At 42.8% G+C, this 144179-nt stretch overlaps 1 protein-coding gene and 1 pseudogene across 9 annotated transcripts; one reads left to right on the top strand and one right to left on the bottom strand.

Moving 5' to 3' along the window:
- The first annotated feature begins 51894 nt into the window (after positions 1-51894).
- On the top strand, positions 51895-136740 carry CNOT6 (CCR4-NOT transcription complex subunit 6). 9 transcript variants are annotated; one of them, XM_077138193.1, is made up of 14 exons: positions 78273-78386; positions 90666-90769; positions 92344-93211; positions 93253-97014; positions 105304-105490; positions 107312-107397; positions 123152-123256; positions 123337-123405; positions 124344-124501; positions 125280-125434; positions 126060-126214; positions 127197-127433; positions 129032-129234; positions 132425-133223. In XM_077138193.1, the coding sequence occupies exons 5-14, from the start codon at positions 105477-105479 to the stop codon at positions 132635-132637; spliced, it is 1395 nt and encodes a 464-aa protein (XP_076994308.1). In that variant the 5' UTR covers positions 78273-78386; positions 90666-90769; positions 92344-93211; positions 93253-97014; positions 105304-105476; the 3' UTR covers positions 132638-133223. The 9 variants fall into 9 exon arrangements, 6 of the variants coding, with proteins under 6 accessions (XP_076994305.1, XP_076994304.1, XP_076994308.1 ...); XR_013166601.1 differs by lacking the exons at positions 90666-90769; positions 92344-93211; positions 93253-97014 and adding exons at positions 51896-52092; positions 136200-136740 and having other exon boundaries at positions 132425-132707; XR_013166602.1 differs by lacking the exons at positions 90666-90769; positions 92344-93211; positions 93253-97014 and adding an exon at positions 51896-52092 and having other exon boundaries at positions 132425-132707; positions 132939-133223.
- LOC143664391 (cytochrome b-c1 complex subunit 2, mitochondrial pseudogene) lies at positions 92492-93908 on the bottom strand (annotated as a pseudogene).
- Positions 136741-144179: the final 7439 nt, after the last annotated feature.

The following is a 144179-nucleotide window of genomic DNA, read 5'->3' as shown; positions in this document are numbered from 1 at the left end:
TGCAGCCCCTAAAACTGTGCAGCAAATATGTTTCCGTGGTTTTAAGTTAATAACTTTGGGGGCTTTGTTACAGCAGCTCTGAGAACGCCTTCCCCCACCAGCGGCTCATTTCTGAGCAGGCGACGTGCGACTTCCCTTCCCTTCTCCTCCGTGCTCACACGATCACGCACACATCAATGGGTGTGTGTTGTTTATTTTGTCGTAGTCACTTTACAAAAATGGGATATTGTATCCACTTCTCTGCATCCTGCTCTTCTGACTTTATTTCACAGTTGAAGTCCCTCCAGTGGAATTGGCTTGAAGTTAAATCATTTTTCTCGGCTGTTTAGTCTCTCACGAAGTAGCTGCACCACAGACTGTCCAGTTCCTTCCCTGATGAGGGCCACCTCTTTCTCCACCTTTTTGTCACTGGCCATGTTACCTTGGGGGTGGGTGATGGACGGGCCCCGGTGATGGCGGGGGTGGGGGGTGGTAGGAGGGGCCTGCTGCTGCTGGGGCTGCTGGCGGGGGTTGTGTTTTCATCTGTCGGCCTCTTCCCCCTGCCAGGTACCGTGGCGCATGGGTCGCCAGTGGGGCGAGTCACACAGGATGAGCCCAAGTGAGCTCTTGGATCACAGCTGTCAGCCGTGTGCTGGGCCCCGCCTCCGGCCCCGCGGCCCATGGGTTCACCTTTATTGCATTTGTCTGTGGTTGCCCTAGAAGGCGGGGAGGGGGAGAATGCAGGGCCATGCTGGTGCCTGCGGTGCAGTTCCACAGGTGAGGGGCCTCGCCTCAGGCACCAGCCATGCGGTCTGGGGTTCCCAGGGGACCGGCACTGCTGCCCAAGTGGCAACAAGTTCAGGGATTCCGCCACCCTTCAGGCCCCACAATGATCTAGTGGGATTCATGAAATGCAGGACAGTGCAGAGCTTGTGATTACAGTTTTATTATAGCAAAAAGGATGCAAATAGGAAGGACCTAAAAGAAGAGACGCATAGGTAGGGCCTGGGAGGGTCTCCATGTTAAGCTTCGGTGTGTAGAGCTTGTCCTGGGGCCTTGCTGCGAGGCCCAGTGGATAAAATCGATGTCCACGCGGCTGATTACCTCCTGACCCGGGCCGCCCAACCCTGCCCGCGCACGTGGGGTGGTCTTTCTGGAGCTGCCCACCTCGGCCTCGAGGCATCCCCGTGGCATAAACTCTCCGGTGTGTTTCGGGGGCACCAGGAGTCACACGGACACTGCTGCTCCGGGAACCCCTGCCCCACGGTCAGCAGAAGGCTGAGCCCCTTACCCGGGGAGCTCCTCAGCGGCGCCTGTGGGGAGGTGGGGAGCTGCGGGCCAGGCCTTGGGGGGCATCTCACAGGCTGAAAGGATGCACTGCCTGCTCCGCAGACTCGGGGGGCGCTGTGAGGCTGCCCAGGAGTGGGAAACTGGGTCGCGCCGACGAACGTGCCCTGGCTGCAGAGCTGCGTCGTCCGTGGGGGCCGCAGTGCTGGGAAGCGTGAGGACCAGCCCGTGGGAGATGCCCACAGACCCCCGAGAATGCAGAGGGAGGGGAGGGGGCGCTGGAGCCCAGCTGCAGGTTCCACAGAGAGGGCAGGACGGTGGACAGGCTGGGCCAGCAGAGCCGGGCACCGGGTCTGGACGAGGGCAGGAGCCGGGCGTGGGTGGGGGGAGGGCAGTCTGTCTCCTCGTCCCACTGCAGGGTACCCAGGAGGGCCACACAGACTGGCCTTGCTGGCCTTTGCTTCTCCCCCCCAGGGAAGGCCTGGGCCCCAGGACTGAGGGCCGCCAAGACTGACCACGGGGCAGGACAGTCCCCCCCAGACCTCACGACACAGGACCCAACGTGCCCAAGCTCTCCCCGTGGGGACGTCGGGGCACTGAGTGCGGCGTCACTTGGCCGAAGGTGCGGTCCTCATCCGCATCCTCGTTTCCGGCCGCTGAGACAGGCGGCGCCAGGGGTCGGCTCCCAACCCCGGAGGCCTGTCGTGGGGCTGAGGCCGCGGACGCCTTGGCCTCCTTGGCTTTCCCGTCGCAGGCGCGGCCTCCCCGTTCGGTTCCGGGTTCACTGACGTCCAGCTTCTGCCCCCACGGGCTTTCCCTTCCTAAAGCCTCCAGGTACATCGACAAGGGACCCACACCAGGAACGGATTAGGATGGAGAACGTTTTCTCTGTTTTTCCTGGGTGTATATTTCAACCCGTCCCCGAAACTGGCGGTGAGGTCGCAGGAGCCGCCGTGGGAGGGGAGAGGAAAGCCCAGGAGGAGAACCCGGGGCGGGGGGCGGGGGGCGTGGGCCACGGGCTCCTTGTCCAGGGCCCCTCTGGCGGCCCGAGCCGGTGCGTGGCTCCTGTCAGCTCCCAGGGCTCCTGCCCGGCGCGGCTGTGGGAGCGGATGGTGATGGTGGGGGGCCTGGAGGGCAGCGTGGGCCGTACCCCACCTACGGGGCTGCTGCTGCTCGGCTGGACGCGGCGCTGGTGTCGGTTCCCTGTTCCTTGTCCCCTGCACCCTCCCCCGTGGCCGTGGCCGTGGAGGCTGTGCTGTGGCAGTTGGTGCGGGGGCAGCGCGATGTCCGGCCCCCACCTGGGCTGGGGCAGAACCTCCGTGCGGGGGGCCGGCTGAGCCGGGGTGCCCACCCTGTTCTCTGCAGTTTGGTCAGTTGCCTTCCCCACCATGCCTTCTGGGGTTCCGAGCTCTCCCGGGTGCAGTCCTTCCCTGGGAGGGGCAAGTCTGTCCACTCCCCGCTCCGCCTCACCCGGGGCCCTGCCCAGCCTGCCCTGCCCGCGTCTGCACCTCGCGCTGGAGCCTGCACCCCGCACACGCGCTCTGGAGCTGGCGCAGAGACCCAGGGGTGGGTGCTCCCCCGGCGGGGTCACCTCAACCGCGGAAACCCCGTGGGGGCCGGGCAGGGCGCACGTTGTCCGCACACACCCGCCGGACACGGGGTTCAGGATGCCGGGGGCGCCGGGCCGGCCGCCCCCTCCCAGCAGCTGCCTCTGGGTCGCGGTCCATATGTTTTAAAATTAGATTTAGATATTCCAGCAATACGGGAATACTCTTTACATACAAATCAAAGGACTTCACGAAGGCCAAGGAGCCCGCGGGCAGCCCCTGCCCCCACACTGCGCGCCCCGATTGCATTTGCCGACGGCGCCCCTGGATTTGCGCAGGGGTCGCCTGGTGCTGAGGCAGCGCGTCGTGTCGTGGCGCAGCAGCCTCAGTGGGCGCCTGCGTCTCCCGCCAGCCCCACCCGCCCGCTGGCGCCCACGCGCGGGGACCGTCACGCTCCCGCCCACCCGCTTGGCAAGCTTTGAGGGCCCCTCCGTGGGCTCCGGCCATGTTTTCAGCTCATTTGAGCCCAGAATCTCCCAGGGTGCTGCTGAGACGAGGCCGAATGAGCCGGGTGGACCTTCCCGGGCCTCCTGGGGTCCCTATAAGAGCAGGACATTCGGCCACCGCTGGGGGCTGGGGGCGGCGGTCAGGGGCCGGGCAGACGGTCAGCAGAGCCAGGCCCTCAGCTCGCCCCAGACCGGCTCTCCCACTCCTGGGCCTGAGAGCCAGCGGTGCCCCGCGGCCAAGCCTCCCTTCCCCGGGACCTGACGTCCAAGGAGATGGCGTCCACCAGCACTGGGGGACTTCCCAGCCCCGCGTGGACTCACCGACGGGCCTATGCTGCTGAAAGCAGGAATGGTGGCCAGTAATGCCTACCGGGAACTGACCCGAAGCTGCTGTGGATCATGCTCGTGCCCCCTGGAGAAGCTTGAGGGGGACCTTGAGGGCGCTGGTGGAGTCTGGCCGTGGCTTGAAGCTGCCCGGGGAAGCGGGAGCGTTGCCGGAGGCCGCCCACCTCTCCTGGCCCAGCCGGGGCCTCAGGACCCACCCGTGCCCTGGCTCCTCCCTGGTGAAGCAGCAACACTGATGGCCCGCCGCGTGGCGGGAGCGGATGGAAGAACACAGACCGGATGTCACGACCTACTTGTGTTAAGACAGGTTTGCTTCCCGCCTCATCGCTCTGTTGTGAAGATTAAATACAACACAGCATAGGAAGGCAAGATGCTCGGTGAACACTGGCTTCCTTTCCTTCCGGATTTATCAACTAATGCAAGGAATGAGTGCGGTATTGAATCGGTGTCCCTGTGGCACTGAGCTGATGGATGGCTCCTAGGTGACTACAGATGGGGTGGGGACAGGGGACTGACCCTGCAGGACTGATGTTGGCCGCACGGAGAGGGCAGCAAAGTGTCACAGGACCCAAAAGGGGACGCCACGGAGAGAAAGGAGGGATGGAGAGCCCAGGTGAACGACACCGTGGGCAGACAGGGACGTGGGCACAGGCCACCCGGCAGCTGGCCTGGCTGCTGCCATAGGTCAAGAGCAGGAAAGAGAAAAGGGGCCCCTGGAGCAAAAGAGAATTAAGACGCTGACAACCCAATATCGTGTGTGGCCTGTTTCCATCCCAGTGCAGAAACAGAGGAAATGGAAAGAGAACTTCTGGAGACTATGGGGAAATATGAGTCTGATTAGTGAGTTAGTGTCACAGTGGCGTTCTGATTATGTAGGAAATGTCCTTGGAGGAATGGAGGATAAATGGGATTTGCTTTTAAGAAACAGTTGCAATGGCAGACCAAAACTTTACGGTTATTTTGTGTAAGATGTGTAATAACCATGACTTTGCTACCTGTCCGCAGTGTGAGAATATTTGACAAGCATTTATTATTTCTATTAACAGGAGATAGACCTACTTGCAAAAATTCAGAAAAGTTTGATAGGTATGGGATTGAGAAAGATTCTTGACCAAAAGAGGGAAGAAACATGAGACAAAACAAAGTCCCAGTGGTCGAGAGATCTCACAGAGTGGAGAGGCTGTCCCGGAGGCTACTCTCCCTCGCTTCACCAGCCACTGCCAAGGCCGCGTCTGCCGGGCCCAGGCAGCAGGTGTCCCTGGGCTCTGAGGCTCTATAAAGGTTTTCTTGGTAAGTTTATTTCCTCAGGAACTCCAGGCCTCCAGCTGGCTCCTGGGCCAGGTGAGCCTGAACCCAGAGGTCCGAGTCCCTCCAGGAGCAGCAACCAGCTCCTTCCTCCACCAGAAGCTCGCCGCCCCTTTCCAGCACGAACACGTTGGAGTGGGCATGGCCAGGCGTCCCTGGAGACTGGGGGAGGTCAGACGAGAGGGAGGAGGTGGATCCGAGAAGGGAGGAGTAACAATGACTGTGACAGGGACACGTATGGATATTCTTTTAGTTTCCAGTGTGTTAGAATAGCAGAAGGAAATGCCCGAAGTTGCTGAACTGTGACCCAGCAGCCCTGACCTTCGATAACAACTGTATAACTGTGTGGCTTTTATGGTGTGGCCACGGGACTGTGAAAACCTTGTGACGGACGCTCCTTTTATCCAGTGTGGGGACGGATGAGTAAGAAAATAAAGACAAAAAGAATAATAATGGGTGGAGACAAGGTCTGTGGGATGTTTTGGGTGTTCTTTTTTATTTTTATTTCATTTTTTTGAGTAATAAAAATGTTCTATAATTGTGTGTTGAATGCACAACTGGGCGATGATACCATGAGCCAATGATATATACTTTGGATGGACTGTATAGTGTGTGAATACATATCAATAAAATTGCATTGAAAGTTAAAAAAAATAAGGGAAAAAATTCTCCAAGATGATTCTGGTCTTTTGGTTTTGTTGAGAGTTTTAGCTTTATGCAAATTTTGTTGCTTTTTTTTGCTTTGTACATAAAAATTGTTGCCGCTTTATATTCTGTTGCTTATTAAATATGGTGTTATAGAAAAAGAGAAGCTCTCCCTAGGAATCAACGTCTGCCCCGCAGTAGGGAAGTTAGTGTAATCAGTATTCTAATGCGAGGATTCCGGCACAAGGGAAAGTAATTTGGCAATACACACACAAGCCGTAAAAATGTTCAGAGTCTCCAGCCCAAGAATCTTGCTGCTCGGAATTTACTCTGATGAAATAATCCCAAAGAAGGGAAAAGCTCTGACAGGGAGGGAGTGGCTCTGTGAGTTATGTCTGGCTGGAAGTTCTGGGGATCGTGTCGCAATTGAGGAGCAGGAGCAGGCAGCTGGGCGGGCACCGAGGTGACTGGCTCACACAGGCACGTCTGCTGGGGCCATGGCCAGCAGAGAGCAGGGGGCTGGGGGCTGGGGACTGGGAGGTTGGGGGCTGGGGACTGGGGGGTGGGAACTGCGGACTGGGGGGCTGGGAACTGGGGACTGGGGGGTGGGAACTGGGGACTGGGAGGCTGGGGGCTGGGGGGCTGGGGGCTGGGGGCTGGGGGGCTGGGGGCTGTGGGTCTTGGGGGGACTGGGGACGGCTGCACCCTGGAGGGTACTTCCCCATTATGAGGACAGCGTCGGTGGTGTGGACTCAAGCCCCATGGCCTGGCCGTCCTTTCACAGGGCACAGCCCAAGGAGGCCCATCCTGTCCCTCTGCCAGGAATCCCTCTGTGAGCCTGCCCCCCCTGTGAGCACGGGCCCCGCCCCCTGTGAGCCTGGGACCCCCTGTGAGCCTGGGTCCCCTTTTTGTGAGCCTGGGCCCCCCCATGAGTCAGGGGCTCTGTCTCACTGGGCCCCGTCCACCAGGGCGAGCCAACCCTTCCCGGGCATCCTGGTCAGGGTGGGGCCGGGAGAGGGGAGCAGGACTGGGAGACCTGCCTGTGCCCGGCCCTGGCACAGAGTCTTGCGGCCTCACGACCTTTCTGGAACACGCGTGGCCCGGAGCCCCTCACGTTTCTCCACCACCCAGGTGGCTCCTGTTACCCTGTTTTCAGAGAGGGAGATTGAGGCTCCAGGGCTCTGGGCTTGTAGCAGCCGGGCTGGCAGCGTGCCTTGTCCCCACGGCTGCCCCAGGCCGACGCTCAGAGCCCCTGGCAGGCTGGTGCCCGCCCTCGGGTTCTGGCCACAGAGCCACCCGGAGCGCCCTGGAGAGGCCTGAGAGGTGCTGGGCCGCCAGCAGAGGGGACACACGGCAGGCGCACACGGCGTGTTGCTTTTTCGTCAGGGGACACACACAGAACAAAGCTGCCCGATCAGCCGTTTCAAAGTGAACGGGGCACTGAGAGCGTGAGCCATGGCCACCTCTGTCCAGCCCCAGAGTTCTCCATCAGCTATAAGCCGTCACTCCTCACGCCTTCGTCTCCCCACCGTGGCCACCTGCAATGTGCTCCTCCATCTATGGGTTCACCTCTCTGGACGTTTCCTGTGACTTGAATTCTGCAGGGTGTGTATGTCGTGTGTGGCTTCATTCCTTATTGGAATGTTTTCCAGGACCGTCCACCTTGTGGCATCTGCACTTCAGTCCGCTTTATGGCTGGATAATATTCCATTGTGCATTCATGGCACATTTTGTTATTTGCTCACCCGTGGATGGGCCTTTGCGTTATTGTGGACAGTGCTTCGATGAACACTGATGTCTAAGTTTTGTTGAGCCCTTGTTTTCAATTCTTTTAGATATATGCCTAGGAACGCCATTGCTGGGCCATATGATAAACCTACGTTCAAATGATCGACAAAGAACCAAACTGTGTCCCACAGAGGCTGTGCCATTTTACATTTCCACCAGTGGCTAAGAGGTGGAAACTTCTCTGCGTACTTGCCAATAGTCGCTAATTTCTGTTTTTTCTTTTATGTAGCCATCCTAATAAGTTCACTGGGGCTTCACTGCGGTTTTGCTTTGCATTTCCCTAAGGACGAGTGGCGCTGAGCATCTTTTCACATGTTTGCTGACCCTTTATATTCAATTACTTTGCCCATTGTGTGTTGGATTGTTGGGTTTTTGTTGTTGAGTTGTAAGAATTATTTATATAGTTTGGATACTAGACCCCTATCAGATACATATGATTTGCGAATATCTTCCTCTAATCTGTGGGCTCTCTTTTCACTCTCTTAATGGTATCCTTAGATGAATAAAAGCTTTTTAATTTCGATGAAGTCCAATTTATTTTATTTCTTAAGCTAGTGTATAGAGTACAACAGATTTTTACATGTTGACCTTGAATGCTGCAACTTTCCTGGATTCCTTTATTAGCACTAACAGTTTTGGGGGCTTCTTTAGGATTTTTCTACATTATAAGAACCGGTTATCTGCCAAAGAGATAGTTTTATGACTCCCTTTCCTTTTTTGGATGCCTTTAATTCTTTTTCTTGCCTAATTTATCTGGTCGTAACTTGTAGTAAGATGTTGAATAGAGGCAATAAAAGCAGATATCCTTCTCTTCCTCCTTATCTTAAGGAGGGCGCTTTAAGTCTTTCACTACTGATTAAAATGTTAGTTGTGAGTTCTTCACGTATGCCTTTATCATGTTGAAGAAACTTCCTTCTATTTCTAGTTTGTTAAGAATTTTGTCATGAAAGAGTTAGATTTTGTCGAATGCTTTTTCTGTCCAACTGCCATGGTTGCGTTTTGGGTTCTCTGCTGTCGGACCACAGTTGCATTCCTGGGGTGAACCCTGTGTGTGAGCCTCTTGATGTGCTGCTGGGGTAGCTTTGGCAGAATGTGTTCGAGGTTTTCCACATCTGTGTTCATAAGTGTTGTCGGGTTACAGTTCCCTCTTCCTGCGAAGTCTTGGTCTGGCCTTGGTGTCATGGTGATGCTGGCTTCCTGTCTGAGTTAGGAAGTGTGACACCCCCCCCTTCCAGTTTTTGCAAGAGTTTAAGAAGGATTGGTGCTCATTTGTTAGACGTGTCGTAGATTTTGCCTGCGAAGCCACCTGATGCTATGATTTTCTGCTAGGAGAATTTTCGTTACTGATTTAACTGCTTTACTTGTTATGCTTTATTCAGTAGTTGTTTCTTCTTGATTTGGTTTTGTGTGTTTCTATGTTTCTTTGTTCGTTTAATCTCAGGTATCTAATTTGTTGGCACACCACTGTTCATAGCATTTTCTTGTAATCCTTTTTTTTCCTGTAAGATTGGTAAAAATGAACCCACTTTCATTTCTGTTTTTAGCAATTTCACTTAATTCTCTCCTAGTTAAATTCCTTCTTAGTCTAGGTAAAAGTTTGTTTTTATTTGTCTCAGGATATTTTCTAATTTCCCTGTGATTTCTTTTTTGACCCATTGGTTGTATCAGCGTACTGTTTAATTTCCATATATTTGTGAACCTTTCAGTTTACTTGTTATTGGTTTTTGGTTTCATACCGTTGTGGCCAAAAAGCCACCGAACATGACTTCAGTGTTTCCAGTTTATCGAGACTTGTCATCTGACACGCGGTCTCTCCTGGCGAGTGTCCACGTGCATGTGAGAAGAGCATGGGCTTGCTGCCTGGGTGGCCAGTTCCGGGCATTTTTTCCAGGTCCAGTTGGTCATAAGGTGTTGTGCAAATCCTCGCTCCCTGCATATCTTCTGTCACAAGGCATTATGTCCAACTGCCCATCAAGACTTTTAAAAATGTAGATGAAATGGATTAATTCCTGCAAAAACTCAATTTAGCAAAATGGAGAGTGGCAGAGAGAGAAAGTCTGAGGGAAATCCGCACGCTCCAGGGCCTGGTGTGGCGGTGTCAGGGTGACTAGACCCGGCGTACAGGGAGGAAATGGTCAGCATCTCACCGACACTTCCGGAGGACACCAGGAGACAGCACGCCCAGGAGGCTCGCCACGGCCTCACCCTGCTCTTCGCAGAAGCAGGCTCCTCTGGGAAATGACCTCACTTTTGCTTTCCTCACAGCACTGTTTCCTTGGAAACACATGAGTCGGGCACCCATGGGGTGGAGTGCACTGTCCACTCCCAGCTGGCCGAGGTTGGGGGATGAGCGCTGGCCTGAAAGCCAGGCCCACACGTCTGGGGGACCTGACCTGTGACTTCTCTGGGCTGCTGTGTGTGGCTTGATGTTGTATCAAGTCAGCTATGCTAGAACCTCTTTCCAGAGCCCGTCCCCGTGTCATCCCAGGTTAGGGTGGGCCATGGAGACATTATGTACGAGATTCTGAAGGTGGAAGTAAAGCAGCAGCCACTTTGCATTGACACTTGGCGGATTGGTTCAGAGCATGAGGCACCATTGCAGCTCATACAGATCGCATATCTGGGGCAGCCGCCCCTGGGAATACAGCTCCTGCAGCTGCTGCAGCTCCCGCAAGGCTTCCTGCAGCTCCTGCAGCTCCTCCTTCTGTAGCTCCTCCAGCTCCTTCCAGGGCCTCCTGCAGCTCCCGCAGCTCCCGCAGCTCCCGCAGCTCCTGCAGCTCCTGCAGCTCCCGCCAGGGCCTCCTGCAAGTCCTGCGGCTCCCGCCAGAGCCTCCTGCAGCTCCTGCGGCTCCTGCCAGGGCCTCCTACAGCTTCTGCAACTCCTGTGGCTCCTGCCAGGGCCTCTTGTAGCTCCTGCGGCTCCTGCCAGGGCCTCCTGCAGCTCCCACCAGGGCCTCCTGCAGCTCCTGCGGCTCCTGCCAAGGCCTCCTACAGCTTCTGCAGCTCCTGCGGCTCCTGCCAGGGCCTCCTGCAGCTCCTGCGGTTCCCGCCAGGGCCTCCTGCAGCTCCTGCAGCTCCCGCCAAGGCCTTCTGCAGCTCCCACCAGGGTCTTCTCTAGCTCCCACCAGGGTTTCCTGCAGCTCCCGCCAGGGACTCCTGCAGCTCCTGCAGCTCCTGGGCCAGGTACATGCTTTGCTCCATGATGAACGGTGCCAGCTTCTCCAGCTTCACTTCCATCATCAAAGTTGGAAACTTGAAGAGAGACCAACGTGGGTTCCAGTTTATCCTCACAGTTTGTAATTGGCTCTTGTTCATCCCATCTTAGACTCGTCTTCTCTTCTGTTTGCTCTGATGACTTTGGTCTCAAGCATGGCCCAGAAGCAGCAGCGTCACACACTTTATAACTAGATGCCACTATTGCATAATGTCCTTTTCCTCTAGCAAATTGCTGCAATGTCCTGCTTCTCTGACTACATCCTGATGCAAAGGTCATCTGGACCTTATCTCCAGCAACCACGGCTACTCCAGCATGGGTGGAGCGGGGCAAGGAGCTGCCTGCAGGGGTGGCTGCTGGGCCACCCACAAGGTCAGGTGCCCTAGCTCTCCTGCGCCGACCACGAGGAGATGGTGATGACGGTGTGTCTCTTTTCTGCCAACCCTAGCCTTGGTCACTTGGCCAAGGTGGTGTCTGCCAGGTTTCTCCATGACGAGGTCTCTATTTCCGCCTTTATAACCAGTGGACAGCAGGTGGGGGGAGTACCTGAGACCACTAAACGTTAGATCTGCTGACAATTACAGAGGCGCCTCTCACATCGTGATTTCCTATTCCCTTCATTCCTTCTACATTTATGAGTTAGAATCCTGCTGTAAGGAACAGCTTTCCATTCTTCCCCACTTGATTATGTATTTAAACATCTGCCTAAATTGGTATGGACTCACAGGCGCCTATTTTATCATATGAGTTATAATTCATTACTACTGCTATTTGTTGTTGCTGCTGCTTGAATTTTCCCACATTTGAGCTCTGGGAGCCCCTTTGGGTTGACTCCTGAGTCGAAGAACCATCTTTTGAGTGTTGATTCCTCTGTGTTCATGTATTTGCTATTTTTCTTTCCAGAAATCCATGCTTTTGGCAGTTTTATGGTAGGATTCACACAAGGATTGCTGCCACTTACATTCTATCTCAAGCCGGATCCAAACACAAGGAAAAGATCCTTGTGAACAGAAGAATCTGTTTCACGGTGGGACTGAGATGTGGAAGTTCTGCAATTTGCCCAGTGATGTGGCTAAACTGGAGCCGGAACCTAAGTCTGTCCAGCCTGGAACCCCATGTTCCACACAGGCACTGCGCTTCCCCTGGCCGCTGCTCCCTGCACACCTCCAGACCCTCGGGGGCTGATGAGATGCGTTAGAGGGAAAATGCATGTGGGCACCGGTTCATTCACACCTGGTATTTGCTATTGTATTGGTTCTGTTTTTAACGTAAGTTTGTACTTCTCCTTCAAGTTTAATTTGTTCTTTTTTCCTAATCTTTGCAGGTAGAAACATGAAATTGATTTAAAGCTTCATTCTTTTACAATATAAGCACTTAAAGTTATAAATTTCCCTCTCAGCTCTGCTTTAGCTGCACCACACAACTATTGGTATGGTTTTTATTATTATTCCATTCAAAATATCTTCTAATTTTCAATGCTGTTTTTAAATTTGACCCATTCATTAACTGGAAGTATACTGATTAATTTAAAATATTTAGGAATTTTCCAGATTGTTTTTGTTTTTGATTTCTAATTTAGTTCCTCTGTGGTCAAAAATACACTCCAAATGATTTTGATATTTTGCACTTATGAAGTTTTTTTTTTTTTTTGTGGAGCAGCATATGGTCTATTTTGGTGAACGTGCCACATATTTGAAAAGGGCATTTATTCTAAAGTTGTTTGGTATAGTGTCATATAAATATCAGATTAAGTTGGCTTATAGCATTGTTAAAAATATCTATCTCATTGGCATTTTGTTCATTTTTAAAATCAATTATTGAAAGATAGCATAAAAATTCCCAACTACAGTTGTGGATTTGTTGAATTCCCCATTAGATCTGTCCGTTTTTGCTTCATAAATTGTAAAATTCTCACATTAAGTGTATACATGTTTATAATTGTTATATCTTCCTGATGAATTGAAATTTTTATCATTATGAAATGTCTCTTTTTATCTCTGGTATTCGTCCTTGTCCTGAAATTTACTTTGTCTGATGTTAATACAGCCACTCTAGCTTTCTAGTTTTTCCATGATGTATCTTTAAACCTATCTCTGTTTTATTCTTAAAGAGCATTTATTCACAGTATGAAGTTGATGTTGCTTTTTACTGAGTTTCACAATCCCTGGCCTTTATCTGGAGGGTTTAGTCCGTTTACATTTACATTTTGTTGATAGTTCAGCATGATGGGTTCAAGGACATCTTTCTGGTTTCCATGTGATCTTTGTTTCCAAGTATTCTTTGTTCCTTTTTTTCTTTTTTTAAACTAATGGAGCATTTTTTTAAACTCCATTTTATCTCTTTGGATTTTTTTAAAATGCAGTTTTATTGAGCTCCATTCACATATCATATTATCATCCAATGTGTACAATCAGTGGTTCACAGTATCATCACATAGTTGTGCTTTCATCCTCACAATTGATTTTTGAATGTTTTCATTACTCCAGAAACAATAAAAATAAGAATAAAAATGAAGTAAAAAATAACACCCAAAAGATCCCATACTCCCTATTCCCCCCCATTATTTATTTATTTTTCTGTCTTTATTTTCTTTCTCATCTGCCCATACACTGGATAAAGGTGGTGTCAGTCCCAAGGATTTCACAATCACATGTTCACACCGTAAAAGCTCTATAGTTATACAATCATTTTTAAAAATTAAGTCTACTGGATTATAATTCAACAGCTCCAGGCATTTCCCTCTAGCTACTCCAGCACACCAAAATCTGAAAAGGAATATCTATTTAATGCCTAAGAATAACCTCCAGGATAACCTCTTGACTGTTTGAGATCTCTCAGCCACTGACACTTTGTCTCATTTCTGTCTTCCCCCTTTTGGTGAAGAAGGTTTTCTCAATCCCATGATGCTGGGGTCCCAGCTCATCCCTGGGAGTCCTATCCCACATTGCCAGGGAGATTTACACCCCTGGGAGTCATGCCCATGTACGGGGAGTGCAGTGGGTTTCCCTGCCAAGTTGACTTATAGAGTTCACATCTGAGCACCAAAGGAGGTTCTCTGGTGGTGACTCAGACGTAATCATAAGCAGCTCAGCTTCTCGTTTGCAGGAATAAGTATCAAGGTCAATGGCTTGGCCTGTGAAATTGGTAGTCCCCAGTGATTGCAAGAATATCTGGAATTCCCCAAGAGTGGAAGTTTAATATTTCTACATTTTTTCCCCAGTCCCTCAGGAAGACTTTGCAAATATGTTTTTGTCTTCTGCCCAGATTACTCTGGGATGTGTCTTTGATGGGCTTTTAGCTAAGCCTCTTTATTTAGAATTTTTAGTGGTTGCTTTAAGGATGATAATACTCATCTTTAACTATCAGAGGCTACTTAGAATTAATATTAGACTTCTTCCTGTACAATTTAAGAAATTCATAGTAGTGTAATTCCTTTTACTCCCTTCTATTCTTTGAGTTATTGTTTTCTTTTGAAACTTCTGCATATACTGTAAACTCTAAAATATATTGTTCCATTATTTTTGTTTTGTTTCATTTTGCTTTAACAATCATCTTTAAAAGTAATAGGCTAAGAAGAAAATCTTTTATCTGCACTCTCATATTTAACATTTCTAGAACTTTTTTTTTTTTTCTACATGGGCAGGCACTGGGAATCGAACCCGGGTCCTCAGGCATGGCAGGCAAGCACTCTTACCTGCTGGGCCACCGTGGCCCGCCCTCTAGAACTTTTTATTCCTTTGTGTAGATCCAAGTTTCCATCTGGTATCATTTATCTTCTCCCTGAAGAAACTTCTTTAATATTTCTTATAGCTCAGATCTGATGTTAAGGAATTATTTCAGCTTTGTTTGTTTATTTGCAAGTATCTTTATTTACCTTCATTTTTTCAGTTTATTTTTAAAGGACATATAATTCTGACAGACAATTTGCTTACTCTGGGCAATTTAAAGATGCCATTTCATGTTCTTTTTCGCATGGGCAGCACTGGGAATCGAACCTGGGTCTGCAGCGTGGCAGGCAAGAACTCTGCCGCTGAGCCACTGTGGCCCACGCCCTCTCATGTTCTTTTGATCTATATTGTTTCTGATGAGAATTCCACATTCATCCTCATTATTGTTTTCCTTTTTCCCTGGCTTCTCTTAATTTTCTCTGTATCTTTCATTTTCAGCAATTCTACTATAATGTGGCTATCGCTGTGTGTTGGTGTGTGATTGTATATGTTTGATCATACTCTGGGGTCCACTGAAATTCTCGGATGTGAGGATTTTATTTTTCTATCAAAATTAGAAAATTTCTGGACATCATTTCTTTAAATAATATTTATATTCCAAAAGCTCGCCTCTCCCTCTGAGACTGTACTTACATGGATCTTACAGTGCTTGATATTGCCCCTCACAGATCACTGAATCTCTATTATTTTGTTTTTTCTCTGTGCTTCAGTTTGGATATTTTTTAATTGACCTGCCTTTAAGATCACAGATGCTTTTTTCTGTACCGTCCATTTTCCTATTAAACCCATCTTGTGACTTTTTTTTTCCATTTCAGGTTTTGTAATTTTGAGTTCTAGAATTCTATCTGTTTTTTTTTTTTTTATGATTTTATTTCCATGTTGAGTCTCCATTTCTTCAGTCTTTGTTTCCATATTTTTCTTTAAATTCTTGAATGTCTTACGAAGGCTATTTTAAATACCTTGTCTGCTGATCCCGGCATCTGTGTAGTCTTTGGATCTGTTTCTCTGATTTTCTTCACAATCAATATAAAATCATTTATTTTTAAATCAGAAATAAAATAATCAAGTTTACCATCAAAAAATACAAACAACAACAAAATCCTTCTAGTCGCAAGGCCTGTGACTACAGCTTGTCTCCCCTCGCAGCCAGGGCCCATCCACTGCCCCGCATCACGGCCCGGGCCGGCCTGGGGAGGGGCCAGCCACACAGCTCGGCAGCAAGGTCGTCCCCTGGACCACCCCCTGGGCAGGACTAGGAAAGGAACACTGGATGGGGGTGTTCGCCCTCTCCCAGAGCATTACAGTCAAAGAAATAGACCTGCACCCCAAATGCGGCGTCCGGCGGAGACCAGCAGGGAATCTAAGGGCTCGCCACGGTTGGCACAGTCCCTGCTCCTGAAGGCGCCCAGCCTGTCGCTTCCGGCACTGTGCGATGGAGGGAGGCAGAGGGACCGACAGTGTCAGGCACCCGGTGGCCGGGAGAGCCGCCCAGCCGTCTCCGGCTCCGCCAACCTCCTCCCGGAAGACAGCACATCCCTGGATGACGCCAAATTGCTGTGCGACGTGCCTGGCCAGCCAGCAGGGGGCAAGGAGTCAAAGCAGCTTACCTTCGTGGGCTAGGCAGGAAAAGTTGACGGGGTCAGCTTACGCTTCACCCCGAAGATCTGTGACGCTGCCCCTGCTCGCCAGAAATCAGCAGGTTTCTTGGTGACGTGGGAAAATCAAGTATCCACTGCGGTTCATTAACGGGGGGCAAATGCCCCTCTTCACATCTTGGGCCTAGCTCAGGGCTATTTACTTTTTTTAGCAATCACATAAAGAAGCATTTATTTGAGGTTTAACATGAAATCATACAAATAAAATTTGAATAAACAAATCCACACCGAGGCATAACACAGATAGCAAAGGACAAAGTGAAAACAAAGCAAACTGAGTGGCAGCTGCCCCCGGCTGGGCAAGTCGTGTCTTGTACACTGGAGGGTCTTGGACAAAACAATCCTCTTAGGTCAGCAGGAGACCATCTTCAACACGGTCCTGCTCGGCGGGTTCCTCTAGCGTTTCCTCCTGTTTCCTCCACGGGCCTCCTTTGGCACGGCTGGTGACTGTTCAGGCGGCTGCCACCCCCTCGCGACGCTTCGCCATAGGTGCTGCCTCGGCCCCAGGAGGCCACAGACCCTGCCCATGTCCACAGGTCCTGTGGCCGTCCCAGGAGACTCACGTCCGCCGTGGCCATGAACGTCCTGTCGCCACCACAGGTGCTGCTGGGTCTCCAGACCCTTCATCACAGGAGTTGTCAGTTCCTCGGCTCCAGGCCAAGCCCTGGCCTCGTCTGGTAGCTGCGGCTCCTCTTCCTCCTGCTGCTGGCACTGCCTGTGCACCCTCTGGGTTGTGCAGCTTTGATTTCTCACTTCCCCGAGCCAGTGTGACGGTATCCGTGTTCTAGTAACTTCTGTACTGGCTCTTCATCTGTGTATGCGATAAAACAAAATCCTCTCCATTCATTTGTTCTTGTATCCATGGAAAGTTCAATATTTCCAATCTCTCCAAATGCTCCAAAATCTTCTTTTATTTGCTCCTCAGAAGTACCTGGGCTCAATCTAACCACAAAAACTTTTTTTTTTTTATTTGGTTCTTTCCCTTTCAAAGCCTTTCCCTTTTGGGGTCTATCAATTTGCCGTCCGGTTTGATTCTTTCAGTTCCGAAACCTTATCAACACCAGCAGCATCTTTGGAAAGCACAAATCCAAATCCTCTTGCTCTTCCAGTGACTGGATCTGCTTCAATTGTGCCGTCTACAACCTGTCCAGACCGAGACACACAGCTCAAGCCTCCCATAAGCATTTTACCATCATCCTGCTGATTCTTGCTCGCATCAGTCTTGGACCCTCTGTGAATTCCTCTGTGTTGCTCCTTCACATCCTCCATGGAAGCCGCGTTGTCAGCACGGGGGGTGCTGGCACTCAGAACGAGTCCCAGCAACAGTGGCAGTGAAGTTTTGTATCTCAACATCCTTTTTTGATGAAAATACTTCAAAGAATAGGAATAGAAGGAAAGTTCCTCAACATAAGAAAGGGAATAACCAGAGCAATCAGATAAGAAAAAGAAATAAAAGGCATCCACATTGGAAAGGAAGAAGTGAAACTTTCACTGTTTGCAGATGACAGGATATTATATGCCAAAGATCCCAAAAAACCTACAGCAAAACTACTAAAGCTAAGAAATGAGTACAGCAAAGTGGCAGGGTACCAGATCAATGCCCTAAAATCATTAGTGATTTTATATACTAGTGATGAGCAGTCTGTGGAGGAAATTAAGAAAAAAGTTTCATTTACAACAGCAACCAAAAGAATAAAATATTTAACTAATGATACAAAAGACCAATATACCAAAAACTATAAGAAATTGCTAAAAGAAAGCCTGGACAATCTAAACAAATGGAAGGGCATACTGTGTTCATGGGCTGGAAGATTAATACAGTTAAGATGTCAATTCTACCTAAATTGATTTATAGATTCAATGCAATATCATTTAAAATCCCAACAACTTACTTTGCAGAAATAGAAAAACCAATAACCAAATTTCTTTCTTAAGAAAGAAAAATGAAGTGGGAGGTCTCACACTATCTAACTTTAAAGCATATTACAAAGCTACAGTGGTCAAAAGAGCATGGCATTGGCACAAAGATAGGCATACTGACCAATGGAATCAAACTGAATGTTCAGAAATAGATCCTCTCAGCCATGGACAATTGGTCTTTAATAAGGCGGCCACGCCAACCCACCCGGGACAGAGCAGCCTCAACAAATGGTGCTTGAAACTGGATATCCGTATCTCACACCCCCTACAAAAAATGACTCAAAATGGATCAAAGACCTAAACATTAGAGCTAAGACCACAAAACTTTTAGAAGAAAATGTACGGAAATATCCTATAAATCTTGTAATAGAAAACAGTTCCCTAGACCTTACACCCAAAGTGCGAGCATTGCAAAAAGAGATAGATGGGATTGCCTCAACATTGAACACTTTTGTGCATGAGAGAAATTTGTCAGGAAAGTAAAAAGGCACTACACAATGGGAGACAATATTTGGAAGCCACATATCAGATAAGGGTTTCGTATCCAGAATATATAAAGAAATTCTTCAACTCAACAACAAAAAGACAAACCCAGTTAAAAAAATGGGCAGAAGACATAGACACTTCTGAGAAGAGGAAATACAAATGGCCAAAAGGCATATGAAAAGATGCTCAACTTCCCTGGCAATAAGGGAAATACAAATCAAAACCACAATGAGATACCATCTCACACCAACCAGAATGGCCATTATAAAAAAAACAAAAACAAAAACAAAACAGAAAATGACAAGTGCTGGAGAGGATGTGGAGAAAGAGGCACACTTATCCACTGTTGGTGGGAATGTCAAATGGTGCAACCACTGTGGAAGGCAGTTTGGTGGTTCCTCAGGAAGCTAAGAATAGAATTGCCATATGACCCGGCAATACCATTACTAGGTATCTACTGAGAGGACATGAGGGCAAGGACACAAATGGACATTTGCACACCAATGTTTACAGCAGCATCATTTACCATTGCCAAGAGGTGGAAACAGCCCAAATGTCCATCAATGGACGAGTGGCTAAACAAGCGTTGGCATATACATACAATGGAATATTACGCAGCTGTGAGACGGAATAAAGTCATGAAGCATGTGACAATGTGGATGGACCTTGAGGATGTTATGCTGAGTGAGATTCGCCAAAAACAATAGGACAAATACTGTATGTTCTCACTGATATGAGCCAGCATTCATCCGGGAGCTCTGAGGGTTGACGTTGAGAGCACAGGGTGTCAGGAGACAGAAATGGGTAGAGGCTGGGCATTTGGTGCTGAAGGGTTGTGGGCTGTGCAGCGGCACATCACAGAAACCCAGAAGGGGGAGCACAGCAGCGCTCGACGGCAGCACAGTAATGTAGGCAGCCGAGTGATGCTGGACGTGAGCATGGCTGAGGGAGGAGGGCTGGGGGCACAGATGAAACCGGAAGGAAAGACAGGAAAAAGACTGAGACAGGCTAGCTTAGGAATGCCTAGACTGGCCAATGATGGTGATCAAATGTACAAGTTAAAAAACGTTTTTCTATGAGGGAGAACAAATGAATACCAACATTGCGGGGTGTTGAAACGGGATGGCACACAGGAAAAAGCGCAAGCAGCGCAAGTGAGGGCCTGCAGTCAACAGTTACACTGTGATTGCTTCCACGGAATGTGACAGAGGCGTTATGCCAAACCAAGTGTCAGCAGGCAGGGACTGGGCAAGGGGCATCGACTCTTTGTGGAGGAAAAGGACCTGTCGTCATAAAGATGATGGCGGCAGATTCCGCGGTAGGATGCTTGCCTTCCATGTGGGGACCCGGGTTTGATCCCCACCAGGCACCTCATGACTGGAAAGGTCACTGTATGTCGTCCAAACCAGATACAAGCCAAAATGTGGGGTCTCCGTTTTCTCAGAGGACTGTGTGACCTTCAGACCGTCCTGCCGGCAGAGGCCTGAGCAGCCTGAGCGGGGGACACGGGTCCCGCACCGCCGAGCAGTGCCCTGCGCCCCACTGCTTCCTTCCAAGAGGATCCGGGCGAAGCCGAGCCGGGAGCCAGGAAGGTCCTCAGCGCGACACCTCCCACCGCCACTGTGGAAACGGCCCCCGCCTCCCAGGCGGCCTGCCGGGAACTCCAGGGCTATTTTTTTGAGGTCATAATATTCTCCACTTAACAGTTTCCTACTTCCCGAGAGATACGTGCCTATATGTGCACATACACAGACTCATAAAAATAATCCTGCAGCGTGAAATGAGTGACGGGACACTTTCACCTGCCCCGTGAAATCCTTGCAGGGCCTGAGTGTCAAGCCCCTGGCCGGCTGTCAGGCTGCTGGTTACCTCTGGCCTCATAGCAGTGCCTTCTAAGGTGTCACTCACCAACCGACAGCCAGTTTCCAAGAGCAGACATGGAAAATCTCCCACACCCTCAGCCTAGGGTTCTATGATTCTTTACTTTTTCATTTTATGGGTTTCCTGCATCCTCTTATGTCTAGTAATTTTCAATGGCATGCTGGCATTGTAGATTCTCTACTATTGTGCACAAGTATTATGTTGTGTGTTTTTAAAGATTGCTGTGTTATTTTTCTGGAAGTTATTTTGCCTTTTTGGTGTCTCATCTGAGTGCTTGGCATTCGTAACTTCTCTCTGTCCTAACTGTTTGGAACTGTACTGTGTGACTTCAGAAATCTTAGTTTTGCTCAGTTTCCTAGAAGTTGTTCTCTGATTATCTTCACAGAGTCTTACACTGACATTCATAGTTTAATATTTGTCCAAAGACTCCAGGGAACTGCTGTGCAGACTTCTGACTTTCCTTCTCCTGGAGCAGGCCGGGGGCTCCGAGAGGTGACAACACCACACAGACATCAAATGTGTCAAGAGGAGTCAAAGGAGAACCACCTATTTAGAGGAAAGTTTGCGGTTAGAAGTGGTGGTAATAGCAAAGAAAAGTAGATGGCCGTCATTACGTCCAGGGCAAGCACACGGCTGTTCCAGAAAAGGAAAGGTGCTTGGAAGGACACATGACTGAGCTGTGAAGGGTGTTTATAGAGCGCTCTGGTTTTCTAAAGCGGCCAGAATGCAATATACCAGAAAAGGAACAGCTTCTACAAGGAAATTTATCAAGTTGCAAATTTACAGTTCTAAGGCCATAGAGTGTCCAAACTAAGGTATCCAGAGATCGATACCTTGACTCAGGAAGGGCTGATGGATCTGAACCCCTCTGTCAGCTGGGAGGGTTCATGGCTGGCATCTGCTGGTCCTTTGGCTCCTTGTTTCAAACAGCTTCCCCAGGGGTGTTTTCCTTCTGCATCTCCAACTCTCTGGGTCTCCAGTTGGCCCTTAGCTTTCTCCAAAGTGTTCCCCCTTTTAAAGGACTCCAGCAAACTAATAAAGACCAACTTTGAATGGGTGGGGTCACATGTCCATCTAAGCAGAAGTTCCCACCCACAATGGAGTGGGTCAATCTCCATGGAAACAATCTAATCACAGTTTCCCACCCTAGGCAATAGGTTTGGCCCCAGAGGATTGGATCAGGTTTAAAACATGGCTTTCCTGAGGTACAAACCCAAACACATAGTCACCGCATTACTCCGACCAAAATGACAATAAAGCTGCATACATCAGAATTCAAAGTCTTGGCGGGGGTGGGCACAGAGAGGGAAGGAAAGAGAGCTAAATTTGTGTCTTGTGTTGTGGAGCCATGATAAATGAAGCTTACAATGAAGCAATCACGAAGCAGAGACATAAGCGTGCTCTTTAGAGACATGAAAATCTGTTCCAAAGAATCAACTGCAACAGGAAGCTGAGAAACTGCTATTCTTTGTACAGTTCTCATAGAACCCTCTATGTCTTTATGTTATGCGTGTGGGATTTTGATGGGCAATACTAAATTTAAAACAAACAATACTGTGACGAACACTTCTACGCAGAAGGCTTTTCTAGCTTGAAGGGGCCCCCCAAAGAGCAGTGCCCTAGAAGTGGGTGTCCTGGGGTACTGGGTTGCCCTTTCCACAGCTTTTGCTATGCTTTGATAGATTCTTCTCTAAAGTCAGGTGTCAGCTCCTGAGCGACCAGCTCTGATTTGGAAGGGAAGAAGGACACTTCCCTTAGCACTTCCTGAATGTTGTGCCAGATTCTAGGTGACACGGAGCATCGGGCATCTCTGCCTGGTGGCCTGGTTTGGTGACTGAGCTGCTTTATGGGTTGCAGGGCGCCAGGGCAGAGAGGGAGTCCTCGGCCAGGCCATTGGGGTGGGTTTTTTGGAAATGGTGACATGCAAACTGGGTCTGAAGGAGGAGGGCAGAGTTTGACCTGTGGCGAAGGGAGAGAAGGGCTTTCTGTTGGGAAAGCAGAGAAAACCAACTCAGATTATCTGTAGGACACATGGATTAGGGCAGGGTCAGGGCAGCCTTGGGGACAACTGGACCTGGCAGCATGGATGCTGGCATCCCTCTCTCGTGCCCTCTCCTCCCCTGGCTGATGTCGGCTCCCTTCCCTTACCAGCTTCAGCCCTGCGTAGAGACGCAGTGGCTTCTGCTCCAGGACCAAGGGAAAGGCTCTTCTCTCCACACAGCCTTGCTCCTGCCTGGGACGCCCACGTCTCTGCTCACATGACTTCTTCTCAGTGAGGCCTTTCTGGCCTCCTTCTAGAAATTAGGACCCTCTCTCACCACTGGAGCTCACTGACCACCATCCTTGCTTTCTGCCACCACCTGGTTCCCACACCTCTCCTTGGGTGCTTGCTCTCCTGTGTCCTCCCCTTGCCCAGCTCCACTAGACATCAGCTCCACAGGATTCTCCATGGAGAAGAAACTTTGTGTCATCCACTGCCATGTTCCTAAGGCTGAGAGCTCTAGGTACATACTTGGGGGCAGGTAAGCATTCAGATCATGTACCTGAAGCCAGGGGTGGGGGAGAATCTCCTCAAGAGAAAGAGAAATAGCACAGATACGGTGCAGGGGGCCCTGGAAGTAAGCACACGTTCTCCCGTGGCAGGGCCCAGGAAACAAGCACTTGGGTTGGTGAGGCCCATGTCAGAAGCCCCCTTCCACTTTCTCATCCATGTGGCAGAGCCCAGTACTCTTAGTAGTTGGTTGGATAGCACCCCACCAAAAACTGAAGTCTCCCCGGAACCTCAGCATATGAAGTTAGCGGTTCCTTAAGGGTGGAAATGAGATTGTGACTGGAGGGAAGAAGGCCACATGAAGGTGGAGGAGGCAAGGAAGGATTCTTCCTAAAATCTTCAGAGGGAACCTGGCCCCTTCCAACACCTTGAGTTCAGATTTCTGGCCTCCCAAAATGTGAGAGAAGACACTGCTGGGTTTTTCAAGCCATCCAGTTTGCATCCAGCATGTGCTGGTTTGTGAAAGGGTTGTGTACCCCAGACAAGTCTTGTTCTTTTAGCCCTGAGTCAATATTGTAGGCTGGGACCTTAGGTTAAATTGTTTCCATGGAGATATGATGCACCCAATTGTGGGTATGACTTTTGATTAGATAGAGATGTGACTCTGTCCATTCAAGGTGGGTCTTCATTAGTTTACTTGAGTCCTTTGAAAGGGGAGACATTTTGGAGAAAACACAGCTGCTTCAGAGCTGACAGAGATGCAGACACTGGGAGATGCTTGGAGAGCCGACGGAGAACAGATGCCTAGACACGGACGTTTGGAGGTGCAGAGCCCAGCAGATGTCACCATGTGCCTTCCCACGTGACAGACATTGACCTTCCTTGAGTCAAGGCATACTTCTCTGGATACCTTGTTTGTCCTTAGTTTGGACATTTTTATGGCCTTAGAACTGTAAACTTGTAACTTAATAAATGCCCTTTTCAAAAGCCACTCCATTTCTGGTACATTGCACTCTGGCAGTTTTGACAAACTGAAACACCGCCCTGGGGAATGCATGCCCCCTCCCCAGAACCGATCCAGTGGGAAACTGGGGCAGGAGGTGAGAGATAAAGGGGAGGCTGGTGGCCACCAAGCTGGAGATGGTGGTGAAGCCACACTGACTTGTGGACCTCTGATCTCTCAGAAATGTTCCCACCCCCCTCCCCCACGGTGGACAGGAAGCTGATGTTTATGGCCTGATGGGGGAGGTTATGGTGGGGGCATGGGCTCAGGATGGGTCCAGCAAAGAACCCCGAGACCAGAAAGATGAGGCTCCCATCGAGGGCCAGGGAGGTTAGCTCTAGAAGTTTAGCTTCCCTAGGGCAAAGTGACTGTCTCACCCACAGAGGTGTCCACAGAGCTTGCAATCGCAGGGGCACAGCAGACTCTTCCTCAGTGTGTGTGGACTATGGGGTGTCCACACATATGCATGAACTAGGGGGTGTCAGTGTGCGTGGACCTGGGGGATGAGGGATCCCACGGTTGGCTTGCCCCCTTGTCTTCCAGGGCTGGTTCCCGGTGGGAGCTGTGCGCGTCCATCCGTGGTGGGCACTGGCTGCCTGTCTGTCCCCAGGCCGCGGCCCCGCCGCGGGGGTGGGTGGAAAGTCTGGGCGCGGGGCTGCCCGCGGACCCGCAGTGGGTCTGCCCCCTCCGTGGAGGCCCCTGCGCCGCGCTGCGTCCGGGCAGCCGGCTGATGCGCCCTTTACTACTGCGCTGCTGCTCCGTGAGGCGCACCCCGAGGGGTCGCAGCGCCTGCAGCGCCTTGTGCACGAACCTAGCCTGGGGTGGGTGGTGGGGACAGCCCTCTGGAGGGCCGGGGTCCCGGAAGCCGCCGTGTCCCCGCAGCCCTGCCATGAGGGGCCCGCGGTGCGGGGCGCGCTGCAGCTCGAGGGTCCGCAGGGCAGCTGGGTGCCGCCTCCCCTCGCCCTCGCCCCCGCCCCGGACCACTGGTCCCAGCCCCGCAGCTGCAGATGAGGCCGCAGAAGGGCCTGTGCAGAGGTGACTAATTGAGAGGGTAATCGAGGGGGCTCCTGGGCCACGCGGGAGGTCGCTAGGCCTTACCAGGGGCTCAGAGGGCGCCACCAGCCTTGCCTTTCTCTGTCACCTCCCTGCCCAGTCCCCCAGTGGCTTTGGACCTGGGGAGGGAGCATCCTCTGGGGTGGGTTTCAAGAACCCTGAGAATATTCAGCCGAGGGAAATAAGCCAGACAGGAAAGGACAAATAGGTGGTTGTATTTGCGTGAAGCATCTAGAAGAGACAAATTCAGAGAGCTGGAAAGTCCGCTAGGGTTTACCACGGGAGGAGGTGGGGAGGGTGTTTGGAAAGTTTGGAAACTTGAAAATAAAAACTAAAGGAGAAAGAGAGAAGGGAAGGGAGGGGAGGGAGGGAGGGAGGGAGGAGCAATGCCAGATTAGAAGGGAGCAGATGCAGGCTTTGTTGCTCAGTTTGAGCTTCCCACCCTCAGGGTTGTGTCTGATCTGACAGCTTCTGCAGTAATAATAATAATAAAGGCAGGTGGCAGAGAGCTGACCACGCGCTCCCCTTGGCTGCGGGCTCTGCCGGGACCTTCTCCCACCTCTGGGAGCCCCCAGACCCGCCCTCGGCCACGCCCAGGCCGCCAAACACACCCAGAGATGGCGGCGCCCCCGGAAGGCTGCTGAGAGCAGTGGGGTCCGCCAGGTAACGGGGGTGCGGGTGCGGGTGCGGCTGGGAGCACGGGTGGGGGCCACTCCCTGGCCCACGCAAGGGGAGATGCTCCAGCCCGCAGAGCGCACTCTCTGTGCACCTTTGGGGGGCGTGCAGGCTGGAGGCTGGCCCTCTGAGGAGGACGAGGTCCCGGGGCTGGGGTCGTCAGGAGACCTCCCTGGTGGAGGAGGAAAGCTCGGGCGCGGCTGCTGGGGCAGGCGGAGCTGGGCGGCGACGGTCTCGGAAGTCTTCGGGGCTTTCCAGGGGGGCGGGCGGGTGCCCGAGGAGCGGGGAGGGAGAGCTGCCCTGGGGCGCGGGGTGGTGGGGAGGTGAGAGTGCGGGAGGGCGGGGCGCTCTGCAGAGGCTGCAGGAGGGGGCGGGCTGCTGACTACCCACCTAGACCAAGCCGAGGGCCGGGCGGCCAGTTGGGAAATGGCCCCTGGACGCGCAGGGCTGGCGAAGCGGCGCCCCGGCCATGGAGCGGGCCCTGGAGGGGACCCCGGGACACCCGTGGTCTCCCGCCCGGCACCGCAGGCGTGCACAGCCCGACCTGCCGCAGCCGCGCCCTGGGCCCCCCACCCCGGGCCGCCCATCTCCCCCTGGCCCTGGGCGCGCTCCCTGCCCCGCCCCCCTGCCCACCCCTGTCGGAAATCCCGCAGTCTTTCAAGCCCCGGGCCGCGGGGCCCTCGCTGGAAGCTTCGCGTGTCCTCCAGCCAGGACTGCGGTCGGGGGCGCTCCGGGAGACGCGGCAATGGCCAGGGCAGGGCCCACGGGGAGCGGGGAGGGGTCTGCTCTCCCCCAGGGGACCCGCTCGGCTCAGTGCAGGGAGCTGCGGGCCCTGGCCCGGACCAGGGTGCAGGCGGCACCCCTTGTGCTGAGGGCCCGGCTGGGTTAGGTCACAGCCAGGCCCAGGTGTTGCTGGGGGTGCTGCGTGGAGGCGGTGCATGTGTGCACGCAGCTGGCTTTAGGTGGAGGAGATGGGCCTCCTCTGAGGACGCGGTGGCTTAACGCTAGAGACCCTCCTGTCCCCGGAGCCGCGCCCCTGCCGGCCTGCCCCACGGAAAAGTCGGGACTCAGACCTCAACACCCCTGCCGGCCTGACCTACGGGATTCGGATTGCCGGACCCCACAACTGCATGAGCCGGTTCCTTAGATTCTGTCTACCCATGGCCGCCACACACCACCCACCGCCCACCACCGCCAGGCGCCCATCTTCCTGTCTCTCTCTCTCTATCATCTGTCCGTGCATCTGCCATACATCTATCTATACATGTTGGTTCCTTTCCTCTGGAGAACCCAACTAACCCACCTGGTAGGGGATTTGGGCTTTGCCCTAAAAGCAGCGGAAAGCCAAAGGGAGAATTCCCACAGTGAGCCGTGCCAGGTTTGTGTTTTATAGGAACCCTCGGGCTGCCGCGGGTGGAGTGGGCTGGAGAGTCAACCAGGGGTCCTGACGCCAAGTGGAGGCCAGGTGGTGGCAGTGGGGGTGAGAGGCGGAGGGACTTAGGGAGCAGAGCCAGCGAGAAAGGGAGAGGCGCCCGAGCTGACACCCAGGTTCTGGCCACAGCAGCCGGAACCCAGCAGCCCCCGGCTGGTCAGCTCACGCTCACTTTTCCTTAGCACAGACAGGACTCACCTGGAGGCCCTGCTGGGGCTGAGCTTCTGCTGCTGGGAGCACAGTGGGCTCTGCTGGGCTCTTCCCGCCCCGTCCATCCCACTCTGCTCCTGGTGTCCCAGGTGTGCCCCACCTGCCCTCCTCCCACACCTGGGCTCAGGCCCCACCTGCCCGCGGTCAAGGCCACCACCTCCCGACAGGTCTTCGTGGGCTCCTGAGGCTGGGGCTGCTCCAGGAGAGGAGAGAAGGCGGCCCTGCTCCGGGCACTGCACCGGCAGGGAAGGCCAGCAGACCCCCACCCTGTCACCCAAGGCGGCTGTGGGTCCAGGCGCTGTACCCAGCAGGGGGCCGTCGGGGGTCGGGGCTGGGGTGGAGTCATATATCCATCTAATCAAAGTGGGTGTGTCACATCTCCATGGAGACAATCCAAAGTTTCTACCCCACAGTACTGAACCAGGATTAAAGGAAGGTGTTGTTCCCACAAGCCGGGATCAGGAAAGGACGGGGCTTCCCTGGGTTCCCAACAGCTCCCAACTGGCACGGTGGGTGTACTGGTTTTGTACACATAATGCTAGAGAAATTTTGCACACTTAATAGACCACAGTATGGTGTAAACCTAACTTTTCTGTCTACTGGGAATATAAAAACTTGTGTGCCTGCTCCCTTGTGATATTCGCCCTGCCCCGGCCTGCGGCCTGCCTTACCTCCCAGGTGCCAGCAGTGTTCAGCGGTCCTGCGACCTCGGAAAGCTCCTTCTCACCTCACTGGGCTTCTCTTCAGAGTCACTTGTCCCATTTACAAATGCTTATCCGTAAAATGGGGATAATAGGAGCGCTGGCAGAAATAAGTGCTCCATGAGAATTAAATCAATTAATAAAATCAACTCTTAGGACAGTGCAGTAGTTTGCAAATGGGAGCAATTTTGTACACCTGGGGACATTTGGCCATGTCGAGACTAGAAACAGAAATAAGCAATATTCAAAATGAAGGAAGAGTTCTAACTGTACCTGAATTGGAGATTAAAAACCGTAAGAAAGATTTCTTTGCAGGATGGAGTAGGGGCTCCCCTCTGTCTGATTTCACTCACTCCCCAAATCCTCTGAAACTACAGTAAAGGGAAGGGGGCAGGTCACACACACGACACAATGGGGAGTGCAGAGGGGACAGCAGGAGCAAACTGTGGATGCTGCAAAGCAAACACCTGCCTGGCACCTGCTGGCCAGCAGTGAGGCCAGGCCTGGGGGGACAGTGGAGGGGCCTGGTGAAGGCTGAGCGCTGCCTGGCCCCAGGAGCCCCCATTGCCCAGCGCCCACCTGGGAGCTGGCCCTGTGCCCCCCCAGAGCCCCTGCAGGGCTGCCTAAGGTGCCACAGGGCCGAGTGCAGAGGCAATGACCACCTGCCGGGGTGCAGTGGCCTTGTCCCCGCACCAGGCCAGAGACCACCGCAGGCTGAGGGGCACGATCTGCCGCGCCAGTGCCAGTGGGCCCGATGCCGGAGCTACCTGCAAGGGTTTTAAAGGCAGCCATAACAAAGAATGTCCACCAGCTGTGCTGGTTTGAAAGGATGTATGGACCCTAGAAAAGCCATGTTTTAGTCAAAATCCCATTTCATAAAGGCAGAATAATCCCTATTCAATACTGTATGTTTGAAACTGTAATCAGACCATCTCCCTGGACATGTGATTTAATCAAGAGTGGTTGTTAAACTAGATTAGGTGACGACATGTCTCCACCCATTTAGGTGGGTCTTGATAAATTTCTGGAGTCCTATAAAAGAGGAAACATTTTGGAGAAAGAAGGAGATTCAGAGAGAGCAGAGAAGAACGAAATAGCCATGAGAGCAGAGAGTCCACAAGCCAGTGACCTTTGGAGACGAAGAAGGAAAACACCTTCTGGGGAGCTTCATGAAACAGGAAGCCAGGAGAGAAAGTAGCAGATAACGCTGTGTTCGCCATGTGCCCTTCCAGCCGAGAGAGAAACCATGACTGTGTTCGCCATGTGACTTTCCAGATGAGAGAGAAACCCTGAATATCATAGGCTTTCTTGAACCAAGGTATCTTTCCCTGGATGCCTTTGATTGGACATTTCTATAGACTTGTTTTAATTGGGACATTTTCACGGCCTTAGAACTATATACTAGCAACTCATTAAATTCCCCTTTTTAAAAGCCATTCTGATTCTGGTGTATTGCATTCTGGCAGCTAGCAAACTAGAACACCAGTGAACTGCAAACTCTCTTGAAACAAATTTAAAAAAAATAGAAAAATCTTGGCAAAATTAGAGTTATTAAAAAAAGAACCAAATGGAATTATAGAATTTTGTTTTTAAGTTGCTGGATGGACTCAGTAATAGAATGAAGATGGCAGAGGATTGGATCAGCAAACTTGAAGACTGATAGAGTTCACAAAATCTGCAAAACAGGGAAAATACCAAAAACCCCACCCAAAACCAGATCCTGAGGGAATGGTGGGCAATAGCAGAGATGTAAAGTTCATATTGTCAGAGTCCAAGGGAAGAGAACAAAGAGTGCGGGACTGAACAGATTATCCACAGAAATCATGCCTGAAAAGTTCACCAAAATGATGAAAGGCATAAACTTACAGATTCAAGGACAGCAAACCCCAAGTAGGAGAAATCCAAAGAAATCTACACTAATACATTATAGTTAAGTTCTGAAAACTAAAGAAAATGAAAAAATCTTCAAGCAAGCCAAAGAAAAGAAAAAGGTGCCTGGGTGGCTTGGTGGCAGAATGCTTGCCTGCCGTGGGGGACCTGGGCTGCATTTCTCGCCCTGGCACCCAGAAGAAAGCAGAAAAGAAAGGATGCACCACCTACAAAGAACATCAATTCAAACACAAACTCATCTGAACCACGGAAGCTGTTCCAGGGTGTGCAAAGCAGGTACCAGGCAGTGCATTGGCTTTAACGTGGGAACTGATTAGCGTACAAGCTTACAGTTTTTGAGGCTGAGAAATATGTCCCAATCAAGGCATTGCCAGGGTGCCGCTTTCTCCCTCGGACCAGCTGCAGGCGATTCTGGCCGTCTCTGCCGCATGGCAGGGCGCACGGGGGTTTCTCTTCCAGGTTTGGTTGATTTCAGTTTCTCAGTTCTGTGGCCCCCTCCCCTCCGCTCCTCTCCTGGCCACGCCTTAGCTGGAGCAGCCCCATCGTGGCCTGACTTAGAGGGGGTTCACACCCCTCAGAACGAGTCAGCTTTAAGAACATGATTTTCTGGGTTACACACGGTTCCAAACCCCCAGAGACCTAAAGGAGGCGGGATAACATCATAACATCTGCCAGGTGCTGGACGGAAAAGGTCCGCCAACCCCCAAGACCATCTGCCCAGGGAAATAACCACCTTCTCAGGTGAGGGAAAATGAAGATAACTTGGTGCTAGCAGCTGTGCCTTTAAAGAACGACTGAAAGAAGCTGTTCCAAAACAAAAACCAGAAGAAAGTCGGGCTCTCAGAAGGAGAGAAGAACCGAAGAAGAACACAGCAGTTAACCTGATAGATGATTCTCTGTTTTTCATTGAAGAAGTTGTAGGTTTACAGAGAAAAGCATGCATAAAACACAGAGTTCCCACATGCCATCCTATTATTAATACTCTGCATTAGTCTGGTATATGTGTTACAATTCATGGAAAGAACATTTTCATAATTGTTTATTAACTATAGTCCATGGTTTACATTAGGATTCACTGTTTGTGTTATGCAGTCCTATTTTTTAATTTGTATTTTAGTACCATATGTACAACCTAAAGTTCCCCTTTAACACATTCCAACATATAATCCGGTGCTGTTGACACATTCACAGTGCTGTGCTGCCATCATCCATTGCCAAGAGTTTCCATCAACCACGGAAACGCTGCAATTTTATCATGAACTCCCACTCCCTGCCCACACCCTGGCTCCTGGTGGCATACATTTTTGTTCTTGACACTATGAATTTGCATATTCTAGGTATTTCATATAAGTGAGATCATGCAATATTTGTCCTTTTGTGTCTGGCTTATTTCACTCAACAAGATTTCATCAAGGTTCAGCCGTGCTGTGGCGTGTATCAGGACCTCACTCCTTTTTATAGATGAATGATGTCCCACTGTGTGTATGTGCACCACATTTTGTTTATCCACTCATCGGGCCATGGACACTTGGGCTGGCACTTGTGAATGATCCCTGTATGAACATTGCTGTGCAAACATCTGTTAACGTCCCTGCTTTCAATTCTTTTGGGTGTTGACCCAGATGTGAGACTGTCAATTCATACGGTAATTCTGTACTTTCTGAGGACATGCAAAATTGTCTTCCAAAGTGGATGCACCATTTTAAATTCACACCAACACGAATGAGCGTTCCCGTTTCTCCACATTCTCTCCAACACTTGGTTTCTGTTTTTCCAAATAGTAGCCATTCTGAGAGTTGTGAAACAGAATCTCACTGTGGTTTCTATTTGCATTTCCCTAAACTTGAATATCTTTCCATATGCTTTTTAGCCATATCTTTTTTGCATATCTTCTTTGGAGAGATATCTAGTCAAGTTTTTGCCCATTTTTAAATTGGGTTGTTTCTCTTTTTCTTGTTGAACTGTAGGGTTTCTTTATGTGTTCTGCATATTAAACCTTTTCACATATGTGGTTTCTACATATTTTCTCTCATTGTATAGGGTATCTTTTTATTTTCATGATAAAATGCTTTGAAATACAAAAACTTTTTTATTTTGAGGTTCCATGTATCTTTCTAAAATTTTGTTGTTTGTGCTTTGCTTGTAAAGTCTAAGAAACCATTGCCTAATAGAAGGTCCTGAAGATGCTTCCCTATTTTCCTCCAGGAGTCTTACAGTTCTGATTCTTACGTAGGTCTGTGATCCATTTGAGTTGACTTTTGTATATGGTATAAGGTAGGGTCCACCTTCATTCTTTTGCATGTGGAGATCCAGTTTTCTGAGCACCATGTGTTGAAGAGATTATTCTTTCCCAATTTTTCCAATGCTAAGACTTAGCATCCTTGTCAAAAATCAGATGGCCATAAATGTGGGGCTTGATTCCTTAGCTGTCAGGATCCATATGTCTGTCCTTATTATAATACCATGCTGTTTTGATTACTGTAGCTTTGTAATAAGTTTTAAGATCAGGAAGTGTGAGTCTTCCAACTTCATTCTTTTTTCAAAATGGCCTTGGATATTCAGACCCCCTTACCTTTCCATATAAATGTGTGGATTGGCTTTTCTATTTCTGCAAAGAAGGCTATTGGGATTCTGATCAGGATTGTGTTGAATCTGTAAATTGCTTTGGGTAGAATCAATATCAATGATATTTAGTGCTCCAATCCTTGAACACGGAATGTCCATCTGCTTATTTAGGTCTTCTTTGATCTTTTAGCAATGTTTTGTGATTTTTTTAAATCTACAAGTCCTTTATATCCTTGGCTAGTTGATTCCACATATTTGATTCTTTTAGTTGCTATTGTAAATGGATTTTTTTTCTTGATTTCTCCCTCAGATCATTGCTAGTGTATAGAAACACTAGTGATTTCTGCATGTTGATCTTGTACCCTACATTCTGCTGAATTCATTTATTAGCTCTAGGAGCTTTGTTGTGGATTTTTCAGGATCTTCTGTTTATAGGACCATGTCTTCTGCACATGGGCAAAGTTTCACTTTTTCCTTTCCAATTTGGATAACTTTGACTTGTTTTTGTTGCCTCGCTCCTCTGGCTAGAACTTCCAGCGCAATGCTGAATAACAGTGGTCACAGTGGGCACCCTTATCCTGTCCCTGATCTTAGGGGGAGCTTTCAGTCTTTCAGCACTGAGTACGATGTTCCCGGTGGGTCTGTCATCAATTTCCTTTGTCATATTGAGGAAATTTCCATTTATTCCTAGTTTTCTAAGTGTTTTTATCAAGAAGAGGTGCTGGGACTTGTTAAATGCCTTTTCTGTGTCAACTGAGACAACCACATTTCCCCTCTGTTCTGTTAGTGCAGTGTGTTACACTAATTGATTACCTTATGTTAACCCACCTTGCACGCCTGGGGTAAATCCCACTTGGTCATGCTGCATAATTCTTTTGATGTGCTACGGGATTCGGCTTGCAGGTATTTTGTGAGGATTTCTGCATCTATGTTCATAAGGGATCCTGGTCTGTGATTTTCTTTTCTTGTGGTATCCTGACCTGGCTTTGGTGTGAGGATGATGACTCATTGAATGAATTATGAAGTGTTCCCTCCTTTTCAATTTTTAAAAAGTGATTGGTTCCAAATCTTTTTGGAATGTTTGGTAAAATTTACCTGTGAAACCTTCTGGTCCTGGGCTTTTCTTTTTTCTCACAGACAATTCTTTGTGAGAAATCAGGAATTTCCTTACCCATATTTTTGGTTGAAGCAAAAGGTGTCACACATCTTGTGTGTTGTCCACTGTGTGTGTAGGACAAATTTAAGACAATTACTTTTCAAAGTGGGAATGGTAAAGAGACCTAAATGAAATGTTTTCTGTATTTCGCTCATCATGGTAAACTGTCAGTATCAGCCAGCTGTAAGTCAAGTTCATATATAGTAATAGCTAGAGCAATCACTAAGAAAATTATACAAGGTGACATACACAAAACTTTATAAACAAATCAAGAAGCAACTTTTAAAATGTTTAAGTAACCAAAAGAAGGTCAAGAAAAAAGAAATGGAGGAATGAGAAACAGAGGGAACACACTAAAAAGCAAATAATAAAATGGCAGATTAACTTTTAATGTGTGAATAGTTTTAAATGTTATTAGTTTAGATATACCAATCCAAAGACAGAGGTTTGCAGATGAAAAAACAGATGAGCCAATTATATGTTGTCTACGAGAAACTCACTTCAAATCAAATGGCAGAGGTAGGTCAAAGGTAAGGGTGGGGGACGGGGGGAGCCAGTGCCTCCAGGAGCAGGTGGTTTCACTAGAATGTTTCATCAAACATTTGAAGAAGAATTAAGACCAACTCTAAACACACTCTCCCAGAAAATGGACCAGGAAGGAACAGTTCCTAGATGATTTTATGATCCATACCAAAATCAGTTGCCACAGAAAAGAAAACAACAGACCAGTATCCCTCAGGAACTTAGATGGAAAAATCCTTAACAAAATTTTAGAAAATTCAACTCAAGAATGTATGAAATAATAATAGACCACAAACAAGTGGGATTTATTCCAGGTAATGTAAGGCTGGTTCAATGTTGGAAAATCAATTAATGTAATCCAGTGCATCAATAGGCTAAAGAAGAAAAACAATCCTATGAGTATTTTAATTGATGTAGAAAAAGCATTTTACAAAATTCAGGTTACCATTCGTTATAAACATTCTCAGTACACTAGGAATAGAGGGGAACTTCGTTAAGCTCAAAAGAAGTATCTACAAAAACTTCCAGCTGATATCCTAATAAACGGGGGAAGAACGGATGCTTTCCTTGTGCACGGGGGCTTGACGAGGATGTGCACTTGCCATGCTCCTGATTAACACAGCCCTGAGAGCTATAGTCCCTGCAAAAAGCAAGGAGCAGCAATAACAGATGTACAGGTTGGAAAGGAAGAGATGAAACTGTCTCTATTTGCAGATAGCATGATTGTCTACATAGAAAATCTCAAGGAATGTATAAAAAAGCTCCTAGAACCCATAACTGAACTCAGTAACGTGGCAGTGAACAAGGTCAGTGCACAGAAGCCAATTGTATGTCTATAGGAACCAATTCTGTTTCTGTACACTGACAATGAACAAGTGAAGACCAAGTTTTAAAATTTCACTTGTAATTGCTCCCCAAAATGAAATGCTTGGGTATAAAATGAACAAAACATTCACAGGATCTGTGTGATAAAATTTGTAAGATGCTGATGAAAGAAATCAATAAAGACTTGAATAATGGGAGAAACATACCATGTTCAAAATTTTGAAGATGCTGCAAAGTAAATATGTCAGTTTCCCCAAATCGAGCTATATGCTTACTAAATTCCTACTAAAATTTCATCAAGGTTTTTTTTTTGTAGACATAGACAAGCTCAGTGTAAAACCAATATGCAAAGGAAAGCCTTAAAATAGCAATACCATTTTTAAGAAGAATAAAGTAGTAGAAAGCAGTCTTCCCAATGTTAGGTCTACAGTAATCCAAAATAGTCACTACTGGTGAAGGGAAACACACACAGGTTGTTGGAGCAGAGTAGAGGGCCCAAAAGAGATCCACGCAAATATGCCCAATTAATTTTTCTTACGAAACTTTGTTTTATTAGAGAAGTTGTGGGTTTGCAGAACAATCACGCATAAAATACAGGGTTCCCACACGTCTCCCCACCAACACTTGCACTGACGTGGAACATTTGTTACAGGTGAGGACAGCCTCTTTAAAATAATTCCACTACTTGTAAAACAGTAGTCCCATCAAGTAGCTCACCGAGGAAGGATGATAAAGCAGTGTGGCTAACTACCGCCCATAGTTTACACTGGGGCTGCTTTTCCCCACGTTCCCAACCTATTTTTTTCGTGCATGTCTTTATTTCCCTACTCATCTCCCCACACACTGGATAAAAGGAGCGTCTGTCACAAGGTTTTCACAGTCCCGTGGCCACACCATAAAAGCCACACAGTTATACAGTTGTTATTGAAGGTCAGGGCTGCCGGGTCACAGTTCAGCAACTTCGGGCATTTCCTTATGCTATTCTAACACACTGGAAACTAAAAGAATATCCATACGAGTCCCTGTCACAGTCATTGTTAACTCCTCCCTTCTCGGGTCCACCCCCTCCCTCTCGTCTGACCTCCCCCAGTCTCCAGGGACGCCTGGCCATGCCCACTCCAATGTGTTCGTGCTGGAAAGGGGCGGCGAGCTTCTGGTGGAGGAAGGAGCTGGTTGCTGCTCCTGGAGGGACTCGGACCTCTGGGTTCAGGCTCACCTGGCCCAGGAGCCAGCTGGAGGCCTGGAGTTTCTGAAAATATAAACCTAATAGATAAGAGTTTTAAAGAGTCTTAGATAGATCCCTGGGTTGTCTTTAGGGTTTTTGGAAATACCATTGGCAGGAGCTTGGCATTCTGTGACAATCTGCAATTTCTAGCTGAAGCTTGTGTAAGAATAACCTCCAGGGTAACCTCTCAACTCTGTTTGCAATCTCTGTTTGCAATCTCTCAGCCACTGACGCTTTATTTTGTCTCAGTTCTCTCTTCCCCCTCTTGGTCAAGAAGGTTTTCTCAGTCCCATGATGCCGGGTCCTGCTCATTCCACGAGTCCTGTCCCACATTGCCAGGGAGATTTACACCCCTGGAAGTCGTGTCCCATGTAGGGGTGGGCAGTGAGTTCACCTTCTGGTTTGGCTTAGAATGAGAGGCCACATTTGAGCAACAAAAGAGGTTCTCTGGGTATGTAATCGTAAGGAGGCATAGCTTTGCCATTATAAAAATATGTTTCATTAGTGCAAGTCTCAAGATCGAGGGCTTGGCTTATTAAATTGGATGTCTCTAATACTTGAGAGAATGTCAAGAATTTTCCAAGTGGAAAAGTTTAATAGTTCTGCATTTTTTTCTCCAGACCCTCAAGGGACTTTACAAATATTTTTTCTATTTTCTGCCCAAAATACTCAGGAATCTATAAGGGTATTACAGTAACCTGTACAGAAATAATAAATCTTATTCCCTATTCTAGGTTCCATGTAATTAGGTTGTTTAAATAAACTGACCAGACGGGCTAAATTAGATAGTGTGCTACATAAAATTTAAATTTTGGACAAAATAGACATTTCTTCCTTTGGTCTCACACAAAATTTGAAGTTCCTAAAATACAGTAATATCTTCCTTTACCCTGTATTCTAATTTACCTTGTCCCAACAAGATCAGCTTCATTCATATCTCTAGTTGAAGTCTGACCCCTTTCTCTCCTCCTTTAACTGTTGCTGTGTGGGGTAAAGCTGACTCTCAGCGCTGCAGAGCCCCAACTTGTCACGGGGTCACACACGTGCCCAGAGTCCAGGGAACTTCTGGACACAAAGGTCACAGCCCCTCAGATTTAGAAATAACAGCTAAAACTTGGCACTAGATGTGGCAACTCTAAGAGCTTAAATCTAGGAACCTTTGCAATGAGCTTTAGTGAACTTTCTCTGCTTCTTAACGGTTGATTGCCCAGTCTGTGCCCACTTTCTATCTCCTGGTAACCTATGCCCTTGAATTCAATTCTCAAAGTTTGCTCATTATAGTTTATATTAGTGAGTCCACACAACATTTGTCCTTTCCTTTCTGGCTTATTCCACTCAATGTACTGTCCTCAAGGTTCATTCACTTGTGGTATGCCTCACAACTTCACTCCTTTCTACAGTCACACGTGCACCCCACAGGTCACTCTCCCACTCACCAGTGGATGTGCCCTTGGCTGGTTGTGAAGAATGCCACTCTTTGGGTTTGCTAAAGCTGCTGGAATGCAACATGCCAAAAAAATTTTTTTAAAGAGGAAATTTATTAAGTTGCAAGTTTACCATTCTAAGGCTATAAAAATATTCAAATTAAGGCATCCAGGGAAAGATACCTTAATTCGAGAAAGACCAAAGGGTCTAGAACAGCTCTGTCAGCTGGAAAGGCTCATGGTGACCTCTGCTACAGTCTTTGGTTTCTAGTTTCAGCTTCCCTGGGAGTGTTTTCTTCCTGCATCTCCAAACATCTGGGTCTCCTGTGGGCTCTGAAGCTTTTTCCCAAAGGGCTCCTCTTAAAGGGCTCTAGTGAGTGACCTTGAGTGGGCGGAGACACATCTGCAAAGAAACCACCTCATCAAAAGGTCCTGCCCACAGTTAGGTGGGTCACATCTCCATGGAAAACACTTTTTCAAAAAGATCTCACACAACAATATTGAATCAGGATTAAAAACATGGTTTTTGGGTACACGAGTTGTTCAGTAGTAGAATGCGCGTCTTCCATGCAGGAGACCTGGGTTCAATTCCAGGACCATGCACCCCCAAAAAACAAAAACAAACACAAAAACATGGCTTTTCTGGGGCACACAACGGACTCAGATTCAAACCAGCACAACCACCATAAACTCCAGTGTGCAAATGTCTATTCATGCCCCTGATTTCAGTTCTTCTGAGAAAATAACTAGTAACAGGGTTGCAGGATCCTACGGCAGCCCCACCCCGGCTTCCTGGGGAGCCACCACACTGCCCTCTGTGGGGCTGCACCTCTCAGTTTCCTTACCGACGGGGAATAGGTGCATCCCTCTCTCCACTTCTTCTCCAGCACTTGTATCTCTCTGTTCATTCTTTAAGCAGTTTTAATCACAAACCATACAATCTATCCAACGTGTACAATCCTGGTATAATTACATAGTTATGCAGTCACCACCACAATCTATATGAGAATATTTCTACTTCTTCCATGAAGAAAGAAGAATAAAATCCCTTTTCCTTCCTTTATACCCCATCTTATTGATATTTAGCTTTGGTATAGTACCTTTGTTACAATCGATGAAAGAATATTACATTCTTTAATATTACTGTTAATATTACTGTTAACTATACATGCATTAGTTGTATTTTTTCCATATACCATCCCACTTTTCACACCTTGCAATGGTGACATACAGTTGTTCTTGCTCCTGTAAAGACTTTCTTACATTTGCACATTTAATCACTGTTCCTGTGCACTCTGGGGTTCAGTGTGCTGTTCAGCCCTGTTTATATCCTCTGCTTTCCTCCTGACGCATAAACAACCCTAGTCTCCTCTTCCAACTCACTTTGTTCATTATATTAGGACGCTGTGCTGCCATCACACAGTATCATGCTATCCAATGATTTTTTTGATGATAAAATTGACTTAATGGAGGAAGGATAGATTTTACAGTAAATGGTGCTACAGCAATTGGACACCCATGCGGGGGGCTACCTAGACTGGATTCTCACTATTTATACAAAAATTAACCCTAAAAGGATCAAAATCTTAAATGTAAAACTGTAGGACTTCCAGAAAAAAAAAAAACAAACATAGGAGAGACTCTTCGGGACCTAAGACTAGACAGAGCTCTGATGTCAGAAGTATGATCCATAAAAAGAAATGTTGATGATTGGACTGCAACAATTAAAAACTTTTGCTCTGTGAAAAACCCTGTTAAGCATATGAAAAAATGCATAGAATGGGAGAAAATATATGTAAATCACATATCTGATAAAGGAATTGCATATCGAATATACAAAGGAAAAACTTGACTTTAGAAAAAGCAAACCATCCAATTAGAAAATGGGCAAAAATGATACAGCCACTCAAGAAAACAGTTTGGTAGCTCCTTTGGAAACTAAATGTGCACTCACCACATGACCAAGCAATGGCACCTTGGGCATTCATCACCGAGTAATGAAAAATCAATTTCTCACAGAAACTTGTAGATGAATGTTCATTGCGGATTATTTCAAACTAGAAGTTCTCCAAATGTCCCCATCTGGTGAATGGTTACCCAAACTGAGCACTGAGCAGCTGCAGAAAGGACAGAACGACTGGTGCACACAGCCGCCTCACGAACCTCGGGGAAGTGACGCCGGCTGAGAAGAGCCAGCCTCAAAAGGGTCCAGGCTGGATGCTGTTGAGTGACTTGACTTTAGAGATAAGAACTGAGTAGTGGCTGTTTTAGTTCCCTTGTTGCTCAAGTAAACGCTGTGCAATGGCTTGGTTTAAACAACAGAAATGCATGAGCTGGTAGCTTTAACGCTGGGGGACGTACAAATCGAGGCGCCAGCAAGGCGATGCTTTCTTCCTGAAGATGCGCATTCAGGGCTGGCTGCCCTCACCCTTGGTCCTGGGCTCTTCCCGCACATGCGGCCTCCGCTGGCCCCCCCTGGACCAATTCTGGTCCACACCTTATCTGAAGGAATCTCATCGAAGGTCCTAACAAGGACCCACCCCACAGGAATGACTAGTTTGAGAACGTGCTTTTCTGGGTGCACAATTCTAAACCTGCACGCTGGTTTTCAGGGTTTAGGGAGGCTGGGGAGAGGTGCGTGTGGCTATGAAGGGGCACCGAGGGAATCTTGTGGCAGGGGCAGAGTTAAGTACCTTGATTCGGTGGTGATGACACAAAGCTACATACGTGACAACACTCTGCAGCACTCTAGCCATGTGCACAAATGCCCAAACAGCCCAGGTGCAATAGTAAAGGGTGAATGAACTGTGTGGTTTGTAGCAACGTTTTGATACTGTTTTTGTTTCTGGTTTTGATACTGTATTATAACGATGCTGCCAGGCTGGATGAAGAGTTCATGGGACTCCCCTGTGTATTTCTTTACAACTTCTTGTGAATCTATATTTCAAAACGAAGTTGAAAAGAGGGGTGGGTCAGAAGAAGGGGGCTCCTGATGACGTAACACAAACAACATAAGCAGAACTTTAAAATCCCCCAAAGGCTCAGAATTTGGCATCGGCTACTTCTGGAATTGAGAGTGTAGGGGCGGCTGAACTAAGGGCTGGAGAAAGTAGACCCTCGGGCTCCCCTCCCCTGCTCATCTCAGCAGGAGCCCTCGCTCCGGTTTGTTCTCTGCTGGGGGGATGCAGAGGTCTTCTAGATTCTTATCCCCGTGCAGCTCTAAGAACACTGGCAAGTGAAAGGAGGCTGGGAAATTTTATCCTTATTCTAGACGCAGGGTTGCTTGCAGTCTCTGGTAAAGGGTTGCTCCGGCCTCCTGGGGATCCACGCTTGCAGCTTTGTTCCCACCGCGAGCACACTTGAAGAAACAGCAGGTGAGAAGAGGGTCCAGGCAGAGACTCATCCGACTCCCACACGACAACAGACAGCAGTAAGAACAGACAACAGCTCAAACAAACATCAAACATGCTGCAATTCAGAAAGTGGGAGGGTGGGAGATGCACAGCAGTCCGTTCCCACTTGTTTTTCAGGGAATGGTGTAGCCCATCTCTCAGTGGAGTAGGTTTTTAGCTTGCCTGTCCGGGTTACTTTGTCCACTGACCTCTATAGCTCTGCCCCTGCCTTCCAGAAGGTATGTTTTCTTTCATGGTCACACTGGACTTGGGAATTAAGACACTTGCTGATGGTGCATGTGTGGTAAAGCAGGCATTGCTTTAGGGATTAAATAATTACAGAATTGTAGGTGATATCAGTGGTTGGTTTGACAATACATTTCTCTCTAAAACCTGGTGGACTTCCAGGCTATTCTCACACTATTGGTTTCATGTGAAAATAAGCACAGTCAAAAATCTTGCCTGGACATAGTTTTTAAACTTCAAGACTTGAGTCATTTACTCATTTGCCTCTGTGGTCTGCTCCCTCCCCAGTTTCACAATGTAATGACCTGGAGACCATTTGTGATGGTCAATCACAATTTGTGATTGTGACAATCAATTTGGTTTGTGTTTCAGTTTGCTAATGCTGCCGGAATGCAATTTACCAGGAATGGAATGGCTTTTACAATGGGGATGTATAAGCTACAAGTTTAGAGTTTTGAGGCCACAAATATGTCCAAATTAGGACATCAACAGGAGGACACCTTCTCCCAAGAGGGGCCTGTGATGTCAAGGCGCCTCCGACACAGGAAGGCAGGTAGTAGCGTCTGCTGGGCTCCTCTCCTGGCTTCCAGGTTCCAACGGCTCTCCCAGGTCCATGAGCCCTTCTGGCACCGTCTGGGGCATTTGCGTCTGCATTTCCACCAACGCCTGTGTCCGCTCTCTGCTCTCCCTATCTCTCTATGGGCTCTTTTGAGGACTCCAGTAAACTACTTAAGACCCATGCCACATCTCCATGGAAATAATCAAACCAAAGGCCCTACCCACAAGTGGGTGGGTCACACCTCCATGGAAACAACCTAATCAAAAGTTCCACCCACAATAACTCTGCATGCACAAGATTGGATTAGAAGAGCATGGCTTCTCTGGGGTATATCACAGCTTCAAACCAGCACAGTTTGGAAGGGAACTTCCCCAGCCCACATTGTGCTGGCAGAGCATCGAGCTTGTCTCCCGTCAGATCCATAGCCTGATTGTGGAAAAGTTAGGATACGGCTGGTGTGGTGCTCTGTGCCATGACATGCCCAGGAATCGGGTTCCTTCCACCGCTGGTTCTCATCTCTACACTGTGGCCTTTACCCATGGTCCCAGATGGCGGCTCACGGTCCAGGCGGCAGATGGAAGAAGGGCCAAGGCAAGGAGGAGGCAGGAGATTAGGCCTCCCCTGGGGAGAGGTGGGGTAGGCTCCATGTGCTGGAAGAAGAGCACATGTGCATGTTGGTGGCCAGAGGGCTGGATTGTGGCCGAGAGTTTCATCCGCGGAAGGAAGTCCGTGCTGCCCCTTCCACAGGACAGAGGTGCTGCTGGGCAGCAGCTGCTCAGACAGAATGGCGTCACTTCCCGCCTTGTGGAAATCTTTCCCAGTCTCCTTCGCACTGAGTGGGGACAAGTGCCTAGTTCTTGCCAGCGGGCCACTAGAGGGACTGGGCTGCATCACCACAGGCTGAGGGAGTCGACAAGGCTTGCGGTCCCCTGGCGTGTGTCCCTGTCCCCTGTCCCTCTCTTTCTCCTTGTGTCTGCTCTCCCAGTTTCTGCTGACCTCTGGCTTCTGCTCTTCTTGTGTTTCTCTGACTTCTGGCTGCAATTCTTCTCTCTGTAAGGCCTCCAGGAATGTGTATTAAGACCCATACTCATTCAGGTGGCTACACCTCAATTTAAAGTATCTTCCAGAGGTTCTGTTTCTACGTGGGGCCACACCTACGTGAACATCGGCTGAGATGGAGAACTTGCCCTTTTGGGATAATGTGCTAGTTTCCTAGGCTACTCAAGGCAGGCCCCATGAAATGTGCTGGCTGCTGCAACGGGAATGTATTAGCTTATGAGCCTACAGTTCTGAGGCCATGAAAATGTCCAAGTCAAGGCATCCTCAGATGACACCTTCTTTGCAAACACAGGCGCCGGTGCTCCTGGGTTCCTCAGTCCCACGCCAGGCACGTGGTGGTGTCCGATGGCCGCTCCCTTCACTTCTGGGTTTTATTGCTTCCAGTTTCTTGCTTACCTGGCTTCCATCTCTCAGTCTGAATTTCATTCTCTTATAAAGGATTCCAGTGGGAAGATTATGACCCACCCTGGATGAGGTGTGTTGCAAATTAACTTAAGATCCCACTCACCGTACAAATGAATGTCAACAGTGCAAGGTGCAGAAAATAGACGGAAAAAAATGCAGTCAATGCAAGCTACGGTCTATAGTCAACAGTAACATTCTAACAGCTTCCACTGAATGTAAAAAAGGCAATATGCCAAAGCTAGATGTTCATAAGTACGGGATGTGTGGGAGGGGTACAGGATTCTTTTCAGAAGAAATGGAAAGGTCCTCATATAGATTGTGTCGGCGAAGGCATGGCTGTATGATTATACCCAGAACCACGGTCTTTTTTTTCTTTTACTTAGATTGGATTTATGATGTATGAATAAACTGTTTAAAAATAAACAGAACAAAGTGCTGGAGGAAATGTGGAGAGAGGGATGCCCCTATTCCCCGTCGGTAGGGAAAGAGAGGTGCAGCCCCGCGGAGGGCAGTGTGGTGGGTCCCCAGGAGGCTGGGGTGGGGCTGCTGTAGGATCCTGCAGCCCCGTTGTTGAGTACATACCTGGAGGAGCTGAGAAGGGACCGGAATGGACGTTTGCACACTGGGGTCTCTGGCGGCAGTGCTCTCTGTTCACTATGGGTGCAGGCGGCCTAAGGGCACTGCGACTGAGGAATGGAAGGGGGAGCTGTGGGGTGCACACACAATGGACTACTGATCAGCTGCGGAAGGAATGAGGTTGTGGGACATGCAACTAGGTGAATGAACCTTAAGGACTGTATGTTGAATGAAATGTCAGGAACAAAAAGACAAGTATTATCATGCCTCACTCATATGGGTAACTATAATATACAAACTCAGAAAACTGAAGTTGAGAGTATGAGTTATCAGGCTGGGGCTATTGTAAAGTGTCCTAAATTCTAAGCTCTTAGAGCAGTCACATCTATTCAGGAGTTGTATTATTTTATAATTCTGAGATTCTGAGCTATTTGTATATAACCTGGCAGTTCCCTGAAACTTCGGGTATTTATATGACACATGAGACCCAGAGTTAGAGCTGAGTCAGCAGCGCCTCATCCAGTAACTGTTAAAAACAATGAAAAAGTGATCAGACTTCAACTAGAGATATGAATGAGCTGTGCTGGTTAGGACTAAGATAAATCAGAATACAGGGTAAAGGATGATAGGATCTATATTTTAAAACTGCAACTTCTTGTAAGACCAAAGGAAGAGATATTTACTTGGTCCAAAATTTATGTTTTGGGTAATACATTATCTAATTTAACTTATATGGTCAGTTTATTCGAAGAGCATAATTACATGGAACCTTCTTGAAGAGGGAGTGAAATCTTGTTGGTTTGTACAGGTTACTGCCATACTCTGATCTATCCCAGGGAAAATAAAAAAGTACTTGCAAAGTTCCCTTGGGGGGATGGGGAAAAATGTGGAAATATTAAACTTCCCCACTTGGGGAATTCCTGATATTCTCATAAGCAGTGGGGACAACCAATTCAATAGGCCAAAGCCTTGATCTTGGATTCACCCCTGTGCAACTTATTCCTGCAAAGGAGAAGCTAAGCCTACTTAAAATATGCCTAAGGGTCACCCCCAGAGAAGCTCTTTTGTTGCTCAGATGTGGCCTCTCTCTCTAAGCCCAACTCAGTATGTGAACTCACTGCCCTCCCCACTATGCGGGACATGACTCCCAGGGGTGTGAATCTCCCTGGCAACGTGGGCAGGACTCGGGATGAGCTGGGACCCGGTATCATGGGAATGAGAAAACCTTCTCAATCAAAACGGGGAAGAGAGAAATGAGACAAAACAAAGTGTCAGTGGCTGAGAGATTGCAAAGAGAGTCGAGAGGTTATCCTGGATGTTATTCTCATGCATTATATAGATATCCCTTTTTAGTTTATGGTGTTTTGGAGCGGCTGGAGGAAAGTACCTGAACCTGAAAATGCTGAGCCGTGTTCCAGGAGCCTTGATTCTTGAAGACAACTGTATAAAGATATAACGTTTACAATATGACTGTGTGATCATGAAACCCTTGTGACTGACGCACCTTTTATCCAGGGTATGGACAGATGAATACAAAAAATAAATAGGGTGAGTCACCGTGCTCAGCAGGCAGAGTTCTCGCCTGCCATGCTGGAGACCCGGGGTTAATTCCTGGTGCCTGCCCATGCCAAAAAAAGAATAAAAATAAAAATAAAAATAAATAAATAAATAATGGGGGGTATAAGGCGTAAAAAATTGGGTAGACTGAAATAGTAGTGGTCAAAGAGAGGGAGGGGTGTGGGATATGGGATGTATGGGTTTTTTCTTTTTATTTCTTTTTCTGGAGTGATGCAAATGTTCTAAAGTGATCATGGGATGAATAGCCACTGATTTTGTACTTTGGATGGGCTGTATGTGTGTGAAGATATTTCAATAAAAATATTAAAAACAAAACAAAAAGATCCTACGTGCAACACGTCCACCCCTCAGGGGTGGATTGCCTGTAAGACCTATTTTCTGGGTGCGCAGGGCTCATCGCCACAGGCCCGCGGTCCCATCTGCCCGGCGCTGGGGGCGCGAGGAGCCCTGGGGCGCGCCACCCCTGCCAAGCCCCGCTTCCGCGCCCCCGGCCCTCCTGCCCCGGCGTCCCCGGAGGCCCCGCGCGGGCTGTGGCTGGAGCCGCGGAGCCGTCGCCCGGGGCCTCGGAAGGTCAGTTTCGGAGGCCGAAGCGGCCACCCACCTGCCCCGCACTCCAGCCTCCCACCAGGAGCAGCCGGGGATTCCCAAGGCTCCTTCTCCCGGGATTCTCACCGACTGCAGCTGCCCGTCGCCCCGGCTCTCGGCACGTCTGAGTCAGAGCTGCCCTGCCCTGACGGCGGGCCTCTGGGCTGCACCCCCTCCCCAGGGGCCTCTGGGCTGCACGCCCCCACCAGCGGGCCTCTGGGCTGCACCCCCTCCCCAGCGGGCCTCTGGGCTGCACCCACCCCCCAGTGGGCCTCTGAGCTGCCCCCCCAACCAGCGGGCCTCTGGGCTGCACCCCCTCCCCAGGGGCCTCTGGGCTGCACCCCCTCCCCAGCGGGCCTCTGGGCTGCACCCACCCCCCAGTGGGCCTCTGAGCTGCCCCCCCAACCAGCGGGCCTCTGGGCTGCATCCCCTCCCCACCAGCGGGTCTCTGGGCTGCACCCCCCCACCCCAACGGGCCTCTGGGCTGCACCCCCCGCCACACACAGCGGGCCTTTGGTCTTGCTGCCCCCTCCCCAGCGGCCACTAATGCCTTTGGCGTCACTGCTGGCAGCCCATTCGTTGTTCCCTCTGTTCAGCAGAGCCTGGCTCCTCTCCTCCTCTCCCACTGCCACCCAGACCCTCAGGAAATCCTGAAAAGAGCACAATCAACACTCTACAAAATGTCCAAAAAAGTCAGGAGCATGGGGAAGAGAGCATTTATTGTTTTTTCTTTTTCTAGACAATTAGACCTATTGGTTTAATTTAGAGGAAATTCATCTGAATTTCAAATAAGATTATTCAAAATGTCACTAGCATGCTTTAAAAATAAATCTGTCCCGTTTCTACACTTTTTAGACACCTGTTTTGTGCCTTAAATCAACCCCCACAGGCTGCCGGAGGGACCTGGTCAGAGGGGCAGGTCAGTGTCAGCTCATGAGCTCATGGGTGAGCTGTTCTGTTGGGGTGATTTTTTTTTTTGAAGGCCAAAGCATTCTAATAAATTTGTGTGTCTGTTTTTGGGCTGGGACAGGGCATGAGACACCCGCTTTCTTCTCTCTGCCTTTCTGCTTCTTTAGTTCTAGTCTTTAAAAACCATGATCATGAATTACTTTTTAAAAATTTTATATTATTTTTATTTTTTCCCTCTTAAACATTTTTTAAATAATGTAACATATACACAAAGAAGCAATAAATTTCAACATACCACAACAATTAGTTGTAGAACAGATGTCAGAGTTTGGCATGGGTTATATAGTTCCACAATTTCAGGCTTTTCCTTCTAGCTGCTCCAAGACACTGGAGACTAAAAAAAAAATTGGTATGACTCAGCAGCCACACTTATTTGTTAAATCCTAACTTCTCTGTTATAACTCCTCCTCCTTTGATCTTCTCCCAATCTTTAGGAGTATTTGGGCTCTGCCCATTCTAACTTTTTCATGTTGGAAAGGGGTGTGGATAATATGGGGTAGGGGGATGGAACTAGCTGATGTTTGGAGAGGCTGGGCTCTCTGGGTTTCAGGACTTAACTGGTTCAGGGACCCATCTGGAGGTTGTAAGTTTCTGGAAAGTTCCCCTAGCCCATGGAACCTTTGTAGGATCTCAGATAGAGCCCTGGGTGTTCTTTAGGGTTGGCAGGAATAGCTTTGATTTGGGTTTGGCAAACCATAGTAAATAACTGAAGCTTGCACAAGAGTAGCCTCTCAACTCTATTTGAACTCCCAGTCACTGATACCTTGTTGTTGCATTTCTTTTCCCTTTTTTGGTCAGGAAGGCATTGTTGATCCATGTTGCCAGGGCCAGGCTCATCCCTGGAGTCATGTCCCACGTTGCCAGGGAGACATGCATTATTTTCATAACAACAAAAAGATGGCTTAAGCTTAGAAAAAGAGAACATATATTTAGGAAAACATACAGATTTGCTTCCCTCTCCCCTTTCATTAATTATCTAAGGGAAGTCTTTAGGGAGACCATCTGAGCCCTGAAATTGTAGCACCATCTCTGTCTCCTACATCCTCTGGCATAAAGGATCCTCTTCTCATTTACAGTGCTGGGAGTGGCAGTGGGATGAGAACTGTGTCTGGAGAAGCAGCTGTCAGAGTTTCTGCAGCAGAACCTGGTTAGAGACTGGACCTTGGTTTCTTTTAGTCATTCAGACTCCATTCCTCTTCCTCCTAGCAGCAGCATCCCCAATTCCTCCCCAGGATCCTCTAACATTTCCTTTGGGAGAGGTTGAAGATGACCCAGCTCCCGTGGGCATGTGACCTATTCGTGGCCAGGATATGACATTCCATTGAATACGGTGTTTGGTTCTGGGATGGAAATGAAGAGTTGGGCCCAGGACATTTGTTCAGCTGTTGAGGGAAATGCTTTTTCTGTTGGGCTTGAACCTGGCAGGGCTGGCAGCATTTTGCCTGCACATGGTGCCCGACTATAAAATCCATGTGGAGGGAAGCAGAGCTGAGAGGTGGCTTATAGCTTCCGGGTCAAGCCACACCTGAAGCTGGTGTTCTCTTCTGGCCTGCTAAAGCCTTTTGAACCAAATCATTTGTTTTTTCCCTCCTTCAACCTGTTCAAGTTGTGGGTTTCTAATCAATTCCAGGCTAACACAGTGGTCTGAGAGGCAAAGGACAATATCGGGAGATGTGATTTGAGTCTGAAATTTCACCTATCATTCTGGACCCCATCTGAAGAAAATTGTGGCCTGGAGCTTCAAGCCCAGTGTGCTGGTTTGAATCTCTCTGTAGCCCAGAAAAGCCTGTTTTTTAATCCAATCATGGGGGAGACCTGGTGTAGGTGGAAACATTTGATTAGGCTGTTTCCAAGGATATGTGAGTCTGTCCATTCAAGGTGGGTCTTAATCTGCTTACTACAGTCCTTTAAGAGAGCTCATGGAAAGAGAAAGAGAGCTTAGACAGAAATGCCCTAGGAGATACTAAGCAAGGACCCATAGAAACTAAAAGAGTCAGAACCTTGTCTCGGGCCAAGGGAAGCTAAGAGATGAAATCCAGAGTTTGCCACAGAAAAGCTAAGAGAGGATCCACAGGTTTTAGAGAGAAAAATGCTCTGGAATTGCTAAGACATAGAAAGCCACTGGAATCAGAAGCTGAAAGCAATGGAACCAGGAGCAAGGACCAGCAGATGCCAGCCATGTAACTCTGCAGCTGATAGAGGTGTCCCAGATGACAGCTGCCTTTCTTCAGAGTCCAGGTATTACCCTGTTGATGCCTTAACCGGGACATTTTCATGGCCTTGGAACTGTAAATTTGTAACTTAATAAATCCCCCTTTGTGAAAGCCAATCCATTTCTGGTACATTGTATTCAGGCAGCTTTAGCAAACTGAAACAGCCAGGATCTGTCCCTGACCTTGGTCCGGGAAGGGCTGAGGAATTTCACCTCTCAGCGCTGGCCCCTGAGCAAGCAAGTCCCCTCCTCCAGAGAGAAGTGGATCACTGTTGAATGCCTCCACAGGAAGGAAGCTCGGGGCTCATCAAGCAACCTCCATGACATAGCTTCCCCTATGGCTCTCCTTGTGGAGGGGTGTGTGGATCTGCCAGCTCAAGAAAGCTGGTCACACAGTGGTCCCCTTTGCTCAGCTCAGGCCTTGGGGCTGCTGCATTTGGCAGTCTCCTGTGAATTTATTGTAAGCCATCTGCCCAATCCTGCCCTTCTCTGGGGACCTTGGCACCTCCAGTTTCTGAACTATGAAGTTATGGGTTACGCTGTACGTCAACCCTGGGTTTGAACCCCAATGCTCCAGACCCGCTGAGTAATTAAGAGTCCACAGCTGCCAGCTGGCTGTTTACCTCCAGCCAGCCATTCCTCCAAAACTCTTACTGAGCATCAGATTAGAATTATTTTGGTTGCAAGAGGCAGAAACTAATTCAAACTAAAGACAAAAAAAAAGAAGAAAAACTTACTGGCTCATACACATGGCAGACAGGTCACAAGCCAAAACAAAAATGGCACAAAATCAGGACCTCACAAGTTGCACTGACACTCAGAGTCTTTATCACTCGCTCATCTCCCCATGTGCTGGTGGAGAAGAGAGTGGCCGGATGCCCTGATTCCCAGCATCCTCAATTAGCCCCCAGTGGTGCAACCAATCCTTCCCAGTACCCACAAAGCTGTCCCACACCCTTTCCTGTGGCCGAGGGGCAAGATTCTGTTAACAGAAGGAACTGCGAAAACCTGAAGGTGGAAAAGGCCCAAAGCTGCCTCAATGGGAGGCGTGGAGGCTTAAAGCCTAGAGGCCAGCCCCTGCTTCTGCACAGCTCACAGCCTGGCGGGGGAGGTGGGGAGGGGGCACAGGCTTAGCACACTGTCTACTAAGTGAGTTGACAAAGGGATAAAGGGCTGATGAGCCCTGGAGAAGACACCTTCACAGGGGAAGGGTGACGGTGAATCTGATCCCCTCCAACTTTCTTTGAAGAAGCATCCCTCCTCCCTCTCAATACACCTGACCCCAGGTTGGCTGACATTAGGCCGAGCTTCAGGGTGGAGCAGGGCACAGGCCAGGCCACCGGGAGTCTGCCCTGGGTCTTCTGCTGGAACCACGAGAAAAGCAGTCCTCTCTCCAGCCAACGGGGGAAGCTGGCAGGATCTAAGGCTGCAGGTGCTGCTGGCCATTGCCCCTGCCTGGTCAGGAGGCCAGGGGAGATGACAGCGGACTGCGCAGTAGCTGAACGAGATCGATTCTTTTTTTAAATGCAATTTTATTGAGGTATAGTATATATTTACATACCACAGAATTATCCAAATTTTACAACCAGTGGTTCACGGTGTTGTCATATGGCTATGCATTTGTCATTGCATTGTGAACATTTTCATTACCACAAAAAAATAAAGTAAAAAAAGTTAAAAAGAACACCTAAAACATCCCATATCCCTAATACCCCCATTGTTTCCTTTTTTTAAAACTCATCTGCCCATACCCTGGATAAAGGGAGTGTCAGTCACAGGCTTTCACAACCGCACGGTCACACCATCAAAGCTCTATAGTTTTATAGTCATTTCAAGGATCAAGGCTACTGGATTACAGTTTCACAGTTTCAGGTATTCTCCAGCGACTCCAACATATGCAAACCTGAAAGGCGGCTTCTCTGAACGCAGAACGATAGCCTCCGTGACGACCGCTCCGCTCTCGGGAACCTCTCAGCCGCTGTCTCGTGCCTTCCCCTCCCGGTCAGGGCTTCTCCACCCCACGCCGCCGTCGGGCTGGTCCCGGGAGTCCTGCCCCACGTGGCCGGGGTCGCACCCGGGCGCCGCGGCCCTGAGGGCGGGGTCCCCCGCGGAGTCGCTTTCCGCGGCCGCGTCTGAGCAGAGGTCTGCGGACGACGCCGGCACCGCTGCGCGCAGGCCGGCCGGCCCTTGCCGGGCTCGGCCGATCGGCTCGGTGGTCCCCCGCTCGCGAAGACGCCAGAACCCGCAGCGGGGAAGGCGAGCGGCGGCCCTCCTCCCAGCCCTCGGGCGTCTGCGAAGCTTCCTGGGCCCGGCCCGCCGCGCCCGGCCCCTCCAGGCCGCACCACCCGGCAGGAGGCGTCGCGAGGCCTTCCCGGCGCCCCTTCTGGTTTCTCGGCCGAGGGCGCAGGGCCGGGCGCAGGTCCGGGAGCAAGTGCCGCTCCCGAGCGCTCGGCAGGCGCGGCCAGGAAGGCGGACACGAGCGCGAGCCGCGCTGGCCGGAGGCCGCCGGAGCCCCGCGGGCGCGGGGAGCGCGCCGAACGGTGGCGTCGGGCGTCGGTGGCCAATGGGCGGCCGCGATGCTTTCTCGGCGGCGGCGGCGACCAATGGGCGGCGGCGATGTTGGAGCGGCGGCGGCTGCGACCAATGGGCGGCGGCGATGTTGGAACGGCGGCGGCGGCCGGGTGCTCGCTGGCTGCTGCGGGGACGGCGGCCGCCGCCATGATGCTTGTTTGCTTTCAATGAAAACGAGGGGGGCGCGGAGGAGGAGGCGGCGGCGTCGGTGGCGGCGACGTCGGCGGCGCGGGGGCGAAGGCGGCGGCGGGCGCAGCGAGGAGGGCGAGGCGGAGGGCGGGAGCGCGTAGTGGCGGCCCGTCGGGGCGGCTGAGGCGGGCGGCGGAAGCGGTGGCGCTCGGCGGGAGAACAAAGAGCGGCGGCGGCTGAGGAGCGGCGGGCGGGACTGGTATGGTGGTTCCACAGGTCAGGCCCCGCTGCACTCACCGGGAGGAGGCGGCGGCAGCGGCAGCGGCGGAGGCGGAGGCGGCGCACCCCGAGAGGTGAGCGCGGCTGCCGGCCCTGGAGCCCGCTCGCCGGGCCTGTCCGGAGCCGCTTTGTGCTCTGTGGATGGGGGTCGGCGCTCGGGGCCGGGGCGGGTGGCCCCTTGAGGGTGATGGGTCCCCCGGGTGGTGCCCACCTGTCTCCGCTCCCGCCCGGCCCCGAAGGTATTAAAATTCACCTCGTCTTCACGCAGATGGTGGTTTTCCCCGGCGTGGGGGCCGACTGCGTGGCTGAAGCAGCGCTCGTGGCAGGCTTCTGGTTTACGGGCTCGGGGAGAGGTTCCTCACTGGCCATAGTCGGGGTCCGTCTCCTTTTGCTTTTCGACAGCAGTCGTTTCTTTGGGAATCTTTGTTCTTGGTTGACTCTTCCTCCTTCACCTCTCCCGCAGAGCCTGCAGACTACACACTTGTGACTATTCCCTTTCCTGCAGCTGTTGCGGCGGAGGACAGCGTTGCGAGTGGGCATCTTGCTCCGACCTTTGGCGCTGGTTGTCGTCTCAGCCTGACGTCGTTGAAGTGGCTTGCTTGAATTTGAGTTCCGTTAGTTGCCTATTTTCCAGGTGGATTGGTCCATTATTGCTAGTGCTCAGTTTTGTTGCCTTTTTTTTTTTTAATTACTCCAAGTCCTATTTTCTCTTTTTTCTTCCCTCTTTGTGTCTGGAAAGTCAATTTTGGAGAGGAGGACAGTGGATTATGAATTAGCGCGAAAGAAAATGGTGTGTTTCAGACTTCTTGTTTGCACTTGATTTAACCCTTCTGAAACTTTTCTGGGCTGTAAGAACTGATGTGGCCATTGATGAAAAGGGTTTGGAGACTCTTTGTAATGGCATCAATGACAAAAAGAGTCTCCAAAACCTTTATCATTGTCTTTGAAAGTAGTAATTTTCAGAATATAAATTGCTTAATCCTTTTAGTAGTCTTGCCCTTAACAACATATTACTTACTTAGGAAGAGTTTGTGGAAGCTCTCACCTTAGGAAGATAGCCATGTTTTAACAGTGAAGTGCAGTTAATAAAACACCATATGTGAAATTAAGAAAAATATAGTTAAAAAACTATAAACATACTATACACATAGCCTGTCTGCATTAGAGTACAATGGAATGCACTGTATTTTGGTATTCGAACACATAGTTAAAGAGAAGGAGGTATTGTTTGGACCCAAGATGGGCACTCATTTATGCTGTCTTAGCTTTGGCCTTCTTGGACTTCACATCTCCCTCACCAATTTATATTTTCTTGATAACTTTCATTCCATACCCAGGAATAAGCTTTACCCACTGTTGGACATTGGGAATTCAAAGATGAGTAACACTCACGTCCTACCTTCTAACAGCGTATGTTAGCTATTAGCGTAATAGCTGTGCAGAGTGCTGTGGGAGAACAGAAGTAAGGATGATTAAATTTGTGGAGGGTGTGGGAGCAGCTTACAGAAGTTCACATGAATAGGAGTTTGCCAAACTGGAGAGAGGGGGCATTTCAAACAGAAGGAACAGTGGGTGCACTGAGGTGTTGCCTGCTGGGGTCAGGCCAATGCTTAGGTGTTAGTGAAGCGGTGGGAGTGGCTTCGGATGAGCCTGCAAAGGTGTGTCCAGCCTAGATTTTGAAGGACAGTGCTTTCTGAGCTAAAAGTAAGAGTTTAAACCTTTATCCTACAGCAAAGGAGGGAGCTAAAATGTTGTTAGTAGGGGAGTAAAGTGATTTAGAGATCATGTTGGCATCAGTGTGTAACATAAGGTAGAAACTTTACACATTGAAATCAGAAGTGGGGTGCACGGGTGGTTCAGTAGCTGAATGCTCGCCTTCCATGCAGGAGACTTGGGTTCAATTCCTGGACCATGCACCTTAAAAAAAAAAAATCAAAAGTGACATTTGCGGTATCATGGAGCTGGTGAGTTAATCCTTTTAACTTGGATAGTGATTTTGTGTCTTTAGTGGGTTTGTGGGCTCTGCCAGGGTCATTTAAAGTCAAAGTGTCTATATGTTTTGTACTCTAAAAGCAAACAGAACAGTGACATCCATAAATGGTATACATTAGAGTTCAGGCAGTGAAAACCTGTCTTCGAAGGTAGGTTTAGGCAGACTCTAAAGCTTAAGCTGAAAAAATTAACCCTATGTTCACCAGAAGTCAGAGCCATTAAGCCTAAAGATTTGAATATCAGAAAGGTCTGTTAGAGTATGGATTGTAAACATTTTATGAAATTAAGGGGAAAGGCAGAGTTTTTTTCTCCAGTAAGTTTTTGGAATTGGAATACTGAAAATTCCTTAAAGCCTAAGAGGGTTGTCTGAAATCCTGGAGAATTGTGACACTGTGGGTGTGGATGGGTGTGGACCATGACACACTGTGAGCTGAGTAGCTAGTAGGGGTGTCAGGGGTGTGTGTACTTGCTGTTTTGTGTATCAGATCAGCACAGCTCTGTTCGTATGGGTGCATTTTTTTTTACTTTTCACCCAGTGTTTTTCACAGGGAAAATTGTATGTGAGCAAATGGGGAATACCCATTATACTCAAATTGTTCTATATATATATATATCACATTGGGGTAAAGTCATATTTTCAAAACAAGCCTTACAGCGGAACTGACTGTACTTGGATATAGCTTTTTAAAATAGAACTAAAACTCAGTTCCAGAGAAATTGTTGAACCACCTGTTATCAGGTACCATGTATGAACTTGCTGCCCATTTGGGGCTTAGAGCTTGTTGTCCCAGGTGAGTTTATAGTGGTATGGGGAGAAAAACACTTGAATCAATAAAGCATCCGGCTCATTAGGTTATCTAGTAATTAGGTATGCTAAGGTAGGAGCAATTAACTGCTTGAGAAGCTTGAGGGAGTCATCAAGTACTTGGAGCTGAGTTTTGAAGATTGCAGAGGGGTTTGCTAGGCTGAGGGCATCTCAGGGAGAAGGAATAGCATGTGCAAGGTAGACCTGTGTACAGCTGGAGTGGTGGAGTACAGGGTAAGAGGATGTGAGCAGTAGGAGGAGTGCACAGAAACAGTTTGTGAATAGGCTCCTGCTGTTCATTAAAGAGTCGGGACTTCTGTCTGTATTTGATGGGGATCCATTGAGAAATGAAGTGGAGGGGGGTGCAGAAATTGTGTGTGTGTGACATCCTTTTTAGGGAGACGATAAAAATGTGAAGACTGGATTAAATGGGGTCAAGAAACTGGGGTCAGAAGGTTCAATTTAAGTACATGTAAGAGATGATCAAAGCACTGGCACAGGATGTAGAAAGAATAGGATACATTTGAAGGGTAATCAGAATTAGTGATAAGTAGAGTTGCGTCCCCAATGAGATATAAAAATAGGGAAATAGTTGAGTATGATTCAGAAGTTCTTTAACTTAGGAAACTTGATATGATTTAATTTAGGAAATAGAGGAAGAGGAGCTGGTTTGGGCAAAGAAAGTGAAGAGTTTGATTTTGATTCTGCCGAACTTGACATGCCTGTAGTATATTTAGGTGGAGAGGCCTAATGGGTGTCTGGATCAGAGAATAGTGGGGATTCAGTAGATTTAGTCGTTACAGTTGGTGTTGGAAATTATAGAATGGGTGAGATAACTCTGAAAGAGTGTATGGAGATATGTTTTTCAATTTGTTCTGGTGGGTAAGGTTCTCTCTGAGAATTAGTTGAAAATTATGGACCCTGTCGAAGAGGTTGAAAGTATATGCACATATACAAGTGTGAAACTTAGCCATGGACCACAGGTTCATAGAGAGACACAGAGGGGAGGACTGAGGGAATAGCCAGCGTTTCATTTCTGACAAGTTTGCAGCTAAGTGGCAGAAGAGGTCAGAGGAGAACAGTGGATAGCGTTCCATAGAGGGAAGAGTGCTGAGAAAGGGAGTTTTCCACGGTGACAAATGGTGCCAAGGTTTAGGGTAGGATGGGGTGTGAAAGTAGTTGATGGGATTTGATAGGTGAGCATAAGCAGAGCAAATGTTTATGAGGCCAGGAAAGTAAAGTCAAATTTTAGATTGGGCTTGGGAGCAAATGGCAGGTTTGAATGAAAAACGTTATAGACTGTTCTTTGGGAAAGCTTGCACGAGAAGCATGGAGGGTGGAGATAGTTTGAGGAGGGACAGTCAGGAGACAACTATGCTAGTTGTCGCTCTGTTTCCTAACCCTAGACTTTGGAAATGAATTTCTAAAATATATATAGGTATTAATATATATATACTTCACACTTTTCCTTAATAATTGGTTGAAATCACTGACTTTATATTTGGTCACGTAAAATTGTTTTGTTTAATTTTATGTGATTTCAAAATGGTAAAGAAAATTCTTCCTCATTGAAGAATCAAATTATGTTATATGATGTTGAGTTATGTTAGGATCTTAAGTCTTCAGTTATTGCAGGACCAGAATTTGCTTTTCACATTCATTGTGCTAAGTTGATTAGTATGCAACGCTTCATATTCAGCCCAAAGTTCAGTTAATGTTGATGCATTTAGGTGTAGAATAACACCAAGGTAGGAATCCTGAGGCTTCCTCATTTTCTTTCAGATTTATTTGCTGTAGATGTATACCTCATAAAGTAAACCTGTGGAGAATGTCGAGACTTAACAAAATTAGGCAGTGGATATTTGTATCCAAAAGGACCATTACTGATGGTCCTTTAGCTACATTCCTTAGCCACATTTGAGTGGTTGTGCATAGATTTTTACTTGGTGATTAGAGTGTAGGAACATAGTGAAAAAAGAAACAAGATATTAGGAGTCCCTCCTAATTAAAAGCCAAACAAAAATGGAGGTCTGACTTCATAAAGTTAATAGATTTTATTTATATTCACCTTTTAGGAGGACAAAAGTTTTTCTTGAGGTTATGTATAGTTCAAAGTAAACAGGCCCCACCCTTATTAGGATGGCTGAGTGAGAGGTGAGAGGCTTCAGGGCTCTATCCCCCAAAAAACATCTTTCTTAAAGCTCCAGTAAGCAGTTAAAGAACTGCAGGAACAAGAAGAGGGCTGAATCAAGAAAAAAGCCCACTTTAAAGGTGGTAGGGGGCGGGCCATGGTGGCTCAGCAGGCAAGGACACTTGCCTGCCATGCCAGAGGACCCGGATTCGATTCCCGGTGCCTGCCCATGTAAAAAAAAAAAGGTGGTAGGAACATGGAACCCTGGCTGGCCCTCCCTTACAGCCTCACTGGCTTGGCATGGACCAGCATGGGTCCCTGGTCCTGGCCTGCAGGGAGCACAGTAAACCTCATGCGCATACTGTATGTCTGGCCCGTTCTGTCTTGTGGTGGCCTGAGGGACTCAGCATCCCAGAATTTGTCCTGTCTGGGCAGCTCACCATACTCTCCTACAGAACACTGGGAGAACAGTAAAGTGGCTGCCTGGGGCAAGGGATGGCTGGCTGTAGGCTATACATTGCAATACCCAGGACCCTTAGTAAACTGTTTGCTAGGAAAGAGGGAACATTCATGTTTTCATAAGTGAGGGGAAGAGTCACATGCCCATGCCCAAGACAAGAGCTTGCACAGAAGGGGTGATGGCAGCTCCTATGCTTTGACCTGGAGCTGTTCTCTAAGCTTATTATATGGGTAAACTCTGAAGGACAGCACACTCAGGTCAGTCTGCAAGGACTGAGAAAGGTATTTTCTTTTTTTCCTTTTATTTTTTGGTTTGTTCCTAGCATTTAGGGAAAGCTTTGTCATAACATTAGCTGGTTACAAGCTTAAGAACAGATGCCTCTGAGTCTAAATTCCAGTGATAAGAACATCAAAATATAAAAATGTCCAAATGTTACCTGATGGCCCAGGCAAAGAAAAGAATTAAAGCATTAGAAGCCATCAATGATGAGGACCAGACCTGGGGCAAACCAGGCAAACACTTTAAGAAATGCTTAAAGAACTAAAGGAAAACATGGACAAGAAACTAAAGGAAATCAGGAATATGATAGATGAACACAAAGAGAACATCAATATAAAGTTGAAAATCATGAAAAGGAACCAAAGAGAACTGAAGACTACAATAAGAGAAATGAAAATTTCCCAAGGGGGTTTCGACAGCAGATTGCAGCTTGCAGAAGCAAGAATCTGATGTTAGGAGAAGATAGAAAAAAGAATGAAGAAAAGTGAACAGATCCTGAGGAATCTGTGGGACATCATCAAGCATACCAAAATATTCATTATGGAAGTCCTAGAAGCAGAAGAAAAAGAGAAGGGGGCAAGAGAATATGTAATTACAGAAATATGGTTGAAACTTCCCAGATTTAATGATGTGAATAATCACATCAAGACACTCCACCAGCTCCAAACAGGATAACCTAGACTTGTGCAGCAGCAGATAATTAAAATATTGAATGCTGAAGATAGAGGCTTCTGAATGCTGCAGGAGGGAAGCAACATGTCACATACAAGGGAGTCACAAAAGTGCCAATTTCTCATTGGAACCCACAGAGGCAAGAAGGCACTGGGACGGCATATATAAAGTGCTGAAAGCAAAAAACTGCCAATCAAGACTTGTATATCTTGCAAAACTGTCTTTTGGAAGTGAGAGATTAAGATAATCCTAGGTAAACAAAAGCTGATGGAGTTTGTCCCTATGCGGCCAGCCCTATAAGAAATGCTGAAGAAGTTCTGCAAGTTGCAAGTTGAACAATGGACATTTGAAGCCACATAAAGAAATAAAGATCTCTGGTAAGGGTAGTAATAATGGTAAATATAAATGCCAGAACTGCTATATCTTTGGTTTGTAACTCCGTGTTTTACATCCTATGGTTTCTAAAAGGTAAATGTGTAAAATGTAATGAGAAATCAGTGGGTATGGACTTGTAACTTATAAACATGTAATTTATGTCAAGAACTACATAAAGTGAGGGGACGGAAGGGTGTAGGAACATGGTTTGTGCATACTATTGAAGTTAAGGAGATAGCCAAGCAAACAGATTGTTATAGATTTAGGGTGTTAAATTTAAGCCCAATGGAAAGTACAAGGAAGGTATCCGAGTATGCAAGCTCACAGAGTCAGATATTATGGAGTTCAGGCTGCCGTGCATGATTCAGCAATCATATTCATTTGTTAAACCCTACCTTCTCTGTATAACTGTGTAAGTGGGGAGTCAGCATGAAATGAGTATAGGGTTTCCGTTTGGGGAGGTGGGAAAGTTTAATAGTGTCAGGTGGTTGGGGTACCGCAGTGTAGTGAAGGTGATGAGTCCCAATGAAGGGTATGCTTGGGAGGGGTTGAGATGGGGACGTTCATGTTGTAAATACATGCTCCCACAATTAACAACAAGAAAGAACGAGCAGCTAATGAGATAATGACAGTTAAAGGCAATACATGATCTTGGATGAGATCTCATAAGGGAGGGAAGAAGGTGCAAAAGAATATTTTTGGGACATCGGAAAAAATTGGCATATAAACTGTAAGTTTTATGTCAGTGTTAAATTTTTTTGAACTTGATAAACTACACTTAAGATGGATACATAAGTAAACATCTTGTTCTTAGGAAATTGCAAGTATTCAAGGGGTGTGACAGACACAGCCTGTACTCAGGTGTTCAGGAAATGGATTGATAAATAGGTTGACATGGGTTCACAGATTGATGTTTAGATAGAAGGATGTGGCATATGCAACAAAATGTTAAAATTGGTGCATCTAGGGTGGAGGGTTGGGGTATCTTGGAGTTCTCTTTATGGGGTTTGATTTATTTTCGTAACTGTCCTGTCAGTTTGAAAGTACTCAACATAAAAAGTTTAAAATTTTTTTTAAAAAAGAAATAAATACTGCAGCACAATAAAGCAATGTCTGATTAAGCTAACTGCTGGTTTAGGCCAGTAGCTTCCCTTGTTTATATTAACTAAAGATTATAGAAAAACTCATTTATTTGGGACATTGAAGAATTGTCACTGGATTCTTGTTTTAGGGAAACTACTGAGACTTTTAGGAGTTTAAGTCACAGAAAAAAAGGTAGTATGTTCTAAATACTTATGATATGGATGGCACTGTGCCTTATATACCTTATCTTAGTTAATCCTCACACCAAAATTGTGAGGCAGATATTTTCCCTAATTTATAAATGAGGAGTCTTAACCTTAAAGATGAACGTCGCTGTATCACTGCAGAGCCAGGACTTGCTGTAGGTGTCTTGCATTCTCTGTTGACACTCTGTGCTCCTTTCCTCTTCACACACTCATGTGCTGTGGCTCGGGATGGAGCTTTGATAAAGATTTGATGGTACAGGGAGACCCAGTTGCTGCCTATAGCTGCTTATGTTAGTGACTGGTAAGACACTCAGCATTGATGATTTTTCTTTGGTTATGGATATAAAATCTCATTGGAGTCCACGTAAGAACACTGTTCGTGCTAATCAGAGCCAGCTTTAAAGCATTTCATTATTTTAGGAAAAGACATCACTTATTCCATCTGCAGTAAAAGAATTAGTATATAATAGAATTCCATTTGAATATAGTTGCTTTGGATTTCATTTGAGTCTTCTGAAACGTTACTCATTGGTTTTGGATCCACATTCTCGTGTTTGTAAAGGCTCCTCCATGCTTTGTCTGGTCAACATTTCATTAATCATTTTCTTTATTAGTTTAAGGGGCAAGAACTCTAATGTACTCCACTCAAAACTGATGTACTAAAACAAAGTTTAAAGGTACATTAGTAGTACATTAGTTTAAAGGTAAATACAAATGATTGTATTTGGGAGTGAGAATATTGTTTTAGCAGCTAGAATATTTAACAGTTGCTTCAAACGGCCAAAATTCCCACTAGACAGTGGTAGCTAGAATTTTATTATTCATTCTGAGAGTGGGGCGCAAATAGATTATGGAAAAATCTGGCAGAGGTAAGAGAAATGAAGAGATTTATGTTGGCAGCTATCATTTATTTAGTGCTAATGTAAACTTGGTAGCTGTTGCTTGTCTTATGCTAAGAGAACAGATTTAGGATTGATAACCTCCCTCTTTTTACCTTTTTAATCTTGGTGAGATTTTAGCACACAAATCATTGTTTTGACTTAGTACCCTGCATACAGTGCACAGTCATTTCCAGTGATTTGATCTTAAATTATTTATCATAGCATCTTCTGTGGATCCATATTTTTGTATTTGTTTTAAAATATGGAAATTACAGTTTCTAAGCTAACAAATATTTGTACTTAATTGAAATTTGTGGATAACATATTTGGCGTATTTTTTTGGTTATATTTTTAGTTGATTTATTGGGTTGAACCAGATGAAATTGCCACTATTTGACCATTTTGGACCTTCAGAATTGGCAATTTGTGCGTGCATACCTAATAGTTGGGCCGTTGCAGCATGCCCTGTGCTTCTCTTTGTATTTGGTTATTTATTATTAAGCACATATACACGGTTAGAATTGCATATTTAACAGCAGTTTAGTAAACTGTTAGGGCTGTCCGTTTATGTGCCAGGCAAGGGGAACTTATAGGACTTTTTTTTTTTCCTATTAGATCTTAGTATTGGCTGCTATATCTTTGAAAAATATTTTACTGTAATATAAAAATCTCTGTTTCTGTTGTAGTCTCATTGATTTGAAAATTTTAATTACAGCAGTTTGGAGTGAAATTTATTTTTGTTCTACTAGAGAAAAGGGATTTACAGAAATTGTATGCATGACATTTTCTTTTGAAAAGTATATTGGCTACAGAAATGTTAAGTTTCTTAGAAATGAAACTAAGATATTATTTGCCTTTTACATTCTCATTCTCTTATGAGTATATAGTAGAGTTTTATAGTTAGTAGGGCTAACAAAATGTCTGATATCCTGTCAGATTGGACGCAGGATAGATAGTAGAAGTCAGCTGTCTTCTCACGTAGTCAACTGTTAGTGACTTAGAAAAAGTTTTCATAAAAATGTTTGTTAATGTGATAGGTTCATTATTATTGCTACTATTGTAATTATTATTTTGTCTTGGGCAGGCTCCGGGAATTGAACCCTGGTCTCTGGCATGGCAGGCGAGAATTCTGCCATGTTGCACCGTCCCATTATTGTTATTACTATTTTTGATTATTTGTTGTTTAACACAGCTGAGGAGGAACCCATTATTTTTTAATGAGTTGATAAATATATATTTTAAAACTTATCAGCTTTAATTTCCAATACAATAAATAGCGTTAGACATAACCCACATAACAAGGAGCGCTTTGAGGCACTCATTAATTTTTCAGAGTGTAAAAGGGTCCTAAAGCAGTAGAATTTGAATTCTGCCGTTTTGAATCATTGGAGAGGGTTTGGGAGTAGACAACACAGATGAGGAGGTTAGCTGGGCAAATGTGAGAAGTAACTCATCTGAGAAGTGAAGTAAAGAAATTATGGACGCAACATAATTAGAGAATGAACCTGTCTGGTTTTATCATTGACAGAGTTTTAGAGAGTTGTATGAGGCAGTGCTGATAGAAAGACTACAGATTTTGTTAAATTCCAGCTCTGATACTTACTAAGAACATGTGACAGTGGGCCAGTTATTTAACCCTGGGTCCCAGTTACCTCATCTATAAAATGAGGATAGACTCTACCTCATGGGTTGTCAGGAGAATTAAATTGGGATAATATAGCTATACCTCATATAATTCAGATGTTGAAGAGGGTTAGGTATGTATGTCTCTCTCTCTCTCTCTCTCTCTATATATATATATATACGTATGCATGTATGTATGTATTTATGTTACAAGCACACTTGTGATAGAAATTTTGCCACTAAGGATAGCTCCTGAATGAGATTTAGCATCTGAGTATACTTTTTAAAAAAACTTTTAAAATTGTGTACTATAACATATACAAAGCAAAGAAAGAAAAAAACAATAGTTTTCAAAGCACTCTTCAACAAATAGTTACAGGATAGCTCCCAGAGTTTGTCATGGGCTACCATACCATCATCTTACATTTTTTCTTCTGGCTTCTCCAGAATATAGGAGGCTAGAAGGAATAAGTATTTTTTTTTTTTTTATCATCGTGATCAACTTTTTTTCTTTTTTGTGAAAAATAACGTATATACGAAACATTTCAAAGCACAGCACAATAATTAGTTATAGAACAGATTTCAGGGTTTGGTATGGGTTACAATTCCACAGTTTTAGATTTATACTTCTAGCTGCTCTAAGATGCTGGAAACTAAAAGAAGTATCAATTTAATGATTCAGCAATCATATTCATTTGTTAAACCCTGCCTTCTCTGAATAATTCCACCATCACCTTTGATCTTTCTGTCCCACTCTTTAGGGATATTTGGGCTGTGGCCATTCTGACTTTTTCATGTTGGAAGGGCTGTCAGTAATACGGGATAGGGAAATGAAACTAGCTGATGTTCTGGAGAGGCTGGGCCCTTTGAGTTTCAGGATTTATCTGATCCAGAGACCCCTCTAGAGGTTGTAGGTTTCTGGCAAGTTTCCCTAGTTCATGGAACCTTTGTAGAATCTTATATATTGCCCTAGGTGTTCTTTAGGATTGACTGGAATGGTCTTGGTTGGGGTTTGGCAAGTTATGATAGGTAGCAATACCTAACTGAAGCTTGCCTAAGAGTGACTTCCAGAGTCTTGACACTGTCTGAACTCTCTCTTCCACTGATACTTTATTAGTTACACTCCTTTTTCCCCTTTTGGTCAGGATGGAATTGTTAATCCCATGGTGCCAAGGCTGGACTCATCCCTGGGAGTCATCTCCCACATCACCAGGGAGACTTTCACCCCTGGAGGTCATGTCCCACGTAGGGGGAGGGCAATGATTTCACTTACAGAGTTGTGCTTAGAGTGAGGCCACATCTGAGCAACAGCAGAGGTCCTCCAGAAGTAACTCGTAGGCATGCCCATAGGTAGTCTGAGCTTCTCCACTACCTACATAAGCTTTGCAAGAGTAAGCCTCAAGATCAAGGACTTGGCCTATTGATTTGGGTGTCCCTAATGTTTGACATGGTATCAGGGGATCCCCTAATGGTAAAATTTAATAGTTCCATATTTTTTCTCGCATTCTTTGAGGGACTTTGGCAATATTTTTTGATTATCTGCTTAATATATTCTAGGTTGTATCCAGGCATTACATTAAGCTATACAGGATTAAAGGCTCTCATTCTTATTCTGGGCTCCCTGTGTTTCAGTTGTTCAGATGAGCTATACATGTTAGATTATGTGCTACAGGAAATATAGATTCTGGACAAAATAATCCTTTCTTTCCTTTGGTCTCAAAGAGTAGGTGTGGTTCTGTCTTACCCCTGTGTTCGAATTGCCTTACCTGATTGGCTTTGTTCCTTTCTCTAAATACCAGGTTATACATATATAAAAAAAGCCTCTCAAAATCCAGAAATAATAATCACCACTCTGGATTAAATGTGTCTGCTGTAAGAGCTTACAATCTAGGCCCCTGTTTACTTATAAGCATTTTCTAAAGGAGCATACAATAATTGTTCTTCGTTTCTGGCTTGTTTTGCCTCACCAAATGCCGCACAAGTTAGTTCACATTGTTGCATGTCTCATGACTTCGTTCCTTTTTGTAGTAGCACAATATTCGATCATATATATACACCATTGTTCGCCCATCTGTTTCTCAGTCAGTGCATCCTTCAGCCGCCTGCATGCATTAGACATCATGTATAATGCCCTAAGTCCACAGTCCATTAACACTCCACCTGAGTAAACTTTTAACTAGATAATGCATGGTGGAAACCTGGATAGAAATAGAAGGAAACAAATTTGATGAAATTGAGAATCAGAATGGTTGTGATTTAAAGTGAGATGTAGAAGTATGTTTACTGAATTGAGGCTAAGGAAGGCTTAGGAAGTATGCAAGAGAGCCAACTGGTTTTATTTCCAGTAGAGCCACATTCTACACTTGTTTAATTTGTGAAATTCAGCTCACTTGACAAAAATAGAAGGTGAATAGTTTAGAGTGGTAAGCTTGCCATCCCAGCTGTAATTAATGTCATAGATTGTAAATGCCAGAATATTTCTGTATTAAAAATATTTATCGTTATTGCTTTTATATGACATTTCAAATGTCTTATATATCTTTTTTTATTAATTAACAGAAAAAAAGAAATTAACCCAACATTTAGAAATCATACCATTCTACATATGCAATCAGTAATTCTTAACATCATCACATAGATGCATGATCATCGTTTCTTAGTGCATTTGCATCGGTTTAGAAGAACTAGCAACACAACAGAAAAAGATATAGAATGTTAATATAGAGAAAAAAGTAGTAATAATAGTAAACAAACAAACAAACAAAAAAAACCTATAGCTCAGATGCAGCTTCATTCAGTGTTTTAACATGATTACAATTAGGTATTATTGTGCTGTCCATTTTTGAGTTTTTGTATCTAGTCCCGTTGCACAATCTGTATCCCTTCAGCTCCAATTGCCCATTATCTTACCCTGTTTCTAACTCCTGCTGGACTCTGTTACCAGTGACATATTCCAAGTTTATTCTCGAATGTCGGTTCACATCAGTGGGACCATACAGTATTTGTCCTTTAGTTTTTGGCTAGACTCACTCAGCATAATGTTCTCTAGGTCCATCCATGTTATTACATGCTTCATAAGGTTATCCTGTCTTAAAGCTGCATAATATTCCATCGTATGTATATACCACAGTTTGTTTAGCCACTCGTCTGTTGATGGACATTTTGGCTGTTTCCATCTCTTTGCAATTGTAGATAACGCTGCTATAAACATTGGCGTACAAATGTCTGTTTGTGTCTTTGCCCTTAAGTCCTTTGAGTAGATACCCAGCAATGGTATTGCTGGGTCGTATGACAATTCTATATTCAGCTTTTTGAGGAACCGCCAAACTGCCTTCCACAGTGGTTGCACCATTTGACATTCCCACCAACAGTGGATAAGTGTGCCTCTTTCTCCACATCCTCTCCAGCACTTGTCATTTTCTGTTTTGTTGATAATGGCCATTCTGGTGGGTGTGAGATGATATCTCATTGTGGTTTTGATTTGCATTTCTCTAATGGCCAGGGACATTGAGCATCTCTTCATGTGCCTTTTGGCCATTTGTATTTCCTCTTCTGAGAGGTATCTGTTCAAGTCTTTTCCCCATTTTGTAATTGGGTTGGTTGCCTTTTTGTTGTTGTTGAGTTGAACAATCTCTTTATAAATTCTGGATACTAGACCTTTATCTGATATGTCATTTCCAAATATTGTCTCCCATTGTGTAGGCTGTCTTTCTACTTTCTAGATGAAGTTCTTTGATGCACAAAAGTGTTTAATTTTGAGGAGCTCCCATTTATTTCCTTCTTCAGCAAATGTCTTATATATCTTGATAGAAGCAGAATGAAGGTTAATTTAGTGTTGTCACACCTAAATTTTTTTTTCATGTTTTTTCTTTAATTACTTAACAGATAAAAAAGAAAAAAATAGTGACTGTTTCTCTTCACCCCCAGCATTTCAGTTTACCAAGATAAAAGTGGGAGAGAAATTTGTCGAACAGTGATTTGTGCTCCTGGCTTGTAGCAAATACTTCTCTGCTCTATCCCACCTCAAACAGGAGGATCAAGGCAAAGGGCTCCAGGCAGAAATACTTCAGCTTTGGCAGCCGAGTGGCTGTGTGGTTGTCATCTTTTCTTCTTCATGTTACCAGAGCCTTCACACCCTCTCCTTTTTGTTCCCCGACACCATCCTCCCCAATTCTTCAAAGGAGGTAGGAACAAGGGACTTCAGGAAGCAGGGGTAGGTGTAGAACAGGGGTCAGAGAAGCACACAGCAAGTGCTCTAGTTTGCTAGCTGCCAGAATGCAATACTAGAAACAGTGGTTTTTTAAAAAGGGAATTTAATAAGTTGCTAGTTTACAGTTCTAAAGCCAGGATAATGTCCAGTCAAAGGTATCCAGGGAATGATACCTTGGTTCAAGAAGGCTGATGAGTTTCACAGTTACTCTCTCAAGTGAGAAGGCACATGGTGAACACAGTCAGAATTTCTCTCTCAGCTGGAAGGGCACATGGCGAGCAAGGTATCAACTGCTAGCTTTCTCTCCTGGCTTCCTATTTCATGACGCTCCCTGGGAGGTGTTTTCCTTCTTTGTCTCCAAAGGTCATTGGCTTTTGAGCTCTCTGCTTCTCATGGCTGTGTGTTCTTCTCTGCTGTCTCTGAATCTCCCATTCTCCAAAATGTTTCTTCTTTTATAGGACTCCAGTTAACCGATCAAGACCAAGTGGGTGGGGACATGTCATCACCTAATCCAGCTTAACCACTCTTGACTAAATCACATCATCCAGGGAGATGATCTGATTACAGTTTCAAACATACAGTATTGAATAGGGATTATTCTACTTTTATGAAATGGGATTTTGATTAAAACATGGCTTTTCTAGGGTCCATACATCCTTCAAACCAACACAACAAGTATGGCAGAAGGCCAAAATCTTCTGCTTCTATTACACGTCCTGGCTCACCTCCCCTGTCCTGAGCAGTGAATTAAAAATAAAATGCTTTTGGGCAGTGCAGTGGTGACCCAGTGGCAGAGTTCTCACCTGCCTTGCCGGAGACCTGGGTTCGATTCCTGGAGCCTGCCCCCGAACCAAAAAAAAAAAAAAAAATGCTTTTGAAATTTAGTCCGTCTTGTGTGAGGGTCAAGAAGGGGAGGTGTGTGGTTGTGTAGCTTGTTCTGGATTATACATTTATGTATATGTATTTTTAAATTATTCCATGATGAGGGATGGGCAAGGGTTATGCCTCTTTAAAAAGCAAATGGGAGTTGGATGTCTTGGCGCCCTGTAGTAACCTAGGCCTCTCCCTACAAAGTTGAAAAGACCAAGAATAACCCTTTCTCCTTCTTTTACCTTAGATCTTCTGCATAAGACGAAAGAGGCAGCAGTGTCCACCAGCCACACCAAAACCTGCCCCAGTTGTCATGACTCTGAGCCACTCAGTGTTACCCCTAAGTTTTTAATTTACCTGTGACTGAATTGTCATTTGGATTGTAGTCAAGGAGGAAGTATTTGTGTGTATGTGTGTCTTCAGAATAGTGGTTTGTTGTCTCTTTTACAATAATGGGAAATAGAAAATAGTTTTGATTCATAGTTATAATTTGCTTTCTGTTCTTTGAATATTTCCATGTTCCTTTAAAAATATCAACATTTTCCTACTTCTCTTTCCATACAAAGTATGGCTGGGAACTCTTTTCTGCTTATCTATTTTGAAATTAGTAGTTTTTGTTTTTTTTTTTTAGTGAGCCATCAGGGCATCCTCTCATTGTTGAGGTATGAAAATAAAAGGCTGTAATAAATTTGGCATAGAATTAACTAAAAATATGGGTCTCCTGAAAAGTAGGGATTTCAGAATGGTCTTTGAAAAATGTTCAGCAAACTCTTAATTATTTTCGTTAATCCTGCTTTATGAAAGATATTCATGGTTGTAGTTTTGTGGGAAAGCAGCTTGTGAGAGGTTTGTCCTCCACTGTGGTAGCTGGGAATATTTGGGTCTAGCTTTAAAATATGGGTAGAATATCAGTTGTAAAGTGTTATAAGTAATGTCTTGGGGATAGGAAATGAGACCATTTGAGGATGGCAGTTTGGACTTAATGTTAAAAGAGAGAAATGTTTTAGGGTAAAAGTCTGGTAGAAGGGAATATTTTTGAATACTGAACTAAGGAGTTTGAATAGGTGAAGTACCATAGAATCATTGTCTTAAAGCTGGATTGGGACCCAAAGACATTCAGTTAAAGTTTTCATTTTTATATTCAGAAATCCAGCCTACAAAAGATGATTTCTTTTTCTGGATTTTGCCTTGCAATTACAAATCTGTGTTGGAAGACTAATTTGAGAGTGGTATATAGGCTAGATTGCAATACTAAGTACCAATTATAGGAGGCCATTATAGTAATTGAAGAAAGAGAAAATAAGTCCTAAATTAGAGTGGTGGAAGTAGAAAAAAGCAAGACTTTTTTTTATTGTGATCATATAGTTGTGAAATTTTTGTTTGCTCACCCAGTAGTTTAAGCTCTGAGGTCGTGAATTTCTTACTGTTTTTACTCCTAGCATCTACCAGAGTTCTAAGCACATAGAAGATGCTCAGTAAATATTTGTAGAATGAGTAATTCTATAAAGAAAGCTCCCTGAAGAGGAAGTGTTGTTCGGATGTATAAGTTCTTTTGGGTTTATCTTCTATGAAAACCTCAGTTTTCCGAAGTAGGTAGACAATTTTACCTTCTCACCAATGGTATGTAAGAGCTCTGCTTGCTCCATGTTCTTACCAGCATTTGGTGTTGCCAGCCTTTTAGCCTTCTGATAGATTTTTAGTGGTATCTCATTGTGGTTTTAATTTGCGTTTCCCTAATGACTAATGGTGGTTGTTCTAGTTTGCTAGCTGCCAGAGTGCAATATACCAGAAACAGAACAGCTTTTAACAAGGGAAATTTAAAAGTGGCTAGTTTACAGTTCTAAGGCTGAGAAAATGCCCCAATTAAAACAAGTCTATAGAAATGTCCAATCAGAGGCATCCATCCAGGGTAAGATACCTTGGTTCAAGAAGGCCAGTGAAGTTCAGGGTTTCTCTCTTAAGTGAGAAGGCACATGACGAACACAGTTAGGGCTTCTCTCTCGGCTGGAAGGGCACATGGCAAATACAGCATCATCTGCTAGCTTTCTCTCCTGGCTTCTGGTTTCATGAAGCTCCCCGGGAGGTGTTTCCCTTCTTCATCTCCAAAGGTCGCTGGTTGGTGGACTCTCTGCTTCGTAGTGTTGCTCTCTCTGAATCTCGTTCTCCGAAATCTTTCCTCTTTTATAGGACTCCAATAAACCAATCACGACCCACCCAAATGGGTGGAGACATGTCATCCCCAATCCAGTTTAACAACCATTCTTGACTAAATCACATCATCCAGGGAGATGATCTCATTACAGTTTCAAACATACAGTATTGAATAGAGATTATTCTACCTTTATGAAATGGGATTTATATTGAAACATGGCTTTTCTTAGGGGGCATGCTTCCTTTCAAACCAGCACAATGGTGAATACTTTCATGTACTTATCAAGTCATTTTTGGTTCATTTTCAGGTTAAGTTGCTTTTTAATTGTAGACTTGTAGGAATTCTTTACATATTCTGAAACAAATCCTTTGTCAGAATATTTTTTTCCCAGTCTGTGACTGGTTTTCCCATCCCCCCCCATTTAAAAAAAAATTTTTTTTTTTATGGGCAGGCACCGGGTATCCAACCCGGGTCCTCTGGCATGGCAGGCGAGCCCAACCTGGGTCCTCTGGCATGGCAGGCGAGCATTCTTGCATGCTGAGCCACCGTGGCCCCCCCCCCCCCCCCCCCAATTTCTTAATAATGTCTTTAACATACACAGTTACTGATTTTGAGGAAGTCAGACTTTTTTTTTTCCATTTATGATGAATACTTTTTGTCTCCTCTCTATAAAATCTTTGTAGCCCAGGTGGGGGTTCAAGGATAATTGGTTGAGTGGTAGAATTCGCACCTGCCATACAAACAAACAAACAAATTTTCAAGCAAAATGAACAAACAAAATTTCAACAAATGGTGATGGGATACTCACATGGAAAAATAATGAAATGTGACCCTGCCATACAGCGTGCACGCGTACACACGCACGGAAAAATAATGAAATGTGACCCCGCCATACAGCACACACACACAGCCCAAGTGGCCTGTAAAGGAAGAAAAAAGTCGGAGGACTTAAACTATATGATTTTAAGACTTAACAGAGTTTTGTTAAATGGGAAATCAAAGAGATTAATGAAACAATGTAGTGTGTAGAAATAGCCCCCCCCACAGGCTATTTTTAGATCTCTGATTTCCCATAAACATTTTGGAATCAGTACGGCAATTTCTACAGAAGTTTTTGAGATTTTGATTGCATTTGTTGATCAGTTTGGGGACAATTAAAATGTTAATAATATTGAGCCTTCAAATCCATTAACATGATATATATTTCTCCATTTCTTTAATGCTTTAGTTTTTCTCAGCATTGTTTTATAGTTTTAATATAGAGGTTGTATATATCTTTTGTTATTTTGTTACCTTTATTCCTAAGTAATATATTTTAATACTTTTATTAATGAAATTAATTTTTAAATGTTCATTTTCCAATTATTTGATGCTGTTACATAGAAATGTACCTAATTTTTGTATATTGATTTTGTATCCTAGGATATTACTCCATTTACCTGTCTCGTGGTAATATTGTAGACCTGTTAGATTTTTCTCTGTAACTGTTCGTGTTGTCTGTAAATACAGTTTTACTTCTTCCTCTCCAATGTGTATATCTTTTATTTATTTTTCTTTATTACATAGACCAGAACTCACAATACAATATTGAATAGAAGTGATAAGAACAGACACGCTTTCTTTATTTCTTTGTTAGGGGATGGATTTCAGTTTTTCACCAATAATTTTGCTGAACACTATTGAAAGCATAACATGTTTCACCTTTAAGTTACCTGAAGATTTTTCAGGTATCATTTATCAGATTGGTGATGGTCTCTTGTATTCCTAATTTGTTGTTTTCATAAATGGATGTTGAATTTGGTCAAATGCTTTTTTTCTGCATCTTTTGGGAAGATCATATATTTTTTCCTCCATTTTTACTTTTGTTAGTTAGGTGAATTACATTGATTTTAAAATGTTAAACCAGCTTTACTTTCCTGTGATGATCCCCACACTTGATCATGATGCATTATCTCTTTTATATATTGCCGAATTTGATACGCTAAGATTTTAAGAGTTTTTGCTTCTATCTTCTTGAACAATATTGGTGTGTAGTTTGTTTTCTTGTAATGTCTTTGTCAGGTTTTGGTGTGAGAAGTTTTCCTTGCCTCATAAAACAAGTTGAGTAGTTGTTGAATTTATTGGCCCCAGTTGTTTAACATTCCTTTGTTATCTGTAAGATCTGTGATAATAGTCCTTTCATAACCAATATTGGTAGTTTGTGTTTTCTTTTTATTTCTTTATCCATCTAGCTAGATTTATGAGTTTTATTGATCTCTTCAAAGAATCAACTCAGGCTTTGTTAGTTTTTCTTATTCATCTGTTTTCTATTTAATTGATTTCTGCTCTCATTTTTTTCCTATTTTGTTTTAAATTTATTCCTTTTCAAGTTTCTTAAATTGGAAACTTACATCATTTCTTTTAGCTCTTTCTTTAATATAAGCTTTCAAAGCTTTAAATTTTCTTCTGAGCACTCTGCTTTACCTGTATTCTATAAATTTTGATATGTTGTGTTTTCATTATTACCTGATTTGAAATATTTTCTAATTTTACTTGTAATTTTTTTTTTGACCCATGATTATTCATATATATGTTTAAGTTTCAAGTATTTGAGAGCTTTTTTAGTTATCTTACTTTTGGGGGGTTATTTTCTCTTTTAATTGTGGGCAGAAAACCTGTTAGTGTTTTGAAATCAACTGAGATTTATTTAATAGTCTGACATAGGGCTAAGATTATTTTATGACTCAGTAGATGGTGTATCATGGTAAGTGTACCTTTGCGCTGGAAAAGAATGTGTATTCTTCAGAAGTTGGGTATAGAGTTAAATGTGAAGTTTGTGAGGTTACTAGTGTTCAGATATTTTGTATCTTTATTGATCTCTGGGTCTATTTCTATTAATTACTGAAAAGAGCTGTTATCTCTAAATATATGTCTATTTGTGTAGCTATCTTTCTTGTTTATATTGCCAGTTTTTGCTTAATGTAATCTGAAGCCTAATAAGGTGCACACACATTGAATATTGTTTTATACTCCTAATGAATTGACTTTACATTATGAAATGTCATTTATGTCTGCTAATACTTCTTTGAAATCTACTATTTCTGATTAATTTAGCCACCAGTTTTCTTAGGCATACTGATTTTGTGATATATCTTGCTTTATCCTCTTATACTCTCAATCTGTTTGTGTTTTGATACTTATAGTGGCTCTTTTGCTGGTAGCACATAGTTGGATCTTTTGATAGTTTCTGCCCTTTCATTTGGTGTCTTTATTCCATTTACATTTAAAGTAATAACTGATGTGGTTGGGTTTATGTGCTAATGTCTACTATTTTTTTCTGGTTTTCTGTTTTGTTTTCCTCTGTTTTTCCTTTCTTTTCTCTTGGGTTAATTATATAATCTTCAGCATTCTATTCCTTTACTGTATTTTAGCTATACAAATATTCTTGTTTTTGTAGTTAATTTAAAGATTACAATAGATGTACTTACCTCACCACATCTAAATAGAGTTAATATTAAATTCTTTCAAATTAAATATAAAAACCTTATAACAGTGAAATCTTCTGACCTCTTCATTCTCTAGTCCTCATTTTTTCCCAGTAGCTCTGCAGTCTTCCTTTTCATCTCCACGTTTCCCATAATTGGCTTCTTTTTTTGGAGTGGCTTCATAGTTCTCTGAATTTCTTCAAGAGAAAGCATGAGAAGTACTTGTTTGTGAACTTTTTTCTATTTCTGTAGTATTTTTTCCCCCAAATGGATTCTTTATGAGCTTTTTGCAGTAAACTTAACTCGTGTTACATTGCCCCTCTATGTTAGTTTGCTCTTTAGCTACATAAAATGTGGGTTGGTGTGTTTGGCACCTCTGTTGTTTTCTCCTCAGAGATTCTTTTTTGAAGGCTGCATAAGGTTTTTCTCGTCCTAGTAGGGATGAGGGTGAGGTAAGGCTTTGGCATACCTGTTGGTATGGGCAGTTATGATTGTGAATTTTAGCTTTGGTTTTTGTAATTTTGTGATTGCATTTCGTTTTCCCATGGAGAGCAAGCATGTTTGCTCCCAGTTTTGGTTGAGCAGAAGTTTGATTGCTGACAATAATTGACCAGGGTCTTTTAGCCCCTTTTCTTGCATTCCTGTTGCCAGCAGCTATTTCCACTTCCCTCCTTGCCAGAGCAGGGTTAGAACAGATTTAGTTTAAGGGCTTTAACTAGGGAGCTCTTGGGTCTTCATGGGCATCTTTGTTCCAGTCTCTTTCCATGGTTGTCGTCTCATTTCTGCTCTTTTACTCTACCTTCTGATAAATCTCTTAAACCCATATGTGAATCCTGACCCCTACCCCTTTTGCCTCAGCACGCACACACACACACACACACACACACACACACACACACACACACACACACACACACACACACACACCTGTTTCTGGCAGTGTGAGGTAGAGACTGTGTGGATTCCTAAAGGCTTTTTTCTTCCCCTTGAAAAACCAAAGTTTTCAAGATTTATGGTATATAGTCAGGCCACCCTCAGTTTAAATGCTCCGGAATAGTCTTCCGGTTCACCATCTTGGATTGTAATTCTGCTTCTTGCCACTGACTTTCCCAGCATGGTTCTAGTTGGTTTGTTGCTGTTTTTAACCTTTAAACCATTTCATAAAATGATTAAATATGTAAACACACCTTTTAAGTAAGTATGGTAACTAATGTCTTCTTGAAGTAAAATAATTACTCTAGGTTAGTGAAAAACCGTTCCTCCCAGGGCTGGATTTCATGCTGCCAGGCTCAGTAGTGGTGTCTGGCACTGGGCTGGTTCTGTAGGAGAGTGGCTAGTGGGTGCTCAGAACCTACTGACACTGGTTTACCTGTTTTTTCAAATAGTCTTTTGTAATTTTCCTTGGCAGTTTTCAAGTCATTTTTTATTTTTATTTCTTTATAACAATCTACAGTGACATGCTGTTTTTTTTTGAGATCAAAATTTACTTGTTGATTTCAGAGCATTGGAAAATATCATACATTGCAGGCTATTCCTAATATCCTTTTCTCTAGCTGGTCTCACATGCTGTGTTTTGTCAGACTCTCAGAAAAATGGGTAGAGTTCCCAGCTGGCACACGTGCTCCTTTTGCTGCTCTTTAGGAGCGTAACTGTTCCGTTTGCCCCCATTCCTTATATTCTGTTGAATTCCTTTCTCATTTCTACCCCCAATCTCAGTATTTGAGAAATAGAAAGTATCTCTTCACTGCTTTGGAATGTAGAGTGAATTGTCCCTTAAGTTTAAAACAACCTATTTTATGTTATGAAAACAAGAGAGGGAGGTTGGCTGCCTAGGCAGACATCTCAGGTAATTAGGCCCAGGGCCTGTTTCAGATCCTTCAGTTAGTAACACTGTCAGTTCACCAAGTGTGATCAGGCTCTGGGCATTGATTGACTCCAGCTAAACTCACATGAGATTGGTAAATTCAGACTCCTGCACTTTCACTGAGAAGTGAAATGATAAATAGGATCAAAATGCAAATCTCAGACACAGAGAAATTTCTTATTATAAAATCCTAATTGGAAAAGCCAATGAAGATCAGAACGCTCATTGTTGAGTAGAAACGGGTCAGATAATAGCATTTGGGTCATCCTGTGGGATGTCTTAAGGAATGTTAAGGAATACTGTCATAAAGTTCAGATAGACTTACATAGCACTGAATGTTTTTTAGACTGAGACTGATACATTCAAGGCATTCAGAAAGGCCGTTTGCTTCACCAGATTGTTCTCTGGATAGAATGGACAATTCTCTACTGTGTATTAGTCTGAAAACTTCAGTCACTGCAATTCTGTGTTGAAAACGTTAACATACAAGAGTCAGTAATATTTAACAAAACAGTATTTTGGATAGACTCTTTCTTGCACATATAATTAGTCTCACCATTGGTATTTTTACTTAATTTGAACAGCTTTAATATTGTGTTTTAGGATTATTAACTTCTTCTGTCCTTTGACTATGATATGTATTAAATGTTCAAAGCTCATGTCTATGTTTGAAAAATAGCTCTACTTCCCATCAGATGGGAGGCAGCATAATGTAATGAAAGTAACTCGGACTTTTAATCAGACAGGTCTGTATTCAAACCTTGATCTGCTACAATTCAGCCTTCCAACCCTGGGCAAATTACTTAAACCATTCAACTTCCTTAAACTCAGTTTTCTGTTGGTAAAATGAAGCTAATTCCAGCTCAACAGGAAGAACTAGTGAAAGACTAAATCTGTAGAGACAGGAGGAATACCCAAAGAAAGGTATCCTAGAAGCCAGCTAAAGTAAGTATTCCTTGGAGAGGATGGTTGTCAGTGTCAGGTGCTGATCCTAGGACAAGTAAAAAGGAGTATCAGAAGCAATCAGTGGATATAGCAGTGTGAGGTAGCCCTTGACTAGCAGTTTTTGGTGGAATGTTAAATGTGCTTACTGATTGGAATAGATTTAAGCTTGGGAGGAGAGGAATAGGTGAAGGAGAGCATAGATAGCTCTTGAGGATTTTTTTGCTGTAACGAGAATGAGGAAAAAGAGGGGGAAATAAGGTGAGGACTTTTTTCTTTTTTTTTTAATAGGGGAAATAATACCGTATATGTATGCTGAGGCTAAAGATGCAGTAGGGAGGAAAAAGAGAATTGCTGGAGTAATATTTTTAAATAGCCAGGATGATGGGGTGGGGTTAAGTGCATAGGTGAGTTAATTTCTCAGAGGGCAGGCAGGATGTCTTTAGTACAGAGAGCATAGTTTGTAGAAAGGCCAGCTCCGATGGTTGCCTCTTGTACTGAGAAAATAGAAGTAACGCTGTCAGTTGAGGGGAGAATAGAGGAGGAGCTGTTAGAGGTTTGAGGAGAGACGCCTTCTAGGAGAAGGGGTAGACTAGGAATTTACAGTATTGTTCTGGGGCAGCATTAAGAGCCCATTGGTTACAGGTTTTTCTCCAGGCCTGTTTAGCTGTGTAGGTATACAGACTAAGTGGAGAGTTGGATTAAACATTTATTGTAGGTTTATTCAAATAAATAAGATCAAATGAGAGCAGGCAAGAGAGTGATATTCCACTTCACCTAAATATTTCAGTTTGTACCTATAATTTCTCTGATTCTCAAAAATGTTTTTTTATACTTGATTTTTTTCAAATTGGAAACAAGGTCTACACATTGCATTTGATTGCTATATCTGTTTCCTTTCACTCCTTTTTTTCATTCATTGATTTGTTGGAGAAACTGGGTCATTTGTCACATAGTGCTTTCCATATTCAGCATCTGACTGACTGTATCTGGTGGTGTTACTTACTTTTTTAGCAAGGCATCCTTTATTTGTTCATATGAGTTTGTTAGTTGATGCATGAACACTTGTATATAAGATGCTTTATTAAAAGAAAATTAACCTGCATTATTATTTTGATCGCTTATAAAGTAAAATCATAAAGACTTATTTTTTATAGTCCAGCCAGTGATATCTCTTTTTGTTGCCTCTGTGATGGTATCTGCATTTCTTTGGCATTGTCCTACCTAACTGGTTTATTTCACTTTACTTTTTGTTATATTTTGTCTCTCCTACCAGAGTTCTAGTCAAGATTTGGCACACTGTATGACCTGGGGGCCAAATTCCACCTACTGCCTGTTCCTCTTGTGGTGTTATTTTAAGCATGTTCCTTTTACGGTTTATAAACTGGTACTAGATTTAGGGGCTTGATTTGATTCAGGTTCAATCTTTTTTCTTTTCTTTTGGTGGGGACTTAACAACATAGTGAGTGTTTTGGACTTCATGTCTCACAGGTGGTACCTACTGTCTGATGTGACCAAGTGATGAAATTGATCCTTGGATTTAGGTGTTATATATAGTATAGTCTGATCTAGCCATTAAAAATATTTCTATTGATTATATTCACCCAATGGTTTTATTAACCACTAATGATCATTGCCTAAATCTATTACTTCATTTGGAGTTGCACAATTATGTTTTAGTAAGTCATAATTCCTTCTGCATTTATTAGCTGGGATTCTATTAAGAATTGCATTTTCTCATCTAGTTTCTGCCAGAAAAGCAAGATAAATGTTTAATTTTCAGGTGACTAGGTTTTTATTTTTATTTATTTATTTAGTTTTTGGAATCAGGAATCAAACCCTGGTCTCCTGCATGCCAGGCGAGAATTCGGTCACTGAGCCACCATGGCACCACTCTATTTTTTTATTACAGTTATGAATTATGTCCTTTGTAATGACGCATCGTGGTCTTATAGTGAGTGGTCTTAAGGAGCGTCTTATGATGTTCACCAGCCAGGAGGAGTTTTTCAAGTTCACTCCTCTGTCCTTCACAGTCACAGCACCTTTGTTAGCTTCGCAGGCTTATTTTGTACCTTTTCTTTCCCAGACCTAAAAACAGCTCTTTTTCCAAGGAACCCTAGTTCCTTTTAGTGGGAAATGGCATTAAGAGACCATAGCATTGGTGTCTACTTCTAAGAAGTTGTTGATATTTTTGGTTATTTGATTCCTGAGAATACTGATTGTATTTTTTTTCTTAATTCAACAGGCATGCCCAAAGAAAAATACGAGCCCCCTGACCCTCGGAGGATGTACACAATTATGTCCTCTGAGGAAGCAGCAAATGGAAAGAAATCACATTGGGCAGAACTTGAAATAAGTGGTAAGGCATGGAAGCATGAGTTTATGGTATGGAAATTAAGATACAGTAGAAAATTAAGTTTTTTAAAATTCCAGTACACAAAAAAAGGCAATGATTGTGTTTCACATATGCTAACGTCTTAGAAGCAGGAGGTTTGGTGGAAAGAGTGTAGTTTGAGTCAGAGTTCAAAACTCACTCATTGCTTATTCTGTCAACATGTGCCCTCTTATAAAATAGGGATAATAATATCAAGAATTCAATTAAAAGTGTGAAATGCCTAGTGCCCAAAGGTTTTTCCTGATACTTGATTCTTTGATAAAGTAGGGTTGAGCTTTTGTACTATCAGATTTCCATTGGGATAGGAAAGGCCTGTTCTAGAGAAGGTTTTGGGATAGATTTGTTTCCCCTTTTCAGTCTGGGTCTCTGAGAACAACCGACAGTCAAAAGGGTTTGAATCAGATCTCACCATTCCCTTTTAGCTCTGGTGCAGTCTGGACATATTCAAAGAAATATATGAGCCCCAGGTCCAGAGAGGATGTCCTTTCCTCTGGGCCTCTGGTCAGCCAGCCTCTTCTTTAATACTTCAGAGATGGTGCAGGGACATTATTATTTCTTGAAACCTATTGCTAAAGGTTTCTCCTAATGTAGGCTTAATAGGCATCCTTGCATTTTCCTTCCAGTTTGTCTTGGTTTTTGTCTTTGATAAAATGCAGAACAAATTAAGTTTTCTCTTATACTTCACTACCCCGATTAAAATTTTTTTTTTAATTCAGCAGGCATCCTGAACATATACTATGTGTAAAACATCTTGTCAGGCACTGTAGTAGACATACAGAAAATTTATAGTTGACTAAAACCACAGTCCCTATCCTTACAGAGCTTATGATATATTAGGGAGTGAGAAGAGGAGAGAGTGTGTAGTATAAATAATAGGCCAGATATAACTGCCAAGTTTACGTAGAAGTGCTATTCAGAACAGAGGTAATGACACTCTGCCTGTTCACAGCTTCTCTTCAGCCGCAGCAGGGTAGGTATCTACATGGGTCTCTCCTCTTCCCTTTTGCCAGTGTCTGGAGTGCTGGCCTTAACTAACCAGAGTTCATTTGAGTGAAGCAAAGTGAAATTTCTGTCCTTCTCCTCTTCTGCCTGTTTGGCTTTCTGTGTCAGAGGAGTCCAAAGAGAAATAAACTCTCTCATTTATTAGTTGCCCTCAAAGCATAGGCATTCCTCACTCTCACTGATCCTTTTAATTTCTAAAAGGATTGGTGTTCGTCTGTTTTTATTCTGTTCTTGTATAAACCTGTATTAGCATTTTTTTGAACTACAAGTCCTTTGCTTGTAGGGACATCCCCCCATTCTCATGTCACCAGGACAAGGTAGGAAGCACGCAGTCACTGGGATTCTCTCAGAGGCTAGCGGGATTCTTTTCCCCTATCCCCTTCCTCTCCTTTGTGTTAGAAACTTACTTCTTGGTACTTCTGAGTCACTGTGCTGCTGATTCTGAACTTTGAGGAGAAATTCTGGATACAAGGTAGAAAGAAAGGGGAAGAGTCCTCAAAAGTAACATTCTTTTTTTTCTTTTTTTTTTTAAGTATTCTATTATTTTTATTTTTTATTTTTTGTGTGGGCAAGGCACTGGGAATCGAACCCAGGTTTCTGGCATGGTAGGTGATTACTTTGCCTGCTGAGCCACCGTGGCCCACCCTCTACTTATTTTTAAGAAAATATTTTTATTGACAAATCACACACAATGTAGTCCATACATGGTGTGCAATCAGTGGCTCACAGTATCATCTCATAGTTGTTTGTAAAGTAACATTCTTAACAATTACTCATATTTTCACCTACTACCCTTGGAGGACAAACCTGTTGGTTGAGTAGGATGACAGAACTGGATCTGTAATTTAACCACCAACAAGAATGTCACTTTACTTTCTTAATCAGCCTTTGTTACATAAGCTTCTATGTCTGGATTCTCTGGGCTGAATTCATTTGATGCTAAGACATTTATTTCATGTATGTGTCCATGTACACGAATACTATGATAAAAACTAATGAATATGTGCTGATGCTTTCAGTTCAGTTCAGATTCAAGCCGTCCTTGAAAATGAACACAGTAGCGTTTTAGTTAGCTTTTCTCTAATTCTGCCTCTCCTTTACGACTGAGTCCTGGTGCTCATGGAGTTGGGTTGATAGTGTCAGAGTATCCCGTGACTGCTCATTCCCTCCCATGTGATGCGTGTGGCAGTCAGGACAGCTGCTTTAACGATACCACTGCCAGTGTGATGGCCGAAAGCAGGAGGACGTTCTTGCACGCTCCCCGCCTTCCTTGTGTTGAAGATAGTGGTACCCCTCGCTCTGTCAACAGGTAGCCATCATGGGCCATCAGCTTCCTGTGGGACCCACGTTTAGACTTAACTTTGCAAGTAGCTCTGTACTAAATGTCCACCACCTGTCTTATGTCTGATCATTCTGGTGGAAAGCTTGTTCTCTAGAACAAGAAGGGCCCATTGAAATAATATTCCTGCAGTTTCTTACATGTTGTAAAAGCAGCTTGTGCCCTTTATATTTGAAAGTTCTTGGTTCACGCTCTTTCCTTAAGAATCTTAAATATAGGCTCCATTTTAATTTATGTATGCATGTATGAATTTATTTATTTCAGTCTGGCATAAAGCTTTGCTGTAAGTCTGATGACAGTCTGATTTTCTTTCTCTTACTGGTCATTTGTTCTTTTTTACCTTGGTACCCTAAGGATTTTTTTTCCTTCAAATCTATAGTTTTATTAGAATGTAGTTGGTGTTGCTTCTCTATATTGATGTTCTCAGGTGCATGGTGTGTCCTTTGAATTCATAATCTGAAGTTTTTCTTTTTTTTTTTTTAACATGGGCAGGCATCAGGAATCGAACCCAGGTCCTCTGGCATGGCAGGCAAGCATTCTTGCCTGCTGAGCCACCGTGGCCCGCCCAGTTTTTCTTTTTTTAATTTCAAGAAAGTTTTCTTGAATTTTAATTTTTAATATTTGTTCTGATCCCTTGTTTTGGTTTTCTTCATCTGAGAGTTCTGTTCTCTTTTCAGTACATATTTGATATTTTCTTGAATCTGTTTTGAATCTCTGTGTATTTTTGAGTTAAAAAATTTCCTCCTACTTTTAAAAAGCATTTATTTTGTGGTTATTTGTGATTAATTCCTTATAGTTTAGTTTTCCTTTCCTAAATTTTTATCTGATTTATGTTCCTTTATTGTGTCTTTCATTTCATAATATTTTTCAGCTCATTTTAAAAAATAGGTAATGGTTTGGGTTGTTTTATAGGAATATTTATGTTATGCTTTCATTGTAAGAGTTACTGTCGTCTTTATGCCCTTATTTCTTTAAATAATGTCTTTTTACATAATAGCTTTTGTGGAATTGTACCTCAGTACTTTTTCATTGCTCATTTTTATTTGCATTTAGTTTTTGTGAAGTTTTAGGAAGCAGTATGATTCAGGATAGTTTTTCTAACTTCCGAGCCCCCTCTTCTGTGGTTTACAACTGTTGGAACTTCTGAGACTTTCTGGTTCTGGTTCTCGTCTCTTCTCTCATTTTTTTTATCTGGACCTTCTCTTTTCTTCATCTCTTTTATTCCTATCTTACTCAATTATAAGTCCATTTCTGGTGTTTTTCTCCATGTCTTGGTCTCATGAGACCTTGGCCCATGAGCTTAGAGTCCTTGGGTCCTGGACTGCCCCACCCTTTCAGGTTTACCATGGACATTTTATTTCTGGCTAATCTCACTCTGCAAAATGTCCTCAAGATTCTCCCATGTTGTACATGCTTCATGACTTTATTCTGTGTTTCAGCTGCATAATACTCCACAGTAGGTACAGGCCATAGCTTGCTTAGCCATACCATGGTCATTTTCTACTCATCTGGTTACTGAATTGGGCAGAACCCCTCCCAGTTTGATGCGATGTTCTTGGATTGGTACTTTCCAGTGAACACCCTCATGTTAGTGTTCCTCTTCTTGGTTCCATTGGGCACACTTAAGTTTAGTGTAATTATTGATATGCCCTTGGGTTTAAAACTTTAAACTCTTAAGTAACACAAGACTCTTATAATAGTATACTTGTAGTTCTCCTATCCTGGTCTTTGTTCTATTACTGTCATATGTTTTACTTCTACATACGCTATAAGTCTCACAATACATTGTTGTTTCCCTTTAAACAGTCCATAGGAAAAATGTCTTTTTTATTTACCAACAAAAGATTTACGATTCCTTTGAGTATAGGCAGATTACCGTCTGTTATTGTTTTCTTTTTGACTGAAGAACCCCTTTAATGTTTCTTGTGATGCACATCTGTTGGTGATAATTTTCCAGAGTTTCATCTGATGAAAAAGTGTTTGGCTTTCATTTTTTAAAGACTCTTGCTGGGTATAGAATTTTAGGTTAACAGTTTTTATCTGTCGATACTTTAAAGAGATTGTCCACTGTTCTTGTGTTGCTTCTGAGGGGAAGTCTGCTGTCACTCTTAATCTTTGTTTCTTTTACGTGATGTGTCATTTCTCTCTGGCTGCTTCTAGGACTTTTTTTTAATCACTAATTTTAATCATTGTCATTATGATTTGCTTTGCTGTTTTTTCACATTTCATATGCTTTGGTTTTATTGAACTAAGATCTGTGAGTTTATCAATTGCATCCAATTTGGAAAAGTTTAGGTCAGTATTCAAATTTATTTTTCCTCCCCAGCCTTCTCACAAACTGAGGTTTGTTCTTCTCTATTGAACTTGTTCCAGAGCTCACTGATGCTCTGTTTAATTTATCCCTGTCTTTATTTTCTGTTTCATTTTGGGATCATTTCTCTTGCTGTGTTTTCAGTTTCACCAGTCTTTTCATTACAGAATCTAACCCCATCCCATATTAAGATGTGAAGTTTTCAACGTGAATCTTGTATATCTTCCGTGCCTTATTTTAATGTGTTCAGTTTTTCTCCCTTAACAATTTTTCCAAGTTGGTGAATTTTTTATTTGATGTAATACATTGCTATTTTTAGATTTTTTTGAGTGCTGGATATTTTTGTATTCTTCTACATATTATTGAGTTTGTTCTGGGATGTAGTTAAATTATTTAGAAACAGATTTGGCTTGCTTTTAAGTAAAAGCTTTCCAAGTACCCCTTCTGATGCCCTGTGAATTGTAAGGGTTTCTCCTCTGGCTGGTAGGAACATATACTGTTCCCTGGTCCTGGGTGATAAGCCAGGATTGTTCCCTCTACTCCAACCCCTGCCTCAGGTTGTTTCCTCACATGCATTTGCTCAGGTTGTTTCCTCACATGCATTTGCTGATGGCCGCTTAGCTGAAGCTTTGGGTGGAGCCCCTTCAGGTCTCCAGAGCTTTCTGCCTGTGTAGCTGTCCTCGTTGGTGCTCCTTTGCCCTATGAACCGTATTCATCTTGCCAGCCTGAATTCCCTCTTTCCTCTCCTTGCCTTATGGAGACTGTCAGGCTCAGCCTGGGCTCCCTCTCCTCGCACTGCTGTCTGGAAATTGTTCAGTCAGTAAGTTGGAATAGTTGTAAGCGTTCACCTTGTTTGTTTCCCATCTGTCAGTGATTACTGTCTTGTGCAGCCTTATTGTCCGATGTCTGAATATCCTTTGTTACATATTTTGTCTGATTTCTTAGCAGTGTTAGGTGGGAGGGTAAATCCCATCTCTGTTACTGTATCTTGACTCAAAGTGTAAATGCATCATAATTATTTTAAGAAACTGACTTATACGTAAATATCGCAGTGTCCTGGGGGTTCCTGCTGATCTTTCTTTCTTCCTACTGGCATTTAGCCTTTTGGTTTGGTCTGATATATGTGGTAATTTTTAGTGAATGCTGGAAATTATATATGAAATGATAGAAATAATTTGATGGTCTAGATGGTATTCTCTTCCTTAGGAGTGAATTTACTATTGTGTTTTCCAGTTACTTGCGATAGGGGCAGATGATGTTAATCCAATCAGAAATTCACCTGACACTCGGACTTGATGATCACTGGTTGTGAGGGCTGGCCGTTTCTGGATCATCTTTATTCCATTAGCCACTTATAGATCCTAACTGAAGTTTTAATGGGGTCCTCCTCCTTGGTGAGTCTTCCTCCTCCTAACTCCCAGCTGCTCTTCCCTGCTTTGTAAGACTGTTCAAAGCTCTGCTCAACTTCTCATCCTCACAGGCTCAGCTTTCTCCTCCTCTTCTTACCTCTTAGCTGCTGCTTGTGGTTCCACAGCACATAACACATGCTTCAAGAGAAATTGATGTGCAGCGTGCTGCTTACCTCTTTGTGCACCTCCCCCTCCCCTACCAGCGTAACTGTTTGGGCGCCCCAGGGGGATGGTTGGTCAGCCACAAACAGTCCTGTCGTTACCAGACGCTGAAATACAGATGTGCACAAAGTTTTTAATTCTACCTTAAAGAATCTGAAGCTATCTAAAGAACGCCTTTGTTCCTTTTGTTTTTGTTCAGTGTTTCGGGCTAGACTCTCTTTGCCTGCTTTTCAGATACGTCTGCAACCCAGAACAACTGTCCTTGTTCACAGACCCTTGAGGTGGCAGTGTAAGACAAGGAGGACTGGACTGACCAGGGCCACAGCTCAGGGAGTTCGCAGGACAGGAGGATTGCGTCTGAGCTCCGTGACCGCTGTTCTAGGGTTTTGATTTTGGGTGCCTTTGTATAAGCCACACATTACCTTTGGTCATTTTGTGAAATTATTTCCTTTTTTGGGGGGGCGGGGCATGGTTTGGGAAGCAAACCTGGGTCTCCTGCATGAAAGGTGGGCATTCTAACCACTGAACTACCCGTGCACCCTTTGTGCTATTATTTTGAAGGCTTGAATTTAGTGAGAAAATTAGATGATTCAGATTTGCTATTTTTTTTTTACAGAGGGTAGTAGACCATATTCTTCAAACCCTGTGTGTGTCTTCTTGTGTTTTGTGTTTTCATTTTTTAATTATTTTCATGAGAATTTTATGTAGCTCTTTAGGATAATGATAGTAAGTGTAGCTGCAGAGTCAAGTAGCTTTTATTATGTTACCAGCCTGTGTAGCTGCTCATCCTCTGGAGAACCCTGGTGTTCGATGTGTGGAAATTCTAGGATAGGTGAACGAGTGAGGAACGAAGTCTGAGTTGAGGGAGCAGCTGCTAAATGATATTTCTGAAATCATTGCCTATTCGTTGGGAACCACCCAAATGTCACTAATTCTTCCATTTATTCTGAAACTTCTAATGTGTTAAGTGATAGGAAAATAAAAAGTTAAGGAATCTCAGAGGCTATAGGAGGAAACTAAAACAGGAAAATAATTATAAAACCATGTGATAAATACAGGACAAACACTTGAACTATTATCTTTGCTTTGAGAAGTCCTAACCAGCCTGGTGGGAAGGGGTCAGCATGCGCATCCTAGAATAGCTGTTGTTGAGTTGGTGAAATAGTTCCCCTATTAGCAGGGGAAAGTGCAAAGGTTTTTCAGGAGGAGGGGAAACATGAGAATATAAAATTATACAGTGAAGTCTCCCTCTCATTCCCCCATTGCACTCCCGATGTATACATATGCGTGTACATGCACACATGTAATTACTATTTTTAATGCATCCTTCTGGGAGTTTTACTATGCATATAAACAAATACAAATAGTGAATCATATCCCAAAGCTTTTATTTTTAATACAAAAGGTAATATGCTATATCTAAATTGAAATACAGGGAGCCCAGAATAAAAGTGAGAGCCTTTAATCCTGTTTAACTTAATGTAATGCCTGGATACATCCTAGAATATATTAAGCAGATAATCAAAGTATTGCCAATGTCCCTTAAGGGATGGGAGGAAAAATGTGTGACTATTAAACTTTATCATCAGGGAATCCCCTGATACTGTATCAAACATTAGGGACACCCAGATCAATAGGCTAAGCCCTTGATCTTGAGTCTTGCTCTTGTGAAGCTTATATGGGTAGCGGAGAAGCTTAGCCTACCTATAGGTATGCCTTTTATTTTGGAGAACCTCTTTTGTTGCTCAGATGTGGCCTCACTCTCTCTAGGCCCAATTCTGTAAATGAAATCATTTCCCACCCTCCCCACCCCCATATGGGACATGACATCCAGGGATGAAAGTTTCCCTGGCGGCATGGGAGATGACTCCTAGGAATGAGTCTGGCCCTGGCACCATGGGATTAACAATTCCATCCTGACCAAAAGGGGAAAAAGAAGTGTAACTAATAAAGTATCAGTGGCTGAGAGAGTTCAAATAGAGTCAAGAGGCTACTCTGGAGGTCACCCTTAGGCAAGCTTCAATTAGACATTGCTACCTCACATAACTTGCCAAACCCCAACCAAAACCATTCCAGCCAATCATAAAGAATACCTAGGGTAATATATAAGATCCTACAAAGTTTTCATGTACTAGGGTAACTCTCCAAAACCTACAACCTCCAGATGGGACCCTGGGCCAGATACGTCCTAAAACCTAGAGGGCCCAGCCTCTCCAGAGCATCAGCTAGTTCCATCTCCCTACCTCATGTTATTGATAGCCCCTTCCAGTATGAGTAAGTTAGAATCACCATAGCCCAGATACCCATAAGGAGTGGGGTAGAAAGATCAAAGGTGATGGTGGAGTACAGAAAAGGTAGGGTTTAACAAAGGAATATGATTGCTGAATCATTAAATTGATACTTCTTTTAGTCCCCAGCATCTTAGAGCAGCTAGAAGTAAAAACCTAAAGTTGTGAAATTATAACCCATACCAAACTCTGAAATCTACTGTACAACTAATTGTTGTGCTGTGCTTTGAAATTTACTGCTTTTTTGTATATGTCATTTTTAACAAAAAAGTCAATTGCAATGATAAAAAAGTATTTATTCCTTCTAGCATCCTATATTCTGGAGCAGCCAGAAGGAAAAATCTGAGATGATGGTATGGTAGCCCATGACAAACTCTGGGATCTGTCCTGTAACTACTTGTTGAAGAGTGCTTTGAAACTATTGCTTTTTTCTTTCTTTGCTTTGTATATATGTTATACTATACAATAAAAAAATTAAAAAAAAAGGAAACAAAGTATATAGAGAACTACCTTATGCTTTTAAAGCACCATAATATTTCTGTTACGTGTTTTATAATTTATTTTCTATTTTTATTTTAATATTTTTTACTGTGAAGTATAACATAAAAAAATCAATAAATTTTAAAGTACATTGTAACAAGTAGTTGTAGAACAGATTTCACTTTTGATATGGGTTACAGTTATACAATTTAAAATTTTGCCTTATAGCTGCTCCAAGACACTAAAAGAAGTATCAGTGTTCAGCAATTGTACTCATTTGTTAAATCCTGTCTTCTCTGTTATAACTCCTCCTCCTCCTCTGATCCTTCTCCTCCTTCTCCCTTGATCCTTCTCCCATTCCAATTTTTTCATGTTGGAAAGGGGTGTCGATCATATAGAATGGGGGATGGAAATAATTGATGTTCTGGAGAGGCTGTCTCCTTTGTTTCAGGACTTATCTGGAACTGTCTGGAGGTTGTAGGTTTCTGGAAAGTAATCTTAGTGCATGGAACCTTGGTAGAATCTCAGACAGAGCCCTGGGTGTTCCTTAGGGTTGGCAGGAATGGTTTTGGTTGGGGGTTGGCAAACCATGGTAAATAACAGTATCTAGGTGAAGCTAGTGTTAAGAACAGCCTCCAGAGTAGCCTGTCTACTCTGTTTAAGCTCTCATTTTGTTACATTTCTTTTCCTCCTTTTGATTAGGAAGGCATTGTTGATTTCATGGTGCCTTGTAATTTATTTAAGTGTTGGTGGTCAGTCAGTGACAGTGCTGCTTTGAATAATTTGTAGGTAATTTTGCATATGTTGCTGATCTGTCTGTATATCAACTTGTAATTTTGATGTAATACTTGGTAGTTCCCTTTTTTTCTTTTTTTGGCAGTTCCGTTTTTTAAAAAATGAAATGTAGACTTAATTTATCTACTTCTTTACATCTTTATTGTGATCATGGTACTTTATAAATTTGCTTGATTTATAATATGTCCTTCTATTTGTTCATGTGTTTTGTATTCTTCATTCTAATCTATTTCTTACTTGATTGATCAGTATTTTACCTTTTGACTCTTAATGTAAGTGAGTCTTTTATTCCTTAATTATTATACTTTATTATTTATAAATGAAAACTGTTGTTTTCTCTGTTAATTTTGTTCTGTTACACCATAAGTTTTTAATATGTAACAATTTTATTGAGATTTGGAATTTACGCATTTATCACCCACATACAGTGAATTCATCTAAAGTGTATAATTCACTGCTGTTTTATTATAGAGTTGGGCATCCATCACCATAGTCTATTTTAGAACATTTTTTATCACACCCCCCCCATATAAGCCGCATTTCTGTTAGCAGTTGTTTTCCACTGCCTCCAATCTCCCAGCCTTAAACAACTGTTAAATTTACTTTTTTGTTCTTCCTATCCTGGACCCTTCATTGAAATGGAATCATACAACATGTCTTTTTGTGTCTGAATTTTTTCACTTGTGTAGTGTTTTCAAGTTTATCCATATCATACCCTGCTCTAGTTTGCTAGCTGCCAGAATGTAATATACCAGAAACTCAATGGCTTTCAAAAAGAGAAATTTAATAAGTTGCAAGTTAACAGTTTTTAGGCTGTGGAAATGTCCCAATTAAAGCAAGTCTGTAGAAATGTCCAATCTAAGGCATCCAGGGAAAGATACCTTGACTCAAGAAGGCCATTGAAGTTCAGGGGTTCACTCTCAGCTGGCAGGGGCATGGCAAACATGGCATCATCTGCTAGCTTCCTTCTTCATCTCTTAAAGTCACTGGCTGGTGGACTCTCTGCTTCTAGGTTCTGTGGCGTTCTCTTTTGTGGCTTTCTTGTCCTCTCTGAATCTTCTGCTTTCTCCAAGATGTTTCCTTTTTTTATAGGATTCCAGTAAACTAATGAAGATCCACCTAGAATGGGTGGAGGCACGTCTCCACCTAATCCAGCTTAACAACCACTCTTGATTGAGTCACATCTCCAGGGGGATAATCTAATTAAAGTTTCCAACATACAATACTGAATAGGGATTAGAAGAAACGGCAGCCTTTTCAAAAATGGAATTAGGTTTAAAACATGGCTTTTCTAGAATACATACATCCTTTCAAATTGGCACATAGCCTGTATCAGTGCTTCAGTCCTTTTTATGGCTTAATAATATTCTGCTATCTAGATATCACATTCAGTGTATCCATTCCTCAGTTGATGGACATTTGAGTTGTTTCTACATCTTGGCTGTTGTGACTAATGCTGTTATGAACATTTGTGTACAAGTTTTTGTTTGGATATACGTTTTCTTTTCTCTCGGATATATACTTAGAAGTGGAATTGCTGGGTCATATGTTAACTCCACATTTTAACCTTTTGAGGAACTGCCAAACTGTTTTCTACAACAGCCGCACCATTTTGTGTTCCTATCAGCAGTGTATATGGATTCTAATTTCTCCCTGTTTATTCCAACCTTTGTGGTTATCTCCCTCCCCCCACCCCTGCCAAACCTTAGAAAAGAAAATTTTATGGTTAAAGAGTCCAAGCTCTAGAAATGAGGCAGGGTTTGTCAGTGATGACAGATCTGGGTCTGGGACCCAGCTTGCTTGTCTCAAAGTTGCTTTTGTCACCATGTTGAACTTCTTCCAGAATGTATACTTTGGGGCATGTGAGAGTTTTGAACCAGAAATTTTTGCTCTCTCCCATCCTGTAATGGAGCAGGAAAAAAGGTTAAGTTCTTGCACAGAGGAGCCTGCTTTATAGTCTGCCATCTCTCAGGGATTAAAGAAATCCCTTACTCACACCCCATTCTCCAGCATGGCTCAGAGAGGCTGTCGGACCAGAAGATTAGCTGGGAAATCGCAGAGCCAGCTCCTTGAGGCCTGTGTGGTTCCAAGCTCATAAGAATTGCCTCTTGGGTCACTTTTTGCTGCAGATCTGGTTCTGTGGCATATGACCTCTCAATGCAATGCTGTTTCTTTCTCCTTAGGATCTTGTTACTTCTTCGTCTCCTTATGTGGTCTCCATCGGGACAGTGGCTGTCTTCCTATTGCATGTATTCTAGGTGTGTGAACACACTGTGCCCCCCTCATTTAAAAGCCAGATAAATGGCGAGCAGAATACTGTCTCAGTCTGCTTGAGACAACATGGCTGTAGAAATACTGTTTCGTCAATGAAATGCAAATGTACATTACCCATGTGCTGGTTTGAAATTATGTACCCCAGAAAAGCTGCCTTCTAATCCTGATTCAGTATTTTTATAGGGTGCAACCTCGTGATTAGATTGTTTCCATGGAGACGTGGCATACCCAATTGTGGGTGTAACCTTTTGCTTAGATGGAGATTTGATTCCAGCCAGCCATTCAAGGTGGGTCTTGTTTAGTTTAATGGAATCCTTTAAAAGGGGAGACATTTTGGGAAAGCATGGAGGAAACTCAAATGCTGTTTTAGTTTGCAAGCTGCGGGAATGCAATACCAGAACTGGAATGGCTTTTATAAAGAGAATTTAATAAGTTACAGTTTTGCAGCCTTTAAAAATGTCAAAGGTAAGGTATCCAGGGAAAGTTGTCTTAATTCAAGGAAGGCCAATGGGTCAGGAACACCTCTGTCATCTGGGTAGTCATGTGCTGGCATCTGCTGGTCCCTTGCTCCTGAGCTCTGTTGCTTTCAGTCTCTGTTCCTGTGGGGGTTCCTTACTTTGCTTCTCCAGGGCTGGCTTTCATCTCTTGGCTTCCCTTGGCTCTTTCCAGGTTCTGTCTTGCATAACATCTCATGGTGACGTCTGCTGGGCTCCAAGCATCTCCAAACACCTGTGTTTTTGTTCTCTGAAGTTTCTTTTTTTCCAAGCGTCTACATCCGCTCTCTCTGTTGGCTCTGAAGCTTCTGTTATTTCTCACTCTCTCCAAAATGTTTCTTCTTTTAAAGGATTCCAGTAAACTAATCAAGACCCACCAGGAATGCTTCCTTTCTTCTACCAAGAATACCTTCCTTCCAGTTTTCAAAGACATGTTCCTCATTTCTGTCTAAAGCCCTATCAGAAGTGTCCTTGGAGTCCACTTCTAATCAGGGTCACATCCACAGTTGGGCGTACCACGTCTTTATGGAGATAACCTAACCAAAAGTTTCCAACCTATGGTATTGGGTCAGGAATAAAAGAAATGGCTGCTCCTGCAAGATTGGTCAGGATTAAAACATGGCTTTTCTGGGTACTTAAAATTTTCAAACCAGCACAGATGTAGTCGTTTGAAGTTGCTTGGAGAGTGCTGACAGGACAGATGCCGAGATACAGATGTTTGGAGATGCAGAAGGCCGGGGAGACGCCAGTAGCTGAGAGAGCCAATAGCAGCTAGACAGGAACCAGAGCCCAGCAGACTTCACCGTGTGCTTTGCCATGCTAAGCAAGCCTGAACCTGGACAGAGCCAAGGGGAGCTGAGACTGGCCCCAGAGAAGCTAAGAAAGGACCAGCAGATGCTGGCCATAAGCCTTCCCTTGTGAGAGAGGAAACCTGGATGCCACTTGGCTTTTTTTCTGAGTCAAGATATCTTACTCTTGTTGATGTCTTAGTTTGGACATTTTCAAGGCGTTAGAGCTGTAAACTTGTAACTTAATAAATCCCCTTTTTAAAAGCCATTCCTTTTCTGATATATTGGGTTCTGGCAGTGTTAGCAAGCTAAATTACCCCACTACTTAAGCATTTATAGAAATCCTATTCTATCGTCATTTCTTCAGATTAGCAGAATTGTGCCAGTGGAAGTGGACATTGACAGAAGTGGCCCAAAAATATAGTAATGTGCTTTTGGAGTAGATGAGAAGTAGTTTTCACAGGACCTTACTTGAATATTTCAGATGATTCAGTAATTATTCAATTGTAAATTTTAAATTTAAGATGCAAACAAGTACTTTTTTTTCTAAACATTTAAACAATATTTTATTTACTTTAGGTCAGCTGGGAGTAATTACCTGCATTTATACGTTGTATCTCACCCCATTGAGAAAGAAGATAAATGTTTTATTAGAGACTTTTGACTTTCAAGCATTTATAGCTTTGGATTAAGAAAATGTTTGACTCTCCTGTAGTATACTTCAGTATTACAGTTCATCAACAAAAGGTGTATTCTCTAAATTTCCACTTGCTGTCATTGACTTCTTGCCAGAAACAAACTTCTTTGCTGCATTTATGATATCAGTGGCAGCCACCGAGCCAGTCTACTGAAGGACTGTGGTTGGTGGCACATGCGAACCAGCAACTAGAGCCTGGGACCCGACTTCATCCAGGAAGCCCTCAGAAGACTCTTCCTACATTAGGTATCCAGCTTTCAGCGTGTTCTTGGCAACTTGTACATCTTTTGGAAAGCTTTCCCTGAGCAGTTGTTTTTACTTGGCTATAGGCAGCCTTAAAGACATCTCCAGCAGCAGCAGTAGCCTGCGAGATAGTATAAATCCTGAATAGTCTGAAATCCGAATAACTGGTATTCAAAGTGGAAACGTCAAATGACTGATGAATTGCTTTGGCAGTAGCCTGTGTAGACAGCTGGTGGAGTTGCTTCCCTTTTTGATATGTGGTCCAGCACAGAGGACATGCTGGAGAACACTGAATGCTTTGGCTTCTATACTTCCTTTGGCAGAACTTTCTGCTACAGAGTAGCGTGGACAAGACTGTCTCCATTCAGTTCTCAGATTTCACCTCCGTGGCATCTGGCCTGTGTGCCAGCTAAACCAAGCCCACCCTTCGTGTTGAGAAACTGTTCAGCAGCTTACTTTAGAACAGGTTAATGCATACCGCATCCAACCAGTGCCGCTTTAGAACAGGTTAATGCACACAACGTCCAACCAGTGCTGCTTTAGAACAGAATAACACACACCACATCCAACGAAAGCCATTCTTGCACTTGTGAAACAGTTTTGAACATAGTAATGTAACACTTCTGGTGTGACTTTTCCAATCCAGTAATCAGGACAATTTGGAATTAGCGAAGGCATTCTGATAAGCTGCAGCATGTAAATTTTCAGTGATACAGGCTTGTGGTTCTGAAAAGGCACAGCTCTCTCAGTCTTCAGCTGAGGCTGAAGGGCAGAGACTTCCCAATGGAAAATTCTGGTGACATTGAGCAGGAGCTCCGTAAGAATCTCAGTGTCATCCCTCCGGCATTGTATACTAAAAGCCAGGTTTTCCCTCATTGGAGTCACATTTGATTTACCAGTTCCACAGGTTATCTTGAAAGATGAAGCTCCTTTTTTGTAGTTAAACTGGATGCAAGATGCAGCAAATGAAACGTTCCCAAACTGGAGTCCTCATATTATTGCCTGCTTCAATGAACAAGCCAGTTCCTGATGTAGGGGCATAGTTTTCCAGAGAAGCAGTCGCTAAGCCATTTGGTAATTTGGTGAACTCAAGATTCTGCGGATGTGGAGGTGCTCCTGAAAGGGAAGCTGTGGCTCTAACTTCAGGAGCAACTATGAGGGAATAAAACCTCAAAAAAAAGCCGGCTCTGGTTAGCAGTTTCATGGCTCGGGATTGCTCTAACCCACAGTCACTGCCAACTTAAAGGAAAGCAGGCTGCAAACACATATTGAATGACTGTCATTGAAGTCATCATTAAGGAATAGTTATTGTGACTCACTGTGATCAAAGCACTGATACTGTGTGGGATCCTATTAGAGATCCACAGCACTTTAGGAGAGTTGGAAGACAAGTTACTTCAGGAAAGTAGCAACAGCACAGCACAGTAGTGGGAATCCTCCGAAGGTCACCTTTCCATGTCGCATCCTTCAGAGGAGGATGTTCGGACTTCTATCTTTATACACATATTGAAAGCAGGTGAGATCCTCAGAGATCTCATGGAGCCATAGTTCTTGCCACCTCTTAGAGTGACTGCTCTTGACCCAAGAGTGTGGACAAATAGAGTGAGTAGATCTAGAGGAATAAAGTGAAGATCTGTGGTACACAAATCTGTGACTTACTGATTTAACACTCCGTTCATTCAGAACCTGAGCAGTGCAAAGTGACTAGGTAGGGCTGGAGCAGAGGCTTTCCTTTGGCCTGTTGGTTCCCTAAGGAGTCTGCAGTAGCTGGAGTTTCTCTCCATGTGGATGGGTCTTGATAGAGCTGAGAATATAACCAGAATCTTGCTGGAAAGGGGATTTGACAGTTCTCAGGACAGAAGAAACATCACAAGCTAAAGTGCTGAACAAGAAAAGCATGATACATTAAAGAACTAAGAAAGACGGACTGCAGAGTGGAAAGAGAGAGGTGCTGAAATGGTTCGTGGGACTATAATGTTGATGTGGACGGAGCACTGAAATACATAGGTTTGGGTGAATGACCATTGAGAATGATCTGGACATTGGGAGTGTGAGCTGTCATTGAGACACCCAGGTGGAGGTGGGACGTGGGCAGTGGACGCTCAGGTCTGACATACTCTCTGGCTTTTGTCCCAAAATGCCCTCTTGGAAGCCTTGAACATTGTGTTTTAGTGAGAGAAAGAACACACTTTGGTGTTTCTTGCAGATGCTTACTAGGATGCAAAACTGAACCTGTGGTGTCTGGCCTAAGGGTAGTAACTTGCCATCCCATCTTCAGAACTGAGTTGTTATCTTTGAGGGTGATGCTTGAGGCCATGACTCTGTCCTCGTGGTGAGGTCGTTGCCAGGTGACTCTTCGGTCTCTTGCGGGTGAGCTCCTGCTTAATCGACCCTGTCAGTCCTCCAGAGGAGCTGCAGCATGTGCGGGTCTAGGGTAGGCACAGCTCCTTATCTAGCTGAGACCCTGCCTCATGAAAGTAGGATTCCAGTTCTGTGTGGTATGTTCACGTTGGTTCCATTCCCACTGTAAGTGCAGATGAAATCTTGACTTCGAACACAGTGTTTGCGCTCAAAGCAGCATTTCTGTTTAACTGTAGTTTAGTGTCTTCACAGCAACCAACAGAGGACTAGTATACCACTGGTATAGCAGATAACCACAGCTCCTGTTCCTAAGGGTGGAAGCTATAAAACCAGTGTATTCAGAGTAGGCTTATCAAAATAACTCATTTTGTGTGTAATTCCTTTCTTTCTACATATACTGTCTATGAGATTTCGAGAAAACGAGAAGATAAGCCAGGAACTCAGACTATTGATAATCGTGTTATGCCTACTCTAGGATTAAGTTTCCCAGATGTCAGATAAATTGCTGAACTTAAAATTTATTTTCTTTTGTTGATACAAACATAACCACATGTCTCTCACTAGATATGTGTCCTCTGACAAGAGCCTTAGCCTTTTGGAGCCTTTCTTACCTTTAAAATGAGGGCCCTTGGCTACTGTATTTTTAGGTCTCTCTTACCTCTAAAATTCAGTGTTTTTTTGTGCACATTCTTGGGAAGGATAGTCAGAGGCTGCTAAAAGCTGGCATAAATAATAAAATGTACACAAGGCAGTTTGCTTAGTGCCTAACATTTGATGGTTGATCAGTAAGTCTTGGTTACTTTTCCTCCCCCTTTTGTGTTTCTCCCTTTATTGTTGTTGCTGCTGTTTTGTGTCTCAGGTGCAGGGAATTGATTCGGGGGTGGGGGGGGGGGTTGTCCATTGCACACTAACATTGGAGACTGTTTCCTTTCCCTTTCTCCCTCCTTTTCAGTTTTACTTCCACTGCCCCAATTAATTAAAAGAACATTTAAAACATACTGTGTGAGAAAACTTAACCTAAGTTAGAGAACCAGTGAGTGATTAGAAATGTTGTAACCAGTATGTGTTTACTGGACTTAACATGGAGATATGGCTGGGACGGTGCTGTACACATGGCATAAAATCTGCTTATTGGGGTTTCTATGATTTTTTTTATCCTTTTGGGTTTCAGTATTATCTGGCTTTTTGATTGGAGCCATCTTACTGGTTGTCAAGTGGCATCTCACTGTAATTTTGATTTGCATTTCACTGATGGCTAATGATGTTGAGAATTGTTCCATGTGCTTATTGGCTATTTGTATATCTTGTTTGGAGATGCTATAAACTTTTGACAATAACTAAATGATGTTAGGAGTGGAATGTATACCATAGTTATGCTGATTTGAAAATATTATGTACCCCAGAAAAGCTATGTTTCAATTCTGACTCAATCTTGTGGAGTCAGCTGTTTCTTTTAATCCTAATTCAATACTGTAGGACAGAAACTTTGATTTAATTATCTCCACTAAGATGAGGCATGCCCAATTGTGGGTGTGAGCTTTTGATGAGATGGAGATGTGACTCCACCTATTCCAGGTGGGTCTTTAGTAGTTTACTGGAATCCTTGAAAAGAGAAACTGTTTTGGGGAGTCAAAAATGACAGAAGCCTCAGAGCTGACAGAAAATTACAGCAGAGCTGATGTGGACACATGGAGAATAGAGACATGGATATTTGAAGATACATGAAGCCCAGCAGATGTCACGATGAGATGTTAGGCAAGCCAGAACCTGAAGAGAACCAAGGGAAGCCAAGAGATGAAAGCCATCCCTGGAGAAGTAAAGTGACAAACCCCCACAGGAGCAGAGGCTGAAAACAACAGAGCCCAGGAGGAAGGGACCAGCAGATGCCAGCCATGTGACTGCCCTGCTGACAGAGGGGTTCCTGACCCATCAGCCTTCCTTGAGTGAAGGTAACCTCTTGTTAGTACCTTAATTTGGGTCCTTTCACTTCCTTAGAACTGTAAGCTTGTAATTTATTACATTCTCTTTATAAAAGCCATTCTAGTTCTGGTATATCGCATTCCAGCAGCTCGCATTTTAAACTAACACTGTGGTGAACCCTGTTGTGGATGATGAGGGTGGTTGATAATGCAAATAGGGGGATATTCTTCCATTCATCCATTAGAATAAATGTATGTCACAACTACAGGGTGTTGGTAATAGGGTGGTGTATGGAGAAAACACACCTAATGCAAACCATAGATTACAGTTAACAGTAATATCTTAATGTTCTTTATCAGCTGTAACAAAGGTGTCACACTGAAGCTAAGTGTCAGTGATAGGGAGGTATAAGGGCATGGGGTTTTCTTTTTGGAGCTATGAAAATGTCCTAAAATTGATTGTGGAATGTAAGCGCTGCTCTGGGATGATACTGAAAGCCATTAATTGTACATTTATATGGACTGTATAGTGTGTGAATAAAGTTATTAAAAATAAAGTTGCTACAAACATACATGAGCATGTTATTTTGACCCTTATCTCTTTTCTTTTTTGGTGGGGGCGGGGGGTGCATGGTCTGGGAATCGAATCTGGGTCTCCTGCATGGAAGGCGAGCATTCTACCACTGAGCCACCTGTGTACCCACCCTTATCTTTTTAATATCTTTAGACTGTGTTAAGGATTTCACCTATCTCCCAGATACTGATAATTGATCATTTCTCTTTTTCTCCTAGTCAGGGTAGGTTTAACATTTTATCTGCTTCTCAAAGAACTAGCATTTGGTTCCTTGATTGAATCTGTTTTTCTGTTTCACTGATCTCTGCTCTTAGTTATCTCTTTTCTTCTACTTACTTTGGGTTTAATTTCTTCTTTTCTGGTTTGTTAAAGTAGAAGGTGAGATCATTTTTAGTTTATTTTCTAGTACACTAGAAAATATTTAGTATTATAAAAGTCCTTCTAAGAACTGTTTTACCTGCATCCTGCAAATTTTGGTGTATGTTTTCATTTTCTTTCAGTTCAGTGTACTTTTCTAATCTCCTTTTAGATCGCTTCTTTGATTCACAGATTATGAAGAGGTGAGTTATTTAGTTTCCAAATATTGGGTGGGATTTCCAGACATCTGTGATTTCTAATTTAATCCCAGTGTACCTTTGGTATAAAAATGTAGTTATTACTTGAATCCTTTTAAATTTATTGAGACTGTTTTATGGCCCTTCATCTGACTTGTCTTGCTAAGTGCTTTTGTGTACTTGAAAAGAGCATGTATTCTGCTCTTGGGTGGAGTGTTCTGTAAATATCAGGTCAGGTTTGTTGATAGTGTTATTCAAGTCTTCTGTATCCTTTCTTTCTCTCTCTCTCTCTCTCTCTCTCTCTCTCTCTCTCTCTCTCTCGGGAGGGATTTTGAAATTGCTGACTGATTCTGAATTTGTCTATTTTTCCTTACTATTCCATCACTTTCAAGTATTTTCATGTTTTGATATTGGTTATGTAACATTTAAAATTGTGATTTCTCTTGATGAAAGGGGTTTCCCTTTATCTTTATGAAAACCCTTGGGGCAGCACTATCTCAGGGAGTAGGGTGGGAATCTTATTTTTAAGTCCCTACCATGTAGCAGCAAATAGGTATTGCCCTTAGGGTGGAGAGGGATACAAAACATTCCTATCATTTAGGACTGAAAACTTGCATGCAGTCAGGAGTTACTTTATCCCAACATACAGGTTTATTTTAATGTCCTTTGGGATGCTAAAAAGGCTTCAGTTTAGTAGGGGCCTCTGGGCAAACGCTAGCTGGTTTTACTGGTCTTGAAATGTGTCACCCAGGGAGTGAAGAAGATCCCTTCCTAGAAAGGGGTGGGGCATTCAGGGACCATGAAAAATGGATGGGACACTAGACCGTCCTTGAGAGAGGTAGTGAAGTTTCTAGTATTGGCTTTACCGTTGTGCCAGTTTGAAGTTATTGTGTACCCCAGAAAAGCAATGTCCTTTAATCCAATCCCCATTCAGTATTTTTGGGTGGGATCTTTTTTTTTTTTTTTTTTATACGTGGGGAGGTACCAGGAATCGAACCTGGGTCCTCGGGCATGGCAGGCAAGCACTCTTACCTGCTGAGCCACTGTGGCCCGCCTGGGTGGGATCTTTTTAATTGTTCCTATGAAGATGTTATTAGGTGATTTCCATGGAGATGTGTCTCCACCCATTCAAGGTGGGGTTGCTTACCCGAGCCCTTTAAGAGGGAGCCATTTTGGAATAAGCTTCAGAGCCCACACAGGCAGAGACCTTTGGAGATGCAGAAAGAAAATACCCCGGGGAAGCACTGAAGAAGCTGGGAGAGAAAGCTAGCAGACATCACCATGTGCCTTCCCAGCTGACAGAGGTGGATCCATCAACCTTTCTTGGATCGTGGTATCTTTCCCTGGATGCTTTAATTTGGACATTTTCACAGCCTTAGAACTGTAAACTTACCACTTAATAAGTTCCCCTTTTGCACAGCCATTCCATTTCTGGTATATCGCATTCTGGCAGCTTTTACGAACTGTCGACTCCCATAACTAGGAAAGTTCAAGTGGAGGTAGGCCCAGGGTGGCAGCTGAGAACAGAGTAAATGGCTGTTATTTAATTAAGAAATTAGTAACCTTACCTGCCATGTCAGGTGACACCCAAGCAAGACCCGTGTTAGTTGATGGTGAGATGTGAAGTCGGCAGTGGCCTTGGGCACTCTCAGTCTTCCTCACTTCTCACAAGCAGGGCTCTGAGGGCTGCGCCCTCTTCAGGAGATGGTATAGTCCCTGAGCTTAATGCTTATATTGGTGGAACATGGGTTTAAGGCCTGGGGAACACGGAGATGTTTTTTTTTCTGAGAGAGGTCTGAATTATGCTGGGGGTTCCCGAACACAGATCAGGGACTCTAACCCGGCCCTTGTCCAGAAGAGTTCCACGACAATGTTCTTGAAGAGTTGGGGACCCAAACTCCACATAGCACCATTCCTGAGAGATGCCTGGACCTATGCTTCTAGGGGTAGAGGGGTGGGGTGGGTACCTGGTCCTTGCCTCAGAAGAATGCTCTCCTGGAGTCCTTTCTCTCTGCTTTCCCAACCTCTTGGAAACACAGGGAGTAAATCGCTGGGCACCCCTGGAATGTCCCCAGGAGAGGTCTAGACCTATGCTCCTGAGTTGGGGTGCCCACCCCACCTTAGAGAAATCTAGGACAAGACCTCTGACTCCTTTTCCTCTGCTTTCCTGAGGGCATGCTGTAGAAGAAGGGGAGCATTATACTCAGCCACAGTGGGTCTCAAAAAGACTAAACCATCAAGGCCTGGCAGGGGGACACACCCTTTGGAAAGTACCCAGTTCCCATGGGCCTAAACCAGTGGTGGCGCCCTAGAATGTCAGAGTCGATACCTCTGAGAATAGAGCTCAGGGTGAACTGAGTTTATGTCCTTGGGGAGCCAGATCAGAGCTTCTAGAGAGATCCATGATGGCATAGGATAGGAAAGCAGTGAGCCAAGTGAGAAGCAGAAGCAGAAGCAGAAATCATGCAGCCAAGCCTGGTGAATTTCTAGTTTAGACAGTCGGAGAGAGGTGGCTCCTGGCTGGCTCACCAAATATGTTGCTGGATTTGCCTTCCTAGGTTCTTGGCTATGGTATGAGGAAAAAAATTCAAGGGCACAGCACAGTAGAGTAAGCAGGCAGAAAACTTACTGGGAGCATATGTGGGAAAACATGTGGACACTTGCAAGACAGACTCCTTTCTCCTCCGAGTTCCGTTGACTTCCAGCTTCTGTTCCTTCTGTGGCATTCTCTTTATAAAGCTTCCAGTAATAAGATTAAGACCCCAACTCATTCAGTTGGCCACATTAAAAATAACATCTATGAAAGTTCTCATTTACATTGAGCTTATACTCATAGGAATGGATTAAAATTAAGAATTTTTTTTCACCCTGTGATATAATTCAGCCTACCACAGTCTGCCGTCTGGATCCCAAAAGGTGTTCTTTTCACATGCAAAATAAATAAATCTTTTCCACAACATCCCCAAAATCTTAACTTGTTCCCATAATAGTGCTACAGTCTCATCAGAATCAGTTATGTGTGTGGTCCTTCCTGGGACAAAAGTCAATCGGATAGACCCTTGAAATCTAAAAAACAAGTGATTTGCTTCGTGTACAATGGTGGATCAGGCATAGAATTGACAGTCCCATTCCAGAAAGGGAAAATTGGAAGGAAAATGGGCCACAGAGCCCAGCACAGCAAACTCCATTAGTCTTAAAGGTCAAAGAAGCATCTCTGGGCCCATACTTTGTCTCGGCTTGCTGTAGCAGCTGCCCCACCCTTTCCAAGCTCATACATGGAGGCTGAGCTCTCCCAGAACACCAGGGTGTGGGCCCCACCCTCTCCTAGAGTTGGAGTGGCAGCCAAGCTCTCTGCAGTTGCACAGCCCCCACTGTTTCCAGGTGTTGAAGTGGGACCCTCTCCCTGGAGTTAGGGAAGAAAGCCTGTCCCTCAAAGCATATGGGTGGGCACCTCCTCTGCACACGTGGGTGGGCCCACTCTTGACCCCAGGAGATCTTTTCCATCTAGACCTTGCCTCCTCGGTTCTGTCCTTAAAGTCAGTCTCCCCTCATTTTGACCCTAATTTGTCCCTTTCTGGTAGTGCTTCTGTTAATACATATTTTGTCAAAAACCTTGTCAATTTTGCTTGTAGTTCGAGGGGTCTGAGTCATCAGACTAAAGGACTTTCCACACCTCCTTCCTGGATAACTGTATTTCCAGTCCAGTCTTCCTGTGAGATACCTGACTACAATCATTTTCAGTCACACCCTCTTTAGCACAGGGTTATTCAGTTAAACCCTCACATGGAGCCCTGTCCTCTGGGGACTCGCTTCCTGAAAGCACAGGGAGATAGAGCTGCTTCTGGCTCTAGTCTCAGGTTACACGCTCTGGATAGGCTGAGAATTTTAAAAATCATCAATTTCTAATTCCTTTGTGCTTAATTCTCAACTGTGCTGGTTTGAAACTTGAAAAGCCATGTTCTTTTAATCCTAATCCAGTCATATGGGGACAGCCTATTGTTTAGGGTGGGACCTTTCGATGTATTGTTTTCATGGAGATGTGACACACCCACCTATGGGTGGGGCCTTTTGATTAAATGGAGATGTGACTCCACCTGTTCAAGGTGGGTTTTAGTTAGTTTACTGGAGTCTTAAAGAGAGGTCGCAGAGGGAGAGAGTTAGAACTGACATAGACACAGACATTTGGAAATCACAAGAGAAGTGGCCCGAGTGCTAAGCATGGACTCAGAAATAGCCAGAGCCTGAAGAGAAGAAATCTCCGGCCCCAGAATATGCTAAGCTAAGAGATGAAACCCAGAGCTGTGTCCCGGAGCAGCTATGTGAGGCCAAGAGACGCTTTAGAGAGGAAGCCACTGGTGTCAGAAGCTGGAAGCAACAGAACCGGGAACAAGGACCAGTAGACACCAGCCACGTGCCTTCCCATGTGACAGATGTCGGCCTCTCTTGAGTCAAGGAATCTTTTATCTGGATGCCTTAGTTTGGACATTTTTACTTCTAATTTATTAAATTAGAAGTTTACAGTTCTAAAAAGTCTTAGAACTGTAAACTTCTAATTTAATAAATACTCTTATAAAAGCTGATCCATTTCTGGTATATTGCATTCCAACAGCATTAACTAAAACACAAACTTAGCCCTTTCCTTTCGCATTTTACTGTAATCTGCAAGGAGAAACCAGGTGGCACCTTCCATACTTAGCTTAGAAATCTTGGCTAAATTTCCAAATTCATTGCTTATAAGTTTCACTTTCATTCCAGCATTAGGACACAATGTCAAGTTGTCTGCTACTTTATAACAAGGATTGCCTTTCCTCCAGTTTCCAATAACACACTCATACTTCCTTCTAAGACTCCTGAGAAGTACCTTTAATATCCTTACGTCTCCCAACACTCTCTTCAGAGTACTTAGACCCTTTCTATGAAGTCCTTCACAATTCTTCCAGCCTCCACCCAGGACCCAATTCCAAGGCCATTTTTCCACATTGTTAAGTAGCTATAATAGCGACACCCCACTTTCTGGTTCCCAAAGCAGTTTTCGTTTCCCAGGCTGCTAAGACAAGTACAACAGCGGCTTAAATGACCGGAATTTACCGGCTCACAGCTTTAGGGACTTTGGTCCTCGTCCTCTTCAGGTTGGTGGCATGCACACCGGCCAGCGGTGCTTGATTCTTTGGCTTTCCTGTCGCACGGTGATGTCCTCCCCGTTCTGCTCTGGGTTCCACTGACTCCCAGCTTCTGCTCCTCTGCGTGGCTCTCTCTAAAGCCTCCAGGGGTTGAGCTGGCCGCACCGTAGCTAACTACACACGTCCGGGAGGACTTCGCGTGTCCACACCCGCAGGAAGGGGTTACAGTGAAGGCCATACTTTAGCCTACCAGTGTCCACCTTCGTTTTGCACGTGAACAGTCTAGTTGTTCCTTTACTTAATTTTGTTTTCTCTCCTCATCCCATTCCTGTATTAGAGACTCCCATTACACGTGTACTAAACTGCTTACGTTGTCCCAGAGTTCACTGGTGTTCTGTCCAGTTTTTTTTTTCCAGTATTTTTTCTCTCTCTGTATCTGTCTTCCATTTCATTAATGTTTTTTTCTGCAATGTGAATCTGCTGTTAATCCCATCTAGTCTTTTTTTCGTTTATGTGTTCTTTTTAACTATAGAAATTTGTTTCTTTGCTATCTTCTAGTTCCTTGACCATATGCAATACAGTAATTTTAATGTCTTTATGTACAAATTTTATCAAGTTCATCACTTTTGAATCAGTTAATTTTTCCTGCTTATAGGTTGCATTTTCCTATTTCCTTTTGAATGCCTTCTAACTTTTTTGGATGCCGGATACTGTGAGTCTTACTTGTGGATAACAGATATTTTTGTATTCCTACAGCTCTTCTTGAGCTTTGTTCCATGATGTAGTTAAGTTGCTTGGAAACAAGTTGACTTTAAACTTTGTTGCATGTGATCAGAACAGTCTTTGATTTAGGGCTAATTTTGCCCCACTTATGAGTGCTTCCGGTTCTGTGTAACAGTGGAGATTGTTGTCTCCACTCCTTCTGGATGATTTTTTCTCTGCCGCAAGCAGTTTCTCCCATGAACATGCAAATCACTAGTCAGATGAAAACTTGGAGGAATCGCGCGTGCAGACCTCCAGAGTCCTCTGTCCATCTCTCTCTTCTCTTGCTCTACCTTGTGGACTCTGCCCTCCTCCACTTGGACTCTTCATGCTACCCCAGCAATGCAGGGGAGATCCCTGCCTGGGCTGTCCTCTGCAGCTGCTGTCCAGAAAGTGAGTGGGACTGCTGCAGGACCTGCTCCCCACCCCATTGCTCGCTCCCATTCCTCAGGAATCTGCTCTGCTCCATCCTTGCTCACTGAAGAGCGCTGATTTGTATATTTTGACTGGTTTTGTAGTTTTTTAGGCAGAATGGTAAAAGTAGTACCTGTTAATTCATCTTGATTGGAAGTTGAAGTTTCAAGATTGATTTTCCTACCAATAGAAAGTCGGTTCTTGAAGACTGGCAGATCCCATTTCATTTGCCCATCCTGTTCTCTCGGAACCAGGGCTGGGCCGTTGGGGGGCCGTGGGTAGCACCCCCAGCAGATGGTGGGGGGCACGTGGAGCGAGGGCACCGTCTCGTTCCTGGGCACCGAACCCTGTGTCGAGTGACGGGCCTGTAGTTATAACTTACTGTCTGAGTATTTCTGGGCACATGGTTTTACTTATATTCACACAACACAGATTTTCACCTGAGCTGAGAATAATCTTACCTTCCTTATTGATTTTAGGCCAAATTCTTATTTTCTGAAAAATGGATATATACAGCTTCTGTGATACTGGATTTTTACTTTTTTTACTTAAATTCAGAAGACTTGTGTTCAGAATTTAGGTTTATCATTCCTGGAATTTATTTGTACTCTTTCTCTAATGTCATGTTTGAGGCCATTTTCTCATAGTGATCTTAAAAATAAAGATGGAATCTAAGCATTGACAATATTACCTTAATTTAAAAAAATCTGTGTGGAAAGTTTATAAATTAAAGTTGTGGATTGTTTAGAACAATTAAGGATAACCCCTTCCCACAGTTTCTTGGATAATAGAATATTTTAAATTGCTTATTGAAGCTTCTAAATCTTATTTAATCCAGAGACAAAATGTTGGAGAATATTACATAATTCTTCCCCTGTTGTTTATTCTCTTACAGGAAAAGTAAAAAGCCTAAGCTCATCCTTATGGTCACTAACTCACTTGACAGCTTTGCATCTGAGTGACAATTCTCTGTCCCGCATTCCTTCAGACATTGCCAAGCTCCATAATCTGGTGTACCTGGACTTGTCCTCCAACAAAATCCGGAGTTTACCGGCAGAACTCGGAAGCATGGTATCACTCAGGTATGAGACTCAGCTCATATATAACTGTGTGCCCCTACGTGACATACGTAGTGGCACACAAATTTAATTTTGTTGTGAAAAAGCATTATCAATTTAGTGGTGGTTGAGCAAAAGTAGACGTAAGTATGTCCTTTTAAGTTTTTTGGAAAAATTTAATGTCAACTAAATAATAAGTCAAATCAATTCATTGCCTGGAATTTGTTTTATTGGTCTGTTTTGTGTAGTGTACTTTGTTCTGGAGCCTACATTTTTGGACAGAGTGGGGATATGCACTCTCACATATGACAGACATTTCTGGTCAGTTTTGGTGCTTTCCCCCCATTAAACCCTGGGGTACTGTATGATCTTTAGTGTATAGTCCAGGAATCACTTCCAATTGATGAAATCTTTTGCTCTCCCAGGGCTAGTATGCATGATCGTTTTAAAACCTGGACTTGGAAGATTCTAACTCCAGGGGTACAGGACAGTGAGCGTGGGCTTTGGTGCCACACGAGCTCAGGTTGGAACTCTGCCTTTCAGTGTACTGCTGTGTGATCTCAGGCAAGTTTGAGTCTCCCTGTGCTGTCTCCTCAGTGATGCAGTACTGCCCAGCCTGACATCTTGCTGGTTAATAAGTGCTAACTGCTAATTTTTTATTTACTCTGTTTTATAAGGTAGATGAGATCTAGTCAAGTTGAATGTAAAGCCAAATTCCAGCTATTATGTCAATCCAAATAGAAAATCTTGCTCCCTTTTATATCACTTGCCTTTTCTCTGTTGTTCCACTGGCTTTTTGCTGCCTTCTACCATTAACCACAGTAAAAAGCATGAATATTTCTTCACTACTCTTGTTTATAGCTCCCAGTTGAGTCTTTTGACAGTTTCCTAGGCTGAAATATTGAGGATATGCTACTACCATTTTTCATCCCCTAAACCAAATTTGCTTTAAGGACCTCTCACATGTGACGTATTTGGAAATAAATGAGAATCAGTTATTCGGAACTAGTTTTTCTTGTTCATTTTATGGCCTCACCAACCTCTGTGGCTCACTGGTGATCAGGGTTCATTCAGACTTCAGGAACCAAGATTCTAGGACTCGTGCTCCCTCACACTTAAGAAATAATAAGTATTTCTTACGGGAAACATTAAGTATAACTTACAGGAAATTATCAGTTTTCTAGGTTTAGGTCTCTATTTTTAGTTTTTCCTCCTACTCAAGAGTCTTTTGACATTTATATCTGCAAAACAAATAATTTATTAATAAAGTTAATATAGCTGTTATTCTTTCTAAAGTGGAAAGTTGAGTAAAGTGGGAAGAAAAGTGAATTATAAATTTAATTATACAGCTATAAGAAGCTCCTTAACAATTCACATGTAGGACTGTTTTACCATTTTTACTTTCTTAAGCATGTATAGTAGACCCCAGTGTGCTAGAACAGTGCTACTCAAAGTGTGTATCTGTGGGCTGGTGCCAGTTTGCAGACTGTGTGTTACCAGTCTACAGGGAGGTAAATATAGCAGTTGAGAGTAATTTTATACTGTTGAAGCTAATTTTTAAAAATTGGAGCTTGTATTTTATGTTCTTTGTCGGCATTGATTTTTCTGGTAATTCCTTTTTTTCCTGTAGTTTAAAAAACAACTAGTCTTCAGCACTTTGTTGTTTTTGTTTGGTATTGTTTTTTAACCACATATAGTTTGAGAAGCACTGTGCTAGACAATAGAATGTAATTTAAGATTTTGTCATAACTTAGTAGCCTATATTCTTAAAAATTACATTGTTGATTTTAGCTGTTAGTTGAAAGTTCATGTCCTCTGACTTAACTGGAATTTTTACATCAACAGGGAACTCCATCTAAATAACAACCTGTTACGAGTTCTACCTTTTGAGCTGGGAAAACTGTTTCAGTTACAGACTTTAGGCTTGAAAGGTAAGCCTTGCATGCTTGTGCTTCTTGGGGTGGGTGTTCAGGCTGAAGAGGCCCTGAGGGACTGGGTTGTTGTGCCCAGGGGTTTGCAGCCTCATGTGGCACCAGCCCTCTTGTCTCTTAGTACTCGTCCCAGTGGTTGTCTCTCTTGTCTGTTCAGCTGTGGACTGTTAGTCTTTGTATTCTCTTTTGTTCCTGGCCCAGTCTTGTTTTTATGTTCAAATCTCAAAAAAAGGGAGAAGGAATCTCTCAAAGTGCAGGAAGCAATAGGAAAATTTTTTATCAGGATTTGAGCATATTTTTTAAAACTTGATTTATGAGGACTTGATTGATATGTTAGAATTTGGGGGCATATTTGATCCAGTAAGAACTATTGAGAAATGTTTCTTTAAAGCCAGTTAAGCCTTAGTTTCCTGGCTGCTGTGACAAATCCACATAGTGTATTGGCTTAAGCAGCAGAAATTTATTGGCTCCTGGTTTCAGAGTCTAGAAGCCTTGTTTACTTCCAGGGCTCTCTATGTTCTGGTTGGCTGTCAGTCCCTGGGTTCCTTGGCTTTCCTCTCCCATGGCGACATCCTCTCCGCTCCTTTGACTCCCAGTTTCTGGCTCCTCCCCAGGGTGTTCTCTTTAAAAAGTTAAGACCCACCCTAATCCACGTCCTGTTTATAGGGGCTCATACCACAGGAGTGGATTAAGATTAAGGACAGGTTTTCTCTGGAGTACATAACTCAATTGACTGTAGCTGCAGGATTAAAAGTAGAATTTTAACATGCTAGTGCCTATGAATTTTTATGACAGGTGGTTCTTCATCAGTCATGGATGGGTGTTTTTAGCTTGCTAATAATGATTCTTGGAAAATAGTTGCAAAATCAATTCATCATGAATTACACTCTTCTTTAAAAATGTGATTTTAAAAGTGGGATTTTATTCCTGTAAATCCATCTTGTATCATAAGAATAACAGTATTATTTAGAAAATAAATGAAAAATACAAATATATTTTTACAAATGTATATAAAATCATATTCAGTAAACATCAGCTTTGTAAATGTTTCTTTGGGAAGTTTTTTCTTTGTGGGCTAGACTGGCCAAGTCTTCTTAAAATAGATGCCAGTGCTCAAACTTTTCCAAAAAATTGAGGAAAAAGGAACTCTGCCTAACTTATTTTATGACACTAATATAATTTTAATACCAAAACCGGGTAAAGATGCTATAAGAAAGGAAAACTACAGGGCAACCTCCCTAATGAACATAGATGCAAAAGTTCTCAATAAAATATTGGCAAATCAAATCTAACAGTATTGAAAGAATTATACATCATGACCAAGTAGGGTTTATACCAGGAATGCAAGGATGGCTCAGCACAAGAAAATCAATTAATGTAATACAGCACATTAACAAATCGGAAGGGAAAAATCACATGATCATCTCGATTGATGCTGAAAAAGCATTTGACAAAATTCAGCATCCTTTTCTGATAGGAACACTCCAAAAAAATAGGAATCAAAGGTGACTTTGTCAATATGATAAAGGGAATATTTGAAAAACTGATAGCCAGCATTGTACTCAAAGGAGAGAGACCGAAAGCCTTCCCCCTAAGATCAGGTACAAGACAAGGATGCCCACTGTCACCACTGTTATTCAACATTGTGCTAGAAGTTCTAGCTAAAGCAGTCAGATAGGACAAAGAAATAAAAGGCGTCTAAATTGAAAAAGAAGAAGTAAAACATTATTTGCAGATGATATGATTCTGTACTTGGAAGATCCTGAGAAATCTACAGCAAAGTTACTTGAGCTAATAAAAAAATTCAGCAAGGTGGCAGGATGTAAAATTAATGTGCAAAAATCAGTAACATTTCTATACTCAAGCAATGAGCTAGCTGAGGAATCAGGTAAGGAAAAAAATTCCTTTCAAAATAGTAACTAAGAGAATCAAATACTTAAGAATGAACTTAACTAGGGACGCGAAGGACTTGTACACCGAAAACTACATAACATTGCTAAAAGAAATCAAAGGAGGTCTAAATTGGTGGAAAGATATTCCCTGCTCGTGGATAGGAAGGCTAAATATAGTTAAGCCCACTGACTCACACTAGAAATGTGAATGATTCTTGTAAGAATTACTTCAAAGATAAGAAAATATATAGATGCCATTGAAATGTGAGTTGATGATGCCTTTTGTTGAATCTCCCCATGGTATAAGCATGTGTCTTTTTCTTTTCTGTCTTCTAAGTGAACAAATCTTAATATTCTGTCACATTAATTTGATCATTATTTTAATGCAAAAGAAATAGAGCATTATAGAAGTTTAAGATCTTTGTTCCTCTTTCAGTCCTTTTTTCATTCAGAGGCAACTACTATAGTGTGTCCTTCCAGTTAGCTTACAAACCTTAGTCCATATTCATTACTCTAAGGACCCACAGACTTCATTTGAAGTTAGGATCATCAATCACAAATTTTCTTACTGGTTTAATGTGCATAAAAGCATCCGAGTAGGGCAGGCAACAGTGGCTCGGTGGCAGAGTTCTCGCCTGCTGTGTTTGAGACTCGGGTTCGATTCCTGGAGCCTGCCCATGAAGAAACAAAAACAAAAAAACCTCCGAGTAAATGCTTGGGGGCGAATAAGGAGTTTTTGTGTTACCTTCGTCTTCAGTGATCTTTCTCTCACTCTTCACTCTATATCTAGGTTTCCATGTTATTTCCTGGAAGTTTAGTTTTACAGAGACGTGTTGATTTCAGATATCCTGTTGGTCAGTGTTACACATCTGTCTGTAATTGCAGGCTCCACTGATTTCACCTTCTTTGGATAAAACTTGTATGTTTTTCCTGAGTTCTGTAGCTTATAGTGAACTCTGACGTTGTGCCAGCCATTCTGCCTAAAGCAATCTTATCGTCCGTGCTCACTCCGAAAACTCTGTCACTGCTCTCTCCATAGCCTGCTAATTGTTGAGTAGTGAGAAAGTGTGTTTGCTGAAGTCATCATTAGTTCAAAATCATGTTTATTTTGTACGTCATACTTTCATACAGAGCCGCAGTGTTCCTACCTCATGAGTCAGTTCATACTGTCTCTTCTAAATGTCAGTTGCACAAGCTGAATGTTTTTCACATTTTTCCATGTCCTTCAAAATTGTATTCACAGTGAAAGGCAGGATTGTGTTTGTAGCTGCTCATTCTTTGTGTGTGTTATAAACCTTTTACTTTGTGATACTAGTAGATTCACAAGCATTTGTGAGGTGTAATGCAGAGCGATCCTTTGTGCCCTGTACCCAGTTTTCTCCAAGGGTGACATCTTGCAAAGCTGCTATACGTACAAGGTGTTAAGCCCTATCTTGTACATACTTGACTGAGCTTTGGTCAACCAGGATGTTGACATTGATACAGTCAAAATAAAAACATTTCCTGAGCAGGAGGCATAAAGACAAATGCTGTATGGTGTCACCTACAAGAGATGTCTGCAAATGGCAAATTCACAGAGATGACCAGGGGAAAGAACAGTGTGTGTCTGGTACATAATGGAATGTTAATGTTTGTGACAAACAAACAAACAAATAAAAAAACCCCATCACCAAAGAAGAACCCCTCATGGTGTCCTTGTAATAGCCATACCTGCTTTCCTCCTGCCCTAACCGTCTCCTTAATTTCTAGCCACCACTGAGCTCTTCATTTCTATAATTTTTGTCGTTTCAAGAATGCTTATACATGGACTCATACAGTGTATATAACCTTTTGTGACTGGCTTTTCTCACCCAGCATAGTTTTCTGGTGATTCATCCAGGTTGCGGTGTGCATCAGTAGTTCATTCTTTTTTTTTTGTACAATTTTTTTTTATTAATTAAAAAAATTAACAACAAACAAACAAAACAATAAGATATCATTCCATTCTACATATATAATCAGTAATTCTTAATATTATCACATAGTTGCATATTCATCATTTCTTAGAACATTTGCATCGATTTAGAAAAAGAAATAAAAAGACAACAGAAAAAGAAATAAAACGATAATAGAGAAAAAAAAGTTATACATACCATACCCCTTGCCCCTCGCTTTCATTTACCACTAGCCTTTCAAACTAAATTTATTTTAACGTTTGTTCCCCCTATTATTTATTTTTATTCCACATGTTCTACTCTTTTGTTGATATGGTAGATAAAAGGAGCATCAGACAAAAGGTTTTCACATTCACAGAGTCACATTGTGACAGCTGTATCATTGTTCAGTCATCATCAAGAAACATGGCTACTGGAACACAGCTCTACATTTTCAGGCAGTTCCCTCCAGCCTCTCCACTACATCTTGAAAAACAAGGTGATATCTACTTAATGCGTAAGAATAACCTCCAGGATAACCTCTCAACTCTGTTTGGAATCTCTCAGCCATTGACAGTTTGTCTCATTTCACTCTTCCCCCTTTAGGTCGAGAAGGTTCTCTCAATCCCTTGATGTTAATTCTCAGCTCATTCTAGGGTTTTTCTCAGTCCCTTGATGCTGAGTCTCAGCTCATTCCAGGATCTCTGTCCCACGTTGCCAGGAAGGTCCACACCCCTGGGAGTCATGTCCCACGCAGAGAAGGGGAGGGTGGTGAGACTGCTCATCATATTGGCTGGAGAGAGAGGCCACATCTGAGCAACAAAAGAGGCTCTCTTGGGGGTGACTCTTAGGCCTAAATTTTAAGTAGACTTGACCTATTCTCTGTGGGGTTAAGTTTCATATAAACAAATCCCAACACTGGGGACTCAGCCTGTAGCTTTGGTTGTCCACACTGCTTGTGAGAATATCAAGAATTCGACTTGGGGACGTTGAATTTCTCCCTGCTCTCACCATTCCCCGAAGGGGGCTTGCAAATACTTTTCCACTCACTGATCAAATCACTCTGGGATTCATCGGGGCATCACTCTGGACAAACCAACAAAATCTCATGTCCTACCTGAGATTCCAAGTACTTAGGACGTTCAGTCAAACTATCTACATAAGTTATATTAGGAAATGCTCTAGTCAAAATATAAATTTTGTAACAAACATTTTTTACTTTAGTCTCACACATAAGGTGACATTTTAAAATATTAATTACCATCTATTTTCAGCACCCTGCAATAATGACATTCCTTTATTCTTCCTGATGCAAAAACATTTTTAAAATTTGTACATTGTACATTTCACTATTGTTATACACTCTAGGCATTCCTAGATTATACCATCCCAATCTTTAGCATATTTCTTTCTGATTTCATTTATGTCCCAGCCCTCCTCCCTCTATCATTCTTACATGCAGCTTCATTCAGTGTTTTAACATAATTATATTACAGTTGAGTAGTACTGTGCTGTCCATTTCTGAGTTTTTGTATCCAGTCCTGTTGCACAGTCTGTATCCTTTCAGCTCCAATTACCCAATATCTTAGTTCATTCTTTTTTAACGCTGAGTAGTAGTCCTGGTATGAACGTGTCATAGTTGTTTAACCGTTCAGCAGTTGAAGGACATCTGGGCTGGTGCCAGTTTCTGGCTATTGCTGATCGAGCATGTCTGAGCATTTGTGTGCAGGCTTTGTGTGATCTCAGGTCTTCACTTCCCTGGGGTCAGTGCCAGCAGAGCAATTGCTGGGCCACATGGTCGTTGCATGTTTAGTTTTCCAAGAAACTGCCAAACTGCTTTCCAGGGTGGCAGGACTATTTCACATACCCATCAGCAATGTATGAGTGATCCAGTTTCTCCACATCCACACCAACATTTGGTGGTGTCAACATTTTTAATTTTAGCCATTCTGGTAGTTGGTGCAGGGATATTGCTTGTTGTTTGAATTTACATTTGCCTAATGGCTAAAGACTTATGTGCTTGTCATTTGTATAGAGCCTCTATATCTCTTCTTGTCTTTGCCTGTGTTTTCATTAAATTGTTTTTTTACAGTTGAGTTTTGAGAGTTCTTTATATCCTTTAGATACTAGTCCTTTGTTAGATATGCACTTTACAAATATTTTCTCCCAGTTTGTAGCTTGTCTTTTCAGCCTCTTTTGCATGCAGAAAGTTTTCACATATGATCTTTTGTATTGAAAAGTTTTTCACTTTAATGAAGTCCAATTTATCAGTTTTTCCCCTTCAAAACGTTTTATAGTTTTATGTTTTACTTTTAAATCTGTAATCCATTTTGAGTTCATTTTTGACAAGGTGTAAGACTTAGGTCAAGGTTCTTCTTTTTTTTTTGCCTGTATGTGCTCCAATAGCTGTGGTACCATTTGTTGAATTGCTTTTACACATTGATCAAAAGCCAGGTGGGCACGTCTGTGCAGTCTGCTCTTTAAGCTCACCGCTCTGTTCTGCATCTCTGTGCTGCCTTCTGCACAGCGTCGCAGTCCTCAGCGCCGAGCCTCTCTGTTACGTCTTGAGCACAGGGAGACCGAGTCCTCCCACTTGATGCGTCTTCAGAGGATTTAGAGCAATCTTGACTATATCTACAAATATGTTATTGGAATTTTTACCAGAATTGTATTAAACCTGGATTACCAGTTTGGGGAGAACTGACATCTCTAGTACGTGGTGTCTTCCAGTGCATTAAAACCACCTTATGGTACTTCATTTATTTTTCTTTGATTCCTTCAGCTTACAAGTTTTGTACACGTTTTGTTAAATTTGCACCTAAACTTTCCTGTTTTTCTTGAGCAATTGTGTAGACGGTTTTGTGTTTTTTATTTTGATACCCACATTGTCTATACTATTATATAGAAACATGATGGATTTTGTATGCTTATCTTGTGTCCTGCAACCTTGCTGAATGTACTTCTAGGAGGTTTTTTGTTTTTAAGATTTCTTGGTATTTTCTGTGTAGAAAATCATGTCATTTACAAGTACCTTCTTGCAGTGGCTAGAATTTCCACTACTGTGTTATACAAGAGTAACGAGAGCAGATACTTTTGTCTTGTTTCTGTTCTTAGAGAGAAAGCATTCAGTTATTCATAATTAATAATAATAGCAATTTTTTTGAGGCCCCACTGGGATAGCAATAGGTTTTGTAGATGTTCTTTATCCATTTGAGGAAGTTTCCCCTCTATTTCTATTTTTCTGAGAGCTTTTAATCATGAATGGGCATTGATTTTTGTCAACTGCTTTTTCTGTGTTATTTGATGTGATTTTCCTTCCTTGTCCTTTAATATGGTGGATTACATTGTTGTTTTGGTTTTTGTGTTTTTCCCCCCCATTTGAACCAGCTTTGCATACCTGTAATAAACTCACCTGGTGCTGGTGATAACTCTTTATAGATTGCCAAATTCCATTTGCTAGTATTACCTTAAGGATTTTTGGTACCATATTCATGATAGATATTTATCTATAGTTTTCTTATTTTTACTCCTTTTCTGGTTTTGGTATCAGGACAATAAATTAGCCTCATAAAATGAACTGGAAAGTTTTTCTCATCTTTTCTAGAGCAGATTGTATGATGTTAATTCTTTAAGTGTTTGGTGGGAGTCTCTGGTGAAGCTGTCAGGGCGTGAAGATTTCCTTCTTGGCATTCTTCAAAGTACAGATTCAATTTCTTTAGTAGTTATTGAGCTATTCAAATTAACTGTTTCATGTTGGGCGAGTGTGGAGCTTTCAGAGCAGTGGGGTGTTTGATCTGTGTTGTCAGACTTTGATATGAGGCATTCTTCATGGGATGCCTATTTCATTCCTGACACTGGTGATTTAGTCTTCTCTCTTTTTCTCTGTCAGTGTGCTAGAGGTTTGTCAACATTATTGATCTTGAAAAGAAACCAGTTCTTTATTTATTGATTTTCTCTGTTTTTCTATTTTCAAATTCATTGATTTCAGCTCTTTAATAATTCTTCCTTCTGCTTAGTTTGGGCTTATTTTGCCCTTTTTTTTTTCTAGGTTGTTGAGTTTTTTTTCCCTCTGTCAGACTCTTCCCCTTTTCTAATGAATATGTTTAGTACCCCTCTCAGCTCAGTCCTGCTTTAGTTGTGTCCTACGAATTTTGATGTTTTATTTTCATTTTCACTTAGCTTAGTACATTTAAAAAGTTTCCCTTGAGACTTCCCCTTTGATCCGTGGATTGTCTAGAAGTATGTTGTTTAGTTTCCAAGTTTTTAAAGATTTTTGTTTTGTTTTTTGCCTGTCACTGATACCTCATTTGATTGCATTGTGGTTGGAAAGCAGGCTGTATATGATATCAGTTGTTTTAAATTTGTTTGTTTCATGGCCCAGGATGTGGTCTATTTTAGTATGTTATATGGGCACTGGAAAAAATATATATAAATATATTACTGTTATTGGGCAGAGTGTTCTATAAATGCTTATCAGATTCTATTTTATTAATCTAATGCATGTTAGGTTGATGGTGTTACTGGGTTCTATATATGTGCTGATTTTCTGTTATTTCTATCAGATTTTAAGAGGGGGTATTGAATCTCTAGTTATAATTGTGAATTTGTTTTTCCTTTCGATCCTGTTACTTTTTGGTTCAAATATTTTGCAGTTCTGCTTGGTAGATATACAGTTAGTATTGCTATGTGTTCTTAGGGAATTGATCTGTTTATTATGATAATGTTGCTCTCATCCTCTGGTAATTTTATTTGCTCTCAGTGTACTTTATCTGATAATAATATAGCCACTCCTAGTTTCCTCTAGTTAATGTTTGCATGGTACATCTTACTTTGTCCTTTTACTTTCAGCCTGCCTATGTTGTGTAGTTGAAGTGAGTTATTTGCAGACAGCATGTAATTTTAAAGCCACTCTGCCAATATCTGTCTTTTAATTGGTGTAATTAAATTAGACCACTTAAATATTTAGTGTAATTATTGATATGTTTGAATTTAAGCCTGCTGTTTTATTGTTTGTTCTCTCTGTTTTTGTTTCTCCTTTTTCTTTTTCCTGTCTTCCTATGGGTTAAACATATTTTAGCATTCCTTTTTTATTTATCTGTAGTGGTCTTGAGTACATCTTTTTGTGTAGCTTTTTTTTTTTCCCCATGGGCAGGCACCGGGAATCGAATCCAGGTCCTCTGGCATTGCAGGTGAGCTTTCCTGCCTGCTGAGCCACTGTGGCCCGCCCTTGTGTAGCTTTTTGATTGATTGCTTTATTTTTTTCATTGTATTATACATAACTTATCAGTCTAATGGTGTCATCATTTTTCCCAATTTGAGTGAAGTATAGAGATCTTAACTTTGTTTACTTCCCTTACCCATCCCCATTTATAAGATTATCTTAAATTTTCCTCTACATATACATTGAACCACATAATTGTTAGAAATTTTTTAACTGCCAAACATGATTTAGCAAACTCAAGAGGAAAAGGAAAGCCTGTTGTGTTTGCCCATATGCTTTGTTTATAGTGCTCTTTTTTTCTTCCTTCCTGATATTCCAGGGTTCCTTCTTTTATTGTTTCCATTCTGTTTGGAGAACTTCCTCTAGCAATTTTTGGAGTAGTTTGCTGGCAACAAATTTTCCTAGTATTCCTTCATCTGAGAATGTCTGTATTTCCTTTACATTCCAAAGGATGTTTTCCCTGTGTATAGAATTCTGAGTTTACAGTTCTTTTCTTTCAGCACTTGAACATGTTTTCTGATGAGAAATCAACTCACTCAAATTGTTTTTCCCTTATAGACAAGGTGTCATTTCTCCCTCATTGCTTCCAAGATTTGTTTCTTTGTCTTTAGTTTTCAGAAGTACATTTATGATGATGTTCCTTTGTTATCCTGTTTGGGGGTTGTTCCAGTTGTTGAATGTTTATGTTTCTTGCCAGATGTGGGGCATTTTCAGCCCTGTCCTCCTTGTCCCCTCCTTCCAGGGCTCTGGTGGTGGCACAAGTATTAGCCCTGAGACTCTCTTCATTTTCTTTGTCTGATTTCTCTCTGTTGTTCAGATTGGGCAATTTCTCATATTTTATCTTCCAGTTCATCGTTTCTTTCCACTTCTCCCTCCTTTCTGTTATTGATCCTGTCCACTGGGCTTTTTAATATCACTTTTTTAATCAACTCTACAATTTCCATTTGGTTCTTCATCTTCTTTTTACTTTGTCAGACTTTTTTTTTTCTTTGCTGAGTCTTCCTATTTTTTTCCATTTATTTCAATCATGTTTATAATTTCTCAGTGTGTTTTTATAATGGCTGCTTTAAAACCCTTACAATTCTAACATCTCTGTCATCTCTGACATCTTGGCCTTCTCTGACACTGCCCCAGCAGGGGTCTTGGGCGGCCTTGTAACTTCCTCAGCCTTCACTCACACGGGTGAGGATACGACCAGAGTTTTTTCTTTGGTGGTTGGTTGGAGTAGAGCAATTACTGTCTATGAGTGTTGTCTTGCTACGTTGCCTTTTCCTGGTTCGTTTACTTCTGTTGGAACTCTTTTTTTTTTGGACCCTTTCGTGTTTCCATGTCACTTCCTTCTTCAGCTCCAACTTTGGGATTTAAGAGGCAAAAAGAAAAACCCAAGAAACTTACCACTGTGTTGGTCCTCAGACCCTGAGGTCTGTAGCTGCTCTTTCTGCTTCTCTCTACCTTTCGAGTCTTTCTGTGTTTGTTTTATGCATCATGTCCAGGGGTTTTAGTTTTGTTTAGTGGGAGGAATAGGGAAAAACATGTCTACTCCGTATGTCTCTCATTTGCTTTTTTTCTTATTTCTGAAGACTCCATATCATGTTTTAATTGAAGATTTCGTTGTTGTTGTTAATTTTACCTTATGTATATTATTTTCTTTTTCCAAGCATTGAAGAATAGATTAATCTTAAATTTAAAGACATTCCAAGAAAGCAAGTAGGCATTGGGGAAAATACACCATTTGACCTCAGATAAATTTACTGGGGTTATAAATATTTGTGTATGAATGCCAATATTAAAATGAAAAAAAAATCTCAAAATAATAACCTAACTTTACATCTAGAAGAACTAGAGAAATAAAAGCAAAATAAACCCAAAGTTGGCAAAAGTGGAAATTATTATTTTTATAGATAAATGAAATAGAAAATAGAAAAACAATTGATAGAATAAACAAGACAAAAAGTTGGTTCTTTGAAAATAATCAGGAAAAATTGACAAGCCTTAACTAGACTAAGAACATATGCAAACGACTTAAATCAGAAAGGAAAATGATAGCACTGTCAATCTTACAGAAATATTAAGTATTATAAGAGAATATTGTGAACAATTGTACACCAACAAACTAGATAATCTAAAAGAATTGGAAAAATTCGTAGAAATACATCAGTTACCCAGATTGACTCAAGAAGAAGTAGAAAACATCAGCAAACCTTTAGCAAATGCAGAGATTGAATCAATAATCAAAAACTTTCCACCAAAGAAAAGTCCAGAACCAGATGCCTTTACTGGTGATTTCTACCTTGACACTTAAAAATAATATCAGCCCTTCTCATACTCTTCCAAAGAATTCAAGAGGGGAGAATACTTTTTACTTCATTCTATGAGGCCTGGTAAAGACGTCACAAGAAAACAAAATTGCAGACCAGTTTCCCTTAGGAATAAAGATGCAAGAATCCTTAACAGTATACTAACAAACTGAACCTAACAGCATATTAAAAAGATATACATATAATATGATTATATTGATTATATTTGATTAATATGATTAAACACAGCCAAATGAAATAAGGAATTCCAGAGAGATTCAATCAGTGTAATACATGACATAAATAGACGGAAAGGGAAAAACCCATATCATTTTCTCAGTAGATGCAGACTATGCATTTGACAAAATCCAGCATCCTTTCCTGGTGAAAAAACACTCAGAAAAGAAGAAATAGAAGTGAGTTTGCTCAATATGATGAAGCCCATTTATGAAAAACTGACAGCTAACATCATACTGAATATGACTTAAAGCTTTTCCCCTTCAATCAGGGGAAGACAAGAATGCCCACTTTCACCACTGGTATTCAGTATTGTACTAGAAGTTCTTGCCAGAGCTGTTAGGCTATAAAAAGAATTTAAAGGTATCCAAATTGAAAAGGAAGAAATAAAATTATCTGTTTACAAAGGATATGCTCTTATATATGGAAAACCCAAAGGAATCTGAAAGGAAACTATTAGTGCTAATAAATGAATTCAGGAAATTGACAGGTTAAAGATCAGCACGCAAATAACAGTTGTATTCTTTCACACTAATAATGAACAATCTAAAGAGGAAATTAAGGAAACAATTCCACTTAACAGTAGCATACAAAAGAATGAAATATCTAGGAATAAATTTAACTAAAAACTATAAAATGCTGCTGAACAAAATTGAAGAAGACCTAAATAAATGGCAAGACACCCCACGTTCCTTAGCTGGAAGAGTTAACTTTGTTAATATGTCTGTATTACCTAAAGCAATGTAAAAGTCAAGGCAATCCCTATTAAAATTCCAGCAGTCCTTTTTGCAGAAGTGGAAAAACCCAGTTAGGGAACTGCAAGGGCCCCTAATGGCCAAAACAATCTTGAAAAAAAAACAAACAGGGTTGGAGAACTTCACATTTCCTGATATCAAATTGCGTTATAAAGTGACAGTGATCAAATCACTGTCACAAACATAGACAAATCCATCAGTGGAACAGAATTGAAAGTCCAGGAATAGACCCTCTCCTGTCTATGGTCAGTTGATTTTTTACAAGGGTGCTTAGTGGGAAAAGAAAGGTTTCTTCAAAACACGGTGTTGGGAAAGCGAGATATGTCACATCCAGGAGAATGAAATTATGTTCCTTCTCACACCATATCCAAAATCAACCCACAGTGGATCAAGGACCTAAATATACGTGCTAAAACTATAAAACTCTTAGAAGATAACATACGGACAAACCTGCATGACCTGGGATTCAGCAGTGGGTTCTTAGATATAATACCATAAGTCCGAAGCAACAAAAGAAGCAATAGATAAATATGATTTCATCAAAATGAAAAAATTTTGTGCAGCAAAGAAAGTTATCAAGAAAATGAAAAGACATCCTACAGAAAGGGAGAGAATAGTTTCAAACTGTATATTGGATAAAGGTTTAATATCCAATTTATGTAAATAACAGCTACAACTCAACAACAAAAAGACAATCCAGGGCCACGGTGGCTCAGCGGCAAGAACGCTTGCCTGCCATACCAGAGGACCCGGGTTCGATTTCCGGTGCCTGCCTATGTAAAAAAAAAAAAAAAAAAAGACAATCCAATTTAAAAATGGGCTAAGGTCTTTGTGGTAGTTTGATTCAATTGTCAACTTGGCCAGGTGAAGGTGCCTAGTTCTGTTGCTGTGGACATGAGCCAATGGTACGTGAACCTCATCTGTTGCTAATTACATCTGCAGTTGGCTAGGAGGCGTGCCTGCTGCAATGAATGATGTTTGACTTAATTGGCTGGTGCTTAAATGAGAGACCGCAGCGTAGCACAGCCTAAGCAGCTCAGCATACCTCATCTCAGCACTCGCAGCTCAGCCCAGGCCTTTGGAGATGTAGAAAGGAATCACCCCGGGGAAGGTTGTTGGAACCCAGAGGCCTGGAGAGAAGGCCAGCAGAGATTGCCCTGTGCGTTCCCACATAAGAAAGAACCTCAGTGGAAAGTTAGCTGCCTTTCCTCTGAAGAACTAACGAAATAAATCCCCTTTCATTAAAAGCCAGTCTGTTTTGTGGTGTGTTGCATTCTGGCAGCTAGCCAACTAGAACAGTCTTGAATAGGCATTTCTCCAAAGAAGATACAGGTATGGCCAATAAACACTTGAAAAGATGCTCAACATGATTAGTCAGTAGAGGCACAAGTTAAAACCACTATGAGATACCATTTCACACCCACAGGAATGGCTATTATTAAAAGAACGGAAATTACAAGTGTTGGAGAGGATGTGGAGAAATTGGGTAACCCTAGTGCATTGTTGATGGGAAAGTAAAATGATGCAGCCACTGTGAAAAGTAATAAGGCAGTTCGTCAAAAAATTAAATATAGATTATCATTTGACCTGGCAACCCCACTTCTAAGGGTACACTCAGAGTGAAACAGGGTGACAAACAGGTACTATTAACCACTGTTGATAGCATGATTCACGATAGCCAAAAGCTGGAAAGAAGCCAAAAGTCCATCAGCAAATGAACTGGATAAGCAAAATATGGTAGATATACACAATGGGATATTGTTCTGCTATAAGAAGAAATGAAGTTATGAACTATGTCCCAACGTGAAAGAACCTTGTAAGCATGCTCAGTGAAACAAGCAAGTTACATAAGGACTAAAAATGTATGCTATCACTTAAAAGATAGAACTAGAAATTAACAAGTCTACAGAGATAAAAAGCATAGTAGAGGTTATTTGGAGAGGTGGGAAGAAGGAAGAATGTTTAAAGAAAAAGTAAATAGACTTTTGAGTTGGTGTTTATTTGTAACGAAAGCTGTTAGAAGGGAAGATCACTTAGCTATAAGAAAGCAGTAGTCACCGTGAAATATTTTTTGTACTAGAAAGTAGTAAAAACAGCATTAGCTTAGGTCTGGTTAGAATGGGCTGCTTAACTTGTGTGAAGTTTTCTAGTTGACTCCATCTTCTGAATAAATCTTTAGGAAAGGGTCCTGGCAACTTTTAATTTATCAGTGCCACCTGCCTCAGGATTGTGTTGACTAATGAAAATGTGAAAAGGCTTTGTTAGCTGTAGAGAACTGTGCATGCATGAGGGAATGATACCATAGTAACGTCTTTTTTGCAAAGATGTAGTTGAATGTCTTTTACCTGCAGTTCTTAGAATCCTGGTATCTTAAAATTGAAAGACATCTTAAAGGTCAACTGCTTTAGTTACTCTTCCTACCCATGTGATCGAACTGCTGTGAAGAATACTCCATTATCTCCCACGACAGGGCATTTCATTTTAAATAGCTCTAATGTTTACCAGCCTCTTCTATTCTGAGCACGCCCTTCCTATCAGAGTCTGTCTCTTCGTCCTCCTTCTGCCATTTGGGTCTCGTCTTTCACAAGAGAACAGGGAGAGTAAACAAAACAAAACACTTTTTTTCCCTGCACTGTGGTCATGCTTACATTCCATATCCTTTCATTTTTCCTCACTTGGTGATAAATATCTTTCACATGTAGCTGCCCTCATCAATATGTAGAATCCGTCTAATCCATGTAAGTACATTTGTGACCTCCAGAGTGAGAGGTACCGCTTCCATGGGTGGGGACTTTGCTGTTCTGAGTACCAGACCGTTACACTCTTATGCACACGTGTGACATCCTTTTGGCAGGATTTGAGATTCGTGTAGGTATATGTGAATTGTTTAATTTACAGGTAGCTTAAGGCCTTGTCCTTACTGAGTTAACTCTTAGACTAAGTCTTTCCCTCTTGTTACTTTGTTTGGTAGCATTTTTAAACTCTAAGTACAGTACCCTACTTTTTCATAGGATGTTTCTTGCTACCTTTTCTGCGTTTTTTGTTTTGGATTGTCTGGTTCATTATGCTGGCTGTCAGCTTTCCCTTCTCTAATCCCTCTCTGTGCTTCTTCCCCCAAGTCAAATTTCACTTGCTTTTGAGCATCAATTAGATCATCTCTTATCAGGAGTGTTAATCAGGCAGGTCCCCCTCCAGAGCACTGCCAGAGGGCACCTGGGTCAGCAGTGCACCCTTAGTAACTGTCGTTTGGGTGCCTCTGTGGACACGCTGTGAGTCTTTTTACTCTTTACACCAGTAACAGAAATAATATTTTCTATAAATTGGTTTGTTACTAGCAACCATCATATACGTTGTTATAACTTATCTGATTATTTTAATATGTTTTTCAGTATAGAAATATTCCCAACTGTCCTCTTATCTCTTTTAAAAATACTTCCAGGAAACCCACTTACCCAGGATATCTTGAACCTCTATCAGGAACCAGATGGAACAAGAAGGCTCCTGAGCTATTTGCTTGATCATTTGGCAGGTACTGCAAAACGAAGTAAGTGGTCATTTGTTTAAACTCTTTTATCAGGAAGACATGTAAGAATAGTTTTTAATTCGTGCTTTCTATTCAAATAGTTTCAACAGAACAGCCACCTCCAAGATCCTGGATTATGTTACAGGAACCAGACAGAACAAGGCCAACTGGTTGGTCGCCTCATTTTTTTTTTTACTCATTTCTATTTGGTCTTTATAGACATAACAATATTGTATAAAATTCTAATTCTTGCTCACTTGACCTCTTTGAATAGGGTACTATAGGAAGTGTGCTCTAAAGCAGTGCTTCTCAACTAAGGGTGATTTTGTCCCCCAGGGAACATTTGGCAGTGACTGAAGTATTGGATTGTCACTGTGGGGGCAGTTGCCACTGGCATCTGGTAGGGAGGGGCCAGGGAAGCTGTGCGACAGCCCCCACCACACGCATCACCCCACCCAGAGCGTCAGTAGTACCAATGTTGACAAAATCTCCTGTGAAGTTTTCAGTGCACTTATAATAAATGCACCAAAGTCTTTCTGTGGAAGTTTCCAAGCCCTAGCATGAATCCTTTGTATTCCAAATATATTTGATGCCACAAAATTATGAGGCAGCCAAGGACATCAGTTGAGAGAGAAACTGAACTTATGTCCTCTGATCTTCTCAACTTCTAATTGTGCAGAAGTAATTTGGGAGTGTACATGGTGTGTGTTCTTTTGCATGAATTAGGAGTGTTGCTTTGGGGACGAAACCTAAGCTGTGCCTACTGAGGAAGCTACCTGTTAGGCCTCGTTTCCTATGGTACCGTTTGATGGGGGGGCATAGGAGTGGGGAGCACTGCAGAGCCTGGGCCTCAGGCTGAAGGCCTCAGAGTCTCAGCCTTTTGGCCTCCAGGTCGCCCGTGTTTCCTGCCATTGCAGGTCACACAGGGTGTAATAACCTGGCACCCCTTTTGTCCTTCCATTGTTACCTGGCATATAGTAGCATATCACGACTGGGCATTGAACGAATGAAGTCAGGTTTCACATTTAAATGAAGAACTATTTGCTGAAATTAATTATGTTTTTATTTCTGCCACGTGTGTGAATAAGTGAAGTTATCTTTCCTACAGCCTTATTTTCTGTCATGTGCTATAATGTTCTTTGTGATAAATATGCGACCCGGCAGTTGTACGGCTACTGTCCATCATGGGCACTAAATTGGGACTACAGGAAAAAGGCCATTATTCAAGAAATCTTGAGCTGCAATGCTGATATCATAAGTCTTCAGGTGAGTCATACAGAGGACTTTTTGTTTCAATTGCACAAATTCTCCGAACATTGATAATACAAGGAACAAACTTAGAATATTTATACTGACATATCTGAAGTCCAGCCATTGGCAGTTCTCAAAATATTGGCCTGTTCTGTTTCTAGTGACCCTGAGCACATCCTACCTGCTTTTCTTGGCAGCCTGCTGCTGCCAGTTTCAGCAGATGGGTTAAGCTGAGTCTTAAGCATGTGCTGTCACAGCTAGGTATTCACCATCTCCACTCTAATGTCCTTGCATGCTATTTTTGAATTGGATGGCAAGGGTAGTGACATGACATTGCCAAGGTACAATTCTTTACCCCCAGAGTTACTAGAATAAGTAGGACATGATGGAAAGAGCATTTGAATGTGGTGCTCAGTAACTTTGGGTTCTCGGTCCAACGCATACTAACCTATCTGACTTTGGGCAAGTCACTTTTCTCCCCATGGGCCTAGAATTATGATCTGTGAAGTTCCTTCTGCGTCAAAAGATTTTCGTTCCAAATCAATTCTAAAATAAAAGGAAAAATACATGTTGTGTATCTTTCCATTCCTTTGCTCCTAAACAACAAAGAATTGACCTTGGCAGATGGCCCCTGTAATGAGAAGCAGGCATTCCAGGTGATCTCAGAAAAATTACATTGAAAAGGTGTTACATTTTTAATTCTGTAACTCTGTTCTTTGAAATGATTTTAAGCTCATAAACAGGACTAATTTTTGTCTTACGATGTATAAGTTTGCTGTTTATTATTTTTCAGGAGGTTGAAACAGAACAGTATTACAGTTTTTTTCTGGTGGAACTGAAAGATCGTGGTTATAATGGATTCTTTAGTCCTAAGTCTAGAGCTAGGACAATGTCAGAACAAGAAAGAAAACATGTTGATGGCTGTGCAATATTCTTCAAGACGGAAAAGTAAGTTATTTTATTGTTGTAAAATAAAATTTTTCTCAGTATTTGTTTTGTTGGGGACATCAGTGTGGTGATTAGTTGGCAAATAAGAGAATGAAGCATTATGTTAGTCATCAAGAAAGCAACACTGTTGACTTTGGTTTTAATTTTTTGTGTGGGTTGGGGGTTAGTTTTGTTTTTTGTTTTTTACCTGTCAGAAATAGTCTTGTTTCGGAGACATGTTTAAAGCACTGTTGTTCCTTCAGCATTTAGGATTTCACTCCAATGTTAATCGAAACACTGTGTAGTTAACATTCCCTCTAGGATGGTAGAGGGATTCTTAAACTGACTCTTTGGAAAAAAAATTGCTTAAAAATTATAAGATGGAGTATTTCAGCCTGAGCCCTAAGCAAAGATAATTGCTCTGTCTTAGGTTATAAAGGTACTTCAAGGTATCATTTGTATCAGCAGCAGACAGAACAGCTGTGGGTGGAGCTGGGAAGCTGGGTGTTGTGTGAAGGCCTTTCCATAATGCGATTTGTGCCACCATATCTGTTGTGGGTGTTTGGGGAAACTGCATTTCCCACAAAGCTAATATATTGGTATTCCCAATTCTATGTGTGAGCGTGTGTTTTTGTTTTTGTTTTAGATTTACTTTGGTTCAGAAACACACCGTTGAATTTAATCAGCTAGCCATGGCAAATTCAGAAGGGTCCGAAGCTATGCTGAACAGAGTCATGACAAAAGATAACATTGGAGTCGCAGTGCTGCTGGAGCTTCGAAAGGACTTGATTGAGCTGCCATGTGAGTGACCTTTCACTTCCTCTGGAATCAACCTCCAGAGTTTAAATGTTCTGACTTGACGTCTTTGAAAAGAATAGAACAGAAAATACATTATGTATTAATGATTTTGTTTAACACCTGGAGAAACTCAGTTGGAATTTAAATCTTTTCTAAAATATCATAATCCTTTTTCTCTACCATAAAGCTCAAAATAAAAAAGATTGACCCAGAAAAGTATTATAAACTTTGAAAAACAAGACATAAAGCCAAAAAAACATTTTAAAAGAAATATTGAAGTGGGTGGGCAATGATGGCACTGTGGCAGAGTTCTTGCCTGCCTTGCCGGAGAGCTGGGTTCAATTCCTGGTGCCTGCCCACGAAAAAGAAAAAAGAAATGCTGAAATAAATATGAGTTTAACATTTCAGAGATAAGAACTAACTCCATGTACCTCCACTGTTTCTTAACAGTAAGAATATTCTGTAAGCTAACTTCTCTTCCTGACCTACTTAGAGTTATTTTAAAGGTCTTGAGTTTTGAATAAATGGGCCACTTATTTCAAATTAAGAGCATATCTAAAATTGACAGTTATGCTGAGAACCTAAACTTTTGTCATTTGAAGAACAGTTGGAACCGTGGGTATTTAATCTGAAAGGATAAAGAGGATGAGAGAGAGAGCTTAATGACTGTCTTAAATATATCTAAGAAAGAGGATGTACATATCTATTTTGGAGGCTTGCTTAGTTTAGGACATTTGACTAGTAGTTTCAAGGAGATAGAACCTTTCAAAGCCCAAGCTGTCTCACGTAGTTTGGTGCCAGCCGTGCACGTGCTGTCCTGGAAACGCTCCCTGGAGGTGCAGATGTCATACTTCTCAGGTTTCTGGGAGGGGAACTCACTCACATGGCAGGAGGATGCGAGGTGCTTTTCATTCTGAGACTGAGCTCCCTTACTTTCACATGGGCTGAATGGTGGGTTTTGTTTGTTTGTTTTCTTTGTATCCAGTGACAGCTGGAAAGCCACACCTCGGCACGGAAAAGCAGCTCCTTCTTGTGGCTAATGCCCACATGCACTGGGACCCCGAGTACTCGGACGTGAAGCTGGTGCAGACCATGATGTTCCTCTCCGAAGCGAAGAACATCATCGACAAGGCCTCGCGGAGCCTCAGGCCCGGTGCAGGGGGGGAGTTTGGGGCTATTCCACTGGTGTTATGTGCGGACCTGAACTCTTTGCCAGACTCTGGTAAGAAAACGTGATTTGTGTAGAATACCTTTTTGATTTAACATCTTTTTGTAATGTGTTCTATTTCTGATGATCCCAAATGTAGTCACGATGAAAATTCAATTTGGATCAGCAGCCACGACTCGAGTCTTAATTTTCATGTGTGTGGTGGGGAGGCTGTTTGAAAATGGAACAGTGGAGTTTGGTAATGGTAACTTAAGGCAGCTCAATGAAGAGTGTCGTATTGTGTCGTGTTATCCCCCAGTCACATGTAACATGGTCTCTGGAAAAAGCTGTCAGGGCAGCGCCTTGGGGTTCCAGCCTGTGGTGATAGAATCATGTTGTAAATTTGACCATATCTTATAGGATCTCAAATCTTGTTTCTTTTGGTGGGCTTGATTAGAAGAAATATCCCAGTTGGAAATTTGAGGCCCTCTATTGACACAGATCAGGCAAGTGGTTTTAACACCGAAAGGAGAGAAGTGAGGGTCTGGATCCTATCACCAGGTAGAAGATGGCCAAGGGGCCAACCCTTGAGTTCTTTTCCATTAACCGCAGTCACGGCCATTGGTATGGTGGCTCAGTCACAGTCCCCATGACAGAGAACCTGAGATTCCTTCCTTTTGTATTTCACTTCCTGGTGTATATGCTCGTGCACACACGCTTTTCCTTCAGCCTGTATGTGTGCACGTGTGCCTGACTCCCAGACACACTTGTTTTTGGTGCCGCATTGTTGCCATCACACTAGACCAGAGACACTAAGAAGATAGAAACTGTGTTAGAATTCATTTTCATGGAGGAGAAAGATCCTAAGATCCCCTAATTCTCGGGTCCATCTCATGAAACTATTCAGGGACCCCTGTCTCTCAGAGCCCCTGCAGGGCAAGGAGAGAGTCTGCCGTCACACACTCCCTGTGTAACACCCATTTCCATGTTTAAAAAGTTAGCCTTTTAAATAGCAACACAATGGAAAACACTCAGCCTTGCCAGCAGACTCAGTGTAAATTAAAATGTTTTGTGGTGTCCATCTTATTTTTTAGGAAATTTGGAAAATAATGCCCAGGGATGGGTAAAATTGTTCTGTAACTAACTGGTGGTGTTCTCTTCCACAGTTGGTATTATTCTAAAATAGCACATTCAGTCCTGATCTCGGGATTTTATACCAAGCAAATAATTTAACATAAGCGAAAGCCTGGATGCTAAGATGTTGAATATGGCATTAACTTTAATTATTTTTGAAAATTTGAAGCAACTTGAATTTTTAAAAGTAAGGGAACTAGTTTAGCAAGTGTCATATACCAGCCCCACTGTATTATGTGACCATTTTAAAAAATGGCAATTGGGAAGTCAGTGAGCATATGTGATACAGTATTAAATGAAAAAATAAAAACAACATAGTGTAAGATATTCAGTACACTATGATTTAAACCATAAAAGTGGATTTGGACAAGTACTGGCAAGTATAAAATACAAAGTGCGTATTTCAGAACGTGGGGGAGGGTGTGTGTGTGTGGTTAAAACTGTTTACTCCTACATGATCTTTTCAAGTTATGTTTTGTATGCTGCGTATTCTACTCAGCCCTTGACTGCCAACAAAAGTGCAATCATCTTCATTATAGGTGTTGTAGAGTATTTAAGCACTGGTGGTGTAGAAACAAATCATAAGGACTTTAAGGAACTGAGGTACAATGAAAGTCTCACAAACTTCAGCTGTAATGGGAGACACGGGGCCACCAACGGACGGATCACTCACGGCTTCAAGTTGAAGAGTGCCTACGAGAACGGCCTAATGCCGTACACCAATTACACATTTGACTTTAAGGTGGGTTGTGAGCGTCGTGTGCTTTTAAAACCTCCATTTGACTAGAGAGTCCTCTACCTTCACTTTAATACGTCTTTAAAATGTTGAGATACATATATATTTTCAGATTGGAAAAGCAAGCTTGGATTAGTTGGCAACAATATTCTTTTATTACCCTTCTCCTTGGAATTCCACAGGGTTAGTGTCTCAGGATATCCTTACTTTGTTAGAGTACCAGGAGGCAAAATCAGATCCAACAATGATAGGAAACTAATTCCTGACTTAATGTCACCTTTTTTAAACGAATTATGTTTCTTATGTGCGCATTACTAACAGCTGAATATATGCAGGACCATAATGTGTAATCTGGGTCAGTTGGGGTGAGGTATTCCAGCTCATATTTTAACTTAACCTGAAACTGTATATTCCTTTGAATGCCAAATGTATTTTATACTGACCATTTTTTTAATGATTCTAAAATATATTTTATATTTGCATGCCTTTCTGCACAGTTAATTGTTTACAGTGTAGAGCCTTTTGTCTGTAACTCATCATATCACTCATCAGTGATTGTTTTGGACTGTCACTTTCCTTGCATGTAGCTGTCCTTTTTGGCTATTTTTTATGTTCTCTTAAAATGCCACTTTTCATTTGTTTATTTGTTTAATCTCTGGTGTGCTGGTAAAATGATCATTTGGGTTAGATGGTATAGCAGAGTGTAAGTAAAAGCTTAGGTAGAGTCTTCAGTACTTGGGCACTGCGACGTTTATTTGTCCCTCAAGTGCTGCTTTGTCCTGTCATGTTCAGAGTTGAGTCAGGGCTGCTGTGAGTAATCTCCAGGGACTAGGGTGGCTCCATACCCACTGGAAGTTGCCAGCAGCCTTGCATTCTAAGTGGAGCTTAGAATGAAGTCCCCACTTGAAAATTGCAACATTATAGGAAAAAAAGCCATCAAAACTTTTATTGGCGTGTGTATAAAATGTGGAGATAGTTGGTTTTCACTGTACCTCTCGATATTCACCTTGAGTCATTGGAAAGTATAAACTGGTGGCATAAGATTGCTTAATTCTCTTCACTAGTATAATTTTTCTCTGAAATTGGTTTATCAATTGCTGTTAAAACTGTATTGGTGATAAGTGAAAAATTAGGTGTCAGATGTTCAGATCAGTTTGAGTTTGCCTTTCTATATATCTAACGTTCATGCAGTACCAAAGCTGAAGTCCTTTGACCTTGTTTTCATTCCATTAACATTGAAAGTGCTGTCCTGCACCCCTACCCATCAGGGTTGGAGCCTGTAGTGATGGGTATAGCCTGGCCCCTTACAGGATGGCCGGAAACCAGTCCGTGGGTCACAGCCTGAAGTGACCCAGGGCGTCCTGGGGAGGTGTCACTCACCCACACCACACAGTCATGGGAGGTCATGAAATACTTCTTAGAAGAAAGGATGCCTAGGCTGAATCTTAAAGAAATTAGTCAGATGAAGAGTTGATAAGAAAAAATGCTTCTAGCAGAAAGTACAAGTGCTTCATGGAAAGAGCATGAGGAATTACAAGAGGCGTGTGTAGTGTGTTGGAGTTTCGCAGGGAGGAACTGTGGCGATTTGACTGGGGCCCACAGGAAGAGCGTCCGTGGAGCTGAGCCATGAGGACTTTGTCCTCGGGCCCTGGGGAGAAGTTGTTTTGAAGTCAATGCTAAGTTTGCCAGGTAGTAAAGTGGTGATGGTTTGAGCTAAGATGGTTATTTAAAAAGACATTTAGGAGGTCAGTAATTGAGAGAATTTTGTGAATGAGTTGATGTTGGAGCATTGAAAAAGAAGGAGGAAGCCATAGTTGCCTGCCAGTTTTCTGTTTCAGACACATTCTGTTCTTCAGGATAAGACTATTGGAGAAAGAAAAAGTTTGAACAGGGAAGATGACCCATAACTGAGTTTAGAAGTCCCTGTGAAACAACTAGGGGGTCCCTAAAAATGGAAACATGTAAACTCAGAACACAGGCAAGGATTGAAGATAGAGCTTTAGAAATTGATAGTGTAACTGGTTCTCAGTATTGGAGGGGAAGGTGGCTCAGAGACCCCTTGGAGAAAGAGATGAAAACGTGAAATTTTTTTCCGCTTGATTTTGGAGGATTCAGAGTACCCTAGCTAGTACTTTAACCCTGGGAACCAGTGAGAGTGCAGAATTGAGGAGGGGCTCTAGTGGATCTGGAGAATGCTAACATCTAAGGGACAGAACAGTGGCCAGAGAGAGGGGAGGAGAACCAGGATAGTGCAGAGGCTTAAATGGCAAGGAAAGAGCGCCTTTCAAAGGGAAGAGGAGCCAGTGCAAGCTTCAGGGAGATATTCATGAAAGACGTTTGGCTGGCAAGCGAGCAGAGAGACGAGGATGTGGGGGTGAAGAGTCACTGGGAGAGGAGGTAGTGAGACAACCTTTAGGTCTCTTCCAGGCAGATGGTGAAGAGGAGGAAGGAGGGTGGCCAAAGCGGGGAGATTAAGGGTGCTCTTCTCTCATTTCTGTTGTTGGCGTAGAAATAGGAAGAAGACACTTGAATGTGCTTCTGTGTTTTTGGCCCAGTGCACGGAGAGCAGAGGCTGAAGTTACAGGTGCTGCACGGGGCTAGGTGGAGGGACAGCCCTGCCCGCAGGAGCTCCCGGGCTGGCAGATGCGTAGGTATTGAGCCTCGGGAGAGGCCCTGTCGCGGGAAGCGGGTCGGTGCCAGGAGGGAGGTGGGTAGTCAGAGGGCGGGAGGAAGGCAGGATGCGGGAACCTGAGACCTGCAGGTGGATCTGGAGTTAGCCAGGTCACAAGTCGAAGGAAGTGTTCCAGGCATAGGGACACCTTCAGGGAGTTCACACATATGCACATGCGCGTGCGTGCGCGCACACACACACACAGAGAAAGGGGTGTGTGGCACTGGGGCAGAACAAGGGAAAGAATTAAGTTAGGAAAGAGAAGCAGAGGCCATATCATGAAGGGACTTTTAGTTCTCATTAAAGACTTTTGAAAAGTTCCAGTCAGAAGATGGGTAAATGATTACCATCCCTTGAAGGTTTGCCCTTATTGGATTCAACCTTTGGGGTAATCATTTAACTCATAGACTAATAATTTTTCTTTTGTTCTGTTCCCCAAACATGACCGTAAGGATATGTCTTAAAAGCTTTCAGAATTTCACTGATAACTTATGTGGAACCTTGTCTCTTTTTTCTGTTTTTCAGGGTATCATTGACTATATCTTCTACTCTAAACCTCAGCTGAACACGTTAGGCATCCTGGGGCCTCTGGACCACCACTGGCTGGTGGAGAACAATATAAGCGGCTGCCCGCACCCACTCATCCCCTCCGACCACTTCTCACTTTTTGCACAACTGGAGCTCGTACTGCCTTTCCTGCCCCAAGTTAACGGCATTCACCTTCCTGGCAGGAGGTAGTCGAGTATCTTCAGGGGACAACCTCAGTTTCGCTGGTAAACGTGTAAACATCTGAATATAAGGGAGTGAGGTATGGCCACTAGGGTGTTTTTTTTTTTTTTCTGATGATTTGAATTTCCAGCCCCATTATTTGATAAGGGTATAGTATGAAAGCCAGGTGCTAGCAACAGACAAATTCTGAGCCCAATATGCTTTATATACTGTTAGACAGGGATTGGTGTGTTTGCACCTATCTTTAATTTGTTACAAGTTATTTTCCTGTTTCTTCTATCCAATATACTCTTTTCATGCCTTGAAATAGGGAATTGAACAGCTCTTCTCTGTACGAAACCCATAGCACTCCTCTCCGAGGCCAGTAGACATCAGAGACCACCTTCCGTCCTTGACTCCCTCCTTTTTCAAACTCGTTTGTAAAGTAGAGAATTTGAATTTAGCCTTTATGATTGTATATGATCCATAGAAGACCTGATTTATGAAATTTTGTACTAAAAAAAAAAATCAGATTTGGAAATGATTGTATTGTAAACTAAGGCTAAATTTTTTTACCTGTTTCATTTGTTATAATAAAGGCCAGCTTGTAAAAGAAGTTGCAACAGACTTTCTCTAATGATTTGCACTGTTAGGGTTTCTGTTAGCCCTTTTGTACTACTTTATTTTTAAATTGAGAACGTTGCTTTTTAAATCTAAATCTGTTTAAACCTGAGGACATTTTCTCTGACCAGAAGCAACTTATGCATGAATTCCTGAATTTTTATGAAAACTATCTACCATGACAGATAAGCTGAGCAGTGAATGATCTGTAGGCATTTATTGACTGAATGTAATGCTTGATATATGTACATTCGGATATTTTTAAATCTTTAACTTTTTTAAGTTCAAAAATAAAGCTGCTTAGGTACAGCTTCTTAACTTCTTCTTTGAGATACTTCCTATTCTATCTCCACTGTGCCTGCCTGCATTTGTTCTCACCAAGCACTGCCTGTGCACACAGAGAAAATCTGTGCATCCTCTTTTATACTTTTTAAATACTGTTTGACGTTTGTGAGAATTTTATGAAACTGCTTTTGTATGAGCTGTGGCTCTTTTCCCATTGTGAAGCACTGACTCGTATTTTGGGACGTGTTCAGAGGTGGGTTTCTGGTGTTTGCTCACCAGGTCCCTGCACTGTTCTTGGTGTCACTGCACAGGGCAGTCCATGTGCGGAATTACCACTGCCGTGTGAGCTCTTCCTGCTTCCCATGGCTTCCTTAGTCTTCATGTGCTGTTATTTTAAACATTCCTTTAAAAAAAAAAATTTCCATTTATTCAGCAGTATGAATTCGATGCAGCAGGTCCCTAAGACAGTTCTTCAGATCATTTTTAAAGTGACTAAGTCATTTTAATATTTAATATTGTACCCTATGATTTTCCAGTAGTGCCCTTACTAGATTAAAGGTAAATCCAGCTTTACAAGGCTAACTTGTAGACATGTTCTGTTCTCATTCATTCATTCTTCTCTCAAAAAAATCGGATTATTTCTGGAGAGAGCTTGGTTTAACTACTTTTGTTTCAACTGCAGGCAGGGAAGCAAAAGGATACCATGTGAGCATTAAGAAAAAAATTGTTGAATGTTATTAACAATTTTTATACAGAGAAAGTCATTTTGGATAATGACTTAAAATTTTATGAAAAATGTTCAGCACTTATATGTGCTTACTATTCTGTGTTTAAGAGAAAGTAAAATTACATCCTATTTAAATTCAAAGATCCTATTTTTTTTTTCCCTCCTTCCTTTTTAGAAGTTCTCCACAGAGGTTTTGATCTTGACTCTTTGTCTGGGACCTGAGTTTTTTCTTTGAGGGTATTTTTTTTTTTTTTAAGATTTTGTTGTGAAGTTTTTTGTGTGTGTTTTCGTTTTCAATTTTAAATTGTGCTGACACCAAACATGTCCAGTTCATAATCAGTGCGTTGGAAAACTGGTATTATTGATGTAGAACCAATGCATAAATTTTCATGGGATTTTTGTTTTTATTTTTTTGTGAAGTGTGAATAAAAGGTGTGTTGACTTATTTTTCCTAAACACTGTGTTGGTAGCGTGCATCATGACGGTTCCCAGCGAGGGTGAAGGCTGGAGCTGGTCGGACTGATCAGACGAAGGAAACTGCTTTTCCTGTGGTCAGCATTATGTACTAACAGGTCCAGAAAGCTTTGTGGAAGAGGGGAGGGGAGAAGCACTTACTCATTTTGTATTTGTTAATGGAGTGTGGTATTATTTTCATAGATGCTGGAACTAGAGTACACTTGTTAGATGCTGGAGGTTTGAGCTTTACACAAAATGTTTTCATCTATCTTTGTTATTGTCACAATGTATTTGAATTCTGGGGCAGCATGAGAAGATATAATGGCCTGTTAATGTCTTGAAAATGTTTGTTCTTGCCTCTTCAGGCACACTGCATTCTGTGGGTTAATTTGAACAGCTTCTCCACCTTATTTAGATAGTGATAAATCGAACCAAGAGAGTAGATTAACAACTGTAACCTTCAAAAGAGAAAAGAAGTATTGGGGCTTTATAAGGAATAAACGGTCACACCAAAATAAACTACAATACTTTTGTTAAGTAAGGTTTTGTGTTTTAAATATTTTCCATCCTGATTAATTTCCAGTAACCCACACTCCCCAAAATGCAATAAAAACTGTGTTTTCATAGTATAGATTTTTTTCCCAAAAATTCTGTAGCAAGTACATTAATGTGTTTCCTGATGTAATTCCAGTGTTCTTGCTGGATAAACCCACCTTATGAATGTTTTAAAGAAAACTTGGGGCATGTTTTCTGTTTTAAAGATCAGAAATTTGGAACATTCAATTCGTTGTTATAAATTCCTTGAAGTACATGCAGTCTGCAGTATTGGTGGTAATTATTTATGCTTTGAGAATTTAAATAATGTTCATCAAAATAATTTATAGCACAATTTAACTAAAGTTGTAGAAATAAATTGCTGAGTACAGCTTTAGTGATCCCAGAAGATAGGCAGAGAACAAAACATCTCCAGGAAAGTGGTTTTTTTTTTTAATTTGGTGACCACCAGGAAAACTTGTTTTTGATTAGCACTTTGAAACCTAATTGCGTGGAATGCACTTCTAAATGTTGAAATTAAAATTTCAAAGCTCTTCTGAGATTCAGGTTTTCCATAAGAAATGCAAGTGTTGGTGCTCCACTCTTTACTACTTAATCCACGGCGCAGCGTTGGCGTCCACGGCCCCTGTAGGCTTCAGGGCCATGGAAGGACAGAAGCCAACCAGGGCAAGGGCACTGCAGCCGCGTGTTCTCTCGACGAAGCAGGCAAAGCGCCCAGTATAGACGTTGCAGACACTTGAAAGAACACCTTTTGCAAGTGTGCCCCTGCCATAAACAGTATTTAAGGATGTTCGCTTTGCTCTTCTTTTAGAGGACACACATTTTAATAACTCAGAATATCTTGGTTTTTTGGAGTAGTGTCTAAAATAGAGTATCTAGTCTTTACTCACAGTACGTTCTCTTGTGTCACGCACTGGACTAACTCTTGTTTTACCATTCGTGTAACAGAACCCAACGCATTATCTGCACCAAGCAAAGCATGTGGCCCCTGCCTGGCGCCCTCTGCTCGGGCCATGGGAGTGGGGTGCACGCGACGGACTGCTGGTGACAAGGGCTTTTGCTGTTCTCCTCAGCGGGATCTTCTTGGTCCAATTGTAACTAGCTAGTAGTATATTTATATACAGGGTCTCTTTTCTTTACCGATGTATTTTCCTACTCATAGCCAACCAATAAATTCAATATCTGTTTCAAATATTTTTAAAGTGTAATTTCTATAGCCACAGTACTGAGGTTTGAGAAAAATAAATGTTATAGCAGACCACATATTTAAAACTCTGAGACATTGGGGCAAGGTTGTAACTGTCCCTTTCAGTGGGAAAAGTGAATGGGGACAGGGTTGTGATGTGGGGAAACGGTGTATACTTGTGTATTTCCTCATTGGCTGTGTTATTGTATATAATACTCATATCTTTGCCAAAGTTAGATTTGATATTCAGACCACTGATGGTCCTTTTGCATTTAGGATTTTTTTGTTGTTGTCACCATATACCTCGTAATATAAGAAATGGACTTGTGTCCTTCCATCTTTGGAAGGAGGTTGACATATTTTAAATAAATGCTTTTAATACAGTAGTAAGCACTGTGTTGATGGGCTTATACTCATTCATTAGATGTTCTACTTGTTACATGCATATTCTGTATATATAAACTTAAATTGAGATGCTGGCTCACAGTTGAGGAAAAACATTGTTTTTTTAGAAATTACTTATGCAACAAATAAAATGTAGGTTTTTATGTATATGCTGGAAGAAATCATTTGCATTTAGAATCAGAAGGTAATTTAGGTAAAATGGATGTTTGCTGAGATGGTCAGTTTTAAAGGAGGCATTTTCTACCTAACCCTTAATACATCATTTTATTTCTACCCTCACAGCAGGAGCTTTGCTCCTTATAATTGCCATAAAAAAAAGGATAAAAAAGTCAGTGAAGAATGTCCATGTTACTTTACTTTATAAATTCTAGTTAATGTTCTTTAGAGGAACAAATACCTAAAGAAACTTAACTATATATAAGAAAATTAACTATATTCAGAATAAGGTTTCTAGGTAGCAGTGTTTAATATACTGAGAATTCTCTCTTTTGGGGGTATTATATAGTTACTGGTGTATACTTTAATATCAGTTTACACTGATATTAAAATATGCCTCTGCTCTCACAAATACTGGGTAGGACAATCTTAATATCATATCAGTTATATGTTAGGAGAATCTTATTAAAGTAGCTTAGATGAGAGTTTTGACAGTCTTGAGAAATAGTTCTGTAAGTAAATTCCCCTCAAATAATAAAATACAAAATGTTTTAAGCAGATTGTTCCCTAAATGACACTAACCAAATAGGTTATAGCAAGAATTTGGGAAAACTATTGGCTTACAGAGTGGCTGAAAAACCTTTTTCTGTGACTTTTTTTTCTAAAGCAACATTTAATATTTCTAATCAAATTAATGAAATGTCAGTTTTCTCATATTCTTTGAACTGCAAACTTCAAATCACTCGAATTTACCCAGACGCCCTTAACTTGTGTGGGGCCTGTCCCAGGGCCTGTGCTTGTTGGGTCAGCGGGCCCTGCAGTGGGCCTCGGGCTTCCTGCAGAGCAGCTTCCACTGCCAGGCCGCCAAGACTCACCTGCGCCACTGTGGAGTGGCTTCTGGCGCAAAACCCCCCGTATTTTGCCATCTCCCCTTCATGGCAGCCCTGCTAGTAATACTTGAGTTCTTAACATTAACTTTGAAAACCTGGTGCCTGAAAGATTGAACTAAAAAGATGATGTGACCAAATCCAGGTGGAAGAGATCTGTGAGACGCACACAGAGGGGGTTTGCTCTCACAGCAGTGAGGGGGGTGGAGAGGTGGTGTGTTCACCACTCCAAGGCTTCATCAGGAGTCACCAGAACCTTCTCCCCTCCCTCTTAGCCACATAGTGTACACCTGCCAATGATAACTGAGCTAGACCCACTGGATGGACGGATATGAGGCATTGGTCCATTTTGGTGACTTGCTTTCCTTGAACCGCTTCCTGGACACCATACTGGTCAGCACGCAGTGAGATTTTTCTTATCAGATACTGCAGTTGGTTTGGAGGTAAAAATCCATCAGTTATAGCCCCGCTTTCAAGTTGCTCACTGATTATTATGATCCAATACAATGAATGCTCAAGAGATAGCAGTTGTGGAGGAAACAGCCATCTCAATGGTCTGTAAAATCTCAGAGGCCACCTTTGAGCTGGATTTTGAAGGACTGGGAACTTGTTTCCTGGATGCCTAGTAGGAACCACATTGAAGACCTCTATGCAGCGTGTGGAGCTGCACAGCGGACCATGAGGTGCCTGGTTTGGGGGGTGGGGAACAGGCTGGGTCTGAGGGGCCAAGGTGGGACCTTCTGAATCGTGAGCCACATGCTGAGGTTTGGACTTCCATCCTGTCAGAGGTGGTAGGAAGCTGCCCAGTGCCAAAAAAAAAGAGGTGATTTTAACCATCTGAAGTCAGAATTAGAAGTCCAACAAATTTTTTAATGGTTTTTAACAGGATCTCTGAGTTTGAAGATTTGGCTGGATATAAAACAGCTTTTGTTGTTTGCACACATGCAAAAAGCATTTTTAGATCGATGAATTATTTCAGTGATGGAAATTTTGCTAGAAAATTAGGAGTGAAAGACTAAAGATACTTTATAAAAATGAAAGATCTTCAATGAAGGTATCAGATAGTTTGCCCTAAACTAGACTTTGCTAACAGTATTAAAGATAAGCTGGTTCAAATTTTAAAAAATTGCAAGGATTCTCTAGCTTTAGTTGAGGTATGCTTTTAAAAGACACTGGTTAATTCTTCTGCTGTTTTTTCTTTAAGGACTCCAGATTTATCAAGAAATGTGGATTCTTGGCCTACAAACTTGAATTTATGGCATAAATGTTTTTAATCTCTTATACTTGCCAAAGAAGTATGAAACTATTCATTTCTATCACTACAGATAGTGTTAGGTCAAAAATCGGTATTTTCTGGAATTTTAAAATGAGATTAATACTTCCTATACTGCTTAATTCCACTGTATGATGATATTTATTGAAAATAGTTGTGCTCAGTTATCTGGAGCAGACTGAAAGATGTCATGGATGCAGTTGATAAAATTGCTCATTATATGGGTACAGATCAATGACTAGGCACCAGTTTACAGGACTGTCCAAAGAAAGTTCAATGATCGATGTCATCAAAGAATGAAAATGTATAATGATCTTGTGTTCTTTGCTATGCTCAATGCTTTGATTGTGGAGGAGTTTGATGAAGATTTACTATGTTATTCTAATTTAAAAGTTTACTGTATGATTAATTCCAGTTTAAGATTATCTGGAAAGAAAAGGAGCACTTGCCAAATATTCCAGAAATGCAAAAAATGGCAGTGTGATAGGCATTTTATCACCAATAACACATTGCATATGAATGAACCACAGCTGGGATCCAGAGAAAGGAAGCTTATTTGTGACCTCTTAGAAGAATTTATGGAACCTCAAACTATGAATCAAGAATACTGATTTTACATATTTTTCTAATGTTGTTTATAAATTTTAATTATGATTGACATGCAAAAACTATAAGAAAGATTTGAAAAACACTTTTGATACTGGTAGAGTTGCTTTCCAAGTTATGCAGTATCCCTTTGAATTTTTTTTTTCTTACAAGAACTTATTTATATTTCTAATGTTAATCAGTGGGACACGTAGGTCTCTACAAACCCTTTGAATCTTGTTCACCTTCAATGGTAATATTACTTATAGATCCACTAGAGGACCGCCTTCACTTCTCTCTATTCTCTTACATTTGAGTTCAACCTCATTATTAACTGTTCACCCATCTCTAGCTTCTGTGTATCTCTTGATCCCTTATATTCTGTATTATAAGCCTCTGATTTTACCTTTCCCACGGCCATAAAAGTGGAGTTATACGGTATTTCTCCTTTTGTGTCTGGCTTATTTCACTCAGCATTATGTCCTCAAGGCTCATCCATCTTGCCAGGTGCTTCAGGATGTCATTTCATCTTACTGCTGCATAACATTCCATCGTATGTATATGCCACATTTTATTAATCACTCAACTGTTGATGGACATTTGGATTGTTTCCATCTTTTGGCGATTGTGAATAATGCTGCTGTGAACACCAGTGTGCAGATGTTTCTGTCACTGCTTTCAGCTCTTCTGGATATATACCAGGTAGTACTATTGCTGGGTGATGGGGCAACTCGATGTTTAGTCTACTAAGGAACTGCCAAACTGTCTTCCATAGTGGCTACACCATTCTACATTCTCACCAGCAGTGCATAAGTTAGTCCCAGTTTCTCCACATCCTCTCCAACATTTATAGTTTCTTATTTGTTTAATAGCAGCCATTCTTACAGGTGTGAGGTGGTATCTCATTGTAGTCTTTATCTACATTTCCCTTATAGCTCTTGCAAATGAGCATCTCTTCATGTGCTTTTGAGCCATCTGTATTTGCTCTTCAGAAAAATGCCTATTCATAGCTTTAGCCCACTTCGTAATTGGGTTGTTTATTCTTTTGTTATTGAGTTGTATGATTTTTTTTTATGTATACAGGCTATCAAACCTTTGTCTGATGTGTGATTTCCAAATAGTTTCTCCTGTTGAATTGGCTGCTTCACCTTTTGACAGTCTTTTGAGGTGCAGAAGCATTTGATTTTGAGGAGTTCCCATTTATCTAATTTTTTCTTTTGTGTTCTTTGGGTATAATATTTAGGAAGCTAACTCCTATTACTAGGTCTTGAAGATGTTTCCCTACATTTTCTTCTAGAAGCTTTATGGTGCTAGTTCTTATATTTAGGTGTTTGATCCACTTTGAATTTATTTTTGTATAGGGTGTAAGGTAAGGGTCCTCTTTCATTTGCTTGGCTATTGATAACCAGTTCTCCCATGCCCATTTCTTGAAAAGACTATTTTGTCCCAGTTCAGTGGATTTGTGGGCCTTGTCAAAAATCAGTTCACCATAAATATGGTGGTATAAATTTCTGCACTCTTGATTCAATTCCATTGGTCAATGCTTCTGTCTTTGTGCTGGTGCCATGCTGTTTTGACCACAGTGGCTTTATAATAAGTTTTAAAGTCAGGAAGTGTTAATCCTCCCACTTTGTCCTTCTTTTTAGGGTGCTTTTAGCTATTCAGGGTCTCTTTTCCTTCTAGATGAATTTGGTAACTAGCTTTTCCAAGTCTTCGGAGTAGATTATTGGAATTTTAATTGGTACTGCATTGACTCTGTAGATCAATTTGGGGAGAGTTGACATCTTAACTATATTTAACCTTCCTATCCATGAGCAGGGAATGTCTTTCCACCTATTTAGATCTCCTTTGATTTCTTTTAGCAATGTTCTGTAGTTTTCTGTGTATGAGTCCTTTATATCCCTAGTTAAGTTTATTCCTAAGTATTTGATTCTTGTGGTTGCTATTTTGAATAGAATTTTCTCCTTAACTGACTCCTCAGTTAGGTCATTGCTTGTGTACAGAAATGTTACTGATATTTGCATATTTATTTTATCTCCCACCACCTTGCTGAATTGTTTAATTAGCTCATATAACTTTGTTGTAGACTTTTCAGGATTTTCCAAGTAGAGTATCATTATCTGCAAATGATTAAAGTTTTACTCCTTCCTTTCCAATTTGGATGCCTTTTATTTCTTCCCTGCCTGAATGCTCTAGCTAGAACTTCTAGTACAATATTAAATAATAATGGTGATGGTGGGCATCCTTGTCTTGTTCCTGATCTTAGGGGGAAAGCTTTCAGTCTCTCTCCATTGAGTATGATGCTGGCTATTGGTTTTTCATATATGCCCTTTATCATTTTGAAGAAGTTTCCTTTGATTCCTAACTTTTAAAGTGTTTTCATCAGAAAAGGGTTTTGAATTTTGTCGAATGCTTTTCAGTGTCAATCCAGATGATCATGTGGTTTTTCCCTTTTGATTTGTTAATGTGCTGTATTACATAAATTGATTGTCTTGTTTTTAACTTCTTTTTCCTTCTTATAGCATGTTTACCCTGTTTTGGTATTAAAATGATATTAGCTTCATAAAATGAGTTAGGTAGTGTTCCTTTTTCCTCATTCTTTTGGAAAAGTTTGAGCAGGATTGGTGTTAGGTCTTTTTTTTTTTAATTAATTTTTAATTTTTTAAAAAAATACCAAAAAACAAAAAAATGCAAACATTCTTAACTTTTGATCATTCTGTTCTACATATATAATCAGTAATTCACAATATCACATAGTTGCATATTCATCATCATGATAATTTCTTGGAACATTTGCATCTATTCAGAAAAAGAAATAAAAAGAAAACAGAAAAAAATTCATACATACCATACCTCCCACCCCTCCCCCTCACCGATCACCAGCATTTCAATCTAAATTTATTTTAACATTTGTTCCCCCTATTTTTCATCTTTATTCCACATGTTTTACTCGTCTTTTGATAAGATAGATAAAAGGAGCATCAGACACAAGGTTTTCACAATCACACAGTCACATTGTGAAAGCTGTATCATTATACAATCATCTTCAAGAAACATGGCTACTGGAGTTGTTAGGTCTTTTTGAAATGTTTGATAAAATTCCCCTGTGAGGTCATCTGGCCCTGGGTTTTTTTTCTTTGTAGAAAGATTTTTGATGATTGATTGACTCTCTTTACTTGTGATTGGTTTGTTAATATCTTCTGTTTCTTCCTGAGTCAGTGTAGCTTGTTTATGTGTTTCCAGGAATTTGTCCATTTCATCTAAGTTGGCCAGTTGGGTGGTATATAGTTGTTTATAGTATCCTCTTATGATTTCTTTTATTTCTTCAGGGTCTGTGGAACACACCCCTTCTCATTTCTATTTTTGTTTATTTGCATCCTCTCGGTTTTTCTTTGTCAGATGGTGGTCCATCAATTTTTCTATATTATTTTAACATTTGTTCCCTCTATTATTTATTTTTATTCCATATGTTTTACTCATCTGTCAATAAGGTAGATAAAAGGAGCATCAGACACAAAGTTTTCACAATCACACAGTCACATTGCAAAAGCTATATCATTATACAGTCAACTTCAGGAAACATGGCTACTGGAACACAGCTCTACATTTTCATGGCCCGTAATTTAATTGATTTTCTCAAAGAACCAACTTTTGGTTTTATTGATTCTTTCTATTGTGTTCTTTTGTTCTCCCATTCACTTAACTCTGCTTTAATCTTTGGTATTTCTCTTCTATTTGCTTTGGGGTTAGTTTGCTGTTCTTTTCTCATGTTGCTCCAGGTGAGCGATTAAGTCCCCAATTTTTGCTATTTTTTGTTTTTTAATATAGGCATTTAGGGCAATAAATTTCTCAGCACAGCCTTTGCCACATCTCATAAGTTCTGATACATTGTTTTCATTCATCTCCAGATAGCTACTGATTTCTCTAGCAATTCCTTCTTTGACCCACTGGTTAAGAGTGTGTTATTTAATCGTCATATCTTTGTGAAAGTTCTTGTTCTTTGGTGGTTATTGAGATCCAGCTTCATTCCATTGTGATCAGAGAAAGTGCTTTGAATAATTTCATTGTTTTTAAATTTATGAACACCTGTTTTGTGCCCCAGCATATGGTTTATCCTGGAGAGTATTCCATGAGCACTACAGAAGAATGTATATCCTTGTGCTTTGGGGTGCAGTGACCTATATATGTCTGTTAGGTCTGATTCATTTATCAAGTTATTTAACTTCTCTATTTCCTTGTTGATCTTCTGTCTTGTTGTTCTTTCTATAGAGGAGAGTGGTGTCTTGAAGTCTCCTACTATTATTGTTGAAATGTCTGTCGTTCCCTTCAGTTTTGCCAATGTCTGTCTCATGTACTTTGGAGCTACTTCATTGGGAGCATAAACATTTATGATTGTTATATCTTGGTGAATTGTCCTTTTAGTTAATATATAGTGT

This window comes from Tamandua tetradactyla, chromosome 20 (assembly GCF_023851605.1).
Source record: "Tamandua tetradactyla isolate mTamTet1 chromosome 20, mTamTet1.pri, whole genome shotgun sequence".
NCBI lineage: Eukaryota > Metazoa > Chordata > Mammalia > Pilosa > Myrmecophagidae > Tamandua > Tamandua tetradactyla.
The sequence above is the reverse complement of the archived record's forward strand: the minus strand, read 5'-3'. Positions and strand labels throughout refer to the sequence as shown.

Bases quoted from the DNA above. Each gene is read 5' to 3' on its own strand.
- CNOT6 (XM_077138189.1), top strand. From the start codon at position 78,275: ATGCCCAAAGAAAAATACGAGCCCCCTGACCCTCGGAGGATGTACACA. The intron at 107,398-123,151 runs GTAAGCCTTGCA...AAATACTTCCAG, and splicing joins ACAGACTTTAGGCTTGAAAG to GAAACCCACTTACCCAGGAT. The intron at 123,406-124,343 runs GTTGGTCGCCTC...TCTTTCCTACAG, and splicing joins AGACAGAACAAGGCCAACTG to CCTTATTTTCTGTCATGTGC.